This window comes from Carassius carassius, chromosome 17 (assembly GCF_963082965.1).
Source record: "Carassius carassius chromosome 17, fCarCar2.1, whole genome shotgun sequence".
Lineage (NCBI taxonomy): Eukaryota > Metazoa > Chordata > Actinopteri > Cypriniformes > Cyprinidae > Carassius > Carassius carassius.
Genome location: NC_081771.1, coordinates 24,475,577 through 24,589,470, shown reverse-complemented (window position 1 = coordinate 24,589,470; position 113,894 = coordinate 24,475,577). Strand labels below are relative to the sequence as shown.

At 37.7% G+C, this 113,894-nt stretch overlaps 3 protein-coding genes across 20 annotated transcripts; all 3 read right to left on the bottom strand.

The window, feature by feature from the left end:
• Positions 1-10,027: 10,027 nt before the first annotated feature.
• Positions 10,028-51,862, bottom strand: lrrfip1b (leucine rich repeat (in FLII) interacting protein 1b). 17 transcript variants are annotated; one of them, XM_059571358.1, is made up of 22 exons: positions 51,237-51,855; positions 38,073-38,159; positions 36,698-36,715; positions 36,396-36,443; positions 35,867-35,911; positions 34,497-34,547; positions 33,568-33,633; positions 26,339-26,383; positions 25,020-25,085; positions 24,214-24,291; positions 23,843-23,872; positions 23,606-23,731; positions 23,349-23,519; positions 22,631-22,723; positions 22,371-22,463; positions 22,053-22,145; positions 21,768-21,912; positions 15,992-16,041; positions 15,733-15,850; positions 15,427-15,506; positions 15,128-15,232; positions 10,028-10,404 (listed from the first exon to the last, which is right to left on the bottom strand). In XM_059571358.1, the coding sequence occupies exons 1-22, from the start codon at positions 51,324-51,326 to the stop codon at positions 10,294-10,296; spliced, it is 1,809 nt and encodes a 602-aa protein (XP_059427341.1). In that variant the 5' UTR covers positions 51,327-51,855; the 3' UTR covers positions 10,028-10,293. The 17 variants fall into 17 exon arrangements, with proteins under 17 accessions (XP_059427341.1, XP_059427345.1, XP_059427343.1 ...); XM_059571362.1 differs by lacking the exon at positions 22,053-22,145 and having other exon boundaries at positions 51,237-51,856; XM_059571360.1 differs by lacking the exon at positions 25,020-25,085.
• Positions 51,863-52,888: 1,026 nt separating this feature from the next.
• mlpha (melanophilin a) lies at positions 52,889-76,659 on the bottom strand. Of its 2 annotated transcripts, XM_059571356.1 has the most exons (14): positions 76,539-76,659; positions 75,698-75,825; positions 74,115-74,336; positions 73,869-73,981; positions 72,943-72,984; positions 72,738-72,799; positions 72,125-72,214; positions 71,926-72,040; positions 70,316-70,512; positions 61,393-61,476; positions 61,012-61,230; positions 54,218-54,376; positions 53,475-53,552; positions 52,889-53,368 (listed from the first exon to the last, which is right to left on the bottom strand). In XM_059571356.1, the coding sequence occupies exons 2-14, from the start codon at positions 75,805-75,807 to the stop codon at positions 53,315-53,317; spliced, it is 1,545 nt and encodes a 514-aa protein (XP_059427339.1). In that variant the 5' UTR covers positions 75,808-75,825; positions 76,539-76,659; the 3' UTR covers positions 52,889-53,314. The 2 variants fall into 2 exon arrangements, with proteins under 2 accessions (XP_059427339.1, XP_059427340.1); XM_059571357.1 differs by lacking the exon at positions 54,218-54,376.
• Positions 76,660-82,121: 5,462 nt separating this feature from the next.
• trim63a (tripartite motif containing 63a) lies at positions 82,122-83,791 on the bottom strand. The gene has a single exon (XM_059571355.1). It carries the CDS (start codon positions 83,634-83,636, stop codon positions 82,575-82,577), a length of 1,062 nt encoding a protein of 353 aa, XP_059427338.1. The 5' UTR covers positions 83,637-83,791; the 3' UTR covers positions 82,122-82,574.
• Positions 83,792-113,894: the final 30,103 nt, after the last annotated feature.

The window sequence follows — 113,894 nt, the reverse complement described above, 5'->3', positions numbered from 1 at the left end:
GAGACTGCTACCAGCACAGTTCTAAACGTGTTTTCATGTCTTAGCTGAAGAGAGGATTGAGTAAAAGATAAAAGATGTTAAAAACCTGTTTTTTTGCATTACAATTATGGTGTATGAAGTGTAGATTGTTGTGGGGAAAAAAAAATTTAAGCAGTTTAACATAAGGCAGCAACCAAATAAAATGTGAAAAAAGGGGGAATGAATACATTCACAAGACACTGTGTGTGTACAGTATATATCAAATGAAAACTCTTGATGATGTTTAATAGCAATTAATTGAATTATTTTTTTTCATCTGAAAACTGGAAAACAGCTTTCAGTAAGAGTAAAAACTAAAAATAAATAATTAAACTTCACATTTTCATACTTTGTTAATTTTCTTAGCTTCCTTTTTGCTATTCATGATTTATGAATGTGGTGTCAGGGTTTTGGTTTACTTTTAAAAAGTACAAATTTAATTCCATACTTCCATTTTTCTGTTTATTTAGGAATATAGCAGTGGGATTTACCTTTTATTTGCTTAGTATATCAAGCTAATATTAATATTTTCTTATATTAACATTTAATATTAATACTCACTCTAATACTAATCTCCAAACCCTTAAAATAACCATTTTCAACCATGTATAAGCAGAGAAGCTTTGTTCAAATGTAGGTGTGATTCTGTTTCCTCAGTATCAGGATATTTGCGCAAACATTCAGATATATGATTATAAACTACTGAGCAGATGAATTGTTAATGTTTTACTCTTAACAGGATGCCAAACAGACAAGTTCCTTGGTATGTGTCAAAGGTTAAGTCAAGTCAAGTCAAGTCACCTTTATTTATATAGCGCTTTAAACAAAATACATTGCGTCAAAGCAACTGAACAACATTCATTAAGAGAACAGTGTGTCACTAATGCAAAATGATAGTTAAAGGCAGTTCATCATTGAATTCAGTGATGTCATCTCTGTTCAGTTAGTGTCAGTTCAGTTAGTGTTCAAATAGTGTCTGTGCATTTATTTGCAATCTAGTCAACGATATAGCTGTAGATGAAGTGACCCCAACTAAGCAAGCCAGAGGCGACAGCGGCAAGGAACCGAAACTCCATCGGTTACAGAATGGAGAAAAAAACCTTGGGAGAAACCAGGCTCAGTTGGGGGGCCAGTTCTCCTCTGACCAGACGAAACCAGTAGTTCAATTCCAGGCTGCAGCAAAGTCAGATTGTGCAGAAGAATCATCTGTTTTCTGTGGTCTTGGTGGTCCTCTGAGACAAGGTCTTTACAGGGGATCTGTATTTGGGGCTCTAGTTGTCCTGGTCTCCGCTGTCTTTCATCTACATCTAAGATGTAGTGGACGTAGAGGATTATATATGTGTAAAAGGAGCTCATTCAAATACTGATGTGCTAAACCATTCAAGGCTTTGTAAGTAAAAGCAATATTTTAAAATCTATACGATGTTTGATAGGGAGCCAGTGCAGTGTTGACAGGACCGGGCTAATATGGTCATACTTCCTAGTTCTAGTAAGAACTCTCGCTGCTGCATTTTGGACTAGCTGTAGTTTGTTTACTAAGCGTGCAGAACAACCACCCAATAAAGCATTACAATAATGTAACCTTGAGGTCATAAATGCTTGGATTAACATTTCTGCATTTGACATTGAGAGCATACGCTGTCATTTAGATATATTTTTGTGATGGAAAAATGCAGTTTTACAAACGCTAGAAACGTGGCTTTCTAAGGAAAGATTGCGATCAAATAGCACACCTAGGTTCCTAACTGAAGAACTGACAGAGCAACCATCAAGTCTTAGACAGTGTTCTAGATTATTACAAGCGGAGTTTTTAGGTCCTATAATTAACACCTCTGTTTTTTTCAGAATTTAGCAGTAAGAAATTACTCGTCATCCAGTTTTATATATCGACTATGCATTTAATTAGTTTTTCAAATTGGTGTGTTTCACCGGTCCACGAAGAAATATAGAGCTGAGTATTATCAGCATAACAGTGAAAGCTAACACCATGTTTCCTGATGATATCTCCCAAGGTTAACATATAAAGAGTGAAGAGTAGCGGCCCTAGTACTTTGAGGTAGCCTTGAGGTACTCCATACTGCACTTGTGATCGCTATGATACATCTTCATTCACTGCTAAGAACTGATGGCGGTCATATAAGTACCATTTAAACCATTCTAATGCACTTCCATTAATGCCAACAAAGTGTTCAAGTCTATGCAAAAGAATGTTGTGCTCAATTGTGTCAAACGCAGCACTAAGATCCAATAAAATTAATAGAGAGATACACCCACGATCAGATGATAAGAGCAGATCATTTGTAACTCTAAGGAGAGCAGTCTCAGTACTATGATACGGTCTAAATCCTGACTGGAAATCCTCACATATACCATTTTTCTCTAAGAAGGAATATAATTGTGAGAATACCACCTTTTCTAGTATCTTGGACAGAAAAGGGAGATTCAAGAGTGGCCTATAATTAACTAGTTCTTTGGGGTCAAGTTGTGGTTTTTTTGATGAGAGGCTTTATACCAGCCAGTTTGAAGGTTTTGGGGACATATCCTAATGACAATGAGGAATTAATAATAGTCAGAAGAGGATCTATGACTTCTGGAAGCACCTCTTTTAGGAGCTTAGATGGTATAGGGCCCAAAATACATGTTGTTGGTTTAGATGATTTAACAAGTTTATACAATTCTTCCTGTCCTATAGTAGAGAATGAGTGGAACTGTTCCTCAGGGGGTCTATAGTGCACTGTCTGATGCAATACGGTAGCTGACGGCTGAATGGTTGCAATTTTATCTCTAATAGTATCGATTTTAGAAGTAAAGTAGTTCATAAAGTCATTACTGCTGTGTTGTTGGGAAATGTCAACACTTGTTGAGGCTTTATTTTTCGTTAATTTAGCCACTGTATTGAATAAACCTGGGGTTATGTTTGTTTTCTTCTAAAAGAGAAGACAAGTAATCGGATCTAGCAGTTTTTAATGCTTTTCTGTAGGATAGATTACTTTCCCGCCAAGCAATACGAAATACCTCTAGTTTTGTTTTCCTCCAGCTGCACTCCATTTTTCGGGCTGCTCTCTTTAGGGTGCGAGTATGCTCATTATACCATGGTGTCAAACTGTTTTCCTTAACCTTCCTTAAGCGTAAATGAGCAACTGTATTTAAAGTGCTAGAAAAGAGAGAGTCCATAGTTTCTGTTACATCATCAAGTTGTTCTGAGGTTTTGGATATGCTAAGGAATTTGGATACATCAGGAAGATAACTTAAAAAGCAGTCTTTTGTGGTAGAAGTGATGGTTCTTCCATACTTGTAACAAGAAGTAAAATTTACAATTTTGGCTATATGAAGTTTGCACAAAACTAAAAAATGATCTGAGATATCATCACTTGGCTGCATAATTTCAACATTATCAACATCAATTCCATGTGACAGTATTACATCTATTGTGTGATTTCGACAATGAGTAGGTCCTGAAACGTGTTGTCTAACCCCAATAGAATTCAGAATGTCTATAAATGCTGATCCCAATGCATCTTTTTCATTATCAACATGGATATTAAAATCACCAACTATTAAAACTTTATCTGCAGCCAGAACTAACTCGGATGTAAAATCACCAAACTCTTTTATAAAGTCTGTATGGTGCCCTGGTGGCCTGTATACAGTAGCCAGTACAAACATAACAGGGGATTTATCATTAACATTTGTTTCTCTGGATAATGTTATATGAAGCACCATTACTTCAAACGAGTTATACTTGAAGCCTGCCCTCTGAGAAATCCTGAAAACGTTGTTATAAATTGAAGCAACACCTCCCCCTTTGCCTTTTAGACGCGGCTCATGTTTATAACAGTAATCTTGGGGGGGGGTGGACTCATTTAAAATAATGTAATCATCAGATTTTAGCCAGGTTTCTGTCAAACAGAGCACATCTATATTATGATCAGTGATCATATTATTTACAAAAAAGTGTTTTCGTAGAAAGGGATCTGATATTCAATAAGTCAAGCTTTATCATTTGTTTATCCATATTGCATCTGTTTTTTATTTGTTGAACCTCAATTAAATTGTTAATCTTAACTTGGTTTGGACGTTTTTTGTATTTTCTAGTTCGGGAACAGACACAGTCTCTATAGTGTGATATCTAGGTGAAAGAGTCTCTATGTGCTGAGAATTAACTGACCTCTGTGACGTGAGGCAGCTGGCAGCTAGCAGACGATCGGTTTAGCCAGTCTGTCTGCTTCCTGACCTGGGCCCCAGTTAGTCAAGTATAAACACTAAGACTATTTTCCATATTTCTAGAGAGAATAGGGGCACCACCCCAGGAGGGATGAAGACCATCTCTTTTCAACAGGTCAGGTCTGCCCCAAAAGCTCGTCCAATTGTCTATGAAACCTATGTTATTCTGTGGGCACCACTTAGACATCCAGCCATTGAGTGATGACAATCTGCTATGCATCTCGTCACCACGGTAAGCAGGGAGGGGACCAGAGCATATTACAGTGTCTGACATCGTGCTTGCAAGTTCACACACCTCTTTAATGTTATTTTTAGTGATCTCCGACTGGCGAAGTCAAACATCATTAGCGCCGGCATGAATAACAATCTTACTGTATTTACGTTTAGCATTAGCCAGCACTTTTAAATTTGCCAAGATGTCAGGCGCTCTGGCTCCCGGTAAACATTTGACTATGGTGGCTGGTGTCTCTATATTCACGTTCCGTACAATAGAATCACCAATAACTAGAGCACTTTCATCAAGTTTCTCAGTGGGTGCATCACTGAGTGGGGAGAATCTGTTTAATGTTTTGATCGGAACAGAAGAGCGGTGTTTTGACCCACCACTACGCTGCCTCACCGTCACCCAGTTGCCCTGCTGCAGGGGCTCTGTTGCCGGAACCGAACAATGTACAGGAATCCCTGAGCTAGACGCATCCAAAGCCGTATCTAGAGCCCTAATATTCTTACTGTCCTCAATTAAAGTTTGGATGCGTGTCTCTAATTCTGAAATCTTCTCTGTCAGCCTAACTATTTCCCTGCATTTATCACAAGTGAATCCCTCATCTGCGACAGAGATAGATAAACTGTACATTTGACAAGAGGTGCAAATAACAATAGCAGGATAAGTCATTACTCACCTTGCTTGATGAAATATTCTTACTGCTGTTGTTTGATGAACTTGTGAAAAACTGGAGCGAGAGAGAGGAGATGAGAAAAGAGAACAGCGATAGGTTCGAATGAAAACGCTAATGACAAGCTAACGAGTGCTAACCAAATAAAAATTAAAAAAATTAAATAAAAGACATGTTGAGATTTGACTGGACAATCTGGTTTAAGTCTGAAAATATGAATTTGTAAGCAAATACTATCATTTGTGGAAAGAAAGATGGGGATAAACATAACTTGTGTTGTCTGTATCCCTAGCAAACAATTATCACAGTCCCAAAGAATGTTTAAAGACATGCCAATGTACTTATCAAGTATTGCTTAACTGTCAGTTTGCAAGCATGGGAGAGTTCTTAAACACTATATGTATCAAAACTGTATTAAACTTGCATTGTTTTGAGGCTTGAAAACCTGTAACATCAGTAATACTATTACAATACATTAATATTCCATATAGTAGTTTATATATCTGGTGTGTGTGTGTGTGTGTGTGTGCTAATCTTCCTGCATAGTCCTCCTATCATAGTTATCATAGTTGTATGAATGTGTCACTCAACATTCAACAGTACTCATCTGACTTGAATTCCTGTCATATTCAACTGCTGTTTCTATAAATATATTTTCAATGATTTCTTTATCAAGAAATCAGGACAGGCCTGCTGTGCAATTTTCTGTCAGTCAGAGCTATGCTGCATGGCTAGGCCTATATAGAAGTAAAATCTCCAGAGGCCAGTGTTCAGCTGTCTGTGTGTGAGGGCCAGCATATCCAAAAGACTTCCATCTGGGCTTTTTATTTATTTTTAGTATTATAGTATTTATTTAGTATTATACCTTATTGCTATAACATAGATAATATCACCAGAATGTGGAACCTATTTAGAAGATGAAAATCACTGCTGCCCTCTGCTGATCAAACTTATGTTATTGAATGTTAAAAGGGAGCATGGTCCATTTTTCAAATCTTGTTTGCTTGCTCTTAACCCATTTAAGCCCACCTGCAACTATAGTTGCCGCAGTTTATAGCTGTCATTTTCCTTTTGTAGGTATTTTTTCTAGATGTTATCCATGTTTTATTTCTCAATAACATGCAAGCAAACAACCAAATAAATGATTTCAAGAATTAAAAAAGGGTATTCACTTATATCCTGTCACATGAGGCTGTCAAATTCCTACCCCTACTTCCAGGAAGCAAGGCAAACGGTCCAAAAGAAATGTAATTTTCAGGTTAACCAATAAGTATTTTTTTTGTTGACATTTATACTGTCTATCTACATAATCATGAAGGTCTCTAGAATCATCCATACAAAACAGATCTTCCAGGATATCTATAGTTTTTTAGTATACTTAGTCAAAAGTCCAAGCGGCAACTATGCTGCTGGTGGGCATATGACATGTAAGTACATATCATGGGGGAAATGGGGTATACTGTGTTAATAGGTAAATAAATCAAGGTTATTGGTTTTGTTGTCTGTTTTTTTTTTTTCATAATATAACACCTAAAGCATTACTTAACCCTTTAACTGACATATCTACTGTACAGTAGACCTTAATTCAAAAGGAGGAGATGAGAGAGCAATCTTTCCACAGCTCCACTGCCCCTCTTCTGTGTCTGCTTTTGCCGTGAGGGGTGGGAATTTCCAGTTTTCATGTGACAGCAGCAGTTTACAAACTTCAGTCAGTCACACAAAAGGAAGAATGGAAAGATAAAGAGCTAACATAAGGGATTAATTGATGTAGATTATCTTTTTCTCCCTTTTATGACATTATGTCTTGTAAGGGGCAACATATTGATGCCCCTTTATCCAGTTTGGATGCCTTTCATTCTAATCGGTCAAGGACCCTAATTCATTTTATGACTAGTAGCTTATGATTCCATTATAATGTTGGAATTCAGACAAGTAATGAGTTTACATTTACATTATTCTATAAAATCACCTACTATAGGTCAGCCATTGAATACTATGGGCCTACAAAGAGTGCGTAATTTTCTTTCAGGTGTTGGAATCTCAGAAGCAAAGACCAATAGACTCTTGGGTATCTTCAGCAGGACTCTTTATTGAGAACGCGCTGCAAAGCATGCAAATGAAATTCAGGTATAGCAACCTGCCCCATTTCACCAGTCCCTTTCCAATCAGCATAAGAGAAGAGGAGCTGACAGGAACCTCTTGCTACAGACTTTGCTTAAGATAATAATTTGTCTGATGTCATCATATTTACCTTAAATGCTTAATACATTGTGCTTTACCCACACTGGTATTCCTTTTTTAATTATATAGATGTAATATTTTCTACATTCTATTTATTTTTATATAATTTCATTTGACTGACACACTTCTAAGAATAAAAATACCTGCATGTTCAATAATAAGTAAATAAACAAACAAACAATCATGGGTGTATAGCCTACACATAATAATTATTTAAATAATCATATATTTTAAAAAGAATATCATTAATTTCATGAATATCAAGGACTTTTGTTAGGGTTAATCCATTTGACCTAATAAATATGTGCCTATTCATAAAATATGTGATATTTTACATATTTATATCACAAAGTATAGTATGCAAATATGTTTTGTAGGCTACTTGTAGGCTACTTATACTAAAACTGCTTACATAAGGTAAAGTTTACCAAAAAATGGAAATTGTGTCATCTTCAAGTTGCACATCTACAGTATGAGATTCTTTCTTCTGTTGAGCACAAAAGAAGACATTTTGCAGAATGTTGGTAACCAAACATACTGGTAAACGCATACTTTTCTTTAAGGTACACCCTTTTTATTAAATAGATGTAATATTTTTTTAATTGTATTTATTTGTATTTATTTATTTTCATCTAACTTATTGATACACAATTCCCTGTTAGGGCTACTTAATGGCTGCACTTTAAGACAAACGGATTTGTTGTATTTTCATATTCAAGAGATTATAAGCTAGATGCAACTTTTTGAGTTTGCTTCGAATGTTCTTCGACTTTTATGCATAATAAATTTATGAATAAAGATTGATCTGTTGAAAGCAGTTATTTTGAGTTAGATGCCAAATGCTCTCCTATTAAAATTTGACATGGAAGGGGTGCATGCAACATATTTGCCTTACGGCCATATTGCCACACATTCAAATATGATTTAAAAAAAAAAAATCTGGGGGAAATAAATGCTGAAAATGTTCACATTGGACACTATTAACATGACTATATGCATGAAACCATTCAAAAAAATTTGGGCACAAATGGGTTAAGATATTAATAAAACGTTTAAATTATGCAATAAAAGAATAAAGTCAGTGTTATTGCATGAGTTTATTTCTTGCTATGTCATGTCATACAGAAGAGCTGCAATACAGGTAAACAATTTAATTGGTTTGTCTGTCTGTTATTTCAAAAGTTCAGCATATCAGTTCTTTAGAGACAGCATGTACATGTTCACTGACTGTGTAAGCAAGGTGGCGCATTGTCTCCAATGGAAGCAGAACCCAGGGGAGGGATACAAGTGAAATTTTAATTTCAGCAAAAAGAACCATCTTCTTGACAGAACCAATTACCCAGCAGATACAGTATCAAGACCATTATTATTTTAGCTGTTTTCATAATGGTGCACATCTAAACATTTTTGTGTAAATGCAATGGTCAATTTACACTTAAAAGCATTGCACCTTTTTTTTCTTCTTCGTTTAAAAAAAAAAAAAAGCCATGTCCCTTTATATAAACCCCAAATTGCACTGAGATTATTGTTACACTTAAATGGAGTTACATGGCCGACCGTTAGTGAAAGTGCTACATTGACCAGCTTTTAAAAAAAGAAAGAGCTGCACTCCCATTTATTGTGTTGACTCAGCATGTTTTCAAAAGCAAGACTCAGATTACAGATTGTATCCTTAAAGGCTGGTGACATCTCAAGTGTCCATTTAGCCCTCAGATGATATAGTTGCACCATGATCTGAGATTAAACTGGATATGAAACATTACTGATGATCAGCTGTGCTTACTGTCTAATTCTACTAACAATATTACAATGACCAAGACATCTGTAGGTTTTTATACATGGAAACTAAGTATGTAGTCTTAAACCTGCATATTAAATAAAACAAAAGTATTTTCTTAATTTGGCCCACTGGATATGTGAGAAAAAACATTAAGTGCTTTCATAAAGCAACAAAGAAAACGTCTCTAGGTTATGTATGTAACCCTGGTTCCCCGAGGGAATGAGACGCTTCGTCGCTTTGCCAAAGCATTTCACGCAGCTCTAGTTCCAGAAGGGGAACTAAGTGCAGTGAGCACTAAGAACATTTGTAACAGGACGATGAATCAAATCTTTCAAAGCCTTGCTTATGCCCAAATAAACTCCATAAAGTTATTATAATTGTTATTGCATAATTTTTTTGTAGTTCTAATCTAGTTCTTCAGGATGTTAACCCAACATTAGCATAAAAACAAAAATTACTTACATTATGAAAACATCTTATCTAGGTATGGACCAGTGCGTAAACACGCTCACACACACAGATTTGGCGTGAAACAAAATGGACATTAGCAATAAGTTGCTAAGCTGTTGATAGTGTAAACAACACTTCTCATCTGGACAAAAATTGCTATAAACACACAACTGTCTCTGTATGTGAGCATACATTCAATCATATAATCTCTAGACTACACAAATTCAATTACCTAATTTTGCAACGCAGTTTGGTGTACAGATATATTACAGTTTCCGTGTAACAAAGTTTGAATACTGATGCATGGATAAAGTGCATGGTCTTCTAAGATAAGTTAATGTCCCTCACCACTGGTTTACTAAACCAACATGCTACCATAATAGGAACATGCTGCAATAGCTGTGCTCAGCCTGTGCTTCATTGAGGGCCAGAATTCTGCTAATCCAAACCAAAGGTCACTTTAATGAGCCTCAGTAAGAATTTGTTTTTGATATGTCCTCCGCTTGGAATCCCACTAGCAAACAAATGAAGGTTGACGTTCATGCCTGTCAGCCATATTTACTTTTTAATGTCTGAATTAGCATGATTATGATTGGGCTAATTTGGTATGATTTTGATAGATGTTTTAGTGTAATATGGGTGGCAGATCATTGGTGCCAGTGGGTGATGAGTAGGCACAGGTGGGCATCACTGCTGTGCCAGAAGTGCACTCCGATTGGCCTTCATCTTCTCTAGTCTCTTCGTAAGGTGGTTGTTGCTTGCTTCCAGCTCATCGATACGGTCAAGTGCAGACCTCAGCTAAAGAATAAACACATCACACTCTAAAAAAATCCAAGAGGGTCTGGCTACAGACTTGCACTTGCACTCTCAGACCTGCATTCTCAGACTTGCACTCTCAGACACTTGTGCTTCCGCTAAAATTTTGCGTTAAGCATTTTTCCATATAGAATAAATTGTCTACAACTCGTTTATTTCACTGTCTTTGTCCATTAAGCTACATTATGTGTTTTATTTATAATGATTTTCTATAGGAGGAAAGCATTTAATGTACAATTTAACGCACTGCGTTCTGTACTCGTCTGCTTGACTGTACAGAGTTGATCCTTTTAAAATCACTTAATGCATTTCATGATGCACGTTCATATTTGCTGGTCTGTATATACGTTGAGTCAACAACAAGACATATAGGCTAGGCCTACTGAATTGTCTTTATCATCTTAGTCTGTTATAGGCCACATTAAGCATTTTGCTCTATGGGAGGACAAAGTTTGCGCATTGTGTTCATAGTCATTTGCTTGCCTTGTAGTACATTAAATAATAACTATGTATCGAATTTGGTCTTTTAATTGAACTTAATGTATCTTAATACATTATGCCATATTAAGTGTTTGTTTTTTCTACAGGAGGAAAACCCTTAACGAAAGACTTTGTGCATTGCGTTTATATTCTGCTGTTCTGTGGCTACGGCTTGTCTTTTCTTGCAGGACCCTGTAAATTATTGTAGTAGGCCTACTAATTTAGTTTTAATCGTTTAATCACTACCACAGCATCTTGTCTCCATTGGCAACACGCACGATTTGTGTTGATTGCAAGTGACGTCACAGGTAGTGGAGAATGCAAGTGGCGATTGCAAGTGACATTGTAATTTAGTTTCTTTTTTCTTGTCTTCACCACCTGAATACTGTTGTAAAATGTTGAGAGATTCAAACAAAAAGTTATCAATAAATAGAACAAAATAAAAAAAAATAAAGACTGCAAGTGACGTCGTGTGTCTGAGAGTGCAAGTCTGAGAATGCAAATCTGAGAGTGCAAGTGCAAGTCTGCAGCCAGACCCTTCTCAAAAAATCTGTGACTTTGTAAATTTCATAAAAATAGTTACCTACCTTAATAAAATCTCTGAATATCACTTAAGTGTCAGATACTATTTGAAATGATCTAAGATGGGCTGCATTTCCCAAAATCATCGTAACCCTAAGTTGATCATAGCTTCTACTTAAGCTTATGATGCTTTTGGGAAATGCAGCCCTGGACTATAACATCACTGAATCAATGATGAACTGTCTTTACCTGGAAAATGTCATTTTTTGTTCTCTTGCATTACTGACACACTATTTTCCTGTTTAATATTGTAAAGGTGTTTTGACACAATCTGTATTGTATAAAGCATTATATTAATAAAGGTGACTTGACTCATTTTTTCATAAAAAAATAAATTACTATTTGACATTTATTAGAATTATATCACTTGCTCACCATTGGATCCTTTGTGATGAATGGGTGCCGTTAGAATGAGAGTTCACCAAACAGTTCACCCAAAAACTGTAATTATCCCCTAATTTACTTACCCTAATTTATGCCTTGCCATCCTATGTTTTATATACATTTCTTCTTTCAGACGAACTCAAATAGAGTTCCGTTAAATACTGTCCGGGCTCTTCCCAGCTTTGTAATGGCAGGAAATGTTGCCCAGGTTTTTGAAGTCCCAAAAAGCACATCCATCCATCATATAAGTAATCCATATGACTCTAGTGGGTTAATGAATGCCTTCAGAAGCAAAGCAATGAGTTTTTGTAAGAAAAGTAACCATCGTCTTGATTGATAGACATACAGTACAGACCAAAAGTTTGGACACACCTTCTCATTCAAAGAGTTTTCTTTATTTTCATGACTATGAAAATTGTAGAGTCACACTGAAGGCATCAAGGGCTATTTGACCAAGAAGGAGAGTAATGGGGTGCTGCGCCAGATGACCTGGCCTCCACAGTCACCGGACCTGAACCCAATCGAGATGGTTTAGGGGTGAGCTGGACTGCAGACAGAAGGCAAAAGGGCCAACAAGTGCTAAGCATCTCTCGGGGAGCTCCTTCAAGACTGTTGGAAGACCATTTCAGGTGACTACCTCTTGAAGCTCATCAAGAGAATGCCAAGAGTGTGCAAAGCAGTAATCAAAGCAAAAGGTGGCTACTTTGAAGAACCTACAATATGACATATTTTCAGTTGTTTCACACTTTTTTGTTATGTATATAATTCCATATATAATTCCACATGTGTTAATTCATAGTTTTGATGCCTTCAGTGTGAATCTACAATTTTCTTAGTCATGAAAATAAAGAAAACTCTTTGAATGAGAAGGTGTGTCCAAACTTTTGGTCTGTACTGTACATCCTATGGATTACTTGTGCATTATTGTGAAGTTTTTATCAGATGTTTAAACTCTTATTCTGACGGCAACCATTCACTGCAGATTATCCATTGGTGAACAAGTGGTGCTCAATGCTCAATTTCTCAATTTCTTGGTTGGCCTGGGTAGGGCTGCACAATTAATCATGATAGTCATCTTGTCACTAAAGCCGGTTCTGTGATTAGTAGTAGATCTCCATCACGTGCTTTCAGATGAAGCAGCATTTACTACACAGAGTCATAGTTTACTGACAAGATACACAATATCACATTCATCATTGCAGATGATTTAAAATGCACCATAATGAAATAGAAGATATTGTTCTGCATTAATGACAACTGTTTGATTAGCTTCTTAGTGAACTATTGCTCTGTGGAGTAAATGCTGCTCCATCTGAAAGCATGTAAAAACATCACATCCAATTACATGTTCCCTTTCAGTTGGTCACTCTCGACATCCATCGGATGACCAACTAATTGGGAGCTCACTTAGAAAGACCAATCTACTTCAAGTGTAACTAAATGAGCCAATACACATTGGCATGCAATTATTGCATCCAGCTGCCACTGATCACCGTGTAATTATAAGTAGGCAGCCGGTGCAGCGCATATTCAGCTTTTCGCTTCGGAGATGAGCGATCACATCATTCTGCTCCTGACTACTCCACTGAGAGAAGAAAACTGAACTAATCCAGTGCACTCTTTGAGAGCTCTTTGTGTTGCCGGTACGGCGCTTCAGCGGTGGGTTTCCCATGTCGAGTTGTTTGCACATATCAGGCTGCACTACCCCCTGTTTGTGTTGCAGGGGGCTATTGCTTCAGTGTGCTTCACTTAAAGAGCTTTATCCCTAAGAGAGCATTCATGGTTAATTCAAGTTAACAAAAAATTGCTGCCTCACATTTCTGGGCATTTAGCCCACTGAGGTGGCAGTTTTGGATGAGTCATCTTCTGCGCATGGTTTGCGCAGCTTGAACTGTGAACAAGGGCTCTGTGTAGTTAATGCTGCTCCATGTGAAGGCGAGCAGGTGATTGAGATTTACCACTGATTACAGAACCGGCTTTACTGACAAGATGCGTATTAACTATCGCATGCAATTTATCATGCAGCCCTAGTCTCTAGTGCTTAAAGCACTACAGCAGGGCCAATTTGAGCCTTTGCAGACAGTCGAGCTGAAGTTTCTATCAATGAAAACTCTGCTCCTGCTTGCATTGGACTACATCAAGAGGGTAGGGGACCTGCACACATTTTTGTTTGACAATTCCTGCCTAGAATTTTGGCGTGACGTCGAGAGTGACCTACTGAAAGGGAACATCTCGGTTGCATATGTAACACTCGTTCCCTAAAGGAGGAAACAGAGACATCACGTCCCATCACCAGAGCTTCTGTACCACTACTGAGCGGCCTGGTCACCGGCTCGGTTCCTCAGCGAAAATCTGAATATGCGCTGCACTGGCTGCCTACTAATACTCATGCTGTGATCATTGGCAGCTGGATGCAATAATCGGATGCCTTGTTTAGTTGCACTCAATGTAGATTGGTCTCTCTAAGTGAGATCCCGATTCGTCGGACATCCAACGTGACATTTCTGTTCCCTCCTTCTGGGAAGGGGGTTACATATGTAACCGAGACGTTTTTACTCCGAACTCACTTCATAACGTCAGTCGAGTGTTTGAAAAAAATCTTACTGTGAAATGTGGCTTCTTAAACAGACTAAGGCATGCATCAACCATGTCGATTAGCAATGCATTATTTTATACTTAATTATAATGATAATTATAATAAAAAATATAATAAGAACTCCTATATCGTCAAAGTTGTGTGCTTATTAGTCACGCTGAATCAATTAAAGCAGTTAAATCTTCTGTTTATTCAGCTAACTCTATAGGGATTTCCTGCATTTCTTCTGCGGGATGTATTTGGAGTTTCCACGCGAGGATGCCCTCTGGTCTTCAGATGGAGATTTACCACTGATCACAGAACCGTGCTTCACTGACAAGATGTGCATGACTATCGCAGCTTATGCCTTATCGTGATTGCAATTTCATTTAGATTTATTGTGCAGCCCTACCTGTGAATGTGTAAATTCTCAGCAAATTTTAATTTTTGTGTGAACTATTCTTTTAACTTATTGAGTCTACTCAGTTTCATTCATCATGGCACCAAATGTAGTTATTCAGATCTATTTAATTTTTTTACATACATTCATTCAACTTATAAAGTATATTTAATTGATTACAGACCTATAAAATGTACTCAATATTTTTAAGTATAAGAAAGCTACAGTTGCTGCTATATTGTTTGGAATATTAGTGGGTTTCTTTTTTTGATAATTTAGTGTACCTCTCTCTGCAACTTCCGTTTCTCCACTTTTAGCTCATCTTCCACTTTCTCTGCAGCCTCAGCAGACGTTTTATAGCGGCTCACCTGACCCTCCAGTCGAATTATCTGCCACATGACAGAGATTACAGATTATGCACAAAATAATGTCAGATAATATACTGTTTAACTGTTTGTACCACAATAGGAACAAAATTAACAGTGCATAAAGGAGGATTAGACTTAAAAAGAGAACATTATGAACTTCTGATGATTAAATTGCATGCAAGAGTACAAAAGTGTTATTTATATCAGTGACTAACGTTTTGTTCGAGTGCTGTGACTTCTTGCTCAGACTTGACCAGCTTGAATTTTAGGTCACTGATCTGCCTGTTAGCATCTCCTGTAGAAGATAAAAGTTTAAATAGAGTTAAGAGTTCAAATGAAAACATTACAAACCAGCCTTAATCAAGACCAGAGGAGCCCAAACTCGGTCCTGGAGGGTCGATGTCCTGCAGAGTTTAGTATTTTTACTTTAGTAAACTCTGCAGGACACCAGCCCTTCAGGACAGAGTTTGGGCACCCTTGATCAAGACTGATGGTGAATGAAATTTAAGGTTGTATCTTACTCTGCAGATCTAGAATATGAGGGTCCAGACCATTCTTTAGATCATCTTCATCTGTGCTTCCTGTTTCTTCTGTCCCATTCTTTTGGGTCTGCTCTGCAATGGCTTTATACTTCCGCACCTGCACATTCACACACAGATTAGTCATCCTAACAAAGTCCTTATGACAGTCATTACAGGTATTTCACAAGATGTTCTCCTACAATATTAATCATACACATATCAATGAATCACTTGAAAAGCATGAAATGACAAAACTCACCTGGTCGAGCAAACTCTCTCTCTCTTCCACCAGCTTCCTCAGTCTGATCTCTGAAAGTTGCAAATAATAAAAAAACAACTATATATACAGCACATGAGCCTCAAATTGGGCAATGTAACATACATTGTAACAATGTTTTTATTTTTATTTATTACAATAAAAGTTAACAGCCAGTTAACATGACAATAAATATATGTCTAATGCATGACTGGACTGCTGTTGTCATAAGAAATGACATATGTGTGTATTAATTTCTAAAGCCATTATTAGAATGTCTTTTTAAAGCTTTATTACTTAATTAATTTAATGATCAGAATTTCATGTTATCAGTAAAAAATGCCTACATATTAAAAATATTTTATTTATGATTAATATATCATTGTGCTTAAATAGAATAGTATATGGGGCTGCTATTATTATCATCATCATCACGATTATTATTACATTTGTATGTGTTAGGATGTGCTTTTTATTTGTGGTGTAGTATGAAGACAGTTACAGCATTTGTAAACATGAAAAAGTACACTTTTCTTTCCAAAACACAATGCATTTAATTGTATATGCATTTTCTGCATATAACACTGTATATATGTCTTCTACGAAAATATTTATTAGATTTTTTTTTAAGCTTTTTAATTTCAGAATATTGAAAGAATTTTAACAGCCTTTACATGTTCAAAAAATGTCTTGATCGGTCTCATTTGCATTGAAGATTTAAAGTACATTTGCAACATAACATCAAAAGATCAAATTGAGAAAAAAAATCAAAACAATATTGTCAAAAACATCAGCAAATTAAAAGGATTCTGAGAACAGTTATGACACAAAGCAGCTAAAGATCCTCTTCATCTTAAGCTTGGTCTTGTAGAACTTCTGTGTTTAATTTTCTATACTCAGTTCACTCACAGTGACTATTTTATTGGTTCACTGATATGCCTATTTATATCATCCAGCACTACAAGATCAGCATCCAATGCAACAGCTTCCTCACAACTATCGAGAAAGAACGCTGTGCCCTTGTGCTCTACTGGCATGCTATATGTGTCCTCCACAAACTGTAACTCTGGCCCAGCTTCTGTCTCCTGCTGGTTCCTGGATTGTGCATCATTGTCTCCTGTGGTATTAAAAATATCCACTTCAATCAGGACCACTTTCGTCAAGTATATTTATTACAATTATATGGCATACAGTTAGCGGAGAGAGCAACAGAACTAACCCCCCATGGGGTACAGAACAGAACCATTATATGCATACATAATTACAAGTTGTAAAACAAAACGTGATAGAGAATGCTTCCAATGAAGTGAACTGTATAAGAAGAAACAAAAGTCAGATTGGATTAAAGGTTCGGTTAGGTGGAGTTTGGGGTTAGAGGAGGGAGATAATTGCAAGCAGCGATACGATGGAAGAGATGCTGAAGAATGGGAATTTAAATAGACCGCTTGTCATAGGTGTCAACACTGGATTGGTACACGTCAGGAACAGCTGACTGTCGGCTGATGCTAGCTTGACTGACATGGCCTGCCTGAAATGCGATGCTGAATTTCTATCAGGAACACTTTTGTCAAGTATATTTATTACAATTATATTGCATACAATTTTGTGTAGGCGGTATGGTTATGTTCTGGGCAACACTCCACAAGCCTGTCCATGGAGCCATGTTTGGTCAGAGCAGGAAAAGTAGCAAGACAAACCCCCAAAACAACCATTTGCAAACCCCCCCCCCCAACACAACTGATGCAATTTGAATGGTCAGCGATGGGAAATGTTGGCTTAATACTATATTTATGGCGGAAGCATTGCCCCTACTCAGTAAGGGAGCATGCAACAAGCATGTTCGTTAAGCTGCTTATGCAAATATTTGAATGTACAGGGGGAAGCATACACCCCTAGCAGCAGCAGAAATGTAATACAATGGCATTTGTATATTATCCAAATTTAAGTGTCTAACATGATATTAAAATGCTTTGAGGGGGAAGCGTCACCCCAAGTTAGGCAATCGAGGATATGCAACATGCATGTAGCTTAAAATGCTTAAAGCAAATATATGATTGTAAAAGGGGAAGCATACAACTCCTAGCAGCGGCACGAGAAATATGTTACATGGATTTACTCTGTAAATTGCATAATTGTGGGTGGCAGTCTGGCAGGGGAAGCTATCTCCCTGCGAAAATATACTTTGAATGACTGTCATTGATATTACGGTTTTTATGTGTATAGAAGCCATAGAGCGATAAATGCGTGCTTCTAATACTGCATGTAGCAGAAATCAGCCGCAAACTCACACAGCTAATGAAAACATCAACCTTAGAAATAAACAACCGTGACATTTGAGATAATGCCGCTAAATACAGCAAACCCCAGTTGAAACTCCTACATGACTTTATGAACTACTTTACTTCTAAAATCGATACTATTAGCTACAGTATTGCATCAGACAGTCCACTATAGATCCCCTGAGGAACGGTTCCACTCATTCTCTACTATAGGAGAGGAAGAATTGTATAAACTTTTTAAATCATCTAAACCAACATGTCTGAAGTTTAAAATCATTGGTTACCCGTAAGCCAATCACATAACATTTGGTTATGACGAATGTTATCAGGCGGCTCAGTCACCTCAAACTTCCACTGTAAACACAGGAATGCTGCAAAAACAAAATCATCGAGCATAATACCGGAGTGAACACGGCAGTTCACAATCAAAATTATTGCCTTGCCGGACTTTGGCCTCCCCAGTTTCTCGCTAACGATCAGTAACATTAATTTATATATAAATTTATATGATATTTATATGATAAATTTATATGATAAATTTAATTTTTCCCAAAACCTGTCGGGACTCAGGAGTAGGGCCACAACTTCACCTCCATTCAAAATGTGAAACAAACACTCTTCTTGTTCGGAATATTCTCCACAACAGAGCGAACAGCATCCCGTGTCTCCGTGTCCATTTTTGATTTCCCTAACCTAAACTACAATCCTAAATTGACACTAAGCGTCTATGTCACGGTTCTCAGCCTGCCCTCTGTTCGTTGATTAACTGGCTGTTTTGGAGCCAGAGGAAAACTGGGAGATAGTTCGCTATTCTAGACTGAGTACAGAAGCGAACTGAAATTGAGCGGAATACCAATTTGAACGGAATGCATAGTTGATATAAAAACCTGGATGACGAGCAATTTCTTACTGCTAAATTCTGAAAAACAGAGGTGTTAATTATAGGACCTAAAAATTCTGCATTTAATAACCTAGAACGCTGTCTAAGACTTGATGGCTGCTCTGTCAATTCTTCGACATCAGTTAGGAACCTAGGTGTGCTATTTGATAGCAATCTTTCCTTAGAAAGCCAAGTTTCTAGCATTTGTAAAACTGCATTTCTCCATCTCAAAAATATATCTAAATTACGGCCTATGCTCTCAATGTCAAATGCAGAAATGTTAATCCATGCGTTTATGACCTCAAGGTTAGATTATTGTAATGCTATAATAATCCTCTATTTCCACTGCGTTCCCAAAACTTAGGCAACTTGATAATATCTAGAATATCAAAATCAACTGAAGGCAGCAGATCCTTTTCCTATTTAGCACTTAAACTCTGGAATAACCTACCTCAAAGTCAAAGTCAAAGAACCTTTATTGTCCCACAAGGGGAAATTGGATTTGCAGCAAATGCTCCACATAAACATACAACAACACTCACCAACAAAGACCAACCAGCAGAGAAGGAATTCACAATAACACCCAATGTACATAATGTGCAAATAAATAAATAAATAAAATACAGGACACGATCAAGTGCAAAAATGCAACTTGTGCAAGTTATTATAAAGTGCTAAGTGCCATTAAGGTGCCTCACAGCTGACGGAATAAAAGATATTTGCATCCTCTTTGTTCAGCAGCTAGGAACCAGATAGCCCTGCTCAGAGGGCAAAAGCTGAAACTCTGTTCTAAGGGGATGATCCTGTGAATGAGCTATGACTCTAGCTTTCCTCTGGACCCGTTTTATGTATAACTCCGCAGGTTGAACCTGACTTCTCCTGGAAATCTTGCTCGCCACTTTGACCAGACTACCAAGACTGTTTTTATTTGTCACGGAGAGGCTGCCAAACCAAGCAGCTATAGAAAAAGATAAAACCGATTCAATAAAAGCACGATAAAACAGAGTCATCTTAGCATTAAAGACCCATCTCTTTAACCTAGCTTACACATAAGACACTAATATGCTTCTAATATCCAAATCTGTTAAAGGATTTTTAGGCTGCATTAATTAGGTAAACCGGAACCAGGAACACTTCCCATAACACCTGATGTACTTGCTACATCATTAGAAGAATGGCATCTACGCTAATATTAGTCTGTTTCTCACTTATTCCGAGGTCACTGTAGCCACCAGTTCCAGTCTGTATCCAGATCAGAGGGTCACTGCTAACGCAATGCTGAAATTCATTAGACTCTGTGGGTTCAAACATAGATCTTCAGAGGTTTTAATGCCAGCATTGTTTTCGGCTGATGCAAACTTTACTGAGGTGGCCTGCCTGAACTAACGCAATCCTGAATTTCGTTAGACTCTGTGGGCTCAAACACAGATCTTCAGAGGTTTTAATGCCAGCATTGATTTCTAGTTATTTTGATTTCTAATCAGTTATTTTTCTCTGCTTGACCGTTCTGTGGTTCATATACTGTAATTTCAGATATCATCCGATTTTAAGGTTTAAATATTTATAGCAGCACATTAGGTGAAGTTTCTGCACTTGAATCTATGTATCTTTCATCTTCTGACCTGTTTGGTTAGGTTTTAAAAGTAGATTACTTCAGATAGCAAAGAGTCCAGTTTCTATGCCTCAGAACTTGTAGTCCCCTCTCTTTTAACCTTTTTTTTTTTGGGGGGGGGGGGGGGGGAATACAGTAAATATTTCCTCATTTAATAGATTAACAAAGAAAAAAACACCAAAAAGATTTCCCTGTAGCAACTGTGCAGTCTCACCATAGTTTTGAGTAATCTCTGACTTATGAAGCTCTACTTGCAACAATAATAAGATTGAGATGAAATGCCAGATGGAAAACACCTCTTGATTGGATTCTAAGAGTGAATCACAATTACAATTACATTAAAACAGAAAGACACAGAGAATAATTTAATTGATTTTGTTAAGCAATTGGGAGTTGATGTTGATTGAATTAAAGGCTGATCAATGAAGAGAGAATTCCAGCAGAGATACCATAGAAATATTTATTATATTTTTCAGTTAATGTTAAGTGGTATAATTTAAAGATGTTTAATATCTTCTCATTTTTTCAGCACAGTCTATTGTTAATACTATCTAGTGGCATTTCCATGTTTAATGCAGCTGGATTCATGTTTTATAATATATCGAAAACTGACTCCAAATTTAATTTGTGGACATTTAATTTTACTTATTTTTGGAGAAATTTATTTATTATTTAGTTTTATTATTTTCCAGTTATTTTTTGTTTAGTTATTTGATCTTTATTTAATTTAACACAAATCTTTACATTTTTGTCTTATTTATTTAAAAATTTTCACTAAATGTTTTCATTTAGTTTTTTTGCTTTTCTTGCAGCATGTTTGTAATGATTTCTATAATTAAATAAAACATTTCAAATCTGCAGCAACAAAATACCATAAAAGCATAATTGTAAAAATGCATATTATTTGACTACAGTTAAGCTGGATACTATACAAATCATCAACAATAGCTGATTTGTTTAAAACGCTTAATTATGTGTTCAAAAAGACCTGGTAACCATTTGTCTTACCTAACATGCTGTCTCCAGTTATAGCGGGCGTGTGAGAGTCTTGATTCAATCGGGAGGCTGTTTCCGCAACAGCATGTCCATCAATCGCCCGGTCTGCTAATTCCCCATTGGCCGTCACCTCAGATCCCTGCATAATGCCATGTTTCTGTGAAAGAATACAATCTGATGTCAATCTCCCATTTATTCCATTACTTTATAATGGTCCTTTAAACTCAAAATAATAATGCTAATATAATGACTGCTATTTCTTTGCTGTGATTGCCAGTATTCCTTCTATATCTCTACCTTTAGAGCATCCCTAAGCCGACAAACTTCATTCCTGAGTGCTTCCCGTTCATCATGGATAATGTCTGAATATTCCTTCTGCCTCTCTAAGGCCTTAATGTAGCCATCCGCAAAAGTGAACAATCAAGGAAAGGAAGAACAGAGGAGTAAAGGAAACATGTAAGATTTGGAAAGACTAAAAGGGTCATGTGACAGTATCAAGAATTAATAGGTTAATAAGTTAATAAGTATTAAGGGGGAATAAAAAGATTATTAAGTGTTAAAATACAAAATAATTTGATATGAGTAATGGAAAATGGCCATGGAAGGTTATTGTACCCGGATCTTTTTATCTTTCCATTCCAATGTTTCTTGGAGGTCAGCGATCTCTTTAATATAGTCCGCCTGCTTTCCACGAGACTGTTGAGCTTCCTGAGCCCCAGCCATGAGGGGAAGCAGTGGAAAACAAGGATAGGTCAAAGAATATTAAGAGGAAAATGTGAGAGAAGACAACAGAATAACAAACAATTCATCTGTTTCGGGAAGACAAAGGGATCAGAAGATCTTCAAATATTCCATGATTTACTGATGATGCTCACCGTCAGCAACTCTTCACTCTGTTTCAGTGTTTCCTTCATCTCCTCAAACTGGAACTTCAGGACATTGTGGGCATGACGCTCTCGCTCGAAGTCCTAACATACATTAAAAAATGTAAATAAAAAAAGTAATTGATAAAATTTTTTTGTTTGAATTCCTGATTATTAGTAGTCACTATCACAGTTATCTGAACAGTAGTCATTCTATGATTTCTCAGAATTAAAGGACCACTGCATACTGTGACTTCACAAAGATCATCTATGTTTTTTTTTTTTTTTTTAGCAATCTACTTATCATCTAATGCTCACATTAATTATATGTGTGCCCTCCTCTGCTAACCAATTTAGTATGGAAACCACCCTAACTGTTTATGAAATACTATATTTGTTCATAATATAACAGAAAACACTGCCACAAAGTTGAGTTATGATTAGTCTTTACACTTGAACACACAAATGTCAAACTGACCTGATAAAAGTGTGAATTTTGGGGTCTTTTATCTATTTATTATTCTTGCATGTCAAAACTTATATGTGAGCCTCTGCAGCATTAATAATACATTTCCTGGTCATAAGTTCTGAAAACATAATTCCACTATTCTAATTATTCATGAAAGGGGTCAGAATTATCCTGTGCACTTCATATGGAATTTTGACTCACCATTTTTGTCAAAAGTTTTGATAAAAGAAATGTAATAATAATAAAAAAAACAGCCCTTACTCTGTTTTTCTCCTCACACTCTCTTCGTGTCTCACACAGAAATTCCTCCAGCTCCATCAGAGTGTCTCTCAGTGTGTCCACCTGATACATCAGATTTGTCTTCTCATTGTCCAGCTGAGCATTGGACACCATTGCCTTACGGTATTTCTCCTCCACCTCCACCAGGGAGTCCTGAGACCAGACAATCAAAAATGTTGAAATTACATACAGAACATGGTCATTATAACACAATATTATAAATACACCTTCAAAATGACCTTCATTTCCCGTATGGAGGCCTCAGTGTCCGCTGAAATCGAGGTATCACAGCTTCCTCTTCGTGATAAACCTCCACCAAGGGATGCTAGAGTTGCAGCAGAGAGGGTGGAGGCTGTCCTGGACCCCTGGGGGTGTAGTTAAAATATTTACTTGGTCTGGTGGGTCACTCTGTTGTGGTATTATCTACCATGATGTTTGTGAATCTATTTAAACAACCCAAAAGTGTTCCTACTCACCTTTTCCAGGAAATCTGACCTTTCCTCCACCTGTGTGAAAAAAATTAATGTGTTCAGTAGATGCTACATTGAAAAAACATCTAGATTTCTTATATGTCTAAATTAAATGACAAAATGCTCAGGATCAAAAAAAACACTGGGCTATTTAGAGATATCTTCCATGTTTTATCCACTAGAGGGAGCATGGCACAAACAAGATTCATGCAAATTCCACATGAGACTGAAGATTTTAGTGAGAGGAAGAGGATATGCAGAGGAGCAAGAGAGCAGGTTAATTTTTGCCATGGATCTTCATATGCTACAAGGATGGCAGAGGTGACCTTGAAACTGCAGAGCTAAAGCTTGATCAGTGATAGGAAAGAGAAGCTCACCACTGGACTGGCACGGGCTGAACTCGCCCTAGAAGAGGCCCTGGAACTGGAGCCCAGGAAGCCATTATAGTCTGAAGGCTGAACAGAATACAGGCATAGAGAAAAATGGGATGAGGAGTAGATGTTAGCAGGAAGAGAGAATAAGGGAAAATATATAAAAACTGACAAGTGTAAGGACAGTCTCATATACACTACCATTCAAAAGTTTGGGGTTAGTAAGATCCTTGATGATTTTGGAATAAAGTTTATTATGCACATATAGGCTTGATCAAAAAATACAGTACAAACAGAAATATTGTAAAATTACACTTTTTTTTTTAAAGAAAACAATAAATGCCTTTACTGTCATTTTTGATCAATTTAATCCATCCTTGCTGAACACAGCGTAAGTTTCTTTCAAAAAACTGTTAAACAGTAGTGTAAAACCAAGCCCATTCTGTAGGTCAAAACACACATTGACATACACATAACGTTAGTGGGTTTCTGTGTGTGAAGGAGAGTCATCTGTATGACTACAGAACAACCATACTTTGACCACACAAAAGACAGAAAGAAATTTAATCCAAGATGATTAGCCATGCTTTACATACAGTACAAACACCACCCGTCCCACTCTCATTACTAGGGGAAAAACAGCTCCCAAACTTTACTCAGAGAAACTTCAAGACATAAACAAAGACATAAACAACACCTAGTCAAGCCTGTGGTCTGAAAACAGAACCATGCAAGACGCTCAACAAGCCCACAGTAGCATCGGGTATCAGGTCATGCCATGGTCAAAGAGAGAGGTCAAGTTCGGGCCTTACGCCTCTAGCGCTGGAGCCACTGAAACGCCTAGTGGCAGAGTATGAACTCTCTTCATGCAGTGACCCCTGCAGACAGAACAGAACACCTCACCATACTACATTCACCTCATATACTTGATATCTCTCAAACATAACCACGAAAGACACAACAAACACTTTCAAAAGATGATGAAGACCCTTAAATGACTACTTGTTTTATCCAAAATTGCTCACCACCATGAAATGAGATCTAACAGGGCTGCTATCAATCAGGGGAGATGTACTTTAAACACATCAAGGACAGGAAATGCTCTTTACATACAGAGGAGCGCGAAGAAAGCTTCTTTGCATGTTTACAGAATGTTAACACATTAGCTATCAACCTTAATACACTCTGATGTACTCTGAGCACTTATGAAATGACTTAACAGAGAATTGATTGCTGCGTTAGATGTCTGAGTAAGAGACTTTGGAAGCCAGAGACTTGTCAACGTGTAACCAAAGAAGTTCTGCGTATCAGGTTACTAAACTGCATGCAGGTTGCATGAGGAATTGAACACAGACAACATGTCCCTAAATAAGAGTCTAACAAAAAATGAAAATTCTGTTAAGATTTTGCTAAGGTTTCGCAAACATAAAGCTAGAGACAGAGATATCTAGCAGAATGTCCAAGCAGCTCTTTTCTAGAATGGTCATTGTGAAAATGTTTTCTTGTTAACTGCACTGTAATAAATTATAATCAATTAGTACATTTAAAATATTTTTTACTTTAAATGTAACATTGAATATCATACTACAGTTAAAATTATAATCAGTTACTTTACACATCCTTTAATGTGTTACTAAACACATTAAAGCATGAAAAAAAGATTAAAGAATTGTTTAAATTATAGAAAAAAAAATTAATGTCAATTTTCATGTTACCAAGTGCATATTGTGCATAAAGTGTTAATGAAAGTGTCATGAAAGTAATCTGTAATTACTTTTTTATATAGGCCTACTATTCATATTTGAAGTACACTACAAGAGCACATTCAATGTAGTGAAGCGCACTTATTTGTTTAAAGGGAATGTATGGGGAAAGGGACTGTGTTGTTCATTCGCTTTCATTGTATAGAAAAGAAAAGTTTGAACATTCTACTAGATCTCTCCTTTTGTGTCCCATACACACACAAAAAGAAGGTCATATGGTTTTCAGTGACAACAGAATTTCCATTTTAGGATGAACTATATATTTACGTACGTTCATTCATATATGTGCCATGTATTCACCAAAATGAAACAGAGTGACCAAATGATCTAAATGTAAATTTGCATGCAGATGACAACTGGAAACAAACCCTGTGACTTCTTGAACGAGGGGGGTCATTAAAAAGCGCAGAGGGCTAAAAACAAACAGAGAGAGGGGGAAGAAATATATGCTCATAGCATTGCATTCAATACTACACATTCTTCATGTAAAATAAATAATCTCTCTCCTAAATACTAATCAGGTAAAGCACAACATTTTAAAACAAGTTGGTAGAGACCACAATAATGACAGCTAACTTTTGCAGATGCCTTTGTTATGGAAGTATTTTCTATACATTTTTAATTTCCAATAGTTATTTAAAAATTTTACAGAAATGTAACCCTAACCAAATAAATCAGCTCCCAGATTAATCACAACAGTACATTTGACTGAAAATTTTCAAACTGTATACTGATCAATCCTCATAACACCCCATAAAACACTGAGATATCTTGACATTGTTTATTTAAGATCTGCACAGTATCTTACTACAGCTTGTGAGTGGTTAGATGTTGAGTGTTTCCTATGGAGTTAATGTTAAATAATTGATGTTAGATTAATACTCCAACTGAAAAAAAAAAACTATGTTTTATATGGTTATATTTTATTTTGATTGTACTGATCTGATATCTGATCTTTTGGCTGTATGAGAGAACAAAATGTTATTATTAATAATATTATTATTACTACTTATAAGTGGACTTTGACTGCTTTAAGTAAAGTAGCATCAGAAAAATGGCAAGATATGAGACTTATAATTCATTATAACTATGAGCAGTATAATCCGTTGTAAATGTTGATGCAACATGTTCATTGTGTTATAAAGTAGCATACTCTTAAAAGCTATAAAAACAAATAAGTAAATATTATAATATATTAAAACTGTTCTAATGAACATTCATGAGATGATATAACATATTAAAAGTTTTTTTATAATGCGTTATGCATTCATTATAATGCCTTAAGAATACCCTTATAATGTATTATAAATATGGGCTTCATAGAAAGTGTTACCATGTCTATTTTTAAATATTTACTGTAATATTTGCATTTTGCCTATAGGCATTGGGCTACATTAATTTAGAAGATACAATTCAAAACTTCACCAAATATAGAATCTAATTTTAACATGCTATGATTTGAGATTCACTAATTCTAATTGTGAGTTCTACTTACTTAAGCCCACATTTACCATTGTTACGTAAATTTGTACAGCTGAAATTGAGAATTAATGGCTTTTTGTCTGAAAAATGTAACGTCTCCATTCCCTCCATCAGGGAACGAGGGTTACGTACGTAATCGAGATGTTACATTTTTCGTTATGTCGAACGACATATGGGGTCTCACTTGGGTGGCCAATCATCTCTGAGTTTAAGAGAAAACGCCAATGAAAATTGGCTAGTGGATTTAACATACCTGAGCCACTCCCCGTGCCAACGGGTATAAATAGGGCAACAGGTGCATCCACTCATTAGGTTTTACGCTGAGGAGCCGAGAACGTGTCCCGGCAACAGCGACCGTTTCAAGGTTGTGGCATGGGGACATAACTTCTCCGTTCCCTCCATCAGGGATCGAGGGTTACGTACGTAAAAGAGAGGTTCCCTATCTGTCGGTCACTACGAGTTATGTCGAACGACATATGGGGTCCTATGGAAAATGCCACAACCTGAACACTGTCACAACCCTGTGGCGCCTCAATTGTCTGCAAGACCTGGCGTAACCTGGTCGTAACCTTCCCAAAGCCCCAGCGCAAATTCACTGACCTTGGTACCGAAGGGGCCAAAGGGTGAGTACATCGCTGCTGGAGAAGGCCACGCTTCTGTTCCGCCCACACAAAGTTAGTGGAAGGGATTTCAACCTTCGGTGAAAGATTGCTTCAAATCTTCCCTATTTGTTCTTTCAGCTTGGCAAGACAATGGGGAAGCGAGCCTAGGAACAGGCCGCTATGGAGACCACATCCTACCCGTAGGGAGGTGACATGTGGAGATACTGATATGGACTGACCCAGGGGGCAGTACTACATATGGAAAGGGTCTCTGAGGCAGGTCCTACCTTAGAGTAGGGATGGAACAGCTGCCAGAAGAGACTGACAGAACGGGTCTGTCAAGGGAAGATACAGGGCTTTCGGTATGGTGCACGTGTGTACCAAATGACCGAATGCAATATTTTGTGTACGGAACATAGGTACATTTTCGTGTTTCCAAACGAACATATTAAGTGGTGGAAGTCTCCGCGTTCAGCGCAAATCCCGCCCTGCAGCTGATTCTAAGGCCGGCGAGACAATGGCTGTGACACGTTTCTGCTGCGTGTCAGTTGCGTGACGGCTGCTTTGCATTTTCTGTGTCTTTACACACCAGAATCGTGCCTGACGTGGCGCTGGCGCTGCTGCTACTGTAGGAGACATAGAGGGAGGCCGCCAACAGACCAGGATCTTTTCTTCACGACAACAATATCTATACTTCATGTTGAGCATAAATATAAAGCCTACTGATAAAGGACATCGTCAACAGTATTGACGGCAAAATAGACTATGTTTGACAGGTGCAATATGCCAGTGTGTCACCGGCCTAAGGTATTCAAAAGGCACCACGCGAGTGTGAACATCACTACAACTAGGAAAAAAATGATTGTAATTCAAACGCAGCTCCCGTCGGCATTTAAAGAGACCTTTGCTCTTAATTCCGATCGGTCCAACGCAATAACGAAATCTGAGGGATTGGTAATGCTGCACTGTAATCATAGTTATTTATATTTTTCATTATATTTTAGTATATGATATTGGTTTGAGACTTAGAGTATTTTATTTAGTGGAGAACTTTGCAGCAGTATTTTATTTCTTATTTTTTTTTATTTTATATATATTTTATTAAAAAGTATTTTTTTAAAGTGTAAATAAATTGTTAAAAAATAAAAAAGTTTATAGTAATAAACAACCTGCAGTTTAATGTTTGCATTTGTTTCCCTTACTGTACCGAAAATGAATCGAACCGTGACTTTAAAACCGAGGTACGTACCGAACCGTGATTTTTGCGTACCATTACACCCCTATCGGGCATGTATCCAGGCTGGGGTCTCAGGACAACGTGAGAGTAGGCCGGCCCGAACACAAGGTACTCTTCACTTACCAAAAATGCTTGGAGGTCCCCGACCCTCTCTGATGGAAGTGAGCGCAACCAGGAGCACTGTCTTGAGAGACAGGAACTTAAGCTCAACTGAATCCAGTGGCTCAAAGGGACCCCTCTGAAGTCCTGCCAGGACAATAGAGAGGTCCCAGGAGGGAATCAGGGGTGTCCTAGGAGGATGTAACCTTCTGGCACCCCTCAGGAACCTAACGATCAGGTCATGCCTCCCCAGGGACCGGCCGTCCACTGCATCATGATGGGCTGCAATGGCAGCCACATACACTTTCAGGGTGGAGGGTGACAGCCCACACTTTAACCTTTCTTGCAGGAAAGAAAGCATGACTCTGTCCGGGCATCTCCGGGGGTCTTCTCGGTGAGAAGAACACCAATTCGTGAACAGAGTCCACTTCAGAGCATAGGCCTGCCTCGTAGAGGGGGCTCTAGTCTGAGTGATAGTGTCTACCACCGCTGGTGGCAGATCACTTTAGTCTGCCGCGTCCCGTCCAGAAGCCACACATGGAGGTTCCAAAGATCTGGATGTGGGTGCCAGGGGGATGCGCCAGGGAGGTGCTGTCACGAGGAGCATGAGTTCTGAAAACCAGGTCCGGGTGGGCCAGTAAGGCGCAACCAACAGTGGGAGGACTCGTGGGAAGCGAACAGGTCTACCTGGGCTTCCCCAAATCGACTCCAGATCAGCTGGACCGTCTAGGGACGCGCCGGCCCCGTAGAAAGGCAAGGTCCGACCAGGGGCTGAATCGGCGGCGACACATCAATGAGACTCAGGAGTACAACCAGTGCTGAAGTGGTCTCATATGGAGCAACCCGAGTGGCTTGACTGCGGCAGCGGATGCCATATGCCCCAGGAGCCTCTAAAAGTGTTTCAGTGGTACCACTGTCCTGCCTCTGAAGGAACTCAGGCAGTTCAGCACTGACTGGGCACTCTCGCTGGTGAACCGTGCCATCATACTCACTGAGTCTAACTCCACACCGAGATGAGAGATTCTCTGCACAGGGTAGAGCTTGCTCTTCTTTTGGTTGACCTGAAGCCCCAAATGACTGAGGTATGAGGTATGGCCATAATGAGCCAGTCGTTGGGATAGTTGAGGATCCTGATGCCCACTTCCCAGAGTGGATCAAGGGTGCCCTCCGCGACCTTCGTGAAGACACGGGGGGACAGGAAGAGCCCGAAGGGGAGGACCTTGTACTGCCATGCCTGACCCTTGAATGCAAACCGCAGAAACGGTCTGTGGCGAGAAAGGATCGAGACATGAAGTACGCGTCTTTCAGGCCGATCGCTGCAAACCAGCCCTGGGGCTGAACACATTTGATAATGCATTTCTGCATCAGCCTCTTGAACGGGAGCTTATGCAGGGCCCGATTCAAGACTCGCAGATCCAGGATAGGCCGAAGGCCACCGCTTTTCTTGGTTACGATGAAGTAAGGACTTGTAAAACCCTGTCCTCATCTCGGCTGGAGTGACGGGCTCGATTGCATCCTTCGCCAGCAGGACAGCAATCTCCTCGCGCAAGACAGAGGCGTCCCGTTGTGTTGGATGGCCCAAAAGGCATCGCGTTCCGAGTCATCACGGCCACACTCCTCGTGTTCCCAGAGGAACTGGCCAGAGACGCATGGAGAGGCGTTGCGTCTCCTAACAGCAACCTCTTGACCGCTGGCGAAAGGGGGCGTCGTGGGTGAGAATAAGGAGGCAATGCGTCGCTCATTGTCAACCCACGAGCCTTGCATCTCAGAGGAAAGGGAAATTGCTCTTTTATGAAAAAGTGGGTGCCGTCGGCCATTGGACCAGTGGTGGAACAGAAGAAACAAAAACTGTGGATTCTCCACCCGGCCCTCCTCCGGGGGAAGGAGTGGTGCTGTCTCCACCAGCTCCTGAAGAGCAGTCTCCCACATCTCCGAGTTGCCTGTGTCAGGGCCGCTTAACCATCTTCCTAGAGGACTTTGCAGCCGGAAGTGACACAGGGGTGCCGCTCTCCTGCACGGGGCTCGACGCGCCAGCCTCGAAGAACTCTCAGCATGGGGCGGAGCTGGTGTGAAGGATGCAGGGGTGTGCCCACGGCGACTGCCCGCAACGGAATGGTGGCAACCGGAGGATCACTTCGGGGTGAGATGTGCTATATGGCCTCAGTCTGCTGTTGTTCTGTCAGGAACTGCTGACCACAGCCCCTGACAGCGTTGCCACACAGGACAGCCTGGGAGATGGGAGCATCGAGAAAGTGCACTTTGTCAACGTCTCTCATAAAGACCAGGCTGAAACAGAAACGGCACTACTGGACCACCAGAGTGGAGATCGCTTTCCCGAGGGACTGCGTCGTGACTTCCGTCACCTGGAAGAGTGAGGTCAGTCGCCGTGCGCAGCTCCTGCATTTGGAACCAACCTTGGGTTGGTTCTACCCTCATGCATTTGTTAAAGCCTTGGCTTGGTGAGTTTGCAGGATAGCCATGGCATGCAGGGCAGAGGAAGCTTGGCCCGCAGCACTGTAAGCCTTGGCAGCGAGAGCGGCAGGCAGCTTACAGGCCTCGGGTGAGAGGCGCGGACTATTCCTCCCAGTGGCAGCGTTTTGTGTACACAAGTGCACCGCAATCACACTCTCCTGCTGGGGAATGTTGACGCACCCCTAGCTGCCCCGCCATCGAGGGTAGTGAGGACGGAGGAACGAAATGAGCTGCTTCCGGCCATAAAAAGGGGCCATCCACGACTACATCACTTCCCCATGCACATCCGGGAAGAAAGGAACCAGAGCAAAACGCGGTTGTGAGCCACGCTCTACACCGAGAACCAATTGAACAGCCATGAGCACTCAGGGCTGGGCGGTGCATTCACCTCTATCCTGATGCTCACAGCTGGGTCCAATTCGGCAGTGGCGACAACACCCGAGGGGGGCAGCCCCACCAAATCTTCATCCACAGTGGTCAATAGCCCATCCCCGATGCTGCAATCGACATCTGATCCCCGGCGGCAAACTGAATCAACCGTTGGGACTGCCATAAGACAGCCCAGCAAAATCACCCAGCAGCTGCACAGGACAAACACTGTGGAAGGGGTAAGAGGTCCTTGGGGCGTGGCCCGGCGGAGAAGCTCTCACTGTCACCTTCAAATCTCCCAGGGCACTAGCCAGCGGTCCTCTGCTCGTGGCAGAGAAACCAGAACGGGTAGTGACAGAGGGGTTTGCTCCTTTCCCTTTAAGAAAGGAGAGACGCGATCGCATCGTTGCCAAGGTCACACATGCAGTGCATGCATGAACCATCCACGAACGTGCCTTCAGCGTGCTGAATGCCCAGACACGGAAGACAACGCTTGTGGCCGTTGTCAGAGAACAGGAAACGACCGCATCCAGAAAGGACGTGGATGAAACGGCGTCTTTAAAAAGACGCAAATTGTCCATGATTTGCTCTTTTAAGAAATCTGCTCTCTTAGTTGAAGCGCCCAGGAGAATCGCTGAAAGGCACACCATTGTGTGTGCCGTACCGCCAACCAGAACAGCTTCCCGACACACAGCAGATGAATGGCTTTGTCGAGTATAACAGCTTTCATACAACCACTCGGCTCTGAAGCAAAAATCTAATGAGTGGATGCATCTGTCGCCCTATTTATACCTGTTGGCACGGGGAGTGGCTCAGGTATGTTAAATCCACTAGCCAATTTTCATTGGCATTTTCTCTTAAACTCAGAGATGATTGGCCTCCCAAGTGAGACCCCATATGTCGTTCGACATAACTCGTAGTGACCGACAGATAGGGAACTGAAATGTTGCTAATGTGGCTGTACCTTAAGATGTAGTGCTAGTTTCACTTCCTGATTAGTGTATTTCACAGTGCTATTGTGTAACGTAGTACTTAAGAATTTATTTAAAACAAGTGTATTTTATTTTACTTTACCTTACCTTACCATACCTTACCTGACCTGACCTGACCTGACCTGACCTGACCTCACCTCACCTTACTTTACTTTACTTTAGGATGCTTATACCATCACTCTGTAAAGTATATAGATTTTTTCATCAAAAATTCCTATGAAATGACCGGGGAAGGAAGAGCAGTCAAAAGGAAGAAAGGGCTATAAGATAAAACAATGGAGAAGATAATTAATACTAAAGAAAGGATTAAAGATGAATTGTTGGGGATTGTGAGAGGGACAGACCCGTCCATTTTGTAGTCTGGCTGAAGGCAGACTGCTGGTGCTGCTGCAGAGATCTGTGTGGTTGCCCTGCGGTAAGCAGAGGAGGACAAAAGGACAATGTGAGAATGAGAAATGAAGAAAAAAATAAATATATGAAAGTAGCTGAGGTGACAGATTGTCGCACAAGTGTGTTTCAGCAAGTCTGAAAGAATGAAAGAGGAAAGAAGCAGTGACAGTGCTCTTTGTGCAAAATGCAGTTGCACAGAATCTTGATTCCTTAATCAGTAATCAATTCCGTCATCGATACTTTTTTATTAATTTTGTTTGTTTGTTGCGTTTGGACAAATGGTACATAAAACTTTGTGATTTGTGTAAGACCTTTTTAAATTTTTATTTTAAACTATTGGTTGGTTGTATTAAGTATTGTAAAACATTTCATAGTTATGTGCACATTTTTTTGAGAAAATTATCTGCATTTGTAATTTGTATGAAATGAATGAATACGTTCAATCTGTTTAGGAAAATTACAAAGTATTCAGATCACTGTGTTAACTTTTTTGAGAACAGTGACATGAGTTTGGAGAAATGTGCAAAAATCAATTGAGAAAAACTGTAATGAAAAAAGGAAAAAAAGCAAGCCCACACAAGCTCTTTTACTACATAACCACCATCATTTTCTGTGCATGGTTGATGCCAGAAACATTAGTCATTTAAGTATTTCTATTTATTTGTTAGAAGATTAAAACAAAGTTAAAACCACTCTTTTTATTAAATTACAGAAAATTACAACAAACGCAGGAATTTTTCTTTCCATTATTTTAACCTGGAACCTTCAAATTAATAACCACTTAACTACCACCCTTTGATTTTGAGAGGTAAATGCTATAAACTGGCATAAATGATGCAATGTTCTTTTTTTATCATTCTAATGACATCACAAGTATACTAACCCTCAAACTGCCCCGACTCCCAACAGACATCCGCTCCTCATCATCTGATATCTGAGACAGGAAGACAAAGAAAACAAGGAGTTGAGTTTGTGCATTGAGTAAAAAATTCGGTATTTCTAAGCTTACTGCTATAAAGAATATGTAACCAATACCCCCTAGAAATATGATATAATTAGATGAATACCTTTCAACAATGCTTGCTTTATCAGTTAAAACTTTTTTTTTTTTTTAATTTAAGTATATTTTCCATTGTGTGTGTGTGTGTGTGTGTGTGTGTGTGTGTGTGTGTGTGTGTGTGTGTTTGCACCTACCAAATGTTATGGACAAATCTAAATTTAGACACACAAATCTGACAAAAATCTCATTTTAGTGATATTCTCATTTGTTGAAAAAAAAACCCTGTAATCTTAATTTAGCTTAAATAAGCTTGTTCTGTTGTAAACAATGGAAACCTTTAAGCACTGCTCCAGACTACATGAAGAGATGTTGATAATCAGATGTACTGTATGTTTGAAAAGGAGGTAAGTCTTTGTATCATCTAGTTACATCAAGATTAGTAGAACTAATGTTCCTCCAATCATTCAAAATAAAAATAAAAATTCAGAATCAAACAGCCCTTATTCTTTGTAACCATATGGAAATTAGATTGCAATTTATTTTTCATATTTTCTTCTCTTTAGTGACAGTCTTTTTCAACATGATCGCAAGATGAAAACGTACCTGTGGGAACTTTTTTGCAAAAAAAATAATAAATACCGCCATATGTTTCTAGACATATTCGATGTTAAATGTCCCCTTAGTGGCACTAAAAGAGTGTTTGTTTCTTTCCCCTGGAACAGATAAACGTAGATATGGTACATTTTATGTGACATTGGTTTTGTAAAGTGTCACCGCAGTTCTGACTTGAAATGTCTGTTAAGTGGCGCTATAACTCTTAATGGCCACGGAACAAGCCTGTCACATCCGGAAAGTGAAACACATGGAGCTGTAAACATAACATTGTTATTGAAAATGATAAAAAAAAAAAAAAAGCTCACTGTTTTACCACCTCTAATGTTAATGTAGAAATAGAAACTGCAGTGATATTTAATTATTGGTACGTATTTCACGTCTTGCAAAAAAAAGTTCCCACAGGTACGTTTTCGTCATGAGACAAGTTAGGTCTTTTTTGACATAATTAAGATGAGTAAGGTTATTTAAAATTTTGGTTGATGGACATCTGAGGTCTAAACAGCACAGTATAAAACTGAACAAATGAAATAAATGGAAAAGAAAGTTACAGAAGAAATTAAATGTACATAGTAAGAGCGTAGTATTAAATAAAAAGTGAATGAAATAGAAGGATGAAAAGCAGAGGGAGAGATACAGACCGAGGTATGTCTCCGAGAGTGGCGGGAATACCGCTCACTGTCCTCCTGAAAAGCAGAGCAGGAAAAGGGGACAGAAAGCAGGAAGTTTTAGGTCAAAAGGTCACATGATTATCAAAAACTGCAAAAATTGAACAAAGCATGCACTGAGAGATTACGCTGTCTGTCATATTACGGTTTATTACAGGGCTCAGACAGGGTGTCTGGAGGGGTGGGAGGGGAGGGTTGAGTACTTTAAGATGTGGGTCACGCGACCGCCCTATAATCCTGCTCTATGTTATGACCACCTCTGCTAAGCCCTAACATGTCATATGGGCTTCCTGCCCCCCACTGCTCCAGTAAAGCCTGTGAAATGAGGATCAGACACAGACTGCATAAGAGACATGCAACATCAACCAATCACATTTCATTCTCTGAAGGACATTACGATAGTTAACTGCATTCGGGACCTGTGCTGAGTGAATTTTCTAATGCGAATTCTATCTTTGGTGGTCTACTGCATGCGGCAGTGTGGTTTAATGACAGGTCATACCATCCACTGTTCAATATGGCCCCATTTGCTGTCCAGCCCATAGTATTTCTGGTGCAGAGAGGAGGAGAGCAAGACGATCAAATGAGGAAGGGTTATGAAAGTATAATGAAGGAATAGGATATTAAAAACAGGTGTGAAAGAAAACATGGTTTGAATGTGGGACAGGTCCTGTTTCTTGTTCTTCAAGCTTAGGTTATATTTCATATAGGTAAAATAATGTAAAATAATACAGTTTATATTTCTAATGAGCAAATATTATTAATGTAAGAAAGAAATGAAGAGTATGGAGGGACAGATCTTACCTTTTGGGCTTGATATATCTAAATAAACAGTGGGGAGACCAGGATAAATAGAAAGAAAGTAAGACAGGAAGAGAAAGATATAAAGAGCTTGAAGAAGAGTAGAAAGTTCATTTGTAAATAAATCAGAATAGGTATAAAGAATTTAAATCTAACAAACAAAAAGATTTTTATAATCCATACAGAACCAAAAACATTCTCAAAAGCCTTTTAGAACATGACCCTGATTCATAATGACAACAAATTAACCCTTAATGGTCTTATTGTTTGTATGACTGTATGAGTCCCTAAATGTAACAGCATCAAATTTATTTTCTTTTTTATATTTTTATGTTAGAATTGGGTTAAAACAGTCTTTGACTGGACTTTTATTAGACACATATACTACCAATAAAATTTGGGAGTCATTAAGATTTTCTTTTATTATTATTTAATAAAAAACATCTACAAATATTTTATTCAGCCAGAATAAACTGATCAAAAGTATTAAAGACTTCTTTCAAGTAAAATCTCATTGACTCACTGACACTGACCTTTAAATGGGATTATGTCATAAATATAAATCGATACATATATGAAATGTTTGATACATTCATATCAGATTCTCAGTTTACTATTAAAGAGTAGCTATTTTCTAAGGTAAACATCAGCACAGACACACACACTCACACTCACACACAAAAACACACACACAATGATCCATGATCACATGCGCCCCACTTTTTTTCCACATGCTTAGTAAAACCTTCTTATGAAACACAAGAATATTTATACACTCTTTTCTCTGCTTCACAACTCATGCACTTTAAGATGTTTAGAAAGTTCAAAGGTTTAAATCATGAATAGCTGTGTTTCTGTTCCAGTTCAGTTGTGAGAGTGGTACTGTTCTTTAATCCTGAAGTGATTTATGACAAATAAAGAGAATTCACATCATTCAAGGTCAGAGGTTCTCATTCCTGGTCATGTTGTAATCCTGTTCTTTTTTTTTTCATGTCACTTTTTGTTTATTAGGAGTGAGTGATTGAATCATTCACTAAGCTGACTTGTTAAAAAACACTTATTCATTAAAGAAAGAAACAACTCTTTGTTGCAACTATGTGCGGAACGAGACATGTGATGCTTGGTTCTCTTTGGCTTCATTTGAGTTTTTTTTTTTCAATGACAGAGCAAAAAGAGAGAAAACTGGCCATGTTGTTTTTGAAATATAAGTTCTTGCACTCTTGCTTTCATGATTTTGCTTAAATAAAGAGTGAACTACATGTTGTGCAAGTGTGAAATATAGTAGTTATCATCTTATGTAGAACCTTACAGGCCATTTGTAGATCCTAAGAATAAACAGTAGAACTGTAACAGTCTGCTAAACAGATTATCTCCTGACCTCTTTCTGTTGCCTCTCCAATTCCTTCATACGGATTTCTCGAGCTTCTGCCCGGGCTGCCCGTTTAGCTGCCAGTCTTGCCTCTGCCTGGTAGAAAGATATAGAGAAAGAGAGGGATTCAGAGTCAGAACCAATCAAATAGAGAAAAAAATATGCATAAACATATAAAACTAACAATAAATAAATCACATGTACAAAATGCACTTGCATCTACATTTTTCTATTAAATATGAAAGTCAGTACTATTTACTGTACCAGAAAGGCTACACAGTATGACACAGAAACCTTTTCTGCTGGAGCTCTATGCACACCAAAAGCTAAAACTGAAGTTGAGGAGAGTTCTTGGAGTGTAATCAAATTAAGTAATTCACAGGCTTCTATTGATTTATCCATTATAATGTAGTTTTAATCTAATCATTGACTTCAACTGCAGATGAATGCCAGATTTGAGGAGGCGGAAGGCCCATGGAAATGAGCACTGATCAGCAGCAACAAGATTAAGAACCATTAGAAATGATTATTCTACCTGTCAAAAAAATGGTTTAACTATGAAAAAAAAAAAAAAAAAAACGATGGTCCAGAGAAAGTATAATAAGTATAAATATATAACCATAATAAGGGTCATTAATATACTGTAATATCGTAAGCTGTAAACAAAAACAAGATTTCAATTCAAATCGCTAATCATTAAGCACACACACACACACACACACACACACACAGACAGGCAGTGCCAGGAAGGAATAGCTCACTCACTGCCTCCAAGCTGTCATTTCCGGTCAACATGTGAAACCCAAAGGATAACAGAAAAAAAGGTTGCTCAGCAACCCAAATGACGTAAAACATCATAACTGCTTACTATTTATCATCATAAAAATGCCATTCTTAAGAGGATAAAATAACAATAAATGTCCTTAAAAATCAAACATTGCAATTTTTCTAATATTACCATGAAATTTAAACACAACATAGGCTTGTCTTCATAGATTCTGTAATGTTTGGGTTATAAAAGTCTCTTGAATTTTAATGGCAACAAGCTCTTGGCAGCCAATAATTTGCTGTAGAAACCGCAAACTAGATTTATCACTCTTGCAAGTGAACCCATATTTAATGTGTCCCTTTATTATTTTTCTTTTAATTTCTTTTAATATTTGTCCCTTTGTACTTTGTCTGAAATTTAAAATAGGTCATTGTTTAAAACATATTACATTATTTACTACAAAAGTCTCAAATCCAAAGAAATATTCTTTATAAAAGTTAAAGAGTCAACCACGCCGCCGTCCGCTCCTTTGTTGAATCTGCCAGCCGCCCCATTCTCAATTATAATTCTCATTATAATCAGTAATTATGTCCCCACTGGATGCAACAAATGCCTCGTTTATAATGGGTTTTATTGGATTTGTCTCGTTGTGCTGGCATCACAGTATGTTAAGGGGCATAACACATCCGTCACACGCGTGAGGTATTCAGCCAATCACAATGCACCAGATAGCTGAAAAGCATACACCTCGCTTTTCGGAACGATAAGCTTTGTAGAAAAAAAACGCGTTTCAGAACGTCAGGGCATAGAGGAGCAACAGTAATGTACATTATGTGGAAAATAAAGTGCTTCTGAACATTAAACCACATAAACATTGAAATACACCAAACACACAACATAATGTTCTTTTTAGCAATGTCATATCAGAAAAAAATAATCTTAACAGTATAAAATCAATTTTGAGCACAATATTTTAGTAGTTTTGTGGTGTAAAGTATTTCTCTGCAAGTCACTCAAACAGAAGTTGGTAGCTTTGTTTTTGGTATGGAAACTATGTGATAATTTATGACTCACTAGGGGGCAGTGTTTTCAATGTATCGCTCATTACAAAATAGTGAACAAATTACCCAAGCATTTCCTTGGGTGAGAGAGAGAAAGTAATTTGTAAAGTAGTACACTATATAGTTGTCGTCATTACTTATTTTTAATGATTGTTTGAGAGCCTAATCAAAGACCTTGCAATTGGTCTAGAACAAGGGTGTTTAAGATAAAGCCACTGTGATTATTTGAGGGGAAGAATGCCCATTTATTATGTTGCATTTGTAATAATAAAAAGAAAACTTGTTTTGTAATACCTCAAATGAATTTGACCTTTATTGTCTGCAGTTTTTCTGTCCATCCATATACTGTAGACATTCACAGCATGTATAATGCACTGTACGAAGTCTGGCTAAATCTCTGACACATTGGTCAGAATAACAAGCTTACCAAGCAACACAAAAAGACTGTTAGAAAGCTGCTCTGGTTCTTTTGTCTGAACAAGTCACAACTCATTGAATAAGGGTCTTCAGACAAGCCTCTGCCCTAGATCCTGCCAGCCACGTCCACTGGCCTGTCAACAGCATGCCGAGAACTGGAGAGTTCACACTGCTCAGCCGAGCAACTCCCACAAGCTACTGACTATCACAGACTATCTGGACACAGCAAAATGGAAATGACAGAAAAAACATAATTTAACATGTAAATGATTTTCTGCCAAGAATAGTTCATTACAAAATAGTCTGCCTAGCAACAAGACAAACACTGCAACAATATTACAATAATATTAATACTGAAGTCCTCTGAGGTAGCGTTGTTTTCAGTTAAGGTCTGTTCAATCCAATAAGCATGTGCAATAAACATTTAAATTTGAAATGTGTGTGTGTGTGTGTGTGTGTGTGTGTGTGTGTGTGTGTGTGTGTGTGTGTGTGTGTGTGTGTGTGTAGCTAAAAATACATGTACATATGTATGTACTTAAAGGGTTAGTTCATCAAAAAAAATCATAATTATGTCATTAATAACTCACCCTCATGTCGTTCCAAACCCGTGAGACCTCCGTTTATCTTCGGAACAAAGTTTAAGATATTTTAGATTTAGTCCGAGAGCTCTCAGTCCCTCAATTGAAGCTGTGTGTATGGTATACTGTCCATGTCCAGAAAGGTAAGAAAAACATCATCAAAGTAGTCATGTGACATCAGAGGGTCAGTTAGAATTTTAAGCATCGAAAATACATTTTGGTCCAAAAATAGCAAAAACTATTACTTTATTCAGCATTGTCTTCTCCTCCGTGTCTGTTGTGAGTGAGTTCAAAACAAAGCAGGATGTGATATCCAGTTCGCGAACGAATAATTCAATGTAACCGGATCTTTTTGAACCAGTTCACCAAATCGAACTGAATCGTTTTAAAAGGTTCGCGTATCCAATACGCATTAATCCACAAATGACTTAAGCTGTTAACTTTTTTAATGTGGCTGACACTCCCTCTGAGTTCAAACAAACCAATATCCCGGAGTAATTCATGTACTCAAACAGTACACTGACTGAACTGCTGTGAAGAGAGAACTGAAGATGAACACAGAGCGGAGCCAGATAATGAACGAAAGATTGCCTCTTTCACGAGTCAAGAACCGGTTTTCAGATCACCAGTAGTTCTTTCAGACAGTTCGATTCAATAAACCGGTTTAAGATAACGGTTCACCCGTTCTTTTGCGCTCGATGTAATGGCGTTATTGCCGATGATTGCCCTTGATTACCCTCTCACAACAGACACGGAAGAGAAGACAATGCTGAATAAAGTCATAGTTTTTGCTATTTTTGGACCAAAATGTATTTTCGATGCTTCAAAAATTCTAACTGACCCTCTGATGTCACATGGACTACATTGATGATGTTTTTCTTACCTTTCTGGACATGGACAGCATACCGTACACACAGTTTCAGTGGAGAGACTGAGAGCTGTCGGACTAAATCTAAAATATCTTAACGGAGGTAAACGGAGGTCTTGATAAACGGAGGTCTTAATGGTTTGGAACGACATGAGGGTGAGTTATTAATGACATAATTTAGATTTTTGGGTGAACTATCCCTTTAATAAAAACACCCTGCAATTGTGCTTTTACTAAACTGGTATACTTAAAATCTGCTAAATTGAAAAAATGTTGTACTTAATGCACTTTAATTGTGAAGCAGTGCTGAAATCCAACTAAAGATATACTGAAGTATATTTGATTTTGCTATTATTACCATTACCATTTAAATGTTTAACAGTTCTATCTCTCTGTTAAACTAATAAACTAATGAAAATGAAGAATGGGAGCTAAAACATTCAGGCGCTAAGGTTGACAACACTGTCAAAATAAAAGTCCTGCTTTTGATACATTAACCAAACAGAAAAGCATAGCGGCTGATGCCGATAATTAAAAAAAAAATCTAATAGTGGATAATATATCAGTCACATGTGGTATAATCATGTTAATAATTTATGTGGAGTATGGTCATCATCAATATTAACAGAAGTAACAGAAAATGAATAACCCAGCTAGTTCATATCGTGTGTGTTAAACAACAGTTTTAGGCTGGTGAAGCTAATAGCCGATATTAAAAAAGAACCATAGCTTGAGCAATGTAATTCCAAAAGTTTCCATTCCAGAATGTCTGCTGAAATAGTGCACCAATAAAGAATAGTTACAGGCTAAACGCATCCACATGCCAGTGGACTCCACAGGTCAAAACCCTTTGATCAGTGACTCAGCATGAGACACATGTGTATGTGATAAACTGGTGCCTTATCAGTCATCCTAGAATTGTGAACATTCTCCACTTCAGACCAGTGCTTTTGGTTGGTTTTAGTTACTGCAGAGCTAAATTGTATAGAGAAATGACATTATTACTGCTAATGCAATATTTAGCTTCTTTAATTATGAAAGCCTCCAGCTTAACTGTCTGTCACAGCTGTCATACATGAATGATTTCTAATGCACTAAATCTTCTCTCAGATATGCTCAACTAAAAAAAGAAAAATGAAAGCAGTCAGTGCAATCTGGGTTTTTTTTTTTTTTTTCTGGCTGGATTCCCTCACTGGGGAAGCTATATTTTGAGCTTTAATGTTTAGTTTCTGGTTTCGTTAAACACCGCTCTGTAAAAACAGGCTACAAGTCACTGCTATTAGAGGGATTTGAGGTTCTGTGAGGAGAAGACAGAGTGCCTGTCCTAGATCAAGCAAGAACGTGGCAGAATCTGACAGATGTTCCTTTCCTCCTCAGCTGTCAGGACCCCACAGGCCTCCCTATGGAGCCATAAGGAACTAGATTTTTTCTGTGCCAGGAAAGAGATCAACTCTGCGAACTCACATAAGAGCAAAGGGACCATTCAGTGCTACAGTACCATTCAGTAGTTTGGGTTGTTGAAGATATATAAAGCAATTTGAAAGAAATCAATATTTTTATTTAGAAGGCATGATTCACATTAATCAAAAGTGGCAGTAAAGACACTGATACAAAAAATCAATTTCAAATAAATGTTGCTCTTTTACTAAATTACCCTTTACTGTATTTTTGATCAAATAAATTCAGCCTTGGTAAACATAAATTATTCTCTTAAAAATATCAATAACTTACAATTGACAACTTACAACTGACAAAAAAATCTGAAAAACATAAATAATTATGCTGTATTTCTTTCCAGGACAATTTATTTATTATATTTATATTTATATATATTATATTTATTTTTATTATTATAATAATAATAATAATAATTATTATTATTATTATTATTGATATGTGATATGTGACCAAACCAAATAATAATAATAATAATAATAATAAATAAATAAACAAAAGGAAATTATGCATCCACATGTGGTTTCAGTAAATAAAAGTTTTATTTATACATAATGCAATTTTAAAGTGAGCAAACACAGGGTGCTGTGATCTTTGATTCAAGGTCTTAAGAACCAGTTCTTTTTTAATGAAACTTTCATTATGAATGGTTTGATTTAAACACATTACAACTGACTTCCTCAATTAATCTTGAGTCATTTTTTAGTTATGTCCGATTCAAAATTAAGATTGTAAAATGACACTTTTTTTTCTCCAAATAGGCAGAAATACTTATAAAACAGCAGTGTTTATATGACACAAATAATAATCAAGATAATCAAATATATCAAACAATTAACTAAATTTGTTTTACTTTTTAAATAATTTGTGCAGTCTGGAGTTCTGATTCTATCATTTGCATGCTGCTGCTTATCATATGTTGCTGTGTGAAGCAAGATATCTGTCATAATCCAACATACCACATAAGTAGTATTAGGAAGAGTTTAATCTTTATAGATTAATCATTCAACTACTTGAATTTACAAGACGAGTCTGTGCTTGGCATAAACTGTAAGATGTGCTTTTGGGACTGTTGGTGTGTATATTTGCATGTGCAAATGTCTTGCAGTCATTCACAAAGCTCCAAGAAGGAAGAGAGGTATAATTTATTCAATTTGCCACAGTGGAACTCATGAATATCTGAGATCAAACTCATGCTTTGGCAACCCCATGTGAATTAACTTTATCTCACAATCTGCTCCCAGGCAGACCAACTCAAAATAGACTCTCTTCCAATTAGACAATCCAATAACAAAATCGCATAGCCTTGTTATAGTCTTGATCTTTTTCTAGAGGACTCCTAGCATGGCAGCATTGAGTCAGTTTGATATGCAGTCCACATGGCAGAAATGAAGTAGGCAGTTGTGGTTCAGGCCCAGCACATTTTGACTTATACTCTGGGTGTCTTTGGAGACCATGAGCAGTGAGCACACATAGGATTAGGCTCCAAAGCAAACAAGCCTGCACCTCACAGCCATTTTTAACATATGTGGCTTGGAGCAAGACTGCAAAATGAACTTTGCATAGGGACTGATGGAACAAACAACAAGAGCTGTCCTCCTCCTCCACAGTCTTGCAGAGGGGTTAATTTGAATATCAAGTACGCTGAGTCACACTTCACCCAGATCAGAAATTTGTGTGTGTGTGTGTGTGTGTGTTTGCATTTGCGTGGACTGGAAATGGTTTTGTGTGTGGTATTTCAGGAAAAACAATCAAAAACAGAACCTTTTCAAGGTTACCATTTTTTTTTAAGAACTTACCAGATGACAAGTCATAATTATGAGGTCAGGTGCATTCAAGTCGCTATTTGGTCACAATAAGATCGCATTTTTACTTTTCTACATAAAATTCTACGATTTTCACCTCTACATTAACAAAATGATGTATAAAGAATGTGCATAGTGTTTTTTGTTTTGTTTTTATTCAATTTATAAAGGTGATTTAAACTGAATCATTATTTTATTGTAATTACACAGTAATAAAATATTTTGTATATGTAACTTATAAAGTTTTATTTTACATTGTGTTTTCAACACAATTACCGTCAATACAGATGCTAGGCGTAATGGTTTTTATACTGTAGAAACTGTATATTCTATCGCCCTTCACCAACCCTACACCTAACCCTAACCCTCACAGGAAACTTTGTGCATTTTTACTTTCTCCAAAAAAACTCATTCTGTATGATTTATACGCGTTTTGAAAAATGGGGACATGGGTTATGTCCTCATAAGTCACCCTCTCCTTGTAATACCTGTGTCATACCCATGTCATTATACAGAGTTGTGTCCTGATACTGTATGTCACAAAAGCACGCCCCCCCCCCACACACACACACACGCATATCGGAAATCGTGCAGCTCACACAGGAGAAAATCTTGTCAATGCTGCCCCACGACTTTTATTAAATTAGTTTAAATACTGAATCGCTACATTATATTTTCCAGCAGAGAGAGGATAAAATCGCTGTTTTTAAGTAAACTCACTCTAAAAAAAGAAATGCACAGACGTGCATATACACAACTTCCATCTCACTCTCTCTCTCTCTCTCTCTCTCTCTCTCTCTGTCTCTCATTGTTTGAGAAAAGGGTGATTTCTAATTATTGGGGGGACTAGCCCTCCTCAATGTCTACGGTGGTTATTGCCCTGATCAGTCATGAAAATATGTTGTGGTAGCCTTCTATCTGCAGTCTATAATGATATGACATTAGCAAATATTAGCGATTTTTTCCAACATTTCTTTGAGTAACATGACAGTTAATATGAACTCACAATTGAATGTAACATAAAACAAATGAATAATTTTCATTCAAATCTTTATTATTGCCCAAAATGCTTACATTCATGTGTCTTTTTGTTCGCTCAGGCAGCCATATTGCAGAGATAATTCATACCCTTTCGTTTGAAGTGTGGTCCCGAAAAATCTTCATTTGAAGGGCTGTCTGGCCCTTCCCCTACCCCTCCAACCAAAAGAGAATCGGGACACCACTACCCCTTCACGTGAACGCATGAAACGGAGGGGTAGGGGAAAGGGCTAAGGGGTAGAATTGGGATTGGGCCTAAATCTTTTTGAATTATATAAAATAAATGTTTGTCTATATTTTCTACTGATCAGTTTTTAGAGTTTCATTGAGTACATATACTAGTAAAACATTAATTGAGCACACTTTAAGCATTTTAATTACCCTTCTAAGATGCCTGGATCGCAGTAGTTAAACAAACAGATCTGGCTTTCAAGATGGGAAATTGCACTAAGCAATTTGCTTTCAGCTCTGAAGTTGTCATCTTATTTGTGGCAGTACCTTATTTGCATAATTATGTTGGTAAATGAAGTACTAAAACAACACTGTTAGCAAATAAACAATCCTTAAACAATGGTCACATAAAGTGGTTTGAAAGTGATTCTGAGTAAATATAATACACACAGCTATAGGGAATGAATTGTTTTTGTTTTCCAGGTGACAGTGCAGGAGATTAGACGGTCATGGAGAGTATAGCTCCAGACTAATCTGCTCTTAGAGCGCAATGCAGGCCCATAACGCATCACTTCCTGTCTGTTCCTCACCTCAATCTACCCAGCAACTTAATCGCAGGCTTACTGCAAAACAGCCCCCCCCCCACCCCACATGCACACTCGCAATGGCCTACAACATCAGCTTTGCCTCCCACTGCACCACAGAGAGCAGAATAGGCTGATATATGACCCTGCATGACTAACTGAAAAACTGCCTCTGCATTCCTGGCACTTCACACTGGAGGTCTTTCACTGTTAAACTGTCATCAGTAGCCCTGAAAGGGAATACATTTCAGATGACTGTGGAGTTTCAATGAAAGCGGCCAACAAAGTGAGGCTCCTAGAGGGTCGATTAACACAGGATGTTGTGGAGAGGCTTATAGGATGCAGGTCAGTGGGTGGTGGCTGGCCGATCTGTTGCTACAGTGGGGCAGGGGCTAAATACTCTCCACTTACTAGGGCAGCTAAATTCCCTCCCTCGATGAGCCAAAAGCTGCAACTTTTCCTCCACAAACCCAACCCTTCTGCAATAATAACTGTCAAAACCTTCACAAAGTTCTAAATGGCATCCTAAACCTTTATGGTCTACCTCCAAATCCACACTTTGCTGGCATAATGCCATATTAACTGTCCGGTAAAAATTCGCTAGAGCCTGCATCAGTGCTTCTGCAAAGTGGGCGATCATGAGATCCCTAAAATATCCAATTGGACATTCCACGGTCTCACAGGCACACGAGCCACGGCAGGTCTGCAAGACCATAAGTACATATCAAGAGCGCCATTTGGAACAAGCCGAACAGCCTTAAAGGCTTTTTGCTTTCTGTCTCGGGAGTCAGAAAATACAAGGGCAGTAAGTGGAAAAAGAGACGAATGTGAATGGAGTCCAAAGTTCCAATGGACTCCACATGCTGTGACTGAGCTAGATGTTAAATTTGGATCATGAGATGTGATTTCTGCTTCTGTGAAACTAAGACATGTTAAATACATTCGACTTGGAAAGAGATCAGTCATTGAGCTTGAAAAAACATCCATTTGATTATAAGCAATCAGCGTGCATTTCGCTCAGTTTTTCTGGAATTATAATATGATTTTGGTAGGACACGGTATGTAGCAACCTTAGGCAAAATTGGACATCTGGTGTAAAATGGGTCCTCAAAATTGATAAGAAGGTCCCAAGTAGCATGTGTTACTAGTGTTATTATTTTTAATGTAATACTTATTGTAATTTATGAGGTTATTACTTAACAATTTCATTAATTAGTTTTCTAACCTTCTTAACCTTGCATTAAAAGCTAAGGTTACTTGAGTAAAATCCTTCATGTTACAATTTAAAAGTACATTCACATTGTTTTTAAAGGGATAAATCACCCAAAAATGAAAATTACCCCATGATTTACTCACTCTCAAGTCGGTGTATATAACTTTCTTCTTTCAAAAGAATACAATCTGAGTTATAGTGAATAGTGGGTAATAAAGGCCTTCTGAAGTGAATCAATTGGTTTGTGTAAGAATAAAATCCATATTCAAAACTTTATGAACTGTAATTTCTAACTTCTGTTAACTGTTTTATGCACGTTCATGAGAAAGTGGCATTCCAGCAGATGATGTAGGATGTAGGCTTTGACATGTAAGTAAAATCTTTTCAGAAATTTTCCACAAGTACAATTGTTTCAATAAGTCACAGAGCCAAAATTTTATTGGTGGACACCTCTCCCCAGGGCCCAATAAAGGACCTTTGAGCGAAACAATCCTCCCCATGCTAGTTTGTACAATTTTACAGACTGTAATGTAATGAACAGACCAAAGCATCACTATATATTAAAACATCATGCAAAGAAGCCAAGAAGTCTATTAACACATTATAACACTGTTAAGCTAAATAAACATTGAATTAACTATAAAATGTGTGGGAAAGACTATGGAAAGACTTTTGTGTGATTACCATGGCAAAAACTAAAGTGCCATTCTGATCACATTGAGATAAGTCTACACCCCAACCCCACTGCTGCTGCAAACAGAGGAAAGAAAGTTGGTCAAGTTTCGACAGAGATTGGTTGTTCTGTAATGCATTTTCTTGGCATGGCTGTTCCCTAATGTGTGGTGTATAAAAACAGCTCAGCTGGCAGAGATGTTGATTATACTGATTACTGATGAAACTTGTAAGTGCTACATACTGTAGCTGTCTGAGTGGCCCAGCATCTTAATGACCCCATATCATATCATAGTGTTCCTGTAGCTCAATTGGTAGAGCACTGCGCAAAGTTGGGGGTTCGATTCCCCGTGAACACATGATATGTAAAAATTGATAGCCTAAATGCACTAGAAGTCACTTTGGATAAAAGCGTCTGTTAAATGCATACATTTAATTTAATTTAAAAAATTTAATATCACACTGCAGTGCACACCTACTTCATGCCTTAACAGAGCAATCTAATATAGCTGCTATGTGACTGTGCCTCTCCTGTCAAATACAAAGTTAAGGTATGTGTTTAAAAGATTAGTTCACCCAGACATTATATCTAAACCTGTAGGATTTTATTTTCTACACTTTTTTCATCAATTACGTATAATGACTATGGACAGGTAGCTTCAAATGCAAATCACTGATAGTCTCAAGTGTACTTTTGCAACTGGATCATTGAGTCTGCATGTTCCAAGATCATTGTAAGCTTAAGCAGATGGTAGAAACCATTGGCACCAGTGGTTTCTATGATCTACTTAGGCTTACAATTTTTTTTTGATCAGTCTAGTGAACAAATTGTTCAAGTTTTGTGAATTGGATCAAGTGAATCACTGAAAAGATCAGACTTGACTGCATTCTTAAACCCATTTGGAGCCAGAAAGCAGCATAACCCTAAGTGAATAATCGATTCAGTCATTCATGAATTGGACAAGCATGGTGGATGTGATGGTTTTCAGCAAATGAAAACTTACATTTCTGCCTGTAATTGGAAAATAGTGCACAAATCAACATGGATAACATTAATATTACTTTTATTGTAATTATGTGCAGTCTGTTGAGCTTTCATTATATTGAAAATTGTACCCAGTATGTATTTCAATAACTCACCTTTGGTGTTAAACATAATAATAAAAGTTGTATGAATTTGGAATGGCACGATGTAAAATAACATAAAAAACAATGGCAAAATATTGTATTTTTGATTGAACTATTCCTTTAACTTTGACTCATTTCTTCCTTTGGCATTATGGCTGATTGTGCAGTTTCCGTGAGAAAGCAGAATAAAAAGAAAGGAAAACATTTGAGGATGTAGAGTTTATTCTATTCTTTAGGGACTGATTCATCCTGTAAGAGGGGTGGTGAGATTAATAGTGGGTGGGTACAGAGTTTTACAAGAACACAAGGACCAGAGGGCAAATGATGCAAATCATCATTACTCTTTCCATCCCTTTGCTGGAGCTGGAGACTAAATGTCCATGATGCATTTCCATACCACACCCAGAGAGTTTGCCTATTAAGGGCACCAGCTAAGCATCAAGATAATGTCAAGGTCAAATAAAGGAAAGAAGAATTTTAGTAAAAATTGTGGATTCTTCAGTGACGAAATGCTTTCCAGATGTGGCCAGTTGATCCAAAGGTTCATGGAGGTATTTAAGTGAACCAGAGAACTGGAATATTGTTGTAAAGAATAGTGGCACTAAACACAAACCTTTTGAAACAGATGACTTCAATTAACGATAAAATATCAATTAACTGTTTAATAATAATAGATGTGTACAAATAAACCCCTGCACCGTTTATTTTCTGCAGTTATGACACACACTCTCCAAGCCATCTGAGTCTGTTTTTCATTATGAACTGAAAACCGAACGATTCCAGGACGATGCTGGATCCCATATGGCAGAGAATTTAAGTGATCAGCACAATTTGAGCTCTGTGTGTTTTAAAATACATCCTTGAGGCTATCCGGGCCATTTAGCCTACTGGGTGTGATGTAGGCTATGTGCCGCATGACAGCAGCTTCTGACGTCAGCAGTCTGGGACCTTCTCTCAGCTTTTTCGTCTGTGCAGGTATCCAAACATGATGCTGTTGCTCATCTGCACTAACGCTATTAGTAGAGGGACAAATTGTTTACCACTATAATTAACATATGACTGAAGTCTTTTAATCATGTAGGTCAAGCTACTGTAGCAACAAAGCCCTGATTCAGACTGCGACGAATAATGTGTTTTGTCATTCACAAGCGCTTTACAACTGGGAGGGGAAGGGGCACAATGTTTTCCATTCACATTATTAAAGAACACGAGCGTCATCATATCCGTGGTCATTTTTCTTCATGTTGGAAACGGGAGGACAGCACAACCGACAAAACCCCTTTCATTATTCAGCAAGATCATTGGGGATTTCCATTAAGACTTTACATTTTAGTAACTCCAGTAGTTGGTCTAAAAAGACGACATTTTGCGCAGCATGATAGAGCTATGTCTATGGGAGCACGTGAAATCTTACCTCGCGAGCTATTTGACTGAGAGCATCATCCTCCGCCGATAGTTTCTCCCGGTTGGGAATTCTTTTCCTCCCCGTTACTTGCGTTGCCATTTTAAATTCCCTTATCAACCTCTACAAAAAATGACCTCGTCAAACTGAAGTGCTGTCCAGTTGTGTATATGTCAAAGAGCACCATTCAAAGTGAACAACATTAATAAATGGTTATATTGTAACCACAAGCAAAAACATGTAGAGCACTAGGACACATCCTCCCTTTGATCCCCCATCGTCTCCATAAACCGCACGAATATATGGCGGGAGCCTGTTGCACAATCAAACGACACATCGATATGTCAAAACATCACGGATAGGATGGAAGAGGACAGTTTGCTGATTCGCCATGAGCACGATAGATCGAAGGTATTCCTGAGAATATATCCCGTCTTCCCTTAATATTCCTTCATATGTTAGTTCGGAACGTCAAACCAAACGAATGAATAAAAAAGTCATCGGACCAGAGCTGCATTTGTTTCTAGGGCAAATCGAACCCGGATGATGAGCGGCCCTAGGATGAGAATACACAGCAGCCCAATGCCACACAGTCGGATTTCAGTCCGTGCTTGGACGCTGCGCGAAAAGTGGGCGGGGCATGTGGGCGGGACCTGACCTTTGCATTTTAATGATTTCCGTCTTTTTGCATTTTAGTTCGCAAAATCGTTTTTTTTTTTTATATTACTTTGAATAGGATTCATCTAATTATCTATCTATCTATCATCTATCTATCTATCTATCTATCTATCTATCTATCTATCTATCTATCTATCTATCTATCTATCTATCTATCTGACTGTCTGTCTGTCTATCTACTGCATTTTATTCCTATTTGATTAGATGGAACGTCGTACCACACTGTTGTTTGGGCTGGTGCATTAGCGCCATCAAGAGGCATTATTAGATAACAACAATTTATGTTGCTACTTGGTACATCGTTTCATGCCATAATTTTCATGGTCGTTGTAAAAAGAGCCCTCTATGGAGATAAAACGTTTTATAAACCGTTTAGATATATCTGTGTGTGTTATATTTTTTAACCTACAAAATATCAGTTTTATTGTTTAATTTGCTGTGTTTGATGTATTCTCATAATTCTGACTATAATGTAATAATTTTAAGTCTGGTTAATTTAATTAGGCTATAGGAAGAATAAAATATTCCCAACTACAAGGTTCATGTTGTACAGTATATAGGATTAAACGTGTTAGCCTTTTTTAATTTAAGTATCCTCTAGTGGGCAGCACAATCTTCAACAATCGACCCCAAGGGGAAAGTAAATGCAGCAAGGGGGGATCAGTTTTGGCTGGTTAGAATCCAACAATTATCCCCTTCTTCCCTGCATAATCTATAATAAAGCCTCTGGTAATGCTCACTAGAATAATAAAACCCTGCTGAAAAAGATGGTCTCCCAGCCTCACCAAGCTGTTTTTTAAAACTAGCCCACAGATTGGGTGACCAGCTAAGACCAGCAAAACATTTTGCAGTAGTTTAACGTCTTCTTTCGTTTTTTCTTTTTCTTCATTCAAGCAGGAAATGCATCACAAACAGGTTGTTTTACAATGCATTTTCTAAGGGTACAATTGGGTGTTAGATGTTTAATAATTTAACATTTATAGCTTGATAAAATTACATCTTTAGTGTACCTCCAAAAAGACTATAAATGGACTAAAGAAAAACATACCCCATCCCAAATTAATTATTAAAGTCTTTGTAAAACCAATTTGAAGAACAAAGCAGGAAAAGACGTCAACAGAAATTAATCCTATTTTCTTGGCATGAATTCTTATTAGACACCTATTTTCTGTAAACTATTTTATCATTTTAACTAATGTTAATTTTAGCTAAATTGGGATTTGATCAAGTTGCTTAATACAATTTACACAAGATAAAGGGTTTACTAGTATTTAGTCAAGATCATTGTCAAATATCTTGAACATGATGAAGAAATATAATAATATAGGCACAGATATCAAGTGTCAAGCACAAATATCATGGCATAGGGAATATTCAAAATGTTAAAGAAGTTAGCACGATGTTCTTCACACTTAAAAGCGTACTCTGTCTTGAGAAATTTTCCTTTTTTGTTGTATACTCAGTGCCTGAAAGAAAATATTAACAAAAACATACAATTAGTTCAAATTTGCAAGAAAACTGGCAAAATATATGTGATTTCACTAAGATTATTTGTTTTATTTGTTTACTTACAGTCACCTTTTTCTTGGCTTTATCAAATGATAATCCTTTAGCACTTAGAGTAGCTATCTTGCTTTCAATGTCTGATACCTGATAAAATAAATAAATTAATACAGATAGATTCACTGTCCATAACATACACCTGCCCATACCATGACCCCATGGGCCACTTGATCCACAATGTTGCCATCAGCAAACCGCTCATCCACACTATGCCATACACGCTGTCTGGCATCTGCCCTGTACAGTGAAAGTCGGGATTCACCCTTGAAGAGAACACCTCTTGAAAGTGCCAGATGCCATTAAATGTGAGCATTTGGCCACTCAAGTCAGTTATGATAACGAACTCCAGTCAGGTCAAGACCCTGATGAAAGCGACAGCAGAAAATTGAACATTCAATTCACAGTCAACAGCTCTGGTGGACATTCCTGCAGTCAGGATGCCAATTGTAAGCTCCTTCAAAACTTGCAACATCTGTGGCGTTGTGTGATAAAACTGCACATTTTAGAGTGACCTTTTATTGTGGCCAGCCATAATCATGTCACACCTGTGAGGTGGATGGATTATCTCTGCAAAGGAGAAGTGCTCAGTAACCAAGATTTAGACAGATTTGTGAACAATATTTGATAGAACTAGGCCTTTTGTGTACGTAGAAAAAATCTTAGATCTTCAGTTCAGCTCATGAAAAATGGGGGCAAAAATAAAAGTGATGCCTTTATAATTGTGTTCAGTATAGATAGAGAGATCACATCACCTCACTTTCTGTGCTCTGAACAGCTTCCAAAGTGACCTGGTCCTCCAGGTCAGAGAGCTCTGAATCAGTTAATGGGCCTCCGTAGTGATTCTTGGTATTCTGCTCAATCATTTGCAACTTTTTCACCATATTGAAGGACTTCCCTGCAGTCATGTATACCTGCAGTAAAAAGAAAAGAAAGAAAATAGAATCCTGAACAAATATGATATACATTTCCATGATGTAAACCTGTTTGTTTATGCCATTGATATTTCAAGTGTCTAATCTCTCTCCTCCACACAGACATAATATCTATTAGAGGGACAAACTTACATTTTCCTCAAGTTCCCTGTATGCATCATCAGCCTGCTTAAGATCTGTGCCTACTAACTGAATCTGTCATTAGGATTTGAGGGGGCCAACTCGTTCATAGCACTTTCTGTGGCATTAATTGTTCTTAAAATCTCAGTTGTGGTGTCAGAATCAGAATGAGCTTTATTGCCAGGTATGTTCACACATACGAGGAATTTGTTTTCGCGACATGTCGCATAGGGCCATCGCGGTGGATCTCTGAAAGCAATTAACCAAGGGAAGCCTAATCAGCATTAAAACCCTAAAAAAATTACTGCTGTCATGTATTAACATGGCTAAGGTTATAGCTAAATGATGCATACGTGTTGCTAATGCTTCATGGTCTTTAGATAAAACAATGATTAGTTACGAAAATAACCCAGGGGAGTTACTGTTCTTGCGTCTTTTTTAGCTGTTTCTTTTGCTATGCTAATGATAAAACTCAGCTTTTTAAGCTTATTAATAAAGTAATTGTGCTCTGGCATTCTATAAAATATTTGAAGGATGATAGGGGTGTCACGGGGCCGCTACAGTGCAGGAACACGGAGCAAGGAACAAGGAGACCAGGAGCTCAGATCCAAGTAGTTTAATCAACATTTAGCAGGGAATCACATGTAGGACATGGGGATGACATAAAAAATACCAGACAGTGTTGTATCTTAGATTGAATGAACGGCACCTTTATACAATTATGACACTTGCACTGATTTTCAACAGTTCTTCCCCTCTTACTCATAAAGTCAACATAAATAAACAATTAATCATCACTTACAGGATTGCAGTTATGCCATTCAGTTTCACTGTAACAATATGTGAACTTTTTTTTCAAATATTCTTGAAACATTCAGTCTTTCTTGTTAAATGTCTTATTCATGAACTCAACTAATTCCCTGGGAATGAGGTTGGACTACCTCAACCCTTAGCCTACCCTTAGGGGATTATTCTGCCCCAAACAACAAGGGTAGTCCATAACTAAGTGTAATCCAAGAAACGCTGCGGTGGGCGACACTCCTTTACTGGATGTTGGCGACCTGGTTCGTTCTGATTTTCTGTTGAAACAACAGGTGATGACGGTTCCTTAGTAAATGGGAAATTTGGGGTCTTGGTAAACTCTGCGGTGAAGGTCACAGAAGCTGGTGAGCCGTCGTCTACTTGATCAGGGGCTTCTGTACCTCCAGTAAGGTCCGTGGATATACTAGCACCACTCAGCAACTGATCAGTATGTCTCCTCTATAGAAGGTTTCCAGCAGTTTTACCCTTATATGACACAGGGTCTGGGTCTCCACAGTAGCTGGAACCCATTTTGGACCGAAAAGGTTCTGACTTTGACTCGCCATTTCCGTCTTTGTACCTGGTTTCGTTGTTGTTGTAAGACAGTTTCTTTGAGGGTTGGTGGTTTAAGCAGCTCAAAGCTTGTCCTGAGCTCTCGATTGAACAACAGATAAGCTGGCAACACTTTGGTAGTCACGTGTGGCATACTACGATAGCACAGCAAGAAGTTATGTAGGCATTGATGAAATGTGCCTTGCCCAATCGAAGCTTTCAAAGCATGTTTCATGGTCTGAACAAACTTTTCTTCTAGCCCATTTGTGGAAGAATGGTAGGGTGATGACTTGATATGTTTGTGACGAGTGGGGCGGGCCGAGAGCCGTGGGAACGAGCGAGGCCGGTGTAGTGATTGGAAACCGGTCTTGAGTCCCACGGAAGAGACGGAAGGATATAAAATGGGAGCGACGACAGTGAAGGACGAGAGAGGACCGGGCCTGGGTTTTAGTTGTGTTTGTTTTTTATTTGTGCCCCTCACGGACGACTGACGATGGCTGTTTTGTGTTTATTTTGTAATTAAAATATTATTTGATTGTCCACCGGTTCCCACCTCCTTCTTCCCATGAAAGAACTGAATTATGATGTTGTACTCCATTTGCTAGTAAAAATGTGGCCATCTCATGCGATATAAATTGGGGTCCATTGTCTGAGACAAACTGCACGTGTGGTCCAAATCTACTGAAAGTTTCTCTTAACTTCTCAATTCTCTTGTTTGCTGAGGTAGTTTTCATGATAGCCACTTCAGGCCACTTACTGTATGCATCAATGATGACCAATAGCCTTTGGTCCTCACTGGGCCTGCAAAATCAGCATGAATGCAATGCCATGGTTTCTCAGGATATTCCCACGGGTACAGCGGTGCCACTTGTGGTACATTGCGTATGCTCTGACATGACGTACATGTTCTTGCCTTTTCCTCAATTTGGCCATTCACTCCTGGCCACCAGAAGTAACTCCTGCCAATCTCTTTCATTCGAACCATTCCACAGTGTCCCGCATGTAGCTGTTTCACCACTGAATTACGCAGAGCTGGTGGAATTACCACTCTCCTTCCCCACAACAATCAGTCTGACTGCAACGAAAGTTCATGACGTCGAGAGGTATATGGTTGGAGCTCTGTGTCATCATTCTCACCTTTCCCTGTCATGACATAACAGGATCATTTCGCGTTTTTTATGCACTTGTGCAGCTGTCACGGGGGCCCTTTCCACTTGACTGAAGTAGAAAATTTCAGCCACCTTTGCCTCTTTCAGGGGGTCAGCCAGAGGCAATCTGGACAGTCCATCTGCGTTACTATGCAATTCTGACTTGCGGTACTTGATGTTGTAGGTGTGAGCAGATAATAACAACGCCATCTTTGCATCCTACTCACAGAAAGAGAGGGAATGCCATGGTAAGGGCCAAAAATCACAATGAGCGGGCGATGATCGGTCAGCAGCAGAAACTTTCTTCCAAAAATATACTGATAAAACTTGCACACTCCAAACACACATTGGCACCCCCAGAAAATGTTAACAGGGGTGGCCAAATGAGGCCACAGTAAATTTTGGGGGTGGCACATTAAAATAAAGGAAAAAAAATTAAAAGGTTTGCAATAAAGACAAAAAGTTATATCTCTGTGAGTTCTAGGATTTTATTGATAACGATAATTACACTATTTTGCTGAGTGTTATTGTGCTGATATCTTATTTTTAATTGTGCTGACACCTGATTTTTTTTTTTTTTTTACCTTTACACCATTGTTTCTAAAAGTGTGCACCATATTTTAGGTCAAATACTTGCATTTGGGCTGTTACCAAGCAAATGCAATCAGTATCAACAAAATTGATCTTTGCAATGCAGATAAAACAGAAGCTGCATCTGAAGTGCCATTTAGATGTTTTTACACACTGTTTAATGCAGCTCCGTGGAACATGGAATACTTTAACCTGCAGTTACAAATGAATAAATAATGTTTTGATATTTTAAAGATAAAACATTGAAAACTGATGTTTGAAATTATTTAAAAAATGAAAAGGTTCCATTAAATGTGAAATTAAAACCGCCAATGGGTGGCAGCGAGTCACTGTTAATAAGTGAGTCATTGCGATTGAACTGAATCATTTAAAGGAACGAAACACTTTAATGTTGCTCAGAGACGCAAACTGTGGCTGCAGCAGGTGCTGCACTTTTTTTCACTTCTTAAACTATTGTGAATTTACATTCTGCATTTAAATTAATAGCACCCACTGTAAATAATCCTAGGGGTGGCCGCAGGGGTGGCCTGAGTTTATACAGGGGTGGCCGTGGCCACAATATCCACAATATCGCCCTTGGGGGCGCCCCTGCAAACACAATGCTCAATGCTTCACGCTCAGTCTGAGCATAGTTTGCTTTGGCTTTGCTTAGACTCCTCGAAGCAAATGCGATCGGCTCCTTTTGACTGTTTGGCATAATGTGGGACAAGACTGCTCCCACACCATATGGGCCAGCTGAATTGGAAGAGCAGGATCAAAATGGGTGAGGGCCTTTGATTTTAACAGAGTCTCTTTTGCTCTTTTGAATGTCTCCTGAAATTCAGTGGTCCACCTCCAAGTATATTCATGAAACAACAATTTGTGCAGAGGTTTCAGCAGGGTAACGATGTTTGGTATGAACCGCACGTAATAATTCAGCAAACCAAGGAAAGAACGTAGCTAGCTGACATCTATAGGCTCTGGGGCATCCACTATGACTCTAACCTTTGATGGGGACATATGTAGACCAGAGGCATAAATGACATGGCCCAGGTACTCAACTGCAGACTGGAAGAATTCACATTTATCCTTCCGCACTCTTAATCCATACTCTTTTAGTCTGTTAAAGGTAGCGTCTAAGGTAGTGTAGCAAGTGTGACTCATTATCAGTGCTGGTCACAAGAATGCCATCTAAGTAGCACACTACTCCCGGAAGCCCTTCCAGGATCTGGTCCATCGCTCGCTGAAACAAGGATGGAGCCGAAGTAATTCCAAATGGCAAAAAGAAGTTCTCTGGACTGTTCCCCAACATGCATTTGCAGATATTCCTGATTAAGATTTTACTGAATTTTTGCCCTCCATTAAGTCCAGCAAAAAGATCATTAATGTGAGGCAAGGGGAATTGTTCTGCAGACACCACTGGGTTACAGTGACTTTAAAGTCCCCGCATATTCTTATGCCTCCATCTTTCTTTATAAATGGAACAATAGGTGTTGCCACGAGTTCATTTAAGCTTACCTCTACCTTGGGTTTGAGTGCATAAGGCAGGGGCCAGGCCTTTAAGAATTTTGGCTTCACTGTATTTCTGAAGGACACCCTCTAATTCCAGTGTTTCCTTTGTCATCAAGTGTATGGCCTGCCAGTCCACCTTTAGTTGCTCCAGCCAGGAACGTCCCATCAGTGAGGGATAATCAGCCAAAACCACGTAAAATAGCATCTTTTTTGTTCATTTGTTTAGTTCGACTGTTACCTGGGTGAAGCCTTTCATGGTCATCGATTCGACAGTGTAAGTTTTAAGGGTCACATCAGGTGATTTGAGTGGCAGGTGGCTCAGTATTTCACTATAAACCACATCCGACACCAGCGACACTGCAGCACCATTGTCAATCTCCATCTTCACTGGCTGTCCTTCCAGCAGCGCGGAAGATCAGATGTGTCTGTGACCTGATTGTTTTCTTGGTCAAAGGTGAATACATGTTTCTTTTGCTTCCTTCTGAATGTAATTTTCTGCTGGATTTTCCTTTTTCTGCCTTATTTTTACATGCACGCTCGATGTGTCCTTTTTTCTTACAGCTGTGGCACTCCATATCCTTGTACCAGCATGTGACAGGTGAGTGCCCAGTCTTACCACAACAAAAACATGGGCCTTTATTTTCAATCTCCATTTTCTACACTTTACTGTTTGAGCTCAGTTGTTGACCTTCCTTAGCAGCCAATTCCATAGACACACTCATTTCAAGTGCTCTTTGTAGTGTCAGGTTGCTCTCATTTAACAGTCTTTTTTGTATGCTCTCAAAGCTGAGTCCGCACACAAATCTGTCCCGAAGAGTGTCATTTAATGCCATTTAATCACCAAATTCACAGTGTTCAGCTAGGTTTTTTTAGCACTACCACAAACATTGTCACAGTTTCTCCTTCTAGCTGATTTCGTCTGTGGAACCGAAATCTCTCTGCAATTACTGAGGGCTTTGGAGAGAAATGTGCTTTGAGAGTGTTCACTATTTGCTCATACATTTTTTCTCCAGGCTTCTCTGGTTGCAGGAGATTACGCAGTAGAGTGACTCGGGAAGCCATGGCCGATCTTCCATGACCTTAGCCGGCACAGCCACGGGTATAGTGCCCCACCAAACAAATTGTCTTGGGGAAAAACCAGGTATCTTGATGGGCACTCTGAGGCTGGAGCTGACTCTGGGGCAAGCTCTGAGAGCTGACTATAGATCCAGAGCCCTCCCTGGGCTATACGGGGAATCAGGAGCCCTCCCTGGACTTAATGGGGGATCAGAAGCCCTCCCTGGGCTAAACTGGGAATCAGGAACCCACCCTTGGCTTAACTGGAGATCAGGAGCCCTCCCTGGGCTTAACAGGGAATCAGGAGCCCTCCCTGGGCTTAACTTGGGAACAGGAGCTGGGGAGGGCAAGTGGCACGAATGCCCTCGTGAAGGCAATGGTGTCTGGGCTGGCCTGAGCCAAGGAAATAAACATTGCACAAATAAATGTTGGGTTTGGGGAGGAATCCAGGAGTTTAGATCCAAGGAGTTTAATCAACATTTAGTAGGGAATCACATTTACAGTGCACTTGGGGCTGACATAACCAATACTGGACTAGAAACTGAGAACACTATTTAAAAGGCACAAATGGGGAACACCTGGAATCAAATCAACGAAAAGCCTAACTAAGGAACAGGAAGAACCAAATAACGACATACAGGAACTCAAAACATGGAACATGCACGTGACAGTGGGAAGCTTGTGGGAAGTTGCCTGACTTTTAAAACCCACTTGTATTCCGCTGGTACTCTGATAATGAGATACCGCAATCTACAGAAAAACATTAAATCAGTATATTTTATCAAGAAAACTTTACCTTGGACAAAGACAACATTTTTTGGCCTCTATGGATGTGCGTGTTGTCTGAGTCCTCACCTTTTGTGCTTCAGTGGGCATCTCATCACTGGACGAGCTCAGGGGTTCTTGGGATGCAGGGGCCACTGCTGCCTGGTCCCCCCTCACTGCAGATCTTTTGGACTGAGGAGGCCTCTTAGGCTCATCTTCATCAGAGGAAAGTGCCTTGTCACTCATCAGCTCATCTAGTTTTCTCCTCAGCTTCTCCTCCTCCATCTGCCCTGCTGTGGGCTGAACAGGCTACAGGCATACAAAATACAAAATACATACTTAATATTAAAATCACAGTGACCTACATGACACCTACAGCCCAACTCTTTAATACAAAAGGCATTTCTATTATAGTATAATAATATGTTCTGGAATAAATAAGTGTTTCTGCAAAAAAGACTTTAATCATACCTGATCAGCAGACAAAGTCATTTTCTCTTCCAGTCGATTTAAGAGACTCTCAATGGCAGACATTCTCTTGTTCAGTTCATTAATCTAACTCACAGAAACAGGTCAAAGAAAAAGAAAAAGAAAAAAATCACCAAGACTACATTTAAGGTGATTTCAGACTGCACGATTTTAGCCAAGTTTTTGGCTCGCCGACAGGGTTTGGAGAAATCGCCGACAAATGCCCTAAATCACAGGCAAATATGTTCTCGTTCACACGAGTGACAATCACACAGTGTGAATGAGCAAAGACACTATCTGAGAGAATCGCAGACGAGTCGCCGACGCCCATGAGATATTTGGCATGCTAAATATCTGGACCTGTCGGCAATTCAAAATCATGCTGTGTGAAAAGTGTTCTGACTGAAAACTACATCGGCGATTACCGATAGCCAATGAGAGAGCAAGATACAGAGCAGCAGGGAGATGGGGGGAAGTTATAGACCACAATATCCTCAAGTCTCCCCAACCGTTTCCTCCTCCGTATTCATCTTTTCTTTTTCTTGTTTTCGCAAATCAGTGAAGAGGCAATTCGTATTACAAGCTTCTTGCAGGCTACCATTTTTAATAATAATTCCAGTCTCACTAGAGAACTCTGGTCTTGTACGCAGTGTTGGGAAGGTTACTTTGGAAATGTAATAGGTTACAGATTACAAGTTACCCTGTTTAAAATTTAATAGTAGTGTAACTTTTTCAATTACTTTATTAAAGTAATGTAACTAATTACTTTTGAGTACTTTTTGATTACTTTTCTAAATTTGTGAAAATTAAAGAATAATAAATAAAAGCATATACATCAACTTAAATACAGTTATCTAATAAGCATGTGACATATTCTTTGTACTAAACTCCTGAAACATTGGTGTTTTTTTTAAACTGCTGTCCCTTTGTAAATGATGATATTTTTCTCAAAATAAGTAAAATGCACATGAAGTGACACAGAGCTGTTCTAGAAATTATGTTTATGTGCTCGTGTACCCCTGTATTGAGGCGGCAGAGGTTGAAAACACTGCGAGCTTCAGTAGGCTTATGTGTATTAAATGAAACCATGTCTTTGCCATTAATTTACAGGAGGGGCGGACTGGGAAAAAAAATTCAGACTGGAAAATTCAAACTCATACAAACAAACTCATGGACAAAACTATTTTTTGTATGGACCTGACATAAAAAAGGTTTAAATCTTTAATTTGGGGACATGCAAAATAATTAAAAGTTCTCTCCTGAACTGCACCTTTACTTCCCTTTTTCTCTTCAGTCTCTTTATTTTGCCCATCTCTCTCATGACTTTAATACTCAAGATTGAAAAGGGCAAACTATACTTTACAATACAATACTCTACAATCCTACAATATCTTTATAGAAAAATCCTAATACTTTACACGAGCAATGTGTTTCCCTTACAAAAATTAACCATGCTTTTATTAGCCTATATAAAAGTAAAACAACCTTGTTTTTTTTTTGTTTTTACAAATGGATTTGTATTTATTCTTAAATAAATACATTTGTAAAATAATGTTACATTTTTGGTTACCACAGTTAAACAACAGTAACCATTTTCTCCGGATTTATAGTTAAATATTGAAATGTTAATTTTCGTAAGGGTTGTGTTGTTGTCTGTCGTAGCTCCCCCTAAACCTATAAAAAAAAATCTGAATTTTTTTCAGCTAAATTACTACTGTAACATTACAACAGATAATGATGTCCTTTATATAGTATTTTGAGTGATGACTGATGAGCAACGTGCTGCTGCTTGATTAAATAAATAAAAAAACAAAGACAAAAAAGCATCTTTAAAGATGAAACTGACCTGAAACCCTGAACAGTAGTTCTGCTTCTCTGCTCCAGCTGTGCGCTTCCACAGTCCACTCTATTCTCTCTCTCTCTCTCGCATTGATTACTCTGAGACTGATCCAAACCGTTTGGAGGAGGTGCGGAGAGCGCGCGAGTCATGACTAACACTTCATGACTTATTAGAAATTTAATATTTAATCAAAAGATGGATTCGCAAATGATCGCTTTAGTACATTCGGCGTGCAATTATACAATAACAACATTAAAATAGAGGGCCAAGTCATCTGCCAGGCCACCGGGAATTGTCCCGGTTCTCCCGGTGTCCAGTCCGCGCCTGATTTCCAACACGCAGAATGTGCAAGTCATATATTGCATTTTTGGGGCTTAATATTCACAGACACTAGTCCATGTCATGTTTTGATTCAAGTGTACTGACCTACTTTTGATTTAGTCATCCAAAATGTGGTATATTCCGTCCGCGTTAGGCATTTCATTTTTATGACTGGATTCTACGAACTAGACTGTATTTCCGCATCCCGGAAATTATTAGGGCGGTATGTCTCAGAATAGTCAGTGCAATCCATAGACAGTAAAGGTGAGAAATCAGTTAAATCTGTATGTGGATGTGTGTATATATTCAAATGTAATCCCCTTTGTAATCATTAAAAATTTAATAAGTAACTGTCATTTAATTACTTATTTTTCGTAGTAACTGTAACTAATTACAGTTACAATAATTTTGTAATTAAATTATGTAACGCCGTTACATGTAACTAGTTACTCCCCAACACTGCTTGTATGTGATATTGTGTTGTTTCCTTGTTGTGAAACGTAGTTTGCATGCCAGACAGGGCTGTTGGCGATTCTTCCTATTGTAAAGTCATGCAGTGTGAAACCTTCTGTCGCCAATCCATTGTTCAGTGTGAACACAGCAGCGACTGAATGCTGGCCAAGATAGTCATGCAGTGTGAAAAGTGTAAATGTGTAAAGTATGGACGGGGCAGAGCAGAGCAATGGTATGGTTCTGCCTCCTCCTAGGGCAGCGCTTGCAAGTTCACCACCTGATCCTTGAAAGGTGTGGAGGGAACTTTGGGCACATATCCAGGCCAGGGTCTCAGAACCACGTTAGAGTTGGCCGGCATGAATTCATAGCAAGTATCATCGACCAAAAATGTACATGTATGTTAATGTTACATGTAACTAGTTACTCCCCAACACTGCTTGTATGTGATATTGTGTTGTTTCCTTGTTGTGAAACGTAGTTTGCATGCCAGACAGAGCTGTTGGCGATTCTTCCTATTGTAAAGTCATGCAGTGTGAAACCTTCTGTCGCCAATCCATTGTTCAGTGTGAACACAGCAGCGACTGAATGCTGGCCAAGATAGTCATGCAGTGTGAAAAGAACAGTGACCCGACTACTTTAAAAATCGTGCAGTCTGAACTCAGCTTTAGTTGATCAAAAATAGCAAATTAGTAATATTGTCGGCATTAAAATTTATAAGTAAGGTTGTGATCTGTGATGCATTAACATTTTTAGCATTCTTTTATGAATAAAAAGTTCAAACAAAACGTCTCAGTTACGTGTGTAACCCTCATTCCCTGAAGAAAGGAACGGAGACGCTACATCAGTGACTGACGAATTGGGATCTCGCTAGAGAGACGAATCACCATTGTTATCAAATCAATACGATGAATGTTGGCATGCAAGATTTGCATTGTGCACCCCTCCCCGAAGTGCGGGTATATAAGGAGAGCATGTGCAGTCACACATTCAGTTTATTGCTGGGGAGTAGAGACGGTGTGCCTCAGCCGTACAGTGGTGGTACAGCAACTGTGGCAACGGAACGTAATGTCTCCGTTCCCTATTTCAGGGAAAGAGGGTTACATACATAACTTCCCTTTCAGTCAGTCATGTTCGACATTAAATCAATGACTGACGAATTGGGATCCGTATTGAAAACACCACTATTGCTGACCCTCTGCTGTGCCCTGCAAAAGCCAGCAAGTCCCTCCACACCAGATGGGGCAGAAGATAGGACAGGGCTTAGGCAAAGGAATCCGGCACTGCTGTTCCATACAGTGAGATATTGGATAACACTGGGTAAGTGTACCCCAAGGAAATGTTATGGAAGCCACATCCTGCGGATAGGAGGAAACATGTGGAATTTACACATATGGACTGGCCGCAGGACAGTACTACATATGGGGGTCCCCATGGCAGATTCAGCCAAACTGGGGTGAGATCAATGCACAGCAGAGATGGCAGAGGACTCTGCTAGGGAAAGACACAGGCTTACCATGCGAGAAGCCGTACCGTGGAAGAATACACATGTGGGATCACCCGAATGGGGAATCACTACACACGGGCACCTAACCCAGCACAAAGGCGACCTTTGGCATACACACGAGTGCTGGACCTGGCGTCTGGCGCTCCGCCATACCTGACTGCCGAGAGTGAAGGAGGAACTACCCAACAGGGTTTGCCAAAAAGGAAACTGAACTGAGAAGCACTTAGGCGCATGTATCCCGTCCGCAGAGGGGAATGGCGCAGCAAGCGTGATAGACACAAAGTGAGTCCAGTGCCACTGACCACCTGAGACCAGTGCATGAGAGGACACAGGCTCTACATGGAGATTATAGAATCTCGCAAATAAGGTGTTGCCCAGCTAGCAGCTCTACAGATGTCTGGTATCGAGGTGCCCAGTGCCACTCTAGCATACTCTTGTAGAGTGTGCTCTCACTCCAAAGGGGCATGGTAAATGTTGGGCCTGAAATGCTAAGACTATAGCCTCCACTATCCACTGGGCAAGTCTTTGTTTGGAGACAGCCTTTCCATTTTGCTGTGCTCCGAAGCAGACAAAGAGCTGGTCTGAGGTCCTGAAGCCATGTGTGTGGTCCACGTAAATGTGTAAAGTATGGACGGGGCAGAGCAGAGCAATGGTATGGTTCTGCCTCCTCCTAGGGCAGCGCTTGCAAGTTCACCACCTGATCCTTGAAAGGTGTGGAGGGAACTTTGGGCACATATCCAGGCCAGGGTCTCAGAACCACGTTAGAGTTGGCCGGCATGAATTCATGGCAAGTATCATCGACCAAAAATGTACATGTATGTTAAGGTTACATGTAACTAGTTACTCCCCAACACTGCTTGTATGTGATATTGTGTTGTTTCCTTGTTGTGAAAGAGCTAGAAGAGCTCGTGCTTCAAGGCCGTCAGGACCGATGGGAGATCCCAAGAGTGTACCAGGTGAGGACGTGGAGGATTCAGCCTCCTCACACCCCTAAGGAACCTGATGATCAAGTCATGCTTTCCAATAGACTTGCCATCAACTGCATCGTGATGTGCGGCAATAGTGGCAACATACACTTTGAGGGTTGAGTGAGACTGTCTTCACTCCAGCCCATCTTGCAGAAAGGAAAGTATGTCTACGATTGGGCACCTGACTCTCATTTGGGGTCCAGAGACCATATATGGAGATTCCAAAGGTCTGGAATCTCTGTGCCAGAGGGTTCTCCCTCTCTGAGAAAGGAGATCATTCCTCAGAGGAATACGCCAGGGAGTGGCTGTTGCGAGGAGCATCAGTTCCGGGAACCAAGTCCGACTGGGCCAGTATGGCACTACTAAGAGGAATCCTTGTCCTCCCTGACCTTGTACAGTGTCTGTGCGAGAAGGCTCAATGGAGGAAAGACATACTTGTGAAGCCCCCGAGGCCAGCTGTGCGCCAGTGCATCCATGCAGAGGGTCCCCTCGGACAGGTAATATAACAGCTGGCAGTGGGAGGTGTCCGGAGAGGCAAACAGGTTTACCTGGGCATCTCTGAAGCCTCTCCAGATCAGCTGGACTGTCTCGGGGTGGAGTCACCATTCTCCCAGACGGGTGGGCTGACGTGAGAGTTTTTCAGCTGCCCGGTTGAGCTCACCTGGGACCTGAATGGCATGAAGCGACCTCAGATGCTTCTGACTACAAAGGAGGAGATTGCGAGCGAGTTCTGACATGCGATGGGAGTGCAGACCACCCTGGTGGTCGATGTACACAATGGTCACAGTATTGTCCGTCCAGACCAGTATGTGCTTGTTGTGTAGCAGTGATTTGATGTGGCGCAGAGCAAGCCATACTGCTAGCTATTCAAGGCAATTGATATGCCACTACAGATGAGGCCGTGACCAGGTGCCTGATGCTGCATGCACATGGTGCCCCAGCCTATGGTAGAGGCATCTGTTGAGACAACAACATGCCTGGACACTTGCACTAGAGGAAAAGCAAGGTCCAATCACAGGCTGAAGGTCTGGCAGCAGGACGGCTCGGTTCAGAACACGCAGGTCCAGGATTGGTCATAACCCACCGCCTTTCTTGGGTACAATGAAGTAGGGGCTGTAAAACCAAGTGGCAACCTCTCGCGCTCTCTCGAAGCCTATACAGAAGTGACTCAAACTGTAATTCATCAACTGGCCGCTAGATGCTGACTGTAAAAGGAAGTCAATTCCAAAGATTCCCCATGTAAAAATGCCGAACTTTACAGCTGAAAAAACATGTTTACAGCCTGGTTAAAAAAAGTGTGAGGGGGTTGAAAGTTTTTTTATAATTCTTACTTTTAAATTATTTTAAGCCTTAAATTTCTGCATAATTAAGGGCACGGCCACTTGAGTGACAGGTGGAATGTTGCTGCTGTCATCACCATCGAGTTAATGGGTGTGGTTTCAGTGACCAGCTCCGGCCTTTTTGCCTATTTCCTATTATCCGGGATTGACACGCTGTGACTCGCTGCCAAGATTGCAACAGCCGCCTCCGCCTACTTTTGGTTTCAAAAACGTTTTTTGGAAACCTATGGGTGATGTCACTACATCCATGTTTTTATACAGTCTATGTGTGAAACCCTGAGTTCATATCGGCTGGAGGGACTGGCTCTATCGCATTTCTGTTTGCAAGATGGGAGCATCTTTGTCGAGCACAGAAGTGAACCGGATGCCCCTGAACTTGGGAGGCCCCTCACGGATGACTGTCACGCACAAACAAAACCCAACACAAAATAAAACCCAGACCTGGTCCTCTCTCATCCTTCACTGTTGTAACTTCTCTTTTTATCCTTCCAGAGCTCCTCTGCGGGATTCAAGACCGGTGAGTGGCACAGGTGTCGCTCATTTCCAATTACTCCCGCCCCACTTGTCACACTCGTGTATTAAATAAATTCAGTGCACAAAGACTGAAGTAGTTTAAGTCTTTGGTTCTTTTTATTGTGATGATTTTGGCTCACATTTAACAAGAACCCACCAATTCCCACTTAACAAATCAGAATACTTCATAAGACGAATTAAAAAAAAAACAAATTTCAGTGAATTGTTGGCCTTCTGGAAAGTATGTACATTTACTGTACATGTACTCAATACTCAGTAGGGGCTCCTTTTGCTACAATTACTACCTCAATTCGATGTGGCATAAAGGTGATTAGTTTGTGGCAATGCTGATGTGGTATGGAAGCCCAGGTTTCATTGACAGTGGCCTTCAGCTCATCTGCATTTTTTGCTCTCTTATTTCTCATTTTCCTCTTGAAAATACCCCATCGAGTCTTTATAGGGTTCAGGTCTGATGAGTTTGCTGGCCAGTCAAGCACACCAACACCATGGTGATTTAACCAACTTTTGGTGTTTTTGGCAGTGCGGGCAGATGCCAAATCCGGCCGGAAAATGAAATCAGCATCTTCAAAAAGCTTGTCAGCAGAAGGAAGCATCAAGTGCTCCAAGATTTCTTGGTAAACGGGTGCATTGACTTTGGTTTTTTTTAAAAACACAATGGACCAACACCAGAAGATGACATTGCACCCCAAATAATCACAGACTGTGGAAACTTAACACTAGACTTAGTGGCTAACTATAGGACCTTGGTTTCCAAATGAAATACAAAACTTGCTCTCATCTGAAAAGAGGACTTTGGACCATTGGGCAACAGTCCAGTTCTTCTTCTGCTTAGCCCAGGTAAGACACCTCTGACATTGTCTGTGGTTCAGGATTGGCTTAACAAGAGGAATACAACAACGGTAACCAAATTCCTTGACACGTCTGTATGCCTTGATCCCAGCCTCAGTCCATTCCTTGTGAAGTTCACTCAAAGTCTTGAATCGATTTTGCTTGACAATCCTCATAAGACTGTGGTTCTCTCGGTTGGTTGTGCATCTTTTCCTTCCACACTTTTTCCTTCCACTCAACTTTCTGTTAACATGCTTGGATACAGCACTCTGTGAACAGCCAGCTTCTTCTCGGCCCCACCCCTCTCGTCACACCCTCCTTGTGAAGGGTGTCAATGATTGTCTTCTGGACAATTGTCAGATCAGAAGTCTTCTCCATGATTGTGTAGCCTAGTGAACCAAACTGAGAAAAAACGTAGAAAGCTCGGGAAACCTTTTGAGTTGGAGTTTTGAGTTGATTAGCTGATTGGCATGTCACCATATTCTAATTTGTTAAGATAGCAAATTGGTGGGTTTTTGTTAAATGTGAGTCAAAATCATCACAATTAAAAGAACCAAAGACTTAAACTACTTCAGTCTGTGTGCACTGAATTTATTTAATACATGGGTTTAACAATTTGAGTTGAATTACTGATTTAAATGAACTTTTCCATGACATTCTAATTTACTGAGATGCACCTCTATACCCGTACTGCAGGGTAGGGTGCGCGATGAAAATCTTGCATGCCAATATTCATTGGCTTGTTTTGTTAACACTGGAAGGTGATATCTAGCGAGATCCCAATTCGTCAGTCACTGACGTAATGTTGAATGGGACTGACTGAAAGGGAACAGCGTTTATTTTAAATAGAAAGCCTTGTAACAGTCTTCACTTTTCATTTGATCAATTAAATGTGTCCTCACTGAATAAAAATATTATTTAAAAAAATACAATACAATTTTACTGACCCCAAACTTTTCATCGACAGTGTTTAAATTCATATATATACCTACAGTACATGTTTATTCATATCAGTATTTGTCAAGGGATTTCATTGTTGAAATCACATGCTGAAAACATTTTCCCTCATTTAGATATGTATATAATTATATTATATTTTAAATGCAAAGTAATTAAGTCCATTAGTCTCTGATCATACCGGTGGGGCACTCTGATGAATGTTTTCCTGAGATGATGCTCGACTGTGGCGGCGTGGGGGCAGCTGATATACGGGGTAATTGAACGTATCCTCCTCCTCTGAAGTATCCAGGTAGATCGGGCGTGGAGCCACAGAGGAGTTGATTTTAGAGAGAGAGCGAGCACGTACGATTCTGTGTTCAGAGTATGTGCCATCATCTAAAACAAAAATAAAGGAGACAGATTGGTTAATCTGTTTATTGCTGTTTAAAACTGAAAATCAATCAAAGGTCCTCTGGCGACTGTCCAGAATTGTGCATCTATATATACAACTAACGTACTAATACAGTTTTTAAAATTAAAAATTTTGAAACTATATGTAGTAGTTAAACTTTTTAATCAATCACCCTTGACTCCAATCACCCGCATTATAACCCTACAATATTTTGTAATCCTACATTATATTTACATGATTTTTTTGCAAGTTATTTTTAAAGTGTTCAAAATGTTGTCATCATAAATCGATTTCTCATTTAGTATGTTTTACATTTACATTTAGTCATTTAGCAGATGCTTTTATACAACGCGTCTTACAAATGAGGACAATGGAAGCAATCAAAAACAACAAAAGAGCAATGATATATAAGTGCTATAACAAGTCTCAGTTAGCTTAAATGCAGTACACGTAGCAAGGTCTTTTAAATAATATAATAAATAAAAAGAAAACAGATAGAATAGAAAAAGAATATAGCAAGCTAGTGTTAGAGGTCTGTTTTTTATATAATTTAATTAAAAGAAAATAGAATACAGAAAGATCAGAAAGGTAGTTAGATTTTTTTTCTTTTTTTTAAAGAATAGAATAAGAATAGTGAGTGCTAAAGTTAGAGGGTCAAATAAAGATGGAAGTTTTAAGCCGATTCTTGAAAATGGCTAAGGACTCAGCTGCCCTTGAGCTGATTGAGTTGGGGAGGTCATTCCACCAGGAGGGAACATTTAATTTAAAAGTTCGTAAAAGTGACTTTGTGCTTCTTTGGGATGGCACAATCAAGCGACGTTCACACTTTCAGAATGCAAGCTCCTAGAGGGCACATAAGTCTGAAGTAATGAATTTAGGTAAATGGGTGTCGTGCCAGTGGTGGTTTTGTAGGCAAACATCAATACCTTGAATTTTATGCGAGCAGCTATTGGTAGACAGTGCAAATTGATAGACAAAGGTGTGACATGTATTTTTTTCAGAATACATTGTATGTAAAATTTTAAAAAAAAATTACAAGAAAAACATCCATCATAATTACATAAATTACAGTTTATGTTTATATTAAAAGAATGAAAATGTTGGGGTGAGAATAATATTATTATTATTAAAATATATGAATACATTCTAAAAAAGTAATTGAAATATTAATTTTTTAAGTTTTTTAAAACATTACAATATTTTACAATACATTCTCTGCAAACAAGTTTTTAAAAAAACACAATTATTTTAGTGGTGTAATATTGTATACAGTACGCACATGCAACATGAATATCCCAGATATTCAGCAGACAATTGTGTAAAAGTGCGCATTTTTGAAAGAAGGAGGAAGAGAAACAAAGAAAAAAATAAAAACCAACAGAATGTGCTTGCTTAACCTGGGCGCGAGAACCTGTCAAGACTTTTCCTGCGGTTCATGCGATGATAATGGTGATGGTACATGTCAGAGTTGTGTTCTATATCATTCCGCTGACCTCTGTCTTCATGGATGTACTGGAGAAGAGAGAAAATTGTCTATAATGCCTGGGTGTCCATTTACAGAGTGGATGTTTATAACAATACAAGACCTCTCATTACCTGGAGGGACTGTCTGCGAGAGTGAGTGCTATAGTCATCCAAGTCAAGATCCATGGGGTGGACAGAGAGAAGACGCTTGGTCTTTCGCATCTGCGAACATGTCAGGATGATTTTAGCTCATAAATGATATGACAAAGACTTTCAAAGTACTGGCTTAAGAGAGCTTTGTTATCATAATTCCACACTGTAAAATATTCCCCATCTGCTTCTAGACAATGATTAAAAAATATGAACAGGGGTTTATGATATAATGTACAGCATTCAACAGCTATACTGTACATTTAACTGCTTTAAACTACAACATTTTGGAGAATAATTAAACTATATGTTAATTTAATATAGTATAGAAGCCCATTTATGCCACATAAATGAAAAAATATTTTTTGGTAAATCTTAATTTCACAATTGAAGTCAGAATTATGTTTTTTTTTTAATTTTGATGAAATTTTCTCTTGTAATTATGACTTAATGTCTCATAATTTTAATGTTTTATCTAATAATTATGATTTACCAATTATATTTTTCCTTACTTTTAGAAAAAGGGAACGTTTTTAACAAAGCCCCTGAAATGCAGAATGAAACAAATTCAAATTTATGACAAAATTTAGTCTACCTGCTTATAACGTTGCACTTCAGATGCATCCAAATGTTCATCTTCATGACCATTATATACATCTAAGAATAAAGCATATTGCATATTACAGTGGTAGATAAATGTTAACAAAGTTTGGCCAATCGGATTCAGTTTGCTCTGTGACAGCATAAGCTGGTTTCCTGTAGTATTCTTTGTGACACCATGACTGTTTTTGTGTACTCACTGCGCACATCAGGCATGCTCTGTATGTCATCATCACGGTGCCCTAAAGAAACAGGAAAATAACGAGTGCTGGTCTTGTGTGAATGAGAAATTCCTTCTGATAGAAGTTATATAATACCACAATAAAATATATTGAACCTAGTAAATTGTAAACATAGAACATTAACAGTTGTACAGCTGCAAACCAAATACAGTTGTTGCTTCAGTCAGCTTTAACCTTGGGCTAAATGATCAACATCTCCATTTGTGCATTCAGCCAAGGTTTCTAATTTATCTGTTTAACATGTCCTGTCGTGCAAGTTCATAAACAACAGCAGCAAGTTCTGCAGTGCTCAGACACAGCATGTGACCCAGTTATGGCCTCAACTGAATGATAAACAAATACTCTTGGTAACTAAATACACACAGGCATCTAATGATAACACATGGGTCTAGCCATTGCTGTATCTTGCGGTTCTTCATCTGATAGGCAATATAAACAGGCTTTACTATGTTGAACTGATCGCTGATGATCATTCATGTTAAGCTGATAAGAGCAATGTTGAAAAATGTGTTGAAAATGTTGATAGTAAAATTGTGATCAAATTAAAATATATATTTTATGCATTATGCTGAAATTACTGCATAAGATTTTTAATACTAATATTGGCATTTATTCATTAGTAGCCACTTGTGCAAAGCAACTTTACAGGTAAATAATAAAATAAGTTGAAATTATTATGTCATGGCGAGTATCTATCTTGGGAATAATAAATAAGCTAAAACAAGTTAAAAATAAACTCCATCAGTGTAATATAAGACCCTTCTCTCTTCTTAATACTCATTTGCTTGCATAACCACTTAAAATGACTTGTGATACTTAAACAGGATGATAATGATGTGACAGCTTATATGGACACAATAAAGGAGGCTTTCAATAGCACTCACCCTCTTCGTTTAATCTCTTGTACAGTGACCTCATCACTTTTGCGCTGCCAAAACGCTTGAAGCGCGAGCGTACATTGTCATGGTACCACCCCAAGGTTCCAATTTTCAGGACTCTGCAAAAACAAACAGATGTTATGTAAAGACTCCATATTAGTGATTCAATATACACCCAACTCTATAGTTTATTTGAGTGTATGAGCTGTACATTTTTCCCAAATGTCATCAGATGTTGGAACTTATTCTAACCTGGACATACGGCAGGGGTCGCATACCCAGCCACGCTCCTTTTTGTTGTAGCGGCTGCAGGTCTTGCAGGCGTAGAGTTTACAGTCCACACACTGCCGTTTGCTGTTCACCAGGAACTTAAAGGGCTGCAAGCAGTGGATACAGTGAGAGTCGGTCAGGTTTGACTGAGACCCCAGGAGTTCCCTCTTTGTTTCTTCCTTCTCAATTTTGGATTTAAGCACGCTGTGGTGTAATACAAACAAAAAGACAAACCAATTACATACATGATTGTCACTGAAATATAGGCTTTGTGGATTTAATTATAGAGAATTAGGATGCTTTCTAAAACCAATTTATAATATAACTGAATATTAATCATTAGCTTCAATAAAGCCATATAGCTTCTGATCCTGTTCCCTGTTAAGGATGCACAATACATCTGTATCACATTTTGTAAACCAATATTAGAGATTTTTTAGAGTATATTATTTACATTGGATATTGCTTCTATTTTAACATTGAGTTAGTATAATTTTTATTTTCTTTTTTAAAGCCTCCCATGGACAGGTGTTAAAAATTGGCATGTGTGCAAAACACTTGCAAATGCATATTGTTCATCTAATGTAATTGCAATGTCCATGTCAAATAAAATGTAATAATAATTATTACCTTTTCCTTTATTTGTTTTCACTGGTTAATATTTAGTAACACTTTCAATTTACAAACCATGTTAAATATAATCTTTGGAAAATCAGAATGTGATTAGGAATGTTTCATACTGTACATTATAATGTTTTAATACATTCACTTGAAATCTTTAAAATGTCGGATTTTAGTTTTTTTTGTTTAGTTTTTTTTTTACTATTTAAACAAAATATTACAGAATTATTTAGTATTATGCATAACATTAAATAAAATAATTATAGAAAATAATTACAGGTTTAAAAGCTCTGCCAGAATTTTAATATAAGTGCATATCAAGACTCATAGGGTTCTTCAATGTCAGTAAACATTGTGAATGCAATGCTTTCAAAGTAAGTCACACAAGTTCCAGTGAATTTTCCGGTATATTCACCATGCATAAAAACAGCATTGGAACATAATTGGTGTTTGCAAGACAGTCTGATCAAGAATTAACTTGAATGTAAGCCATATATCACTGTCCTTGTCAACAAATAGAAAAGAGCATCATCTTTCAAGTAAAAATTCAATAGCCACACAGAGACCTCCTTGTACAAAAAGAATAGAGCTCTGGGGCATCGTGTTTTCCCAGCCTCTGGAATGGTGTGATCAGGCCTTGTGACTGTACCATGATCATCATGATGTCTTTACAACAGCAGCCTTTCACACTTTCTGGCCTTTCTCATAACCTTTTTCCACTAGTGTTGACTATAAATAGAGTATGATATATAGACAAATATCAGAGAAATTATGGAATTGTGAATACTAGACCTCACAGTACACTAAACCTCCTATGTCTTTTGGAGCCATTGCTGGCTGCTCCACTGACAGATCACTAACATTAGCCATTAACCAATGTTAAATCATGTCAGATTTGTATAAAGTCTTGTATAAAGTTTAATCATGTAAATTAAATTCCTTACCCAAGCCTCTCCTCTTCCTTCTTCCTGAGGACAAAGTCTCTCTGAATGACTTCCCACACATGTTTGGCCTCCTCTTCTGTTAGTCTGGACAGGTCCAACTTCTTGTCCATGTTTGGACCTTAGTTGATCTTTTTTTAAAACAAAATAGCGGGTAAAGATGGCATATATAAGAAGTCTAAGGATAATGTGACTCTTATTATTCCACCTCTCCACCTTAGAGATAACAGGTTTCCAATATGAGCTAACAGAACATGCAAAATGATCATATGAAGCACTGCAGTCATACTCACAATCAAAAGTCCATTCACTGGGTGTGACTGTTTTCATAACTACAACACATCTACAAACTAATCTAATAAATTATTGAGTAAACACCTCTGTCAATAATTCAAATGAAGTTTTGGAATTCCATTCTAAAAGAAACATTAGTTACTGATTGTGAAAATGAGCGCTAACACTACAACTGCAATATCATAAACAAACAAACATTCTGAAGACTTTTCTTTAAATGTCAGTGATGGCACAACACCACTCATGTGTGTAAATGGTAGTAGTGTTAATCTAATTCATAGTGCATTGATTGTCATGGCTCCTCAAAAATAAGGCATTCATGATGTGATCATGTAATAATTTCGTTCATGGTGCTATGAGTAACTGAACCTAGGAAATGAATCAAGTCTGACAGATACCTGCTGTGGTCATTAGAAATTAAAGCAAAATCACAGTGTGAAAACATACATGCACTCTTCACATTCGTAACTTTAAAGGCAGCAAGAACAATTGATTTAATATCATTAAAATGATAAATAGTTTCATAAGTGATAATGAAAATTTAGTTTACCTCGCTTGTAGACAAGCAGCTGCTCTTGTCAAGTCTCTCGGGATAAGGCAGATAATGTGAGGATAGTATGGCAATCATAATCACATGTCTAGTTTTTCAAATGAAATGTGGTGTAGGAGAAGCTCCACCCTTCCTTTCCATGCTTGAAATAAACAGAATAACGAATGCATTAAAATAAGTAATATCTGTTATTTAATGAGATATTATTCGTTTTTGCTTTTTTCATATTGATTCTTTTCTTTTTCTATTTGATTAATTTTATGCTAAAATAAACTTCCGGTTGAATGTTGAATGTGAAACTTATTTATTGATTTTATTTAGTTTGTCTGTCTGTATTACATTTGTGGTGGTGTTATGATTTATACAACAGATAGTTCAACAGCACTGAGACTTTTGCTATTTCTGTCTGGAGTGTTGTATTTTAATTTTAATTTATTTTTTTTATTATTATTATTTTTTTTTTTTTTTTTTTTTTTAAGGTTTTAATGTTTAATTAAAAATTATCTTAATTTATCAAAGATTAACTAAGTGGTTTCGGAATAACATGAGGTTAAGTAAATGGTAACATAATTGAAAATTGTGGTTAAATGTCTTTTTTTTTGTACAACAATTAGTTTCAGTAACCAAATTTGATAGGCCAATTGTGTTTCTGTCAGGATTGTGCCTTGTTTTATTGTTTTTGTTCATGTTTCTTGGTTTCAAGTTTTACCCTTTCAGGTTAGTGCTTACTGTTTTTCATTTTTTAAGTTACTGATTTTGTTCAAATCATGTCATTAAGTTCTCTTGTTAACCCTGAGTAATTATACTCCATTTTCTGTTCAGTTAGTTGTCTGTGTTCATCACGTTTGAGTGTTGTGATGGTGTGTATTCTCCCAGTGTATCTTCTATTTGTAGATTAAAAGTGTCTCCAGTGGATTATTTGCGTCAGGCATATTCTTTCCGCAGTCTGTGCATGACATTTTTAAAGAGTGCTAATTTTCATAAAAAATTTACTGATTTCACAGATTGGACCCCCTGCTTGTGTTTGTGGATTTCCAGATGAAAGTATGCAAGCAGTATAAATAAAACCATGGGTAAAGTCTATAAAAGCTGAATGGCAGATATTTAGTAGGACACTGTTCCTTTAAAAAAAAAAGCAGAGCATTTGACATCACCATGTTCAACCTTTTGAAATCCAAGATAAAAATCAAGAGTAGCTTTTATCCCTATTGTAATATTCCTGGAAATTTTGTGTTTTACAATAACTTTTACATTTATGTGACTTTAGTAAACAATGGTGCACACTACAATAGCACCTCTGAGGCATATGGCAAGATGACTAAGTGAATGTTTCTATTTACTGTACGCTCATCTACAGGCAATGTCTGTGGTGGCTATAAATGAATGTGGGATAGTTTTACACATGATAGCACAATGCTTAGATGTGCACTCTGCAATACCTCAATAAGGTTTCATATTCACTGTGTGCAAAATGACACAGCAGTTTATATCCTTGAGTTTAGTAGATAAACCCTGCAGCAGTTATCAGAAAAGCCCCTATCCTGAGCAGTGATTCAGGCAAAAAATAAAAAATGATTCATCCCACTGTAGGTTAGGAGGTTCAATTAGAGGGTGCCTTAGTGCATTGGGGCATTAGGGCTAGACTATTAGCAGGCTGATTCATTACTCTAAAATTAGCCCCCATGTACTGCCCTGGTCTTGGGTGCTGGCTAGGGGAAGTCCTGCTCTTATTAAGGGAAGCATTGCTGAGCGTTTAGTGACTTTTCGAATGTACCAAATGGATCTTTGCACACACTGGTTGAGTGTTTCACTTTTAAGATGTAAAATTGAGTTTATTAAGAGCAAATATGGTTAAATAGAGAAGAATGATACCAGCAAGCAATAAATCTGAAGATCATTGGAAAATAAGATTTCTAGGAGCAAAATCATGTCACAATATATTGATATTGACAATTTGTATCAGGTATAGTTCATCCAAAATGAATGTTTAAAATATAAATTTAGCATCAAATGTAAATCCAAAAGGTCACACATTTGAGCTTCTGAATTAATCACCACTGATAAATAAAAAAATCAAATACATTATTTACTAAAATACAGTATTTAAAACTTATGTAGTCAGGCACAGAGTGCAAGCATTTGTGTCTAACATAATTCTGTATTCTTTAGCTAAGAGGATTATAAATATTTATATTCTGGTGACATCATACATGACCAAGAAGGACAAAATCCAAACCTATTCATGTCCAGCCCAATACCATATTTAGAATTTTAATAAACAGTACTTTTTGTTGACTGATTATAATACTGTATGTCTTTGAAGGTTTTGTTTTTACCACTTAAACTCTATTTTGGCTTTGTTTAAATTATTGTGAGAGTATTGTATCACAAGATCATTATCTATAGAACTGAATCATAAATGAGTGTGTTGTTACACTTCAAATGTCTGTATTATGTTAATGTACTTAAAATGATGATTAGAAATGTATAAGTTGTACTGTATATACAAATCATTGCAAGTTGTATGGCAAATCTTGTAAGAACTACTTTAAAATAATTTGTTTCTGAGCTGAGAAGAAGGTCTTGACACACACGTGCACAGACTTCATCTCGTGCTATGTGGCCTGCAGTATGCTAGAAACATGAAAGCTGAGCCTCAAGCTAAACAGATAAATATACATGACAGACATGCACAATACTATTCACGGCAGCTCAGGCCAACATACTTGGAAAGATTTAAATCGAGAGGTCAACCCTACTAACAGCTGCTATATTCTTTTGTTTAAAACCATATTTTTGTTGTTTTTAAGCATCTCTAAAAACTCAAAAAAGTTCACTGCAACAGTTAAATGTAAAGATTTATGTCTGAGTGGGGTTATTATCAGTGGTGTAAAATACTTTTATTAATTTAAATTAAATAATTTTAATTAATTTAGTAATTAATTTGACTTCATTACTGCACTCAAGTTTTTAACTGTATTTGACTCATTACTCAGTAAATTTTATTTCAACTTGAAAAGTACTTGTTACATTTTTGCATTTTTATTACGTCTTACAAAATGTTTAGTTCCATTCCTCGATTCGCATTGTTCAGCAGCTGTGTTTTATTCATGATACAGCACGGCTATGTTTTCTGTTAACTTTTCTGTTTCAGGCATGGTTCTGTATGTCCATCAATTTTACACTGTAATGACGCTTGCAAACATGGTCTGTGCCGCAAATCAGTCTGTTTTAAAACTAAAAGACTGAAAACAGATGTTTTCTCATGCTGAGAGATAAACAGATACATATGTGTGTGAGAAAATAACATATATGGTGTTCAGGGCCATAGCTGGAGTTTGCGAGGATCGGTGCAGGGTGTACCCGTGGGCCCTGTTTGAAATTGTGTAAATAGCACAAATAAACAAATGGAAACAAATATACAAATTAAACCATGTTTAAGTTTTTTTAATTTTATAGGTGTCAAGGTACAGAAACTGAATAATCAAATGTGCAGTCTTTACTGTATAAATTAAATATAGATTAATTCTTTTAAAACTACGAAGTTATTCAGTAAAGAGCAGTGAGCGATTTTCTCTCATTTCTTGGATTAACATTAAAAACAACATCAGCTGCCACAGGAGAACCTTCTGAGTGACTTGTTCATCAATATCAGCAGATCAGCAGTGTGTTCCACAAAAAAAAACAAAGAGAGCAGTCCATCCTTAATTATGTTTTTGATTTTCATCCAATAAAATTAAAACTTAAAATGCAATAAAAGCATATATACTGTATACACACACACACACACACACACACACACAAACACACAAACACACACTTACATGCTTAAATACTTATTTTGTTACATAATAAAATAGAGAAGCAAATTACAAACCATAAGACAAATACGATAGATACAAAGTAAATATTAAATAAAGTCATTTTTCTAATACAGTAGGTTTATTTAACATATACACATTTAATTGTTGTTTGATTAACATTACTGAAACTGAGTACTGAGAAGAGAAATGGTATGGGTTTCTGGAGTCGTAGAGGTCACAGATTGTGCTGGGATGGTAGTCCTTTTAAGACATCAAGTTTTGTCATTTTGAACCAGTGATTTTAGTTCAATGAACAAATGATCTTTGGTTCACGTGCATGTGTATTGTATCCAAGCATTTGTGTTAAGAGTTTCGAAAAATGTGCATTTTATCAGTTGTGAATTATGTGATCAATGATCTTGAAAAAAAATGATTATATGTCAGATCAGGTTTTGAAAGAATGATTAGTGGTGTTACTAGTGTGCTCAGTATAATGTCTTGTACTAAGATTTTTGAAAATGTACAACTTACTTACAAAAATAGTACCAAACCAATTATAAAAAAAAAAAAAAACACTAATGGCTGTAGGCCCTATAATAGTCCATGCTGAGTAAGTCAATTAGGATGCCCAGTCTTTATATAGGGAGGTTTAATATGGTAGGGGTAGAAAACTGATGAGTCAGCCTTCACTAAAAGCCAAAGGGGGTGGGTTATACATACATCAGTTTGACAGGTTATACAAAACATTTAAAACATTAAAAATTATTATTTAAAAATATTTTAAATTAAATGTAGAATGTAACAACATTTTAATACATACTAATAAATGAAAGAATATGAAAACAAGTTATTATGAGGAAAGGTAAGTGAAAATTCAAAGCAGTCTGTTATCTTTGATTTGTAGTCCATTAAAAGTTTAACATCAAATGCCTGGTAGATGTGCTGACAGGGTTTGGTATGGCTAGAGGTGCCATTACAGTAAAGGTTAAACATTAACCCTTTATCTCTCTTGCCTTTCTCTCAGCAACAGTGATTTCATAAAAAAAATGTTTTTTTTAAAAGTAAGTATATATATATATATATATATATATATATATATATATATATATATATATATATATATATATATATATATATATATATATATATATATATATATATATATATATATATATATGTATACATAAACTGCTCAAAAATATAAAGGGAGCACTTAAACAACACAAAGTAACCCACAAGTGTACCCTTTATTTTTTTGAGCAGTTTATAATACACATTTTTCAGTGATTGTGAAAAATCTTTTTTTAAAGAAATAAATTACTGATTAAAATAAGTAAATATTGTTCATAGTTTTTTTTTTCTATAGACATGTAATGGCATTACTTGGTTACTTGACACGTACAGCATTGTTATTTAAATCCAGTGTTAGGGTTTGTTTTTAGGGCCATGGCAACTGTGTTTGTATCTGACAGCAGAGTCAGTGTTAACCTCTGTCCCAAAATTCCCTCAGACATGCCTGTAAGCAGCTGTAATTGTCAAGGTTGGAAACATGAGGCCTGTAGCTCACTGTGAGTCTATTCCTGGAGATCTGTGGCTTCTCTCATTCTCACCATGCTAAAATAGCCACCCACTTTAACTGTGTAGGGCAATGCCTCACAATGATAGGTTGGAGAGAATGCAGATATAGCAACCCAGTTGATAGATGTAAAATGGCAAGGATTTTAAGGCCATTTGAAGGTGTGTGCATCTCAGCAAATGAATAGAGTAATTTAAATAAGTGTGTCTTTGTAAGTCCTTTATTTCCACTGAATTATACAATGAAAATGAAAATTACATTACAGTTCATTAGTCAAGTGCGTTACTTAATATTTCAAGTATTCGAACAGTTGTATCTCACATGACCCACTAAGCAAAGCTGTATTCTACAGCCTATTAATCTAGATTTAATTTAGCAAACAAAACATAATCTTTCTATTTTCTACTTAAATATAAAAAAACATAATTCAATATGAACATCCATATTAATAAAAAAGTACAAAAGTCAAGTGGAAAAGACATTACAAATGGTGCAATTTGTACAATTTGTACTAAAACTACTTTAAGATTGCACTTCCCTTGTCTCACAGTCATCAAAAGCAGCTAGATGATTGTTCTTATCATGAACCATGAAGGTTTTGTATCTATTGTCGTCTCTTTTTCCCCACTAAGTCTTTTTTCTACATTCTATCTTTGTTTATTCTTCCTCTTCTTCTTCCTCCTCCTCTTCTTCTTCCTCCTCCTCTTCTTCATCATCATCATCATCATCATCTCCACCGACTCCAAAATCTATTTTTGAAAGCATGGCCTCTACGTCTTCTGTGAAGAGCGTGAAATGGTCCATACTCTCAAAGCCGGGCTCTGGCCTCTGTAGATGGGAGTTCTTGGATGCATCTTTGGCTTCTGTGAGCAGCTGCTTGGCAGCAACGAGGAATTCAACTGTATTGCTGTTGACCATGGTCTGGGAGGCTTTGTCCATCAGCTTGATGCTGGCCTGCAGCTGTTCATTGTTCTGTTGGATTAGCGATCGCACCAGAGCTACCTTCTCATCTTGTTCTTGAGTGATCTGCTCCAGGAGATGGGCCTTGCGGTCTTCTAGGATGGCATATAGTAGGTCAAAATTCTCCCCCAGCTTCTGCTTCCGTGCTTGGCTGTTTTCTTCCACTGTTTTGCAGGTTTCATTAATCTGTGTCAACATCACCTGCAAGCAGCTGTTGCTGGCTCCTAGCAGGTCGATTGAATTTTTAAGTTCAGACTTCTGGGCCTCATAAACACCTTTAAGAGTGGAAACTTCACAGTCCTTGTGCTGACCAAATACTTTGCACATGGAGCAAGTAGGTGTCTGGCAGGTTACACAGTAGATGTTAATTTTTTCATCTTCATGTATTTCGCATATAGGCTCTTTTGTTTCTTTGGATTTCAAAGGGGGTTCAAGGGAATTACCTCCTTTCTCCAACTGCTGCTTATAGATGTCGATGATGTTCTCCACCAGAAGGTTCCTCTGCAGACCGTAGACACCATGACGGTCAAGCACCACCTCAAATCGGCAGGTAGGGCATCGGAAGATGCCTCCAGAGAAATGGTATGGGTTTTTGGAGTCGTAGAGGTCACTGGCACAGCTGCGGCACAGATTGTGCTGGCATGGTAGAATGACAACCGGCTTTGTGAACGTGTCTAAGCAGATGGGGCAGCTCAGCTGCTTCTCCAGGCTCTCCATGGGACTTGGAGCCCGGACTATTTGACCCGTTTGGATGTCCATTGCTGTCGTTTGAGGTAGAGTCCTTATAACCTTGACTGCTTTGCCTTTCAGTTGAGCTTGAGCTTTTCTGGTTGCTTCTGCCTTAACCTAGCTTATTTGATCTGTCGGGGCTGGACAACTTCAGGGTTTATATACCGACTGGCTGCCTGTGACACTTGATCTGTGAGGCAGTTGGGACAGGATTGCTCCCACCACTTGTTTATGCGATTTGATTCGGAGGAAACATTCAGCCCTCCAACACAACCCACTAAAGAACAAGTCACATGCCAAACTTAGCAACACAGACCCCCTCCCTTTCCAAGCTCTCCATCTGTGAGAGAAATGTGTAGGCGAATCACATAGTCAGGCAAATACACACATGTGATAGCTGTTGGCATGTAGACATTCAGATATCCAGAACTTCCCAGACTGCATAACAACATGGTGGGTCAATGGCCAAAATATGACATTTTGATAGCTGCACTTTGTGTCCTTAGAGCATTTGTATCAGCTGTTGTATGGTATGTGAGAAATGCAGAAGGATTTTAGGACAATTGAGCAATGGGGTGAGTTTTGTAACACAGTCTGTTTTAGCTTCTATTGTCCCTCACCTGTTTGTAATGATGGCTGCTTACCATTAACATCCGTCTGAATGGTTCTGGAATAGAGATCAAATGGTTGGGCGGTGAAAAGACAGACGTCAGACTTTCCGTTTCACAATTTTAACACAGTGAATTTGTAAACAAACTGTCCCACCCCTCAACAGCGACTTCACACAATATTATGCTGTAAGTGTCATTGTCCTCCTTGAGATAGCACATGGTCACTGTAGAATATATTGGAACATAATATGTCAGTCATGTCTGTTGCATCATCATCTCACTCACATGAGTGCTAAAGCAACATGTTGAGACCAGTATGTGTCCATCGAAGGTAGGAGCCAATTTTATCATCAAAGAAAAATACCTGAGAAATGTTTTCAAGCAGCTGTAATGTATTTATTTATTTTAGTTTTTTTTAGTTTTTTTTTTGACAAAGTATTTGATAAAAAGTGGCATATGTATTGTAAATATGTACTGTAAAAAGTAAGAGGTTAATATTATAACTGGTAAACGTATATTTTCAGCTGTGTATAGTCATGTATATTATATGCTGCTTCGTTGCTTGTTATCACTGAAAAATCTTTTACCAGCAAATAAATGGCATGTTGTAAGATGTTGTACAACCAACATCAGAAAAAAATATTGTTATTATTAACTAAAACTAACATTGTTAGAAATTGTTTTAATTAATAAAAAAAAAAAACAAGTTGAAAGAAAGATGAAAATGTTTAACTTTGGCAACAAACTGAAATAAAAATAGTGAAATATTACATTTAGTATTACATTTACTAAAACGAAAAAAAATCTAAAACGCTAATAAGGAATACTAAATAACAAAATATATAAATTATACTGAAATGTGAAATAAAATTAATAATTTATGTAAAAATAAAAATATAAAAATAAAAGCTAATTCTAAATAATACATAAATACAATAATAGTATAAGAAAGAATGAAACAAAGAAAAACCTAGAACTAACCTTTGACACCCCTGATCTAGAGCACAACCTTTATTAAATGTCACTGAGAACAGTTTGTTGGCCCTGCATGAACATCATTCATGTAAATATAAACAAGTGTGTGAGCCAGCTGCAAACTGATACCTGCAAGGATGCTTGTGCAACTCATAGACACAACTCATAAAATTGTGTTTTGCAAGATGTACTTGTACCTCTAGTGTTCATGTGGCTTACTATGTAACTGTGGGTTGTTTTTGATATGCATGTTTTTTGGGAGTGGAGCATGTTCCTGGAATGTGAGGTTTAAATTTCAGAGACTAGATCAAATCACCATTCCTTTTCTTGCCACAGGAAATTCTAAGAAATCTTCAAAGTGTGATAAAAGTGTGATAACTGTGATAAGATATCCAGAAGCTTTTCCTTTCTAATTAAACAAAAGTTATAACTTTCCTTCAAATATACTTCAAGTACTTTTTATGTCCCAGGTGTATTTTTTTATTAAAACTAATAAATTGTATCTCTTTTGTTTATATGAATATCACATTAAAACAATTGTTTATTTTTGCAACTTTGTAAATCCCTTTCCCCTTGTCACAGACCCATTTCAGTTTTCAAATTTGCCAACCCATTATAAAAATCTTAATAAGTACGTAAAAGAAAAAAAAGAAAAAATATATAAATATATATATATATATATATATATATATATATATATATATATGATATATATATATATGATATAAATAAAGAAATTAGCATAAACCATTTCTATGATTATTGTGTGAAAATGATTTAAATCTATAATTAAAAATGCCCCGCTGAACAATCAAGTTGTTGTTGACAAATTATTCAAAATTATTCTGATATTTAATAATTGTATATAATATTGTAAAATTTTATTATGAAATGATTTAAAATATCATATGATTCAAATCTAGCATCCCTGCATCCTGTGTTAAAATGTAATGTCATTTCCAGTGCATTAATTTAATCACAAATTCAGATGTGGTAAGGGGCAGTGTAGTGGAAATGTAGTGGGAAAAAATATTGTTTTGAATTATAATTTAATTTAATTTAAATTAATATGCATTTTAAAAACTGTGTTTAAATAAAAGGTGAAAATGTAATTATTATATTAAGTCTTTAGGTCCACATAAGTACGTTGTAAAACCAAAAAGTGTCCACTAGGTGGCAAAATATACAATTTTTTTTCAACATCACAAACTGTCTCAAGCTCACTCTTTAGTTTAGCTCTAGTTAGTATTTTAGTATTTTAGTTAGTGTAAATTTTTTTTTCATTCCACAGCTATGCTATAGACTGAGTGGGTTTAGGATGTCAGAGATTCCAAAAATAAATGTACTAACCTCCTCTGTTCTGTGTATTTTAATAGGGCAGGCTAAAAGTTGGTTCCATAATGCATAGAAAACACTTACTAAATCTATGAAAATGTGATGTCTTTCCAACAAATGTGTTTCCTACAGTGTATGTGATCACCAGAGACCCTTTATTTGTTTTGGGGCAGCAATCAAAGATAACTGATGAATGCACATTTCCTGAATGGAGCCAGTTTGGCTCCTATCAACAGAACTATCTTTGTGTCCCATAAGTCTACCATACGAGTCCATTGTGGGTGTGTGTACAAGAGACACAATGATTTGAATGACTTATAGCAAACCAATGCTGATGTGATCGTGCTGTAAGGCTGTTGTGCAGAATTCCGTGCCTTGTCAAAGGTGCCAGCTACAACATGGCGTGCAGACCAGATTCCTGTTCTTGACAGTGTGTTTAGCTTCCGCCACTCAGAGGATGTCAAATGACCATAAATACAGCAGTGTGTTTGGTACAATGGCACTGTCAACAACAACATTAGTAACGATTATGGTGATATCTTTTCCCACGCTTCAGAAAATTAAAATATCCAGTCCACTCATAGAATGTAATTTGCAATGATCCTTCTCATAACCGGCAAGACATGAAAGATTGCAAAATGACAACCTATTCAATTACCTATTTAGGTCATTTAAAGATACAAAACATGCACTTTTTACAGCATTAAAGGGTTAGATCACCCCAAAATTAAAATTTTGTCATTAATGAAAGAAGATGAATGAAAGAAGAAGAAAGAAGGTCCTGCGGGTTTGGAACAACATGAGGTTGAGTAATTAATGACGGCATTTAAATTTTGAGGTGAACTATCCCTTTAAAGAAAATTGAAAATTAGGCAGTTTAAAAAATAATAATAATAATAATTTTATTGTATTATTCAAAGATTGTGTTCTTAAAACTGCGGATCTACTCTTTTTGGCAAGGAGAGGGTTAAGTGTTATCTAACTAAGTTCAGACCAGGTCAGCATCAGCTTCCTATTGCTGCTAAGATTTTCTGTCACCTCCTGACAGCTGTTGATCAGCGAACATTTAGCCAAAATGCCAGTTACAATTTAATTTTATGAACCTAAAAAAAAATTGTTAGATGCATTTTACTATTTTATATGAAATTCTTCATCAACGTCCTTATAATTGTTCTGAGAAAGCATTCCACATGTTTTAAATCACACTATTGCGGGACCGTGCAAGCGACTATGTCTCTGTCTGCCTCCATTCTGAAAGACCACAAGTTCTTCAGTAAAAAAGAAACTTTTTTTGTGCTTCTGAGAAAAGACACGTGTCGGGAGTCACAGAATGGAGGAATGTGTGAGGGAAGGTGTCCAGACGAGGACCGTGATTTTACCCTGTATAAATCTCTATCTGGATGAATCATTGTTCTTGTGGTTTCCACAACCAGACGGAACCCATGCTGGCTTCTCTCATCACCTATACACTTAAATCATCCCACTGGAATATAGACTAATGGGTACCTTCTGGGACTATTAGAACTGTTAGGTTTCATCCAGATATAGTTAAAAGCAAAAGACTTCATGAGAGCCACATAAAAAATCTACAGGTGTACGAGTCTTTAGTTGTCTTTCAGTGATAAACTGGGTTTGAAAGAAATCTAGTACATTTGCAGTTACATTCAGTGAAAGCGTCAATAAAAAAGTGCCTTTTTAAAATCAGAAAACTTGATATAAATCACTGTTTTTCTATTTACAGCCATAGTTTTTTACCAATAAAAAATAAAAACAAATCTGCATATAGATTTTGGGGGGAAATATAAATATATCTTATTCCTTGCACTGTTCATACTGTCAAGAATATTTGTACTTGTGTTATATCTTTCTATGCTGTTTCCCCTTGTCGTTGTTACTTTCACAATGAAGATTTGTTAGGCAATATTATATCTAAAGCCGTTTTGAAACAATATTTATTGTGAAAAGAACTATATAAATGAATTGAACTGAATTGAAAATGTTTCTTTGGTTTGTTTTATAGACCTACAGTATTATATCATAATTGGCAAGGAATTATATACCATTAGCTTACTACAAAATAATATTTTACAGATGTAATAATAATAATTGTAATAATTTATTTTGGCTTTAGCACAATGACAATACAAAAGTGTAATATTTCATTTTGCATTTTGAAAATAATTTATATCATATTCTCACACAGTATAAATAGGTTTTCATACATGGAAAACAGATTTTATATCTTAAAAAAAGAGGTTCCTTGCAGGTTCCAGGAATCAAAATTCTTTAAAACCAACAAATTACACAGTACCTAATGGTCAAGGCATCATATCAGGAACTTTGATCTCTACTTTTTCCATGTTTATTTGTTCAACTGAAGGGTTTCTGAATTGAAAAGATTGCCAAGGACAATGAGGCAGGAATTCCCAGTTGAGCTGTGTCTCTGTTTAGCTGCATTGCACCCAGTGGGAGTGCGTGAGAAAATGAAGGAGCTGGGTGGTATTGTTGGTTGGCATAATTTCCCTATGTTTGATCACTCAACTCTATTTTAGAAGCCCTCTGCCCATTCTATCACCAGCATTAGGAGTGATCATGTGCTCATGGCTTTGTTCTTATGCTGGCGTCCATACAGATGTGGCCAGTTTCCACATATTCACCCAACATGCACCTAAAATAGAGATTTTTTTGAGGTCGCGGGTGGAGTGTATAGTGGTCTCAATGAAGTGCCAGTCATTTCATTCGTCATTTTCAAATTCCAAAATAGTCTCCAGAAGGTTTACATTTACAGTAAAAACACAAGCACACAATGAGTATAAATTTGGCTGTATTACTTAATTCAGATTGTTCTTAATACACATATAGGCTGCTGTATATTAGTGTGGCACCAGTAAAGGAGCACTGCCACCATAACAGGCCAGGTTGTGATATTTTAGTCTGAGAATGTTCCCACAGACTAGGACTGATGCTTGACTTTTTAATATGATTATAAGATGACAACAGAAAATTTGCCAATAGAATTTGTATATGTGGAAAAGGAAATGGGTCATAAGAAGAGGATAGCAAGGGAGGGTAAGAAAAGAGAAAGAGATCATATCCATCATCATCATTCACCACAGAGTGGAAAAGTGGAACACTGTCACTCTAAACAGGAAGAGGTGGTCAGATTAAATGGAGATTACTGAAGTCTCTGGACCCCTTCAGCAAAAGAGAGACAGACAAACCAGTGTAAACAAAAGATTAGCCTAGCATGCAGTATATTGGGTTAAAGGCATTATTCACTGAACACCATTCGATTTTAAATAAAAGTGCTGTTTACATGTCTGTCAGGCCTAATGCTAATTCTAAGGGTATCTTACCATATTCATGGTCCAAGATGGAGGTACACATTGATGTAATAGTGTACACATTGTTGTGACGGTTCACTCTAACACTATCTGCTTGACTGTGGGCTTTGCTATTGTTCGCAGAAGTATTTGCTAGATGGATTAAGGGGTCCTGGTGGGCTTCTTTTCTTTTTCTCAATTTCATTTGCAGCCTTAATAAGTTCTCTTTGACATTTATTGTGGTGGTGAGACTTTACTTTTAACAGGTTTTAGGCTTAAACTGATACAGAGATTGGTTGTGGTGTAACAAACATTATTGGTTTATGATGTCACTGGAAACAGTGTTAGATGTGTCGCACAGTCTTCTTAAATATGTGGCCTTCATCATTATAAAAACATTTCGGAGCTCAGCCATGCTTTTCCACAGCACATTTCTTTTCACGTCCTACCAGACACTTTTAAACTCATTCATTGGTCTGATTTGATCTGTTTTAACATTAAAAGAAATCATAACATTTACAATGCTATTTAAATTATATTTACGCTATATTACATGAGCACATAAGCTGACTGCAGTGGCCTTGTGCCACAGGTAATTACAAACATGGTGATATAAAAACAATTAAGGCTATTGCAAGTGAAATATTGCTTTTATACAGCATTTCAAGACCAAATAATAGTAATAATAATAACTTAATAATTGGAACATTTTATTTTGGACACAGTATTGCCAGTTATAGTTTCTATTTTTGCTCCAGCAATGCAAATAGTTAAAATAAATGTGAATATTGTAATTCAAGAAAAAGTAAAAAGCACTCAGTTTACAAAATGTAACCACAATTTGTAAACTCTAACATATCGTAATTACAAAAACGCTTGAGTAAATTTATCTTATGACTCACCCATACTTGTTTCATTCTTGAATGTGTTTCTGAATGAAACGGTTGTATGAATTATTCATTGACTCTCTCATAAAAACAGTAACTTGTTGGCACACATGGTCTAGAGCTGACAAAGACAAATGGAGAGACACAAACAGTGAATTCCCAGTGCTTTTGGGCTGTATATATCATGGTTCTTGGAACACCAGATTCAACTTCTACAGTATAATGCTTTAGATGATAAGTGTTTGTTTTGATTTTGATACTGCTTGAAATTTAAGGAAGTCTCACAACTTGAATAAAGAAATGTTTTTATCTATCAAAGAGCTCATGATTTGTCAAAGCATGGTTCAGATTATCCACCAGTCTGCTTTTCCCATGGCTGTCCAAAAGAACATAAGCTCTGCTCTGAGGGACAGCTGTAGAGTTTGATTTTCCCCAAATAGCCATAAAATTACCCAGAGTGAAGCTTGACCTTTGTGTTGCTTTACCCTGGTCCGCTCCCTCAGATGGATTCAGGGACCCTGGGCAGAAGCTTTGGGACACAGCTAGTCTCTAATTGAATCTGGAGCAGCCACAATTTAGGTCAGTACAGGTATGGGATATCTGTGCTTCACATTTATTTGCTTTTCTTTTGTCTTTAAGCTGCTTCTTATCCAAGTGCTGTCGTCATATGGAGTTTCGGTGAGATGTTGTTTTAAGAACAGTCCATACCAAAGATAACCTCTTTGAGGTGGTAGAATTTACTCTCTGTTTACCACGTCCCTATCACAAATCCCTTTCATTTGTTAAGTCACAAGATCAAAAAGAGGGAATTGGACTGTATTTCCATTTCCCAGTACACTGAAAAACTAAATATAAGTTTAGCATTTCCTCAGCTGGACTCCTTGTATTTATTAATGGTGTCTCGGAAGTGAACTGGAAAAGTGACTTATGGGTTAATAATGGGTTTTAAAAAAGCACTGCATAACTCAAATTATTCTTATACTACTTCATTACTATGTTGGGAACTCTTTGGGGATATTCAGGACATAAATGAATCAAGCTTTCAACTAAAATATAATTAATGAAGTCTTATTCATCTTTTCGTCAAAAACATCTTAAGCACTCCACAGTGCTTGAGGTGTAATTATTCACCAAACGCCTCCCCAGATAATTCCAAGGTAGTAGTTCTTTTAATTGGGATGTTTTGTATCTGAGAAGGAAGTGGGTCAGTGAAGGGTCAACAGTGCTGCAATTAAACCATTTTCTTTAGGTCAGCGCACAGACGGTGGACCAAAGCCATAGTTCAAGGGTGTATTGCTGGTATGCACCACAAGCGAACGCTCCTCAAGACGTGATTATTTGTGAAGTGTCTTTTCTCCATCCAAGCCTCTTTGAACTATGTCGGGGGAGGACGCAGCCAGACTCTAGATATAATAGTGAGGAAGTGCTTTATGATCTCGCTGATTGAGTCTGAGCCCATATGTTTGCTGATTCTTATCTGCTCAAATATGTGGCAATGTTCGTCTGGTCAGTGGGGGAGAAGGACAGGACGGTATTTATGCCTCCACGTCCCTTTCTTAAGTTTGAGACACACCGCTCTTTCCTTTACATGGCGCCACTAGAGTGAAGCATACAGTTTTCACCTTGTTTATCTCCCACACATTAGTCTAAAAGGCAGGAGGTCTGAACCTTCATTATGTGACCGTGTTTTATAGAGAGGCCTGGACTTGTTTGCTATTATCTGTCTGTGGTATTCTAAACAGAGGGGAATCAAGGCCATCTGCACTACGGCACTGGCTTTATTCCACAGATGATGCTCTAACTATCCCTGGTTGTAATCATGATGTATCCTAAACACAAAAGTTGAATATTTGTTTCTTTTTGATTACATGAGGTTCACACAATATTAGGATTAAGAATATTTTCAGAAGGCTGTCAACCACAAACGGGGCCAGACATAGAGTGGAACAAATCTTCCTTTGACTTTATTTATTTGTGTACCCTTAAACCAAATTGTTTTCTAGCCAAAGCCCTGAAAGGAGAGATTCATGCAAGTTTTTCAAAGAAACTTTTGGCACCATCACTCAGATTTTGAAACAGTGACCTACATAGACAAAAAAAAAGTAATTTAAAGGGTAAATCCATGCAAAAAATGTTATTCTGTCATCATTTATTCGCCCTTGTGTTGTTTTAAAACCAATCTTTCTACTGAACATATTCTGAAAAATGTATGTGTTTTATTGTCCTCACAAGACAATGAGTACTATGTTTCAGCAAAAAAATAAAATAAAAATAGCTATGTTACAGCTCTCATGTAAATAATCATACTTACAAACGTGTACAGAATTTGATGTTTAGGCAATCAGCAGACAGGAATCTCTCTATGGCTCTTTGAAACAAAGTCAATTAATGTAAATGAATGCACATACATTTAGGCATCCACCTTAGCACCAAATCAAAATATTAATAAATGGAGGGAAAAGAGACCTTTGACCCCTAATGTGGCCCCTACAAGAATGTAGCTATTTGGCAGCAAACGGGAAAGGGATTTGGACTCTCTTGTGAGACTACTGATTGAGGGGGTAGCAGAAGTGATCCACAAATGTTCTGAAACCAACAGTACATCTTAAAGCCACAAGAGATTTAGAGCTTAAAAACAGGTGTGCATATCAACATATCTTCTATATGGATTTCTGTGTTATTTTGTTCCATGTACCGTAAAATTCTTCCTTGACCTCAAATGATAAATGCACACTAGAGTAAAGCATAAAGACAGAGTAACATCTTCCAAACTGTATCCACTTGGCTGATGTTTCAATAGCATTACATTTTATTAGAATATTAACCCTTCCTCACTTTACAGATGAATTAGATGTCCAAGTAAAACCAAGCTTGGACGAACTGATTAGCCAACAATATAACGTAAAACTCTTGTTTGCCTCTGGTCTTCTCAGTGATTTCAGTGACAATCCTTTGAATTCTATCATGGTTGAAAACACATTTGTCAAATTAATTGTGCAGACTCTCTAATAGGCCATATGTATTGATTGATCAATTGATTCATTCATTCATTCGTTTGTTTGTTTGTTCGTTCGTTCATCGATTTTTGCATTCGTTCATTCCTTTATTGGTTTTAGTTTGCCTTGGATCAACCAAATCAGATGTGAATCAGGTGTGTATTGAATCTCAGAGCACTTTAGGCCCAAACCTCTAAGTATGGAGACACATTTATTGTGCTTTTGTGTAATGGAAATGGTCATGGTTGAGATCAAGTATGACTAAATGTCATTCATTTTACACTAAAATTATAATAGCTGTTATAATTAATTTTATGCCACTTTCTAAAAACTGAATACTGTGATCCACACTGTTCACAAAAAGAGAGAGAAGGAAAATGACTTGGCCTGCTTAAATTTTGTTTCAGTCGTCCTTTTGTTTCTGGAAGTAGATAAGGCATCCATGATTGACAGTTTTCCATGTCTCTATCTGTCAAAAGTAATACAGCACCCACAGGATTTATCTGAAATGGACTCCGCTGGATCATTGGTGCCTGAAGTCTATATAGTAGTTGTCAGCAGAGATCATTCATAGAGGTCAGGATTAAATACAGTACTGACAGCCAAGCTGCCTTTATCCCAGTGTCCGGCTTCTTTTTGGGTGTTCCCAGTGGCCTCAGGTCTTTTTCATTCCTTGGCCTAATATTTACCCAATTTTGGAACTTCACCAGTAGAAGGAACGCCAAGGAAGGAACATTGAGTAAAACTTCAAACATCGTAACTGTTGAAAGACATCTGCAGGTTGTAAACCCATATTATACCTGACACAAATACACATAGAGCCAGATGTGTTTGGCTGAAACTGACAGGTCAGTGTGACTGAAACCAACACAGAGTGGGTTTGTTCTGCAGTGCTATTAGGAAAAGTGTTTTTGGTTACGTGAATGTCAGTGTGGTCAAGCATCAGCTTTAGCAAATGCAATTGAAACCAGAGCAGCAGGAAGGGATGTTGTTTCAGTAAATACTATGGTTTATCAGGTTCCTTTCTGATGAAGGATGGACAGGTTATGCCATAGAATACGTAAGCCTGTGTGGGTGTGAAGATGAATGGGGTTTGTATGGCCTGGAGTCAAGGGCTTTTTATAGATGCATAGCGCTGCAAGGGCTGGTGGGTAAAGCAGACAGTTATGAATGGGTCTGACTAAGACCCCATTAGCAAAGAGTTATTAATTACAGCCCATGATAACAGATGAATGAGGGAAACTTATTGAATACTGCGCTGGGAAAAATAACCTCATTTAATCTTCATCATTTGTACAATCTGGTTTCTTTGATTTACAGGTTCTGAAATCAGAAAGGGAAAAATCCGAAAACTGGGAACAAACTCTTGAAATATCCCATATGCTAAGTACAGAAGCATAACGTTTAAAGACATATAACAGAAAATATATATATAGATGACATGAAAAATTGACACAGAAAGATTACTTTAATTGAAGCACAAGGTACTCTACATTTCTTTCTCTCTCAAATTCTGTTGGGATTTCTCTCTCAAAAAGCTGAAGGGACCACTTTCCCAGTCGATTTGAACTTTGGACCAAACTAATGAACATAAGAGATAAATTCATTGAATCTGTCATTGAGGAATGTAGTTATTAGGGTTGCATCAATCTCTGGCTACAGCTGTAATTTGATCCACCATCTTTTTGTTATCAGACCAGGACACAAAACAGTTCTTTGCAGGTTTGAAAGATATGAGAATGGAAAAATACAGATTGTATCAACAATATTTTCCCCACAGATGTTATAATGTATAACACATATCAAGTATCATATACCGGCATTATGCAAAACAGACATATGGATATATGACATTAAAAAGTTCAGGAAGTGATGCTGTATGTGTTTGGTTGATATCTTAGCTTGACATGAAAAATGCTAAATTATTGTTAAATTAAGTGGCTATTGTTTATGTGCATATCAGTTTCAGAACATCTGAGGTTTTATATAATATGTGTATGTAGTTTTGTGCAAAATATAAACAACAGATTAACTGTATAAACATGAGAGTTTCTTAAATAGAGTTCAGGATAGAATCAGTTATCACAGAGTGTTTTATTTAAGAAGTGATCATCATCTATTTTATAAATTTGACTTATTCTGTAAATATAATGTACAGGCATAAGATATAGATAAAACACATAGAATGGTAAATGAGCTTATAGTTCTGATTTCGTGAGGTCTGTTGATTTGTTATTACTAAATTATGATAATTAATTAATACCAACAATAAAGTATCATTTCTGCAGAATGAAAGTTGTTGTGGATCATGTGGTATAATGCATTAGAATATCTAAAGGGATAGTTCACCCATAATGAAAAATCACAAAAAAAAAAAAAAAAAAAACTGAATGAATGTGCTTTCACTGTGAAAGTCCATAATAAATTGTCTAGATTATCTTAGTGCTTGCCTGACCACCTATCAAACTATTTCATTTTTACTTTGCGTTTACATGCATCTTAACTGTAGGTTTTACCCCCATGTCAGAACCCTTTGTCCACATAATTATTTCCTTCCCAGAAAGAAACGATAATTATATCCGTGCCTGTAGTCTGCTGTGCAACAGATACTCTGGGATTTTTTTTTATGAAATCATTTAGAGCGATAAACTGTCTGTGCATTTTAATTCTAAAGAGCAATTTGCTCTGTAAAACTACAGAGAGCTTGCCAAGGTCAATATATGTTGTATAAAATGGTCTAGGTCAATATATGTTGTATCAAACTCCAGAGAGCTTGCCAAGGTCAATATATGTTGTGGTGTGTGCAGTTCCACTGCAATCAAAACACAGTCTTAAATTTCTTTAAATGTTTTTATACATCCCTGTTCGCCTAACGCACGTGTCTTTTGACCAACTGCATGTTAAATTGCTTTAGGTTGGCCTGGGTCAGGATCCTGCAGAGAGTTGCGTGTTTCACTTAATTGTAGAACTGTAACACAATGCAGGGAAGTCGTTCCTGTGGCGGAAAATATTTCATTCATATCAACACGTCAAGCATCAGAATCAGAGCCATTTGATCCAGAAGCTTTTACCCTTTAATGATTTTCCCTTATGTTAACATGTCATGTCTCAGTTCATCACATTTGAGCCTGTTCCACTGAGTCACAGCGTTTTCATGGTTTAATTCATATGTCATGAAACAATCACTTCGCCCACATGTTCGAGAGCCTCTTGAGAGTGTATGTCCTTCAAAGGATTGTGTGGTAAAGAGACAGCTGTAAATTCATTGTGGTTACAGCAGTGGGAATGAGCGTGGATCAGACGTTTGATCTTGTTCGTGTCTCTCTTACAGCATTCGAGTGGAAGCGGAGGCTGGGTGCCTCGCAGTTCATTTTCCAGCATTGAGAAAAAGTCAGAGTGGATTGCGTTGACTTGCAACAGAGTGGTGAAGGAGCTCTCTGTTTCTCAACAGTCAGACCACAATGCCCAGCAATATCCCTGTGGCAAGTCACATGGGAACATGTATGGAAGGTTCAGAAGAAAACCGTACAGGTCACTTTTCCTCAGTGTATGAGAGTAAGGGTGGGGCCTCCCTCTCCTCTCTATCTGGCACTTTTTTGGCTCTGGCTACCATGCGCCTTTGATCTGCCTCTCAATGGACTGCAGACTGCTGCCAACAGAGGGGCATGGTAGGCTATTATAATCAAATTTAATCTAGCCCTGTCTAACAGCAGAGATGGAGTGATATATTTAGACTGTGAACATAAGTAATGAATTTGTGCTGTGGGGTATGAGGGAGAAGTAAGAAAAAATGCTAATCAAGCGTTAGATGTTTTGGCAGAGCTTCACCAGATTCAGTGAAGTATTGCTCACTCATTTGAAAATGATTAAGTGGATTCTTATGGTTGTTGTGGAGATGAAAAAAAATCCCGCTTCCATCCAGGAAAAAGAAACAAATATGAAATTCAAAAATAATTTGGGGTCAGTTTGAGGTCACCACTTTTTTTTTTTTTAAGAAATTAATACTTAAGCACTCATGTAATAAAATAGATGAAAACAGGACACTACTTGTACATTGTTTTAAACAAATCTTTTATAAATAAAATCTATTCTTTGACTATTTTTATTCATCCAAAAATCTGTAAAGCACATCTGAATTGTTACATTTTACATTACCAAAATACCAAACATATTAGGCAGCACAACCATTTAATTTTTTTATAATAAGAAGAAATGTCACTTGAGCACAAAATCAGCATATCAGAATGATTTCTCATTTCTGAAGGTTCAATTCAACATAACCATCACAGGGATAAAATTATTTTTTTTAACAAACAGTATGTTAGAATAGAAAATGGTTACAGTAAATTGTAATAATAATTTTTAAAAATGCAGTATTTTGACCAAATATGTGGTACAGCCCTCTTAATTATTATTTTTATTTTTACAAAAAATAGTATATAAATAATATATTATTAAAAGTGTGTGTGTGTGTGTGTGTGTGTGTGTGTGTGTGTGTGTGTGTGTGTGTGTGTGTGTGTTTGTGTGGTGCAGGTATACCCTATGAGGACAACATGTCCCCACAAAGATCCAGTAATACTTGTGTTTGTGGGGATATTTTTGGTGCCCATGAGGAAACAAGCTTGTAAGTCATACATAATGACATTTTTTGAAAATCTAACAATGGCAGTAGTTTTGAGTAAGGGGCAGGTTTAGGGCTAGGGCAATAGAAAATTCAGTTTGTACAGTATAAATATCATTACACCTTTGGAATGTCCCTATAAAACATGGAAACCCAACATGTGTGTGAAAACCTTCATTTGCTTCTGAGTGTGGCTCTTTAGAAGAAAATAAATTCAATACACTGCTATATAAAGGGGAAAAATAAACCAATAAATAAATATTCATTGCAATATCTTTATTATGTATTATTGGCACTGCAGAGACGAAAGAGCAAACTTAATTTGGCATAGTAAAGAAGACTTTTGAGACATGAAAGAATTTGTCGTATCCTCAGCCCCCTGTATTATTCTGCAGGAAATGTGAACATCTCAGAGGTGCTCTGTCAACATGCAGCTGGGTTGGTGAAAGAATTATTTGTTAGGTGGTGACAGTATCAGTGGGCTCATATCATGTTTGCATATTTGTCTCTGTTTGACAGCAGCCCACAAAAGGGGGAGGCCTGGGGTTAAATCCTGACGTATTGAGCTTCCCCGAACAAGAGGAGTGTGGAGTGACATGTTTCAGACCCCCATTCATCACTCTCTTTCTGTCACACTTTTTGTTGTCCCCTACTCTCTCTTTTTCTCCAGCTTTCTTTATCTCAATGTTTCTGGCTCTTCCTTTTTATCAATACACAAGTTTTGATCGATGCATTTCTTTAGTCTTAAGTTCAGTTCTCCTTTTGCTCCCTTTTCTTTCTAGTTTTCTGTATTCTGCACACATCCTTCATTTATTTTCTCTTATTATACTCAGTTTGTCCAACAGCTGGTGTCATGCTTTGTCCATAACTGTATATGTCCAGGGGACAACTGTCCTCGTCTATCTTTTTTGTCTTTCCTTACACTCACACACTAAATAACACTGCAGCAGGTGATGAGAGCTCTTCTCCATCTCATCCTCCGGCTTTATGGCCATATGCGGCCTCCTGAAAAGACTCACTGAATAAACAAGTCTCATTGCCTTCTCCTCAAAGGCTCCATTTGCTCTTATATTACAGGCCACCTATAAAATGCCCTGTAGGGTGTAGGCCGTTCTGTCTATTTAACCAGTTTCCCTTAGTAACAGTGTCAAGCATACCATACATCTGACTGAAGGGTGAAATATGATAATTGTATAGAGAAGTAACTATATAAAGAAGGATTTTCACATAATAGCATTTGTGGAGTGTCTTGGCCTCGAATCAGATCTTTTCAATGCTGCTTTATTCTAGGACTGCATATGTTGACATTCTTACTGATACATTCTTAACTACAGACACTCTTCAGCTTTGTTACTTTCCGACAAATCCAACAAAAGAGACTTTATTTACACTTAAAATGGTGAGACTTAGGGCTACCAGTCAAATGTTTGGAATAATTAATATTTTCTAATGTGTGTGTGTTTTTTAAAGAAGTCTTTTCAACTTAGAAAGACTGCATTTATTTAATCAAAAATAGTAATATTGTTAAATAGTATGAAAATTTTAATGTGAACTGTTTTATATTTTAATATAGTATAAAATCTAATTTATTCTTGGGATGGCATTGACGTTTTTATTCATCAAATTTTGAAAAACCCTGTTTCACAGTTTCCACAAAAAAATTAGGCAGCAAAAACTTGTTTTCAGCACTTATAATAATAAGAACCATTACTAATAATTGAGCAACAATAATTATTTATAATAACTGAGAACCAAATCAGCATATTAGAATGGTTTCTGTAGGATCATGTGACATATATACAGGTTCTTCTCAATTAATTAGAATGTTGAGGAAAAGTTAATTTATTTCAGTAATTCAACTCAAATTGTGAAACTCATGTATTAAATCAATTCAGTGCACACAGACTGAAGTAGTTTAAGTCTTTGGTACTTTTAATTTAACAAAAACCCACCAATTCACTATGTCAACAAATTAGAATACTTCATAAAACCAATTTAAAAAAATTAACAAAAAAAAACCATTTAGTGAATTGTTGGCTTTCTGGAAAGTATGTTCATTTACTGTACATGTACTCAATACTTGGTAGGGGCTCCTTTTGCTTTAATTCGGTGTGGCATGGATGTGATCAGTTTGTGGCACTGCTGAGGTGGTATGGAAGCCCAGGTTTCTTTGACAGTGGCCTTCAGCTCATCTGCATTTTTTGGTCTCTTGTTTCTCATCTTCCTCTTGACAATACCCCATAAATTCTCTATGGGGTTCAGGTCTGTTTAGTTTCCTGGCAAGTCAAGCACACCAACACCATGGTCATTTAACCAACTTTTGCTGCTTTTGGCAGTGTGGGTATGTGCCAAATCCTGCTGGAAAATGAAATCAGCATCTTCAAAAAGCTGGTCAGCAGAAGGAAGCATGAAGTGCTCCAAAATTTCTTAGTAAAAAGGTGCAGTGACTTTGGTTTTCAAAAAAACACAATGGACCAGCACAGATGACATTGCAACCCAAATCATCACAGACTGTGGAAACTTAACACTGGACTTCAAGCATCTTGGGCTATTCTCCACCCTTCCTCCAGACTCTAGGGCCTTGGTTTCCAAATGAAATACAAAACTTGGTATCATCTGAAAAAAGGACTTTGGACCAATGGCAACAGCCATTTATTCTTCTCCTTAGCCCATGTAAGATGCCTATGACATTGTCTGTGGTACAGGAACAGGAGTGGCTTAACAAGAGGAATACAACAACTGTAGCCAAATTCCTTGACACTTCTGTGTGTGGTAGCTCTTGATGCCTTGACCCCAGCCTCAGTGCATTCCTTGTGAAGTTCTCTAAAATTCTTGAATCCAGTTTGCTTGACAATCCTCATAAGGCTGCGGTTCTCTCGGTTGGTTTTGCATCTTTTTCTTTCACACTTTTTTGTTCCACTCAACTTTCTCTTAACATGCTTGGATACAGCACTCTGTGAACAGCCAGCTTATTGGCAATTAATTTTTGTGACTTACACTCCTTGTGAAGGGTGTCAATGATTGTCAGAGACCATTTAGAAGGCTCAGGAAACCTTTGCAGGTGTTTTGAGTTGATTAGCTGATTGGCATGTCATCATATTCTAATTTGTTGAGATCGTGAATTGGTGGGTTTTTGTTAAATGTGAGCCAAAATCATCACAATTACAAGACCCAAAGACTTAGACTACTTCAGTCTGTGTGCATTGAATTTATTTAATATATGAGTTTCATAATTTGAGTTGAATTACTGAAATAACTGAACTTTTCCTCAACATTCTAATTTATTAAGAAGCACCTGTACAGTACAACTGTAATATTACTGTTACGGTTTACAATATTACTGTTTTTATTGTATTTTTGATCAAGTACATGCAGCCTTGATGTGCATAAGAGACTTCTTTCATTTGAACTCAGACTGATCTTTGCAACAATTAAAAGTAGATATGCACGATATTATCGGACCAATAATAGAATCACTCGATAATGGCTTTAGATGTAATATCGGCATCGTCCGATAAGAACTATCATGCCGATATGTCTTGCTGAAAAGAGGAATACATTAACTCACATGTGTTCAGGGTGTGCTAGCTATTAGATGGCATCAACAGACCAATTAGATCACGTCAGAATTGTGTGGCTCGTTCTTGAAGAAAAGTTTCGCCCGAATGGTGATTGGGTTCACTGTTTTGGATCGCTGCATTTAAACTGAGAATGCACATACAGAATGATGCGTTCGCTGTGTGATCGAGTACCCAGTAATAACACGTGCAGTGGCAGCCTCCGCCGGGTCCTAATGCCCTGTCCGTAATGAGTTTTAATTCCGTAGGGGGCTACTACTACTACTACTTCTAATAAAATGAAAGCAAAATACACAAATAACATTTAGACTGTATTTCATAAAATCATGAGTATGTTTTGATTTAAAGGTCAGACGCTTACATTAACGAAAAAAACAATAATCAACATGACACTTAAATTTAATAATTTTATAAATTCTGATTTATTTATTAATGTGTAATATGTCATATTTTTTTTAAATTATGAGCTCTAAAAGATATTCAGCAATTTTAAACTACTTTTGCTTTATGCCATTTATGGTCAAATGTTAAACCATAAAATAAAATGATAATGTTTCCACTGCATATTTCTGGCATGCTTAAATGACTGGAGGCCCGTTGCTCTTACACCCATCTTCAGCAAGTGTTTTGAGAGATTTGTCAGAGAATAAATCTGCTCTGTGCTGCCTGCCTCACTGGATCCGCTACAATTTGCATATTGTAGCAACCGTTCTTCAAACGATGCTATTGCTTTCACCCTACACAATGCTCTCTCCCACCTGGAAAATAAGAACACCTAAGTGAGAATGCTGTTTGTGGACTACAGCTCAGCATTTAACACCATAGTGCCTGCCACACTTGTTGCAAAGCTCCAGACTCTGGGACTAAACAGGTGTCTGTGCAGGCGGATCCTGGACTTCCTGACAGGCAGAAGTCAAGGGGTAAGAATGGGCAACAATACTTCATCCCCGCTGACCATCAACACTGGTGCTCCTCAGGGCTGTGTACTCAGCCCACTCCTGTACTCCCTGTACACACATGAATGTGCAGCCACACACAGCTTCAACGTAATTGTCAAATTAGCTGATGACACAATGGTGATAGGCCTGATCACCGACAACTATGAGACGGCCTATAGAGGAGGTGAGCACCGTTACTAAATGGAGAACCACCTCTCTCTCAACATCGACAACACAAAGGAGCTGATGGTGGATTTCAGGAGACAGAGCAGAGAACACAGAACCATCACCATGAACAAGACACCTGTGGAGCGGGTAAGCAGCTTTAAGATCCTCTGCGTTAACATCAGTGAGGATCTCACCTGGTCTACACACACTGATGCAGTGCTGAATAGGGATGGGTATCGTTAAGGTTTTAACGGTATTACTAATCTTACCGATACTGCTTAACTGTCCGGTACTTTAACGGTATTCTTATCGGTACTTTGTGTTGTGTTAGGCAGTCGAAAACTTTGCATTTTTCTGTCTGCACATAATGCACTTTTGAAAGATGCTTTGACAAATTGCTTGTGTTTCCGCCCTTACATGCAAAAATGTTGTTGCACTTATGACAACCAGCGTGGTCTGCTTCAACTCTAGTGAATTATAACCACACTTTGGAAAGTTTTGCTCTCTCCGCCATTGTCACTCTTTGTATTAAGCAGCAGGGATGGGTACCGAAACCCGTTATTAAAATGGCCCCGGGGCTAAATTATGAAAGACCGTAGTATCAGAAAGATCTGACAGTATCGGTTCTGCTACAAAATTAATGTACTATGTATTTTTACTTAATAATGTTATCGTGCACATTTTATCTCACCAAACAATTCTAATGTGCGATCATACTAAGACGTTTGTCTGTGAGATCTGCGAGATCTCTCATGCGCGCCGCGATAAAAGACGCGATATGTGAACGGCCCCTTATGTGTGTGTGTGCGCCGCGCTCGTTCTTGTTGTGTGTGTGTGTGTGACTGACAGACAGCCTCCGCGGCGCGCATGAGAGATCTCGCAGATCTCGCAGACAAACGTCTTAATATGATCGCACATTAGAAATGTTTGATGAGATAAAATGTGCACGATAACATTATTAAGCAAAAATACATAGTACATTAATTTTTTCCCCTTGTGTACCGAAAGCAGAACCGAATACTACGGCCTTTCATAATTTAGCCCCGGGGCCATTTTAATACCGGGTTTCGGTAGCTACCCATCCCTGGTGCTGAAGAAGGTACATCAATGCCTTTTCTTCCTGAGACGGCTGAGGAAGTTTGGAATGAGCCCCAGGATCCTCAGATCATTCTACAATTGCACTATAGAGAGCACCCTGATGGCCTGCATCACTGCCTGGTTTGGAAACAGCATAGCTGGCAACCACAAAGTTCTGAAAAAGGTAGTGCGAACTGCCAACCACATTGTTGGAGGTGAGCTTCCCTCCCTCCAGGACATCTACACTAGGCGGTGTATAAGGAAATCATGGAGGATAATCAGTGACTCCAGCCACCCGTCCCAAAGATTGCTCTCTCTGCTGCCCTCAGGAAGACATCTCTGCAGCATCTGATCCCGCACTAGCCGACTGAGCTCTTTCCCTCAGGCTATCAGACTAATGAACAGTCACAACTAATACACCCTACATCATACTCCCACAATATGGTATGCCACACACTGCACTTTAACTTCAACAGTTCAACACTGGACTATACATACACACTGCATTTAATAACTATAAAAACTGTTAAAATAACATAACTGTATAAAAACTAAACAAAATTAAAAATAATTATATATCCATTTTGGCATCGATTATCAGCCAAATGACTTGAAAATGGTTGGTGCATGGTGATGCTGTCAGCCAGCTCCTTACTCCATATGCAACCATTTATAACACTAATAGTGCACCACAAATTGAACTGGAAGTATCTTAATGCTTCTGCAGTGGGAGGGGGTGAATTAAGTCGAGTCTCATGCTCAAGACTCTCCTTTACATACAGCAGGCTAAGTCTGTTGAACATTATCATTCTTAAGGATTAGATGGACATGTGAACCAGGGTTATTAAAGTTTTAAATAAGGATTTGTTTTTCAGTCTGTTCTTTTAGTTTATTTAAGTGTTTGTTACTTTTCACTCTGACTGTTTTATAGATTTTAAATATATTTAGTTTTAGTATGTTTGTGCTTACAAAGTTAATGGGTTAAATTATAAACAACAGCATTACATTTCTTACTCTAGTGTTATCTAGTGACTTTGTCATATTTAATGAGGTGGATTATACAATTTGAAACATTTCCAATGTATTTTGTATCATAAAACTTTTTTTACTATTATTTATTTATTTAGTTTTAGAGTCATGACAATTTTCTTTTACAATTATATTAGTATATTATTTTTATTTTAGTTAACAAAAATGCTTTCATTTAGTTTTCATTGTAGATTTCATTTTAGTTTTTGTTAACAAAAACACTCATGAAAGACTGCTCTTTTTATTATTAACTAGTAAACCTCTTCTTCGGTAACTGAAATTGAAATCTAACATATAATAAAATATAAATATTAAATGAAAATGTAAAATAATGTTTGTATATTATAAATTAATAAAACAAGCAACAAATAATAAATGCATTTAGATGATTCAACAAACTGCATTGATCATATCACCTGATTATCTGCAGCCTTTGTGAGACTGGAAACACAAAAAAGTGGCTTACAAATGAAAACTCATGGAATGTGCTTTGACCATCTTTATTTGCACTTCTCTGAGCAAATGAAACTTCTCTGAGAAAATGAAAAGCAAAAAGAAATACTGTCTTCTCCCTTTCTGTGAAAAGAAATGCTGCTTCTTTTTCTGCCCTGCTCTGTCTCTCCAAGTGTGTGTGTGTGTGTATGTGTGTGTGTGTGTGTGTGTGTGTGTGTGTGTGTGTGTGTGTGTGTGTGTGTGTGTGTGTGTGTGTGTGTGTGTGTGTGTGTGTGTGTGTGTGTGTGTGTGTGTGTGTGTGTGTGCATGAGTGCCCGTGTATGTGCTCTCACCCCACCATCTCGGAGTCGTTTAGTCTGGGTCTCACTGTGTAGAATGGAGGATGGGCCAGTTTGTGTGCCATGGAGCATGTCTTAAAGCTGACCCTCAGCGTCTCTCATGAAGGAATGTGTAGATTCTCTGCTCCACTAATCCAACACCTGCCTTTAGTAAACCCAGCCTGGGCCTGACCACAGACCTCCCAGGTTAGTAAACCCCTCACTCAACACTCAGGTGAGGTCTGTACAGCCACTGAAGGTCTTGCATTCATTTGTCTTTGAAAGAAACCTTGCATATGAGCTCAGAGATTTTTCTTGTGGAAAGTGAGGGATAAGTTTTCCTAATAGGGTTTTAAGGAACATGACATCATGTGTAATGTCATTATTCTGAATGTGTCAGGCAAAACTGTAAAAACAACTGTAAAGCAAAACATTCGCTCTGGCTTTTAGTTCTTTTAAAAAAAATATTTCTTCCTCTGGTTCTTTTCATTTGCTTTGAATGAGATTAGCTGACTTATATATTTTCAAGCAATATTAGCCTTCAAAGATTGTGCCAACCGGCAAGAGCTGTTTGAATTACCCCAGAATGCAGTTTAACCAAATGTTATTCAAAAAAATTCATGTGGGAATGCATTTTGATGTCATTAACTGTTCCTTTTAGATCCCAGTGCATTTCTAAATGACTAACTTACTAAATTCACACAGTACATGGGAGTTTATCATACCTACAGTAGTAGAGCACATTTAAAGCCTGCAGGTTAACACAAGAAATCTTGCTAAAACTTGATCTAACAAATCATGAAATAAAACCCTATGTAAAAGCCTATGTAATACAGATACTAAGTAAAATTAAGATACTAAGTTAAAAGGTCCAGCAAAAAAAATAAAAAAATCACTCTCATGTAATTATAAACCTGTGTGTATATCTTTCTACTATTGAACATAAAATAGTTTATTTTGAAGAATGTTGGTACCCATGGAAGAAGTTTTTTTTTTTTTTTTGCCATTCCATGGAAGTCAATGGGACTTGAAACCATTTGGTTAACAACATCCTTAAAATGTCTTCTTTTGTGTTCCACAGAAGAAAGAAAGCCATTCAGGTTTTGGAATGATATGACTGGGAGTAAATGCTGACAAGAATTTTTATTTTTTATTTTTTTTAAACAAAAAGCTTTTTGTCACGTAGTGGGATCTCAAAGGTCAGGGATTGCCTGCTAAAGTAAAAAAAAAGGGCTTCAGGATGTCATGGATGGGATATTGTGGCTTTTCATAGCTGTAGGCTGATCCGAAATATAAAAAGATCAGGAAGAAAATGGGAAACAAAGATCGAGAGTGGAGGAAAGGGAAAGAATAAGGTGTCCAGGTGCTGGGATTTGGTGTTGAATGTCCACAAAGAGCTTGGGGCAACAGATTTTTCACACCTGATCTGAGGTGTAGTCTCCTTAGAGTATCAGTCTGGAAGTTCTGTCTCTAGTACAAGGTCATTCATTCATTTACCAGCTTCAGCAGTAGCTGTGTCACATTTATTGTCCGCATGTCTCATAATAATAATAATCATTTTAAAAAGTATTCTTATTCCCTGTGCAGCATACCTGTAAATTACTGTAATTTCTTTCTTACTGTGGAATGTAAAGGTTACTTTAAAAAAAAATGAGGCAGCATCATCACAGTTGAGCAGAGTACATGCTTTTGTTAGCATACAGTAGATAAGTGTTGTAGGAAGCTAACAAGTTAAGGTTTTCATCCTTTTAGCTACAGTATTAGCTGTGGAAATGGAATGGAACTGTTTAAGAACTGTTTAAATGCTATTTTTTTGTAAAGGTGGTGTACCCCGATTTCTGAGTTCTGTCACGTGTACATTTGCTACGTGCTCAAAAGAACAAGACAGTCTGTTCCAGAGGCCTTAACTGGCTGTTACAGACCTTAGAAGACTTCTGCAGAAATATAGATATAGATATAGAAATAGATAAGGCAGTAACTTTCCATAGTTCCACAAAACGTTCATATTTTGAGCTTCATGATTCTGTATGTCTGGGTTTTAGTTTCACATGTCTGTATCTCAAGTTATTTTTAATCCTTTTGAGTTTTGATGAGGGACGCAATACAGCCAATCTCCTGAGGTATTTGTAACCCTGCATTTAACTGAGTGAAGTCCAAGCATCAATGATTATATGCTTTGACCTTCTAAAATGTGGAAGTGAAACTGGACTGCAAGGCTCATCTGGTATTTTTGGATAGATAGGAGACATATGACCAATACTTCATATCTATTTGAGATGTGGCTGCAGAAACGTGGCTGCAGAGACGTGGCTGCAGAGACGTGGCTTCAGTTTAGTCACAAGGTTTATTGTTTTGGAGGGCTATAAGAGAGACTCAATCCCCTCCCCTGACAGACCGAATTCAGTCTAGTCTATGCTAGCTGAACTTCGTTTCTCATCTTCACCTTTCTTTTGTTTCGGGCTCACTTGAATACTTTGAACATCTTACAGGTTTATTCAATTTTGATACTGTGTTAGATACTCTGATTCAATTTTGATACTGTGTTAGATACTCTGATTCAATTTTGATACTGTGTTAGATACTTTGATTTAATTTAGATACTTTGGTAGATACTTTGATTTTACTTAAATACTTTGATTTTATTTAGATATTTTGAATTCTAATACCTTGACTTGTATTATTTTGACTTTTGATATACAAGTTCTTATATGCTTTGTATTATTATTTTTGAAATACATTTTAACAGTTTGATTACTTTTGAATATTATAATCATTTGTATTAATCTTACTTGGGCAACATCCATCATATATGGATTGCTTTTAAAACCATATTAATTTTGGGAATTGTATTTTCTATATTTGAAGTTGGATTCAATACTAAATAATCTGTTTGCGATCGATAACTTGTTATGAGTTGTATTCTCATTTTCTATATTCTCTGAATAAATTTGCATACTAAAATACCACCCCACCGTCTGACCTGGATTGAAAGTAGTTTTTTGCATCAAACGGCTTATGAATTAGCATTAGCAATTTGAATCTGTGGCTCTGTGGAATTTTGTCAAGTTTTGCTAAGCAGCTACAGCATCAACACAGCATCAACATTTTAATCATATCCCATGCTGTTTTCGAATTGAATGTGCCCACACTTTTCACACCGTTTCTCTCTTTTTCTCCTTATCATGCTGCCTCTCACTGTGCCAGTGAGTTAGCGAAGCATTAAAGAATAGTTCTTAATGGCTTTGCATACAGTCCTGCACACTTGGCATAGGCTGGACAGCAACAATGATCTCACAATTGCCCACTGCTCTAGACATCTCTCACTAAAGCTATATGCTGATAAGCCACCCTGAGCTGCAGCTAGACCTGATGGGAGACAAATAGTCCCTGATAACGAAGTGGAATCCAGACAAAAGCCACCACCCCACTTCTTACAATGAGAGCCAGAAAAGTAAGAGAAGATTTTAAGAAAAGCGAAATGAGGAACTGTTGAACCTGAATAAGCCAGTTTAACTGGCCTTATAGGAGATTTGGTGGTGTAATGTTTCCTTAATGCTGTGTGACAGTGAACAAGAGAGAGCGTTGTAATGAGATATGTAAGAAACTAAATGTGTTACATGCGTCATTAAGTATGAAACTTTCACCTCTATCTTTTTCTGTCTTGAAACAGTTTGTCCTTTAGGAGTGTTCAGTTAGTCAGTAAGACACCAGCAAAGGCACAATAGTATAAGTAGTATCATATGAACATTAAACCTGTCTCTTTAAATTACTGTAATGCTTGTGAAAGCAGAAGTCTGAGGGTTTGACAGTTGCCCAGAGTGTTATTTATGAACGAGGATGTGTGTAAAGTTTAGGCAGTGGATCATTCCAAGTTAATACGTGAGCTTTTCAGCATTTACCACTCAATCCTCTCTCTGACGTAATGTATGATTGGTTTAAGAAGAATGCAAAAAGAAAGTGAAAACGTGTGGGGTACTAGACACGTACTAGGTACTAGCCAAATATAATATTTATAAGAACAATTACATCCTCAAAAAAGAAAGAAAAAGGTAGCACATTACAATAATGTTAAAGTATATTTACATTGAGTATGAATTACAAGAAAAGTATGAAACTGCTTATGAACAGCAATAGTTATTGCTAAATTATCAAGATATTGACAAGAAAATAAAGATATTGCTTATTAATGTTCATTGATAATACATTAACTCATGATCATTTATGATACTTAAAAATAGGTCAACTTTTAAGTTTTATTATACGTAGATAACATTGCACAAGATACAAATGCTCTGTTGTTCATTATTATAGTGTGTTAACTTTTTTACTGTTGTTACTAATCTTACTCATACTGAACAGTTGTTATGTTACATATATAGTACACAGTGGCCCTCAATGGACATTTTTGGTCACTTAAGTCTGAACTTCATTACCATATAAAATATCAAATCAAGTGGCATCTGCAAACAATGAAAGCTGAACTAACTTTTCTGAGTCACTTTTTTAAAAATAGCTTTTAACCAGCTGGTCTCAAGGTCATTTCACACAGGTGTCCAAGCTAAATAACCACACGTTTAGTTCATCGCATTAACAAATGCACATGTTCCACTTTTACCAATGGGAAAGTCCAAGAAGTTTTTACTTCACTTTTCCATATTTTGAAACCCCTCACCTCCCTCCACAATTTTTTTTTTTATAAATAAATTTAATTAATTTTGTGAATGGTTTTATGTGCTTGTTCTTTCTTTTAATATGACAATGTTATTGAAGACATGAATACATATATGAAATATTAATGAAATGTTTTTAAATTCTAATATGAAAAATCTATTTGAATATAATTTAATATGTAGTTGCCAGTCTTCAGTGTCACATGATCCTTCAGAAGTCATTATATGCTGAAACAGTGCTCATGAAACCTTTCTTATTATCATTGTTGAATGCTGCTCAATATTTTTCTGAAAACCAATCAAAATGTAAAAAATAAATATATAAATAAAAATCAAGAGAAATAAATATATATAAATAATAAGTAAATAAATACTGCAAGAACAACACTCTTAAAAATAAAGGTGCTTTTTAAAAGGTTCAAAAACATTTTTGGTTCCAAAAAGAACCATTCAGTGAAAGGTTCTTTAAAGAACCATCTCCTTACCTTTTTATAATCTGAAGAACCTGCTTTCGCCACAAAGAACCTTTTGTGAAACAGAAAGGTTCTGCAGATGTTAAAGGTTCCATGTTAAATGTTAGATGTTAAATGGAACCATTTAGTCAAAAGGGTTCTCCTATGGCACCGTGAAGCATCTTCATTTTTAAGAGTGAAGGACAAGAAATAAAACTGATCAAAAGTGACAGGGAAGTACGGAGCCCCGCACATGACATGCAGGAAAAAATTGTAGGCTAAATCGTGTGAACTATTTACTAATTCGTTCCCTCACTGTACTAAAACGTGCACACGATTACTATTAAATTCCCTCGATTTACTATTTAGTTCACTCGATTTATAAATTGTGCGCACGATTTACTAATTCATTCCCTCGATTTGCAAATATTACAAATGATCTCTGTTCCGAATAAATGCTGAACGTTCTATTAATCAAGAATCCTGAAAATAAAAAATTAAGCAGCAAAAACTGTTAATCGTTAAAAAGAAGCATTAATAATAATTGAGCACCAATGATAGATGATAATAACTGAGCACTTAATTAACAAATTTCCAACACACACACACACACATACAGTATATAGATGTCCATATATTCGATCCTGGCTGTCTAAGTGTGTGACGGTGGATTTACTGTCCATTGTATCTCATGTTATAAGATCATTTCAATATGAATTAAATCTGTGGCTGCATTCAAACCATGCAGGGAGACTGAAAAAACTCTCACTATGTCTTGAGCTTTCAGAACACAAATGCACCGTGTCTTGGAGGCCAGCACAAGACCTTTCCCTCATGCTAAAATTCAGCCATGTTTTTTTTTTCTCTGCCAAAGGCCCAAGCTCCAGGCTATGGGTCTCCTGTGAACTCTTTTTCTCCACAGAACAACAGCAGTGCCCCAGCCCTTCACTCAAACTCAGACTCCACCCACACGTCTGTCAGCGACATGAGCAGCCCCCGCTCTCTCTTAATACATCTAGGCACATACTCAAAGGAACAGTACCAGAGCTCAGAGCCTGCCACTTATACTCACTGGCATTATGAATGCTGAGTAATTCACAGGAAATGCTTAGGTGCAGAACTGTTCCATAAATGAATGTCTTAGCATGTTTTATGCTGCTGTTCAGCTGCTTGGTCCAATTTTTATTCTGTTTTCAAAAATGAGATCATCCAAGCACATCAGACAGTATGTCAGAATCATAGTCAAGCGTGTTGGTGCACATAATCGCTCGAAGTCTGAAGGAGTTCTAATGTCAACATCCAGAAGTCAGGAGTTTTCTACATTTCTTGCTGTAATTTTCATTTTCAAGACGTCAACATTTTTCTACTGGTGAAATCCATCAATGTAATCGAGGGTTATTATTGTATCAAAGGTTAAAACTGTTGGGGAAGAGAAATGCCTAAAAACCCTAGGGGGGAATAGTGTCTCTCTCTTTTTTGTTCTGTCTGTCTCTTATTCCCTTTCTCTTTATTCTGTTTGTTCCTTCACCCAAGTTCACTCTTCCTTGTTTCTCATGTTATATGTCTAAACACTTCACTGTTATTGTGGTTGCATGCAGATTTTTTACAAATAACCAAGGAAAGGAAATTGTCATCTCCTTTTTTGTGGGTTGATGTAAGTGTATCTGATGCCCAGAGAAAAATAATTCACTGTAATAATTTTCTTCCCATCTTTGTTCTTCTGCCAAAACAACCCTTCTCTGTTCAGCAACGACTGTTGTAAGAAAATAATCATGTGGAACTCCTTTTCCACATTTGCCCGCATACTTCCAGATTCAGCTGTCCTCATCACCCAACTGTGATTGGTTCAGAATCTCGGCCCAATCAGACAGATCTCGACCTGCACACAAACCATGTGAAATTGAACTTGTGGTCTCATTTCCAAACAATGGAATTGAAGGCGAGTTAGTGCAGTGTTACAGGCTTAACACAGTGAGATGTTTGATGGCCCATTAGCTTCTCTCATAGGGTGGTTCCCAGCAGGGTTTATTAATGACCTTAGCGTGCTAATGACCTTTCAGTCTTCACTTTCTCTTTACCTGTAAACTGATCCACCCAAAAGTGACTCTATTGTCTGATTCTCAGGGCTCTCTGTATCACTCTCTCTGTTTCACTTGTGCCATTCTCTTTGGCACAATGTTGCCATTGCCACCTTTCTCTGATTTAGAGGGGCCCAGGGAATATCCCAGATGATAAATCATAATACTGACACAAAAACATACACATTCTAAATCGTTCAGACCTTTGGAGTAGTGTTCTCCTGCATCACTCAGCAGAAACTGAACTCTGCAGACAGTGCAGATGATTCTGACTGTAAAAGTCTTAATGGAAAGAACAAAATCTGGATTCTTGTCCTGGAACAATATTCTTGTCTAACTTTAAATTCAAAGCATTATGAAATAGTCTCATTTGTCATTATGAAAGTATCATTTATTCTGTTTCTCTACAATGGATAATGGTTCCAAAAGCAATGTTAAAGGCTCCTAATGAACCTAGAGATGCCTAAAAAAGAACATATCTTTTTCAGCGTAGAATTGCCACCCACAAAACCAGATAAACTGCTTTTACTAATGGCAAACATCCAGCCCATATGAAGATGCTATGAAAGGTTTATTGTAGTGTCTCACATTAACACTTTTCATTTTCACTCTCATTATCCATCTTTACAGATATTGAAATCACAGTTTGGAATAAATACTGCTGTCTTTCAAGAGTAAAGTTCACTGGGATTCTATTTAGAACTAATTTTTGTGCTGACAGTTTATAAAATCATCCAAATGTGGTACAGTGGGTTGTGAAAGATGTGTCGTGACCAGAAA

Bases quoted from the DNA above. Each gene is read 5' to 3' on its own strand.
- trim63a (XM_059571355.1), bottom strand. From the start codon at position 83,636: ATGGACATCCAAACGGGTCAAATAGTCCGGGCTCCAAGTCCCATGGAG.
- mlpha (XM_059571356.1), bottom strand. From the start codon at position 75,807: ATGGACAAGAAGTTGGACCTGTCCAGACTAACAGAAGAGGAGGCCAAA. The intron at 61,231-61,392 runs GTATGATTAAAG...GTATGCCTGTAG, and splicing joins TGACTTTGTCTGCTGATCAG to CCTGTTCAGCCCACAGCAGG. The intron at 54,377-61,011 runs GTGAGGACTCAG...TTTTTACTGCAG, and splicing joins TGCCCACTGAAGCACAAAAG to GTATACATGACTGCAGGGAA.
- lrrfip1b (XM_059571358.1), bottom strand. From the start codon at position 51,326: ATGGCAACGCAAGTAACGGGGAGGAAAAGAATTCCCAACCGGGAGAAA. The intron at 34,548-35,866 runs GTCTGTATCTCT...TTCCTGTCTCAG, and splicing joins ACTCTCGGAGACATACCTCG to ATATCAGATGATGAGGAGCG. The intron at 15,851-15,991 runs GTGAGTTTTGTC...GTGAATGTGCAG, and splicing joins GAGAGAGTTTGCTCGACCAG to GTGCGGAAGTATAAAGCCAT.